The sequence below is a fragment of the Mus musculus genome, chromosome 3 (genome assembly GCF_000001635.26).
Source record: "Mus musculus strain C57BL/6J chromosome 3, GRCm38.p6 C57BL/6J".
NCBI classification, from domain to species: Eukaryota; Metazoa; Chordata; class Mammalia; order Rodentia; family Muridae; genus Mus; species Mus musculus.
The window spans coordinates 34,006,877-34,151,055 of record NC_000069.6 but is presented as its reverse complement, the minus strand read 5'-3'; the positions used below and the strand labels follow the sequence as shown (position 1 = coordinate 34,151,055).

The 144,179-nt window shown below is 40.7% G+C and overlaps 2 protein-coding genes and 1 long non-coding RNA gene across 11 annotated transcripts; 2 read left to right on the top strand and 1 right to left on the bottom strand.

Annotated features, from left to right (window-relative positions):
- Positions 1-69,701: 69,701 nt before the first annotated feature.
- Positions 69,702-93,776, top strand: Dnajc19 (DnaJ heat shock protein family (Hsp40) member C19). Of its 4 annotated transcripts, none has more exons than NM_001026211.2 (6): positions 69,702-69,870; positions 70,774-70,825; positions 70,899-70,972; positions 71,772-71,851; positions 72,211-72,281; positions 92,942-93,776. In NM_001026211.2, the coding sequence occupies exons 1-6, from the start codon at positions 69,868-69,870 to the stop codon at positions 93,133-93,135; spliced, it is 474 nt and encodes a 157-aa protein (NP_001021382.1). In that variant the 5' UTR covers positions 69,702-69,867; the 3' UTR covers positions 93,136-93,776. The 4 variants fall into 4 exon arrangements, with proteins under 4 accessions (NP_001021382.1, NP_080608.3, NP_001273902.1 ...); NM_026332.4 differs by lacking the exon at positions 92,942-93,776 and adding an exon at positions 73,532-73,771; NM_001286973.1 differs by lacking the exons at positions 70,774-70,825; positions 92,942-93,776 and adding an exon at positions 73,532-73,771.
- On the bottom strand, positions 81,076-130,998 carry Fxr1 (fragile X mental retardation gene 1, autosomal homolog). 6 transcript variants are annotated; one of them, XM_006535401.1, is made up of 18 exons: positions 130,893-130,998; positions 111,477-111,529; positions 109,900-109,993; positions 104,953-105,024; positions 104,471-104,619; positions 103,997-104,090; positions 103,308-103,424; positions 101,733-101,903; positions 100,903-100,981; positions 96,725-96,834; positions 94,640-94,726; positions 92,975-93,032; positions 92,825-92,887; positions 89,025-89,228; positions 86,737-86,937; positions 86,002-86,082; positions 82,804-82,895; positions 81,076-82,139 (listed from the first exon to the last, which is right to left on the bottom strand). In XM_006535401.1, the coding sequence occupies exons 1-18, from the start codon at positions 130,941-130,943 to the stop codon at positions 81,969-81,971; spliced, it is 1,947 nt and encodes a 648-aa protein (XP_006535464.1). In that variant the 5' UTR covers positions 130,944-130,998; the 3' UTR covers positions 81,076-81,968. The 6 variants fall into 6 exon arrangements, with proteins under 6 accessions (XP_006535464.1, XP_006535463.1, XP_006535465.1 ...); NM_001113188.1 differs by having other exon boundaries at positions 81,711-82,139; positions 92,825-93,032; positions 130,893-130,977; NM_001113189.1 differs by lacking the exon at positions 86,002-86,082 and having other exon boundaries at positions 81,711-82,139; positions 130,893-130,977.
- Positions 130,999-139,172: 8,174 nt separating this feature from the next.
- Positions 139,173-142,252, top strand: Gm46798. Its single transcript, XR_001783802.1, has 2 exons — positions 139,173-139,741; positions 142,055-142,252. It is a non-coding gene; the product is annotated as a predicted gene, 46798 (long non-coding RNA).
- The last annotated feature ends 1,927 nt before the right edge of the window (positions 142,253-144,179 follow it).

Sequence of the window (144,179 nt, the reverse complement as noted above, 5' to 3'; positions counted from 1 at the left end):
ATCTGGCTGTGGAGCAACCCAGGAAAGTTAACAGTCCCCCAGGTAAAACTGTGTACCACAAAATTATAAATAAAAATAAGTTATCTTGTATTTTATTCTACTATCTCAACACTGATTTGTTAAAATGAGCATAAACTGTATGCTCTAATAAACAAAAGCTTCAAGAGACTAACAAAGGCTACTTCTGATTCTCTTCAAGCCCAAACTAAGAGTGGTCACTCTGGGAAAACCTTTTGCTTTCTCACTTGGTTGCCTTTTGTACTTAAATGTCACCATCAAGCCCTGAGTTTTTAAGCTAGATGTCTCTCCTTCCTTGGTTTCCATTTGACTGAGTCTCAGGTCTGTTCTCTTTGCCTTGTGAGCACACTCCTTTCCCTGTTCTTGCTTATACATTCTGTTGTGACACTTCCGTGGCATCCTAGACTTTAACAGTAGTCAGTGGACATGAAGCTATTTCACCTCTTAAAGGCTTGGAAGAAAGATACATGAAAGAACTGTGTGATTAAAAAGAACGACAGAGACATAGACCAGAATGTTTTCATCTTACTGTAATCTTAGCCATATATTGATAGCAAGCCCAATTTAAGGGTGTGTGTGTGTGTGTGTGTGTGTGTGTGTGAGTGTGTGTGGTTGGTCATCTACGTCATTAATTGAATAAATAGTCATACATTTATCATCCTCAGCTTACTTATGGAAGGAAGATTTTAGGGTTCCCATGTCTCTCCCCACTGAGCTGGTATGAACTGCCCCCAGCAAGCTTTCTACACCCATAAATGCAACTAGGCTGTCCTGAGATCATGGTGCCACCTAGTGGTTTGGTTACTAATCTCTGAGCCACCTGGTCTCCCTCTGAGGCTGCCTTAGTCCTCCTTGCAAGGACAGTTCTCTCTTTTCCCTTCAAATAACACCCTAGTCTCAGCATGGCAAATTAGCATAAAGCTAGGAAGCACACACCTGTATGCAAAGAAAGGAGAGCTATAGGATGGGAAAACGTCAGGAAACAGTGACATAGCCTCACCAGACCCTCCCCCCCCACCCCCCACCCCTGTCCCTCCCCTCCCCCGTCCCCACTCCTCCCTGCTACCCCTCTCCACTCCCTTCCCATCCCACTCCACCCCATCCCCATCCTCTGCCTCCTCATTCCCCAGCATTTATTTGACTCAAGGACCAACATGGAAAACAGCTTCTCACCAAGTATTTGGAGACTGTCTTAAATGAGCAGAGGTGGAGAGCCGCGGAATTTGGAGCCTGACTGCCATTTTGAGCATTGCTCCTCTGGAGAGCTGGATTCTGACTTTAGTTCCTTTCTGAATGGCATCTCTTGAACACATGGGAGTTTCTTATGCATTCAGTGGCCTGTGCTAAGTAAATCCAAATTGCTTCCAAAGACCTAAAACAGTACAGTTTGGAGACGAGACTGTAAAGTTGTGAGAAGCGGTTTGTTAGGAATTATGCTCCAGGAGCTAATGCCTGCTCCAGGAGCACCTCTGCCCACTCCAGGAGCACCACAGAATGGTGATGAGCAGACTGATGAACTATGTACCACCGGGCATTTGCTTTTAACAGTCTGAGCAGACACAGCAAGAAGTCCTTATTATTCATGAGCACTATCTACAACTTCAAAGCACAAAACTGTCTCCCCATTTATAGATCTGCTTTCTCTTGAGCCACTGAAGAAAATGTTCTCTCATTATATTAATGATTAATCATATTATTTATTAATATTGTATTCATTAATAAGGTCTGTCTGTCTGAACAAACATGTGTTAACTTATGCAGGTCACCTCATATGGTCCTAGGAAAGTGTTTACAGATTGAATTCCTGAAAAACCAAGCAAGAGTCACATAAACATTTCATAATAATACATTACAAAGTATTATAGAAATCTTAATTATTGTCCCTGTAGGGGAAAATTGTCAGAAGGAAGTTGCCAACAAAATGACCAACAGCCCCTGCCACCTCAGGGAATGGAGGTCACTCTTCCTGTGCTCCTCCCCCAAGAGACCTCAGGGGTCCCTGAGCTACTAACTCCACATTGTCCTCATCACATCACCCTGGCTGCCTCACATCCAAGGACACACAGTTCCCCTTGAGCAGAAGTGGAAGACAATCTGCCTACAAGCCACTGCCAGGGAAAAGGCCAAACCTAGCACTCTCCTCTCAGAAAAGTAAGCCCTCCTGTGAACCAGCAACTCCTCCTCACACCCCAGCTGATGCTCATACACACCCTTCAACAATCCGGAGTCCATACACAATGTAAAGATGTGGTCATACCCTGCTCACACACAGGTCAAGAGAATCTCGTTGGCCATGTGTACTCATCCAGCTGAGAATCAAACTGATCCCCTGAGTTCCATTGCCCCCTCCCTTATCTGACTAAAAACCAAGGGATGCTCCTGCCACCTGCCTGAGACTCTGTCCGCTGAGCTCTTCTCCTGCTTAAGGATACTGTAGCTGTCAGAAAATTTAACATGGACCACTCAGTTCTCCCTTCTTTTTCGACTATTTTACTAGAAAAGAATCACGTTCACTCTAGGTCTCAGTGAAACACCATGGCCAAAGAGAGTTGGGAAGAAGGGTTCGTTTGGCTTACACTTTCACATAGCAGTTCATCATTCAAGGAAGTCGGGGAAGGAACTCAAATATGGCAGGAACCTGGAGGCAGGCACTGATGCAGAGGCCATGGAGGGATGCTGCTTACTGGCTTGTTATCCATGGCTTGCTCAGCCTGCTTTCTTATAGAATTCAAGACTACCAGCCTAGGGTAGCCCTACCAACAACAATGGACTGGGCCCTCCCCTATCAACAAATAATTAAGAAAATCTACAGGCTTGCCTGCAGCTGGATTTTAAGGAAGCATTTTCTCAATTGAGGTGTCCCTGCTCTCAAATGACTATAGCTTGTGTCAGTTAACATGAAACCAGCCAACACACTCTAGAACCATCTAGTTAAAAAAAAGTTCTCAACCACTACCCAAGCCAGACCAGTTCTACTTTAACCCATGTATACCAACCCTCGAACAGTCCTTTACTGTACAGAGCAACTTCTCTTTAGACAGTTCTGCACCATAAACCTACTGATGAAAGATGTTATACACAAACAAATAAACAGGAAGCTAGAGATGTAAGGAAGGGCGCCTACAACCAAACTAAGAAGGAATGGTTGGAAAAAGCATTTCAAGTGTGGTTCAAAAGGAAGAAGCCCTCCACATCCTGCAGCCGGTGGGGGACTGCACAAGCTATAGATTGTTCAAGGAGTCCCCAGAGAAAGGTGGACTGAGTCTACTTGCTGTTGTGGATTGGTTCTAATGCTATTTGTGTTAATTCAGCTCCCTAAATCACACAGGTACCTGCATGTCTGTTGTAAGATGCTGAGGGTCCCTGCCCCCAATTTGCTCTAACTGGTAAATAAAGTTGCTGGCGGCCAATGGCTGGGCAGGGAGACAGAGGTGGGACTTTAGATTTCCTGGGCAAGGGAACAACAGGGAGAAGGATTTAGAATCACCCTTACGGGAAGCAAGAGCCTGCAGGAGAGAAAGTCTCCAGCCACATAAAAGTCAGAGAAGAGTGGCCCTGGGGTGTGCTTCCCCACTTGAGTCTAGGATAGCAAAGATGGAATTTAGATTTTAGTAAGTAATAATTCAGGAGAATTGAAGGAAAGGCATTAGCAACATGGAAGATTGGAGTGGCCCAGCTGTTATTAAAAATAAGGCTCTGTGTGTGTGTGTGTGTGTGTGTGTGTGTGTGTGTGTGTGTGTGTGTGTTGAATCTACAACCTTGGGGGAGTAGCAAGAAGCACAGGTGCACACCCGAGGAGTTTAGAGTGGATTAACATACTACAGCTTCAACTTGCTCTCATCAAGACCTTAGTCTCCACTAAACCTGCTATATACAGACAACTGACCGTGGGAGACTCCGGTAGGCCCAGCAGGTATACACAAAGACAAAAACATAAGAGTGGGTTTTGTGGGAGTGGTTTTGAGTTTTATTTTTCAGTGCTTGAGACAGACACATGCACATGCCTGCACATGCCAGTCAGACATTCTGAACTGTATCTCCAGCACACTAAAAGCAGAAATGGTAAAGGCCACAAAGAACATAATGTCTGTATTGACAAAGGGCCCAGCCTGGGGAGGACAAGTTATTGAGACCTAGGACTCCTTTCCCCATGTGGCTGCACATTACTGACTAGCTCTTCTCCCTGGTCTGTTATTTAAAAAACAAAAACAAAAAACAAAACAAAACAAACAAAAAAACCAAACTGACACAATACATGATGTTCCTGCCACACACAGGCCATTGGAATCCTTTTGAGTCTACCACCCCAACAGTAAACTCTGTCAAGAGTCCTGAGCCAGAAAAGCAAGAGCTAAATATTGAGAAAATGGGTCCAAAGACTGGCTTTGCTGGGTCCGAAAGATTCAGGAAGAGTCTCAAAAACTAGATTCCGACTATACTGTCAGATCTGTAAATAGTCCCAGGTTAACACACAGGGGTCCTATTATATATAGCAAAGACCATCAGTTAAGTATTTCTGGGGACTTTTGCTTTAAGTAGGGTTCATACCATGTGACATCAGATAGAAGGAAGTTGTGCTTGCTAGTTTTAACCCTGACCAAGACTTTGTTTTACTTTTAATCCTGCACAGGAGGACAGGCCTTCCTTGTGCAGGGAGGGACTTTGTGGACACTGTGGAATGTATTCTTTCTATCTATCACATGTTCAGGAAAAACTGGCATGGTGGGGGGGGTGTTAAAAATAGTCATAGAAATCTCGTTGCCACATCGTGTGTTGGCCCACCTAAAAATGAACTATTTGATAAAAGTTTATTTTTAAAAAAAAAAGAAAAGAAAAGAAAAGAAAAAAAAACCTCAGGAGACAGTTCAGTAGGTAAAGGCACTTGCTACCAAGCCTGATGACCTACCTGAGTTCAATTCTCAGGACTCATCTGGTAGAGGGAGAAAAGAAGCTCCTTCAAGGGGAACAAACAAACTCACAGAAGGAAATATGGAGACAAAGTGTGGAGCAGAGACTAAAGAAAAGGCCATCCAGAGACTGCCCCACCTGAGGATCCATCCCTTACACAGTCACTAAACCTGAATGCTATTGTGGATGCTGGGAAGTGCTTGTTGACCTGACTGGGGAACCTGATATGGCTGTCTCCTGGGAGGCTCTGCCAGAGCCTGGCAAATACAAAGGCAGATGCTCACAGCCAGCCATTGGAAGGCACTGAAGGAGCTGAGGGGGTTTGCAGCTCCATGGGGCAGCAACAGTGTCAACTGGCCAGACCACCCGGAGCTCCCAGGGACAGGACCACCAACCAAAGAGTACACATGAAGGGACTCATAGCTTCAGCCACATATGTGGCAGAAGATGGCCTTGTTGGACATCAGTGGGAGGAGCGGCCCTTGGGTCTGAGGGTGTTTGATGCCCCATTGTAGGGAACTGCCAGGGCTGGAAGGTGGGAGTGGGTGGGCAGGTGGGGAGCACCCTCATAGAGGCAGGGGGAGGGTGGATGGGATAGGGGGTTTTTGGAGGAAAGACCTGGAAAGGGGATAACATTTGAAATGTAAATAAAGAAAATATCCAATAATAGAAGAAAATGAAAAAAAAATTTTCCTTCAAGTTGTCCTCTGACCCACAAAAGCACATACCATAGCATGATCGCACGCGTGCGCGCGCGCACACACACACACACACACACACACACACACAAAGTAAATGCAGTATGATGTACACATGTAAAACAGTTCAGATATCCCCCCATTTTCTCCCCTTATACTCTCTGTTCACTCTCATTTTCTTTTAATAAATCACTGTTTGCTCCACTATGAGATAAAATAGAACTTTTAGATATCTACATAGCATGTAGAATAGGAAGAGATATTCAAAAGTAAGCTGTTAGTCAGATATTTATTTTTAAAATAATGAATTCATTGAGAAAAAGAAAATGAGCAAGATGAAGCAGATGTGTGCAAATTATATGCAAATTTGCTCACAAAACACAACCTATTGTTTTAAAACAGTAAGCAATTGCGATCATGCGTGGGCACAGACAATCTTCAAAATATGTTCCATAAACGGATTCTTCAAGGGACTTGGTAAACCTCATTTTGCCCTTCCAAATCCATGTTCTCCTTACCACAGTTACCTAACACATCAACTCAGGAGGTTGCTGTTCACTGTTGATGACAGAACCTGGAATCATCCAAGAGAAGGGCCTTTCTGCACCCCTGTGGGGTTATCTTGATTGCATTAACTAATATAGGATGTCCACTTTAACTGTGGGTGAAACCATTCCCTAGATAGAGGGTTCTAGGTTATGTAAGTGGAGTTCAAAAGCTGAACATGAACAGGGATGCATCTTTTGGTATCTGCTTCTTTACCTCAGGTACAATGTGATGAGCTGCCACCAGCTCCTGCAGCTCTGATGTTCCCTCTAATGCAGAACTGTAGCTTGAACCATGAGATAAAATAAACCTTTCCCTGACAAGTTGCTTTTTAAAATATATCTATTTTTATTCTTAAGTGTGTGTGTGTGTGTGTGTGTGTGTGTGTGTGTGTGTGTGGGCACATGGGCATATGAATACAAGTACAAGTCCCCACAGGAGCCAGAGGCATTGGATCACGTGGAGCTGGACTTATAGGTAGTTGTTAGCAGATCAATGTGTGTGTTGAGACCCAAACTCCAGTCCTCTGAGTTGTTGTCAAGAGCAGCCAACTGAGTCATCTCTCAACTTCCATTTGTTGGCATATTTTATACAGGTGTAGGAATGAAACCAGGACAGTAGTCCCCACAAATCTCTGAGTTTGGAGAGCATCAGAGTCGCCCCACAGCATGAGCAGAAGTCTCTGAGCACCATGTCCACATGTGGGCCAGCAAGTCTGTGGGTCCAGTACTTGCCTGGTATGTGTGAATTCCTAAGTTGGTTGCACAGCACAAACTGGATGTGGTGCTGCACACCTGTGACCTCAGCATTCAGTAGATTGAGGCAGGAGGATCAGAAGTTCAAGGTCCTCAGCTACATGGAAAGGTTCAGGACCAGGAAAACATAAACAAAACAAAACAGACAAACAAACAAAGAATTTTGTCTGTAAAATACACCCAAGACACCCTACAGCTGCGGGGCCAGGACCCACAGTTTAAAAACCACTGCCCTAGAATAGTTACTTTTCAACACAGAGATATTTTTGAAACTCCCAAGCCCATTCAGGGACTCTGACTCATTCTGAGGCCCACATGTTTGGTTATATGAATATCCATTCGCAGGAAAAAGAGGTGAAAATAAGTGTATTTGCTTATTCTTTAGGTAAAACCAATCTTCTGAAAGTGTCTTAGCTAAAATATATTCTTCAAAGAAGGTAATTTCTGTCTCTTAAGGAGCATATCTGAATTGAGTCTTCCAACATGTGATGCATTATCTTACATTTCAAGATCTTGAAAAATGCATTCTCTGTATTCTTTTGAAGTCCTATCATTTTAATACAGCTAAATGATTTCACACTGATGGCTCAGTGGAGACACTGTTATAAGATACCACCTACTCGAGACAGATCAAGCGGGCCCTGACCTCTTTATGGACAACTTGGTGTAATGTGCCAGTCCCTTTTGATACAAGTACCAGTTAGAATAAAAATATTCACTCCTTCAAACAAAGTAAGTAGCAGCAGGTGATACCCAAACTAAAACCTGTGCTTTATAGAAGCCTGGGGATGCTCACAAGGTTAATAGTTTCAATATTAAAATGCTATTTTAAATAGTAAGCACTTAACACTAAAAATTCTTGGTGCCTTCTGAAGAAATCAACACACATGGAAGCAAAGAGAACGGGATCTGCCCTCGCAGCTGACTGAAGTTTTCTCCTAGGAATCCATCTCTCCTTGGAATCTTACAGAAATAGTGAGTGAAGATGCTATGGGATTGTTTGTTGTTTTTGTTTGTTAGTTTGTTGTTGTTCCAAAGGTTTCACAGCTTTTTAGTCCCTACAGTCCCATGAGGGTAATGATTCTCATGTTGCCATGAATATTCATTGTCCTAACTTGAATTTGATGTCTGCTAAAATTCATGTGCAAACTTAATGTCCAACACAGTAATATTAAAAAGTAGAGCCTTTGAGTGAAGGATTAATGGCTGTCTTGGTTACTGTTCTCTTGCTGGGAAGAGTCATTATAATCAACGTACCTTATAAAAGAAAGTATTTAAATGGGAGCTTGCTTACAGCTTCTTGCACTAGTCCATGATCATCATGGCAAGGGAGCATAGTGGTAGACAGGTAAGTATGGTCCTGAAGCAATATCTGAGAACCCACATCTCATCTGTAAATTGCAGGCAGAGAGCGTGTGAGACTGGGCCTGACTGGAACTTTTGAGAGATGGAAAACTGAAAGCCTACCCCCAGTGACACATCTCCTCCAACAAGGCCACACCTCCTAATCCTTCCCAAACAGTTTCACTAACTAGGAACCAAACATTCAGATATATGAGGCTATGAGGACCATTCTTGGTGAGAAAACAGCACTGTCTTTAAATGAATCCTTTTTGTTTTTTGTTTTGATCCTTTCAGATTCCTCAAACTCTAGAAACAATGAAGTTTTGTCCAAATGTGGCCCAACTATCCCACTGCTAGACAGATTATGCAAAGAAATGAAGTCAGCACAGGACCCATCAATACTGCTTTGTTGATTTTTGTGCCAGTCATGAGATCCAGGATTTAAAGTCAATCTGGGTATATATCAATGGATGGATGCATTATTAAAATACAGTATATGCCTACAATAGAATAGCACTCAGATATTTGAAAGAACAGAATTCTATAATAGCTGTCAGTAAGGACTAGCCTGAGGGCATTATATTAAGAGAAGTAAGCCAGATCTTGAAAGACAAATAAATACCACATGTTCTCACTTACATGTGGAAGGCTTAAAAAGTTGATCTCACAGAAGAATAGGAGAATGGTGAATATATTTCAGACACAGAACTTGGAGGGGTTGAGCTGGCTCTGAACTGGAAGACTCCTCTGAAGGAGCTATGCAGTCTGTCAGGGGAGAAGAGCAGCTAAAGGCCCATACAGCTGTGAAGCCTATAAACCACAACAATGGCCAGCTCTGCAGGATACCCCCGAAATTGCAGGAGTGGCACCTTTATCTGAGGGGTAACCAACAGCTGTCTAAGTAAAGCCTGCTGCAGGAACAGAATTCATGCTGGTATTGTAAATCTACCCAACCTGGTTTGTGAGACCTGAGAGGAGAAACTACTACTACTACCACTTTCCTAAACCAGAATAATTTCTAACCGCATTTAAAATGCTCATTCTTATGTCCATAGGTAAATATAGCCCCCACCTCTTGTTAAAGAAGCTTCTTCTTTTTTTTCAGCAGATGGAGACGATTACCAAGATCCTTAATATGTAAAGAGCAACTACCATGAAGTTCCCAACCATGGTTGAGATATGCACAAACACAACCCAATGCTAAGGAAGGGCCTTACAAAAGAAAAGCAGGAAGATTGCAATTCCCAGAAGGCCAGGATGTCTGATGCGAGACAATGTGTTCTATATGTCATGGACCCTGCATCCATGAATCCCAGAAATGTGGTCATGTAAATAAGCCCTTTCCAGCAACAACACCAACTATAACACATGATAATGAAGCTGGGGGCAATCGTATAAGGCCCTGCCCCTAGAAGAAGACCTACAGAGATAGACAGAGACAGAGACTGAGTCTTTGATATGGACAAGCTCCCTGATAGATTATACAACCCGAAGTGGTCAGCAATATATATACAATTTCTAAAGCCCTACAGTACTACAAGGTGACTATGATTGACAGTGGCTGATTTTGTGTTTCATGGTACATAATGGAGAGAATGCTAATACTCCTTGCACGAAGAGGCAATAAACACTTAACAGAATATATATGCCCTTTACTTTGATCCAATTATTCCATGTGGTATGCATGTGCAGAAATGCCATACTGTGCCAAGCATGGTGATGAACACCTTTAATCCTTGCACTTGGGAGACAGAGGTAGACAGGTTTCTGTGAATTCAACGCTAGCCTGATCTATATAACCAGATTCAGAGGAGCCAAGGCTACATAGTCAAACACTATCTCGGAAAAAGAAGGAAAAGGAAAGGAAAGGAAGGAAAAGAAAAGAAAAGAAAAAGAAAGGCAAAGGAAGAAATGAGAAGACCACATTGTTCCCCTAGATATGTACAGTTGCATCAATTAAGCATAGAATATGTATCAAATAAAGAAATTCTTGCTCCCTGTGAACTACAAAGTGTAAATATTTTGTTATAGCAACCTACAGACATACTAACTGCCTTTAGTCTCCATGAAGAAGATACACACTATCTAACTGCCTTTAGTCTCCATGAAGAAGATACATACTACCTACTGCATTTAGTCTCTATAAAGAAAATACATAGTATCTATCTGTAAGATAGATTCCAGCAGTCTTTATCTGAAAATCCTATAGGCTCATGCACACTAGGCAAGCCTTTACCAAAGACTCATCTCCCCAGGCCTTTTTGGTTTTCTCTTGAGACAGGGTCTTGGGACGTTTCCCAGACTGGCCTTTGACCTGCACTTCCTCACCAGTCGTTGGGTAGCTATAATTAAAGGCATGCATACTATGCCTGCCTCTTGCACCTTGTGTGATATGAGATCACCATGAATTTGCGATGGAGGCAAAGATATGGACTGAGTTTGAGGGAAGAGAGGGAAGGGGAATAGGGTAATTATATTTTAACTTTGAAAGACTAGCATAGAAATAAAAAACTGAGTAAAGACAAACAAATATAACAAGTAAAGTCAGTGCAATGGCAGCAGTGAATTACAACTCCAACATCTGTATTAACATTAAAAGCTTGCCTGAAAAATAAGTTAGGAGAGAGTAAAAAACCAGTATACTTTCTATCATTAAATTATATTTGCAATGAAATTGACCAGTAAAGTTTTAATCAATTGCTTTTGGCAGTTATTTTAAATACATATGATGATTTACTCTGTTGCACATATTTAAGAAGCTTCAAATTTTATCAGATATAACACTGGACAGTCCGACTATTTTTAAAAATCATTTGTTTGGAGGCTGGGGAGATGGCTTTGTCAGGACAGGGTTTGTAATACAAGTGTGAGGATCTGAGTTTGCATCCCAGCACTGATGTAAAAGCATGTGCGCTCATGTGCACAACAGCACTCAAGTGTAATCCCAGTGCTGGGCGGGGGGCGGGGGGCAGGGGGCGGGGGGAGGAACAGATGGAGCCCTAAAGCTATCTGGCAAGGCAGCCTAGTGAAGCAGGTGAGCTCCAGGTCTGATGAACTTAAAAAATAACCTGGAGAGAAAGGAATGCACACCTGATGTTGCACACATGTGTGTGCTTGCACATGGCCTTCCACAACCTATATTTACATATACCACACACAATTAATTAATCAGAATCTGAACAGGAAGCCAATTTAAGTGTACAAAATATAATCCAGCAAGTCTCAACGTTTTTCAAATGATCTGTGAAGATATTATATATTTAAAACAATTCCGTGGAAGCAAGTGAGTGGTTTACGGGGTAAAGGCACCTGCTACCAAGCCTGATGACCTGAGCCAATCCCTGGGGAAGGAGAGAAATGACTCACAACAGCTGCCTTTGACCTCCAATATACGCTACGGCACCTGCATGTCTCTCCCCATACCACTCAAATCAAAACATAAAACAATACTAATGGCAAAGTTCCACCCCGGGAGCTTGTGTCCCATTGGTTTAGGCTGAGTACGGTGATACAGTCCTGCACTGTAGTCAGACCCGCCTGCCTAGAGGAACGCATAGGCATTTATTTATTGGTTAGTCAAAAGATCTCTTCCTTAAATGCCAAAATTAATCATTTGTTGTTTTGCATAATTTCTACAACTATATTAAATCAGCTTATAGATAGGGTAACTGAATAGCATATCTCAACTCTCAAATTGCAATTGATTTAGGGCACAAACTGTCAAGTAAACCAGGGCACTTCTAGGCATAATGCAGATCCACATGACCACTTGGCGTATACAACCCTTACTGGATTGTTTCTAAACTCTACCATTAGTAAGTGAGGTTTTTAAATGTTAGTGTCTGGTTGTAAATGCTGGATGAGTTTAAGGTTTTTAATGACAGAAGACACATCAAATAATAATACTTGAAAGGTCAACACTTAGATTCTTGATCCACTGGATAAATGCCTATTTACTTAGGATCATATGTAAAAAGAAGATTTCAGGTCTAAATTAAGATTTGCTAGGCGAGCAACCTAAAATGGTATAGATAATATTTTAAATATCATTATTTTCTGTGCCAACCCCATTTCAGAGGATAATTGTGTGCAATAATGCTGACTTTCAAAATGGTAGATTAAAATAATTCATTTCTATTTTTAATTAAAATTGAGAAAGTGGGAACTAATAATATAATGTGTGTCAGAACTGCATGTGTGCACCATCCAAGATAAGAAGGGGATTGCAACACCGGCTTGCTTCTTGAGTTTCTTGAAATTCCCAAGGAAGGACGAGAGCATGGGAGCCTGTGGCTGCTGCATGAGCGCAGTTGACAGGAGAGGCAGCTCCTTTGTTGGCTGAGTTCACTGAAGCTATTCCCTGGGTTCTGACGACTCAAGTGCACAAGCAAGACTGTTCCTGAACACTCATCTGAGAGACGGCTTTCTCTGCAGGTTGTAAGGTATACATAGTAAACTCGGTTGTTTTGATGATAAAGTCTAGATCTGATCTTAAGACCATCTGGGCTCGAAGGTGGGGAAGAAAGGGAAAGGCCCTGTTCTGTATATAGGCTTAAACAAAAGGGCCAGAGACACCTCACGAAAGCACGAAGCATGAAAGCACCTCATGAAACCACAGAGATCCTACGGGGCCTCTGCATGGGCTAAGCCCTACTTCCTCTCAGTCCTTGCTGAATTTCTGAGGTCTCCAGATTTTAGTTAGTCCATTTCCTCACAGGAATGTATTTCAGCAAATACGACATGTGACACTTACAAGGGACCCCTTGATGTAGACTAGAGAAGTCTCTAGCCCAGTGCCAAGTGCCTAGCCCTTGCTCTGCTTCCAGGGACTTGACCTAACTTGGGCAGTAAGAGAAGAAAAAGACAAACAGATGACACGGGAACAGAAAGTTTAGTTGGGGTGACCTGGACTCTCAGTTGAGAAACCCAGCACCCCAGAAGCTCAGTGTCTTATTTTCTGTACTGCTGAGATAAGACACCATGACCAAGGCAAAGAAAGTATCTAACCTGGGGTTCACATTCCAGAAGGTTACAATCCATGACATCACAGCAGGGAGCATGGCAGCAGGCAGAAAGACATGGCTCTGGAGCAGTGGCTGAGAGCTCACATACTTATAAGTAGGACACACAGAGAGAAAGACCCTGGAGTGGCATGGGCTTTGAAGACCTCAAAGCCCATCCTCAATGGCACACTTCCTCCAGACAAGGATACACCTCTTAATCCTTCCTAAACAGTTACACCAACTGAAGATGAAGTATTTAAGCACATGAACCCATGGGAGCCACCTCTTTAAACCACCATACTCAGCATGTTGAATAGAGAGGCAAGTTTATTGTATTCACATAAACACAGAGGTGGAGTTTATGCTATACAGCTGGACTAAAGAAACAGGTTTAGCTAATCTTGGTAGGAGCACTCTCTGTAGGGAAGCATTACATAAATAACTGAAAGAAGAAAGGAGCGGTGGACATTTGCTGCACACACCATCAACATCCACACATGGACCAGAGGGAAGCTTTGCCATTTCCCCCTGAGCCATACCCTGAGGGGAAGGCTTTGCCATCTTCCCATGAGTCTGAGGCTCTGAGGTCCTTGCACAAACACACTCAGACTTCACCCACTCAGAGCCTCTTCTGCCCACTACAGACAAGTTGAGCCAATAATGGCATTTCCACATGCCACAGTCACTGTACATACTAACTATGCAACAAAATTAGATGTGTAGAAAAACATAAGCTAGGCAAAAGGAAGCTGATATGGCTTATATATTGGCTTATCTCACAGAAAATTGACACAGATTATAGATTAGCTGATATTATCCTTACATATTAGCAAGTCAGTCAATAAAGGAGACTTCAGTGCAAAAGTCATTGTTAAAGATAAAGAAGCCATACACTATAAAGTTTCTATTCATCAGTACCATAGGGGCTTTGAGATGGCTCTGCGAGGAAAGGCACTCACCAAGCAATCTGGATGACCTAAATTCAGTTCCCGGGCCCCACATGGTAAAAAGTAGAATCAACTCCAGTAAGCTGTCCTCTTGTGTTCATACCACACACACATCCTTGTGCATGCACAGAAAGAGGAGGGAGAGAAGAGAGACTTTTTAAAACAGTATAATGTTCATACAACCTAGTAATCATCTTCAATATAAAGAATTGAACAGATCTGTGAGCACAGCCCCGTGTCAGTGGGAGGTCCTCACACACGCTCACCAGCAATAAACAGATGACTCATTGGAAAGGATATAGAAGATGTGTATAGAACTTATATTTTAACACTGAATTTAAATAAAGTTTAAAGTAACTCACATTCCTTTTAGCACATGGAATAAAAGAGAGAACAGAAATAGGAAACACACATACTCAAAAAAGAAGGAATAAGCTCATTTTTAAATACATAACAATTATTTATATAAGAAACAGAAGAATCTACAGATAAGTTATTGGAACAAATGAGAACGATAACTAGATGATATATATATATATATATATATATATATATATATATATATATTATATATTAGCCATAAGTAATACGTGAATTTTCTTAAAGAAACTATTTAGTAGGATCAAAAAGTTAAACTCTAATAATGAATCTAAAAATACATTTGAGACCTATAAGCAAAGCCTCTAAATTTCATACACATTGTTGATTTCTTAGTAAGTTCCTGGGTGTGTTCTATTCAATACTGGAAGACTCGAGTGTTGCAATATTTTCCCAAATTCAACCACAGGACAAAGTACTCCCATTCAAAATCCTCATAGTTTGTGATTACTGATGAGGTCCCCTTAAAAGCATATGGAAATAAGCCATGTGTGGTGTCACACACATGTAATCCCAGCCCTTGAATGCAAGTTGGGGGCTTGTGAATTCCAAGCCAGCCTGAGCTACATAGTGATATGTTGCCTCAGAAAACAAACAAACAGACAAAACCCTACAGGGACGGCCAGGGAGACGGCTCAGTGGGTGAAGGTGCTTATTGCTGAGCCTGATGACCTGGGTTCCATTCCCAGAGCCCACACAGTGGAAGGAGAGAAACAGATCTACCATATTGTCCTCTGGCCACATGACTTCATGATGGCATACCCACCAGAGGCATAGATCAAGAAATGTTTAAAAATAAAAAATAAATTATGCGGAAATAAAAATAGTCAAAAATAAGCAAAAAGCTACTTGAGATGGGGGAAATCTGGGAGAACTTACTCCGTGATGTAAGACTTTCAGCTTGTCAGAGTGCTGTGCAAGTTATGACAGTGTCCAATTAACACAAGCACAGGTGAGCTGCATGGAGGATAAACTCAAAGAAATGTAGGCATTGGGATCATGTCAAATCCAACATGTAACTCGATGGAAGTGATGCATTCTTTCACAGTTTATAACATATCAGCCATACTGGAGATGAGTGAAACTCGACCACTTCCTTACACTTGACATGAAAACTTTGTCTTTGGGGTGGACTCTAGGTAAATGTTAGGGAGAGAGTAAATCTACGTGAGCAAAATAGTATGTGTTGATGCTATGAGGAAGGAAGATGGTGCTTAGACAGGCTGTTAAAATATCAAGAGGGTGCTGAAAACTAATACAATGTGTAAGTAGAATTAGCAAGGGAAAGTCACATGATTATTCTAATAGCTACCCAAAAAAGGGATGGCCCTTGACAAAATGCAACACATTTTTTCGATAAAAGCCTGCAGAAACAAATTATCGACAGGGCCTACTGTAATATAGTGAAGAATATATAAAGTGTAAAGCCAACGCCAGACAAAAAAGACAAAAGCAGAAAGCATCACTTCTCAGGTAAGGAATTGGGGAACGTAGCCATCTTGAGCAAGAATGCAAGAGAAGGAAGTAAAGGGCAAGAGAAGGAAGCCAAATTATCCTTGACCTGAAGACCACGAGATCCTATACTTCAAAGGCCCACAGAGGACCCCCCCCCATCTGATAAACACCTTAAGCAAAGTTTGGCTTTGAATTTGTCGTCTGTGTAGCTTACTCTAAAATTATTCATCGTAATTAAATAATTTTAAATAAAGCTACTCAGCAATAATAATTTTTCCTAGCCGATTTCCTAAAGTTTCAGTTTAATCTCAGCCTGTGACTGCCAAGGGAGTCAACAAATAAAAAAGATCAAGAAATATATAATGCATAAGAAATTAATAAATTAACCATGATCCCATGTTCAAACAAAAGCCTACAATTGCTACTGGTTGAGATTATTCAACTGTGCTTCTGAGGAGTAAACATCTAAAGGCTGCCACTAGTAGAACTACTCAGGGGTTAAGTAAGTACCTTTTTAATATTTCATTTTATTTTTGATTAACATGTATTAATTATACATATTAATGTGGTTCAGAGTGATACTTCAATACCGCATATAGTAATTAAACTCAGCCTCCCATGACCTGCACTCCCACTCACACACCTTTTACCACTCTAATAACTACCGTTCTATTTTTGGTCAACTTTTTAATGGAGCAGCAGTTAAATCCCCTGAGAGAGATGCAGTAATTGAAATGCACAATTCGTAGTTTTTGTTCCTTGACATGGGAGAGTGTGCCTCTCTGCTCTCCTTCCTAAGGGCAGAATGCTGGGCTAGAACAAAGGAGAGAGGCTAGAACTCAAGGTAACAGGTAAAGAGTGACACAGAAGGAGGTGACTAACCTGTTAGCTTATGGGGCTGAGAAAAGTGAGCGTCCTCTCCTGGGGCCCTGAACTGAAAGGTCTCCAGACTCCCTGGCACATAGATAGATAGATAGATAGATAGATAGATAGATAGATAGATAGATAGATAGATAGATAGATAGATGATAGATAGATAGATAGATGATAGATGGATGGATGATACATACATATATACATAGGTAGATACATAGATATAGAGGTAGATAGATAGATAGATAGATAGATAGATAGATAGATAGATAGATCAATTTAGGATTATAAAAAATACAGAGCTGTAAGGCTTCTATCTGGCTTGCTCTTCAGCTACTGCTGTTTTGAGAGGTGATAGAATTTGAACAAAGGACCTCAAACATGACAGACAAGTGCTCACCACTAAGCTATATCGCCAGCCCCTTGATCCTTCTACAGAAGTTAGTGTGTGTGTGTGTGTGTGTGTGTGTGTGTGTGTGTGTGTGCGCGCGCGCGCGTGTGTTTGTAGTCGTGTCTCTGTGTTTCAGCTTCACAGCACAGAATTGAGAGAGAGCTTCCTAAACATGGCGTTATTGCTTAGGAATAAACTCCTCCTTACCCAGGTTCAGTTTCTAGAAGACAGTGTGATGTGACTGCCAAGCACATGAAGGCATTCTCAGAGGCCAGTATCCAACAGGCATGCATTGTCATTGATATTTAGGGACAAGAATATTCCAAATGGCCTGAGGAAATGGAGGGACTTCCTTCTTTCTGGTAACTGAAGAAGTGTATGTCTCAGACACTGTAGGAGAACAAATCTGAAACTCATTGTGACATTACTACAAATGAGGCCTCTTTTGATAGACTCTATATTTAGATTCTCTGGTGTCTAGTAGATTTTTTTAAAGATGTATTTATTTATTATTTATATAAGTACACTGCAGCTGTCTTCAGTTACACACCAGAAGAGGACATCAATTCCATTACAGGTGGTTGTGAGCCACCTTGTGGTTGCTGGGAATTGAACTCAGGACCTCTGGCAGAGTTGTCAGTGCTCTTAACCACTGAGCCATCTCTCCAGCCCATCTAATAGATTTTAAATCATCAGTCTATAAGTATGCATCCAATGATGTTAGGTACTGGGTGGAGCCAAGCGGATGCTGAAGTCATGTATCAATCATGTGAGGTTAGTGGGGACCACCCAATGTTTTCATATGAAGCATTTTTATTGTTCTTTATACAAATAACATTTGACATTTGTCTTGTTTACAGATAGAAGGTCGTCTAAAAAAAAAGGCTCACAGACAGAGTTACTTTATTCTCTTACAGTTTGAAAATTTACAACCTATCTGCAAAAGAATTGAAAAATTTAAGGCACCATTTCTAACTGTTTAAAGATTCTACAACTAGCTTTGCATTTCCTTATCAGCCCTTCAACTACAGATGCTTTCACAAACTGCACACATAAACAGAGTCTGCGATTTCCTAATTAGTAAACTTCATTACATAGTTGAGACCTCAAGGGTAGAAAGGATGGCCTAACACCCACCCAATCCCTTGCTTCCACCATACCTGTAGACACTTCTGCCTTTCCAGCGCTCAAAGCATAAAGACTTAGGAGATACATCTCCTTCCCTAGACTACCAGGCTCTTCCTAAGGTCCCAATTCAAACCAGTTAACCTTGGGTGCTCCAGGAAACTCAGAGATACTTGTATCAAGGAGGGGGTGCCCCACATTCTCTTATGGACCCTCCAGAGTAACTCTGTGGCATTTGTAATGTTAAGAGGAAAATTCTGACATTTGTGACACAGCCATCTGCCAATCAAAGGCTGTGTCACATTTCTCTATTAAGGAGAGATATTTCCCCTCAGATCAAAGCAGGAAGAATATATCTCCTTCCCAAACCTTGACAAAGCTAACCGCCTGGGATACTCACTAGCTTGTCACCAATAACACTGCCAGGTTTCCTTTCTCCCTGAGTATCTGGTATCATAGTTTACAAACAACTTGTTTTTGTATTAAGGTGGGAAAGAGGGATGAGACTTATTACAGTCTGTACAAAACTCTAACAGGAACTCTACCATAGTAAAACTTTGTACTGGTTATAAGATGTACTCCAAGTACAGAACCTTTAAAGGGATAGAGAGTAAGAGGCAAAGCAGAGCTCTAATCCAGCCAGTTCCTATTCACTGTCCCTCAAGTGCTGACTAGCCAGTTTTGTTACCTCTTGCCATTGTAAATGAACCACTTGTGAAACCACACCTAGAAATTAATAATCAGAGAACATATTTGCCTTAAATGAGAAAAAAAAGAATATATTCCAAGCCCACCCAAAAATCCTCAACCTCTATACCAAATGTCAGCAAAACAACCCAAAATGACTGTGTGACAAGCCACCAAGGGTTGCTGCATCTCATAATATATCTAACACAGCAACGATCTGACCATTGAAGCCCAGCAATGCTGACACTATCGTGACATTTGTCTGTAGGCAGTTTACACATGGACAATGGAAGCATCAGGCTAAAAATCCTTCTTTGCTATAAGAGACATGATTTTTAAGCTTCTCATAATATAACGTATCACAGGTAAAATGAACATAATAGAATCTACAGCAAGCAAGCTCCAAGAGTAGCCCCAGCACCAAACAGAAGGAAGCACATCTAGAGGGCTGAGCCAAAAGCAAGCCACAACCCACAGACTTAGAGAGTGGTGACTGAAAAGAATACTTCCAAGAAAGGGCAGTTGGAAGGATGAGAAAAATCCCGTGGCCTCTGCAATAGGAGGCCATCCCCAGATAGTAATTCTCGTGGGGCTACTTCAAAGACATTCTGGGGTAAAGGAGGAGGGGTTGGTTGCTGAAGGACTTTCTACTTCTCTTTACAGAGAAAAAAAAATACCTCTGTGAATATATAATCAAAATCAATCAAAATTGTAAAGCACTAAGAAATGGAAAATATGCTGGTTAGAACACAAAAGGCGTTGTGGAGAAAATGAATGGTCTCAATTTCTTTGAGACGCAATTTCAAGAGAGTAGAACACTAATTGAAAAATCATCATGCTCAGAGCACTAGCTCCACTCAGATCATGTGCCCATTCGCTGAGAGGGAGAAATAGAGAGGGGAGAGGGGATGGTGAGGTAAACAGCACAAGGCCAGGGATGAGAGAGCAAGAAGGCCTCCTCCTAGTCATGAAGAAGTGTACCCAACACTAGCCCCAGCAATCTCTTGGCAGCCAGCTATCACCAGGGCTGTGGGAGAGAGCCAGTGAACCCAAACAGAATCAGGGCTTTACAGAGAAGTGTGAAGGACACGTGAGAGACAAGGACTGGAGAAGACTGCTGGACTGGAGGGAGCAGCTACCTGAGGGGCCTACGAAGGCTGGGAGATGTGTCTACAGAAGCGTCTGACCAATGGGAGAGGAGTTATATGTGGTCAGGGCTACTGGGTGATTCTTCTCAGACTGGAAGTAAGAAACTCTGTGCTGAGGTGACTCTCACAGCCGTAGAGGAAATGAAGTGTGGTTTTGTGACAGGCAGATACCCAGCAACAACTAAGAAAGCAGACAGGAGACTCAGAGTACTTTGGAATGAGCTCCAAAACTCTGGAAAACTTGGACAGGTGTGGTCAGGACACCCCATCTCCTCTTCTTTCTGTTTGTCCTCACAGGACTGAACCTAAGTACCTGAACGGTTGGACATGCTCGCTCCTCACATCTGTGTCCTCTTCTCCAGCATCTCTGCCAATCCCTAGTCATGGACGCACTTCTTCAATGGTGCTTCCTAATACCCGCTTCCCTGTGCCTCAACATGAAACCTGGCTACCTTTCTCTTCCCTCTGTACAACAGAGAACAAATCTGTGTGTCTTCCTACAAGAATCCTTTATATGATTAACAGTTATCAAGCACACCAGTCAATGAAGAGCACGGCCTGTACTCTGCCTCCTACTAAGAAAGCCAGAGATAGTAACGTCACATCAGACTTAGAGTGTGCAGTGATGATATGATCATACAGGAACAAACGTGCAGGCTTATCACACCCTTCAGGGTTCTTTTCAGCTTCCCGATTGCACTGAGCTATTTGGCCCTCTGATGGTTTAGTATTAGCACTGCGACATTCAGCCCACTGCTGATTTGATATTATTTCAAGTTCACTACCACGCTGGGTTGCAAAGCTAGTCTTGACTTCCAGGAGGACCTAACAGTTCCACGATTGTCAACACACTGACATATCGATTGATGGGCTCGCTCTTTCCTTTCCCTGGTCTATAGCTCCACTGGCACATTAGAGTGTTCCAGGAAGGGCTTTAAAAAAAAAAAAAAAAACCACCTTGGGGGAAGTGGCAGAGTACATGTGACCTCATGGGAAAAATGAAGAGCTTCTAATTAAGGAGGGAAGCAAGCAAGACAAATAGAGAAGATGGAGAAAGGAGGGCAAAATGACAGTAAGGGATTGTGAAAAGTTCATAAGGGATCATACTATTAAATATCTACCTAAAGATACCTATGATACATTATAGTCAGTGTATAAGCATACATGCATACATACATGCATGCATACATACATACATACATGCATACATACATACATACATGCATGCATGCATACATACATGCATACATACATGCATACATACATGCATACTTTAATCAAAATGTTCTTACATCAGCTAGTGATGATCCCTTCAAGAGCCAAAGATCATCTACCAAAAACCTCAGCACTAGATGTGAGAAGCTCTCTTTTGAGTCCTTGGTCAGGGTTATCCAAGAGACTCCTAAAATGTTAGAGACTACTGCTATTGTTCTTAGCCACCCCTAGAAGTAGAAGTCACTATCACTAAAGACTCTATGAATGTCAGTGAGACAGAGGCCACTGAGCTGGACCTGACCCAAATACATCTGCCCAAGGACCGGCTTTCATGGGGCCTACCAGAAGGTGCCATACAAGCTTTCAAAGACAGGAGGCCACCAACAGTCTACATAGCTATACTGCCAATAAATAACATCAATGACCAGCATGGCACAAAAAATCCTAAAGATATAATAGTAACACACATACCTTGGTGGTAACCAACAGTGCCCCAATTGTACTTCCCATCCAATGATGTAGACTGAAACCATTTCATGAAGCAAAGATGGTAATTCAGGGCAGGAAAGGAAGCAGGGATCACACACAAGTGCTTTTCATTCTTATACAACCCCAGGCCATCTACCCAAGAGAGGCACTATCCTCAGCAGACTGGGCCCTCCTAGATCCATCGTTAATTTAAAAAAAAAATGCCCTACAGACATGCCCACAAGCCAGTCTGGAGATGACAATCATCTTTCATCTTTTCAGATTACTTTAGTCTGAATCAAAAACTAACCAGCACATTTTGCAAGCACAAGAAACCAATCTTAGTCCCCAGAATATACTTAAAAATCTCTATGTGGTGATGCCATGGATACCCCTGGGGCTCACTGGACAACCAAACTAGCCTACTTACTAGGTTCCTGAACAACGAGAAACCCAGTCTCAAAAATAATAAAAAGAAATAAAAAGAAAAGAAGGAAGGAAAGAAAAGAATGAAAGAATAAAGAAGTATGGATTGTACGTGAGGAATAACACCCAAGATTGTTCTCTGGCCTCCACACATATATGGGCACATGTGCAAGCTTACTTAAACACACAGATGTGTACTTATGCTCTCTCTCTCTCTCTCTCTCTCTCTCTCTCTCTTCTCTCTCTCTCTCTCTCTCTCTCTCTCTCACACACACACACACACACACACATGCACACGCACATGCATGTGCAGATACACACAAATGCAAATCTAACCCTGGTCCTTAGATATTACACCATGCTAATTAAAAAACAACAACAAAATTTCAGGGGTGAAAGGCTTTAGTGCTCCCATTTCCCACATAGCTGTATACAATCCATACAATACAAGTCATACAATACAATCACTGTCAAAGTCAGAGGTTCACAGGCACCATGGTGCATAAGACTGGCTTGTGAGGTGGAACTCTAGAAAGCCCTAGGAAACTGAGAGATAATCTAAGATCTAGTTGTCTCCGAACATAGAAGACTTTTGAAATATAACCTAGGAACTTGAGGCCCATGCCACGAGAGGGAGCCCACATCTGGCATTGCCTGGATGGCCAGAAACCAGAAGTTTGATAGCCCAGAAACCTAAGAGAAAACCAAAAATTACTGGGAAAAAAAAGGGGGGGGAGGAAGGAGGGAGGGAGGGAGGGAGGGAGGGAGGGAGGGAGGGAGGGAGGGAGGGAGGGAGGGAGGAAAGTTAATGAAATAATTCCTACGAATGTTCTGCTATTCTCATAGATTGGTGCCTAGCCCAATCATAATCAGAGAGGCTTTATCCAGCAACTGATGGGAGCAGTGGCAGAGACCCACAACCAAACATTAGATGGATCTGAGAGAACTCCAATGAAGAGGGGTAGAGGATTGTAGGATCCAGAGGGGTTAAGGACACCAGGAGAAAATGGCCCACAGAATGAACTAAGCAGGGTTCATAGGGGCTCACAGAGGCTGAAGTGACAACCACAGAGCCTGAATGGGTCAACACTAGATCTGCTCCATATATGTTACAGTTTTGTAGCTTGGTGGGTTGTGGGACTCCTAAAAGTAGAGGCAGGAAGTGTCTCTAACTCTTTTGCCTACCCTTGAGACCCCTTTCTTCCTACTGGGATACCTCATCCAGCCTTGATATGAGGATCTGTGCCAGTCTTACTGTAACTTGTTAAGCTGTGTTCAGCTGATGTACCCAGGAGGCCTGCTCTTTTCTGAAGGAAAACAAAGGAGGCATGAATCTGGGGTGGGGGGCGCGGAGGGAAAATGGGGAGGGAGGCTGGAAGGAGTAGAGGGGGGAGAAAACTACGGTTGGGATATAATGTATAAGAATAAGTAGATTAAATAGACAGACAGAGATACAGGGAGACAGACAAATAGAGAGACGGACAAAAGAAAAGAAATATAGCCTAGGAAGCCCAGGCCTCAAAGTGAGGTGCCTCAGTTGTTGTTGGCTGGGAACTAATTGCAAATACAACTCCCTGATGGGACCCTGCCAAGAGAACTATGAGCTAATGCTCACCTTGCCCTCGCTCACCTCTCTCCTCCATGGCCTCTGTGGGTGTGTCTGTCTCTGCACACTCTTCAAAGATGTAGAATGCCTACAATGAACTTGAGTGTGAACCAAACACCTTGTGGGTGACCATGTTGTACTCTTGATGCATCGGGTAAGATGAGCAAGGAAGGGGACCTATCATTTGAAGCTTGAGGAAAGTATGGACCAGTAGTGGTTCTGAAAATAAGACCAAAGAAATTTGGGACACTTCTACATTAAGAAGTGAGTTTCAACCTAAAACTAGCAAATCAACTACAAAATTGTTAACTATTTAATAAAAATTCACATAGATACAAACACAAACTAGTAAGTTAAACATTGAATTTAGAGTTTCTAGGAAGTAAATCCCTGATAATAAAAATTGATGACAGAGAATTTATTAATTTAAGCCCATAATCATACAAGAAAAGAAAGTCACAGGCCAATATTTGGAAAACATAGACATAAAAGTGTTCAATAAAGTCCCAGTAATCAAGGCCAACAGCATATAAAAAAGTGTAGTAGCTGTTCCTACAGAGGGTCTGGGCTTGGTTTGCAGTGCCCATATGTTGGCTCACAACTGTTTGTAAGTGTTCTTCCAGGGAATCTTCTCCTTCTGCCCCCACTGGCACCAGCCATGCACACAGTACACATACATTCATGCAACCAGATAAGTCATACATACTTTTTTTTTAAAGCTTATTCACTCCTAGGGCAATAGACATGTCAGTTTTATTTCTGCATGCCATCAATGAATAATGGGAACTAGATTTTTAAGATAGATTTTATACTTTAGCTACAGCCCTCCTTTACAGTTCATAGAGACAGTTCCATGTCCCATATGAAAACCAAAGTCCAAGGACACTCAGGACACTTTTTATGAATGGGAGTGTTTTCACGTGATTTTTATACATCATCTCATATGCTCTAAGCAATCTCTAGAGGTTACAATAGCTAATGCTATATCAAATAAACAAATAATAAGTTGTTCATCGTGATCAAGTGATATTCATCCCAGAAATGTAAAGATGGTTCAGTGTGCACTAACTAATGCAACATGATTAGATCAACAGAAAGAACCACATGTTTATCTTAACTGATACAGAAAAAAACTAAGAATTCAATTCTGTACAATAAAAATATGCAGAGCAGATTTAGTATACAAGGAATACATTTTAACCCAATAAAAGTTACTTATACTAAGCCAAAAGTTAAAATTTTGTTGAATGGGAAAAGATATAAGATTTCTCTTTGAAGATCTGAAATCAAACAAGATGCCTAAATGCCTACTTTTATCCAAAATGGTGTCATAAGTCCAAGCCAGTGAAATTAAGCAAGAAATAAAGATTACTAAATTGAAAAAAAAAAGTCTAGTTATCACTACTCTGTGAACTAGAAATGATCTTCCAAATTAAAAGCTCTTTAAACTCTTTAAAAACTCTGCCACAGTTATTAGAACTAATCAACGAATTCAGTAAGATTAGAAGCTATAAAAGCAGCATGTAAAAGCAAATGGTATTGGTACGTATTGACAGAACATAACCTGGAATGGAAGTCAAGGAAGCAAGCCCATTTATAATAGCTAATCACCAAGAAGTTAAACACCTGGCAATGATCTCTCTAATAGATGAAAGACCTCTAAAACATATTAAAAAGCCATGGTGAAAAGAAGTTGTAAAAGAAAACAGCTCAGGACCTTGAGTTGGGAAAATCAATACTGTTTAAAAATAGCCACATGCTTCAAGTGGTTGACAGATTCAATGACTATCTTGTCCAAATACTAATGGAAATATTAAAACCGCTCTAAAGTTTATATGAAACCACAAAGAGTCCAATAAGCCAAAGCCATTTTGGTTAACAACAAAAAGAGGAAAGATACTGTGTGATCTGTGGTGGTTTGAATGAGAGTGGTTCTAAATGTCTGCTTCCCAACTGATAGACTGTTTAGGGAGTATTAGAGGGTGTGGCTTGCCCCAGAAGGACTATGCAGGAGTGTTCCTGACTTCCATCTGCAGGTTTACCATCAGGGGTGGGCTCTGAGGTTTCAAAGGCAATTGCCAGTCTCTCCTCTCCCTCTCCCTCTCCCTCTCCCTCTCCCTCTCCCTCTCCCTCTCTCTCTGCCTTCATCTTGTGGATCACATCTTGTGGATGTGAACTTTCAGCTACTGCTCTAGTGCATGCCTGCCTGCTGATATGCTTCCTTCCATCATGATAATGGCACACAGCGTGCCCACTATAGCACTGCCATTTCCTTAAGTCAAGGAGACACCTGCACTCATGCTCAGTGCAAGACCTCCAATAGCCACAAAGGAGTGCCACCAACTAATAAAGAAGAGTGGCCACATAAACACAGACTACTATTCAGCTGTAAACATAACACAGCCCTATCATTTTCAACAGCATAGATGGGGGATGGAGATGGTTGTATTAAATGAGTCAACCCAGGTGCAGAAAGATGCAAACACTAAATGATCTCATCCCATGAATTCTGGAAGCTGAGCCCAGGGAAGCTGAGGGTAGAGTAAACGAAGAAGCAGGGGAAGACTAAATGATGGGTAGCAATTGCAGTCAGAGTGGGGTACCACCAGAAGTGGGGTATAGTCAGAAGGTGTGGGTACCACCATGCAGAGGGGTAACTACAGACAGCAGCCATTGATCGGCATCTCAGAGCCAGTAGAGAGGACTTGAGAAGGTCTCACCATAAGAAATGATAAATATCACAATTGCTCTGTAGTAAAGCTTTAGGTCAGGCATGGTGATTCCACCAGAGGTTCTTTTATCCTTGAGAAGAGTTTTTGCTATCCTAGGTTTTTTGTTATTCCAGATGAATTTGCAAATTGCTCCTTCTAATTCGTTGAAGAATTGAGTTGGAATTTTGATGGGGATTGCATTGAATCTGTAGATTGCTTTTGGCAAGATAGCCATTTTTACAATGTTGATCCTGCCAATCCATGAGCATGGGAGATCTTTCCATCTTAATAGCCAGAAGCTGGAAAGAACCCAGATGCCCCTCAACAGAGGAATGGATACAGAAAATGTGGTACATCTACACAATGGAGTACTACTCAGCTATTAAAAAGAATGAATTTATGAAATTCCTAGCCAAATGGATGGACCTGGAGGGCATCATCCTGAGTGAGGTAACACATTCACAAAGGAACTCACACAATATGTACTCACTGATAAGTGGATATTAGTCCAAAACCTAGGATACCCAAGATATAAGATACAATTTCCTAAACACATGAAACTCAAGAAAAATGAAGACTGAAGTGTGGACACTATGCCCCTCCTTAGAAGTGGGAACAAAACACCCTTGGAAGGAGTTACAGAGACAAAGTTTGGAGCTGAGATGAAAGGATGGACCATGTCGAGACTGCCATATCCAGGGATCCACCCCATAATCAGCATCCAAACGCTGACACCATTGCATACACTAGCAAGATTTTATCAAAAGGACCCAGATGTAGCTGTCTCTTGTGAGACTATGCCGGGGCCTAGCAAACACAGAAGTGGATGCTCACAGTCAGCTAATGGATGGATCACAGGGCTCCCAATGGAGGAGCTAGAGAAAGTACCCAAGGAGCTAAAGGGATCTGCAACCCTATAGGTGGATCAACATTATGAACTAACCAGTACCCCGGAGCTCTTGACTCTAGCTGCATATGTATCAAAAGATGGCCTAGTCAGCCATCACTGGAAAGAGAGGCCCATTGGACACGCAAACTTTATATGCCCCAGTACAGGGGAACGCCAGGGCCAAAAAGGGGGAGTGGGCGGGTAGGGGAGTGGGGGTGGGTGGGTATGGGGGACTTTTGGTATAGCATTGGAAATGTAAATAAGCTAAATACCTAATAAAAAAATGGAAAAAAAAGAAATGATAAATATTGGAGAAGAAAAGTATGTTGGGTTGGTCTAAATCATACATGTTACCTTAACATGTATGACCATTATGTTTTCATATATCTGATTAAAATAATCAAGCCCAAAATGATAGGGATGTCGTCAGCTACTCCAATTAGTCTTCATAGTTCTGAGATATTACTTAGAGCAACGTTTTTTTCAGTATTAGCTTTCCATCTAGCTAAGTCTCCAAATATAGACAGTCATCAAATGGAACAAGGTGTGTTGCAGTGCTTGGGGAAGGAGACTCCAGAGTGAGGCAGGTCTACCAAAACCTTCTTCTCGGCCCTTCCGTATAGCTTCATCCAGACAAATATCAAAGACACACAAAATGAAGGAAAGACTCTAAAACATACAAGCTTCCATAATAAAAATCAAAACCATTACTGAGAACAAAAGAAGTAGAGATAAAGAAAAGAATCTAGCTATTGAAAGTCCCATGTCAGCTTAGCTAATATCAAGATACAGTGATAAAGTAAAGACTATCAAAAGTACATATTCTGAGCCAGTGTAGCTATCGTAGCATGCTCAGACCCCTCTGCCACCTCCCTCATACGTGCCTACACCCTCTACACGGCCAGGAGCACTGGTAACCTCAAAGCAGCCATACCGGAAGGTCTACACCCAACCGGAGTGATAGGTTCCCCAAGGATATGTAGATGAAACCCATGCCCCTCTTCCTTCCCCATCTATATCCCCTACCCTTTCCCCAAGACCACATGCAATTAGGTCAGAGTTGCATACAGCTGGTTGGAAAAGGTCTCTGGATACTCAGGGAAGAGTCTCATGATCCTCTCTGCCCACTCCTTCTACAAAGGAAGGCCAAAGGTCAACAGACCCAGCTGTGATAATTATTTAAAAGCAAAAGCAGCGGGTCCTGAAGATGGGAGTCAGGTTGGAAGGACAGTCCTGTGGTCCAGCCAGGATTGGACAGAGCAGCACAGTCTAACAGCTCTGTGCCCATTTCCGTTAGGGCTGGCCTGTAGGCTGCTCTCATCCAGTCTGAAGGGGCATCACTTGGAAAAGTGACAAAGCTTTGATAACATTCTGATTGTTTGAAGGATGATATTGGAACAATAGGGTTTTTTTTTTTCAGAGTTCAATTTGTCCTTTTTTTTTAATTATTATGTTTATTTTTTTCTTTTTTTAATTAGGTGTTTTCTTCATTTACATTCCCAATGCTATCCCAAAAGTCCCCCAAACCCTCCCCCCCCCACTCCCCTACCCACCCACTCCCACTTCTTGGCCCTGGCGTTCCTCGGTACAGAGGAACAATGGTTTTTAATTAAATTTGTGGAAATGCTGCATGTTGGAATCACATCCAACCCACACCCACAATGATGGTGCTGTGGACAATGGCATCGTGAACCAAAGAGCGGATTAGTATACTTCAGGAGAAGCAAAAACCAAACCTGAGAGATGCCAGAATAATCTCAGGTTTTGTTGTAAAGTAGTAAGCATCCCTAAAATAATAGTTCCACAGCCAGTTTTCCTTTATAAGGGGTTTGGCCTTTTGGGCAGGTGAAATGATTTGGAGGGTAACACACCTGACGCTCAAGCCTGCTGACCTGAGTTCAAACCCCCAGAAACCACTGCTGCAAGAGAGCCAACACCCAAAACAATTAAACATTTTCTAAAGGGTTTTGAACTTCAAACCCTCTAACGTCATAAAATCTCTCCACACACCGTTCCAAGAGTTTTCTTATTAATAGGCTCCTTTAAAAGGCGTACAACTGAAACAAAGCATAAGTTGGAGATGTGGTTCAGTTTGCTGAGTGTTTACCTACCATGCACAAGGCTGAACGTGCAATCCAGCACCACAAGAATTCTTCTCTGCAAACCCAGGGGTGGAGGCAGGGGGATTAATAGGTTAAAGTCATTCTCTGCTACAGGAGTTCAAGGCCAGCTTGGAATATACAAGTCTCATTTGTTTTCTTTTTATGATGAATTATTTTTATTAGCATATATTAGTGGTACAAAATTACTGGATTTATTATGTATTGCGTGACAAAACATTTCCTGGGCCGATACGACACATGTCTACTCACCCCAGATATGGAGTCCACAGAAAAGCAAAGTACAAAACACCAAAGTCCAACTTGGTGAACCCTTGAGTTTTATTGGGGTTACTTACAGGAGTATGGGTAAGGGGTTGCTTACATTAGCAAAGATGACTCAAATGACAGCTACATCACCAAGGCTCACCCCAGCATGGGGGACAGCTCACAGCAGCCAAAAGCCAGGAACCTGGAGCACACTGCACAGCCTGCAGGCAGCTCACCAAGTTGGAGAATGTCCTTTCCAGGCAGCTCAGTTGGTCTGAGCTGGTTCAAAGTGCTCAGCTGGTTTCTGTTTGGCAACTGATCCATTATTGTAAAAGCTTTAGAGAAAAGGGCCTAAGTTATCTGGTCAGTTTCAGGGATTTCCTGAAGTTATTTTGAGTTGTTGACCTTCTTGCTTAAGGAACTTCCATGCAGGGTGGAATGTTTCAATCTTGGAGGCAGGGGCTATGCAACATTGTGACATTTTATGGTGTATATAATGTAGTTAAATACATTTAAAGAAAAACATTATGTTTAGCAGGGCAGTGATGGTGCACACTCTTAATCCCACCACTCAGGAGGCTGAGGCAAGTGAATCTCTGAGTTCAGGGCCAGCCTGATCTACAGAATAGGTTTCAGGGCCACACAGAGAAACCCTGTCTCAAAATACCACCACCAACAACAAAATTATATGCCTATATGAGTGTATTCCACCTGTGTATGGGTATCCATGGATGCCAGAAGAGGGTTCATATCCCTTGAAGTTGGAGTTAAACTGGTCTAACATGGATGCTGGGAACTGAACTTGGGTCCTCTGGAAAATGGCAAGCCACTTAACTGCTGTGCCATCTCTCCAGAACTAGGTCATATTTAGAAGCCCCTTTCCATTAAGATCCCCACCCTAATCAGTGCAGAACACCCAAAACCTCTCCATCATGGTAGTTTAGCAATAGGGAATGCTGGTTTCTCTTCTATCTGCCACCGACCAGAGCTGTGGCCACTGCCAGCACAAGGTCCAATTGTGCCACATATTACAAGCCTGGGCAAAGGTCAGAGTTCTAAATGTGACACATTTTCTGATGGAGCTAAACTGTCTTCACGCTGACCCTCCCCCAGGCAAGACATTGTAATTCGGGATGATCAAACATGCTCACAAATGGCTGGTTCTTCTCCAGTTAATATGGTTTCTGTCTCAGGGGTCCATTTCAAGTGAGGTGGCGTGACAGCTAAAGGGAACAATACTCTTCCTTGTGAAAGAAACTCTGAATAAAGGTCACATGTTTGGAACAGGACTGGAAGACACTCTGGAAAGCGGTGTAGCTTTCTTTCTTGCTGTAGAGAATTCTGTGTGGTTTTCTCATGAAGAGATTTCTACACCAACATTATTTTTACCATTTATGCAAATAGGCACTTGATGTGTAGCATTTCCAATGTTAATAACAAGGTTTTACAACTGAGTAATAACATCTGTTCTTTGATTTTATGAACAATAAGATGCTAAAATAATAATAATGGCCAGTCCAGGCTGTTCTTCTCCAATATTTTTCTGCATTCTCGTGCTACAAACATAAAAGCTACCCGAGTACACCCAGTTCTGAAGACCCATGCCAGAGGGCCACTGTCTTCGGCATCAGCATTTAAGTGTCTGTGAGAGACAGATGTGACTGTTGTGGCTGTTTTTCCAGCAGGAAAACTGAGGCACAGAAACACAGTGGGGACCAGGGCAAAGGCTCTCTGTAAATGTCAATACTCAGGTGGGGACCAGGGCAAATGTCAATACTCAGGCAATCTGAAGCCACTTCTTCACAACTGGTCTTCACTCTTAATAAACATATGGTTCCCCCCTCCCCTGACAAAAGGGAACACCACACTATTTGGTTCTTCTTAGAGCAGGTCCCTTGTATTCTGTTTACTTAAGTACTTTTAACAATTCTCTATTGCAGGCATACCCTTGACACAAGTGACTTTTAAAGGCCACTTTATAAATAGACACGGACTTCAGGTGTTTGCTTTAAGGGTAAAAATAAAATAAGAAGAGCTGAGTGCATTCTTGCATGTGTCTGCTTGTTTTCTTGCTCACCCCATTCACTGCCACCTCTGATGATGTGACCACAGACTAGTGAGCTTTATTGGATGACAAAAGGGTAAATCACAAATGATTCTAAGCCAGGATTCTTTTGTATTAGTTTCTTTTTTTATTATATTGAGTTTAGATTTTGAAGAAATGAAGCATCGAAGCAGAACTCTATCCCCCCACAGGCTGCCGTCTGGCAGTCTACAACAGCGCTTTTCTAACCGACACACACACACTACATGGAACTTGCCATTCTGTGTATGTGAAAGCACTCGGTAGGAAGGGCTAGCTGAAAATGCCCAGGTCGTAAGAGCTCTTAAAAATCAGAAATCGATAGTTTCTTGGCCATTGCCTAAATCCCAAGTTGTTAGAGACCTGGGTAGGAGACATTTTCGTCTCCTGTGCATTGACAATTTCATACTTCTGAAAAACAAACACAAACAAAAGCTTACTTATATACCCACACCCTCCGGGTTTGCCATAAAGACCTAACTCTTGAAAAATTACACAAAGAAATTTAAAAACACAGTTCTGGGGAGATTTAGGAGCACTGCAAGCCCACACATCCGCCTATGTTCTCGATCAACCCTCTGCTAATAACCCCCTGTTGTTTTGTCTACAACATAGCCTTGCCTTTTAGACACACACAAAAAGTTAAAGTCACAGAAAAATCCAGTTTCACTGGAAAATTCAGATACTTTTGCAATTCTGCCATTCCTGTATCCCTGCAGGAATAACCCAACTGAGGCAGGGGGATGTCTGCCCTTTCCCCAAGTTGGCATAATGATACCCGTATTGGTGTGGTGGTGACTGCCATTCGCCCATCAAACGAGCCTGACGCGAATTCCAGGCTTTATAGGATTAACAAAGCTATCGGTGAAGACTGCCAGCTAGTCTGTGCCTGGACTGTTTCACAACTGACACTTGACAATTTAATAGTTTTTGAGACAGCCCAGACATATTGCAAGCTACCTTTGTCCGGTTATCCGAGCTAAGCGCTTCCTCATGCTTCATGGGGCAGAGATTCTCTGCATCATTCTTGCAAACCGACTCCCAACCACCAGCTCAGTGGTTCTCAACCTGTGGGATTGCCCCTTGGCAAATCTCTGCCTCCAAAAGCGTTTATGTTACAATTCATAGCAATAGCAAAATTACAGTTATGAAGTAGCAACAAAAATAATTTTATGATTGGGGGTCACAGATTACCATATAAGAAACTGTATTAAATTGTCACAGCATTAAGGGGGTTGAGAACCACTGCCCCTCGCTTGTCCTCAGCATTCCAATGTCTGTTAAAAACCAGTTAACTTCGGGTGTTTCCTGCCATGTTTCTTCAGGCATTTGAATTTCTGACCTCTCCTGAATAAGCACTTTCTATTTTATCTCATTAACATGTGTGCTGGTTAGATTTGTGCCAACTTGATACTATCTAGAATAGTTTTGGAAAAGGGAAAATCAATTGAGAAAATCATGCCACCAAAGTGTCTTATGGGGATTTGATTGATTGCTAGCTGATGTGGAAGTACCCAGTGCATTGTGAGTGGTGTCACCTCTGGGCAGGTGGTCCTGGTGCTATAAGAAAGCAGGCTGAGCAAGCCATGGAGAGGAATCCAGTTAGCAGCACCCCTCTGTGGCCTCTGCAACAGTTCCTGCCTCCAGGTTCCTGCCTTGAGTTCCTGCCCTGACTTCCCCAGAAGTGTAAGATGAAAATAAACTCTTTCCTCCCCAAGTTGGTTTTGGTGCTGGTATTTTATCACAGCAATAGAAAAAAAAAAAAAACCCCAGAGCAAGATGTATCGTACATCCACTGAATTTGTATCTGGAGAGCAAGACAGCAGCTCACTGTGTAGTCCTGTCTGGCACAGAACACACTACGTATGCCAGACTAGGCTGGGACTTACAGAGATCTGCTTGCTTCTGCCTTCTGGGTTAGATGATTAACCCATGCACTCAGGAGACACTAAGTTATAAATAAGTGTGGAAAGTTAAATAGCTGACCCCAGAGCACGTCAGTGGGGGCAGCAGAAACTGAAGTACTCATGGTGATGATTCAGGGTGCTTAGAGCTGAGTCCCCTGTCATGGATTCAAGTAGGGCTGTCCAATGACATTCCAATAGTGTGAGACCATATTTAATTTATTATTTAATTCTATAATAGTCATGTTGAGGGGATTTTAACATAAAATTGATCTAACAATATGATCTAGGTAAAGTAATATAACCAAATTAGTCCTTTACCACATAATCAATAATGAGACATTTATAATCTGTACTAAGTCTTTAAACCAGTTTCTTACACTGGCAGAATGCTTCAACGTGGCTGCCCACAGTTCAAATGCTCAAGGTCCATACGACTAGTGGCAACAGGAAAATAGAGACCTTAAAAGGTTCTAAAAGCTCCAGAGGTGACAGATACTAAATAAAGCTTGAAGGCTAAAGAATCATTGTTATAAATAAATAAATAAATAAATAAGCAAACAAACAAACATGTGGATCCGTGGAGTTGGGCTGGCTAGAAAGCCAGGGGCATACCTTGATGGGGTCTGGCCTTCTCTGATTTGGGAAGCTAAGCAGGGCTAGGCTTGGTGAGTATCTGGATGGGGGGGGAAACCACATATAATAGGATGAAGAAAAATAAAGTGGAATGCACGTTTATAGGATGGAACAAGAAGCAGGTGGAAGAAATGAAATTTCTCTAAAAGCGATGTTTGAACAAACTTATCAAGAACACTGGAAGAGTCTCCCCTCTGGGCAGCAGGTAGGCAGTGAAAATTTCGATCGAGAAAGCGTTTTATCAGATCCCTCTTTAAGATGGATAGTTTACAAGGCTGTAACTAAAATGAAATTAGTCAGGTCTGAACACATGCAAATAGAGTTAGAACACAAAGACAGAGTCTCGAGAAAGCTGATGTCAGCTCCACACAAAGAATACTTTTGTGAATTGTCAGTATTGCCCAAAGCGCTGTGTGCTTGCTGGGAGACTGAAAATCCGACTATGGGAATGTAGACATAGATGTCAGATAACTACTGTCAGGAATCAGGCAGGGTAGCGGGAGCTCTTTTGTCCTCTGCAGCGCACAGATAGCACCCCATGCCCAGTTCCTTTTGAGCAAGCTGTAACGTCTCAGCTTCTACTCCCATTCAACAGCATATTGGAATGCAAGGGAGAGAGACAAGGCTATTATTACCAAGATAACCTTGAGCCTGTTCTAATTTATTTTTTTAAAAGAAAATAAATCACTCTCAACCTCTGTTGCTTTATTATTAGGGGGTGGTTAGAAGAACACTTTATTCCCTTAGTAGCTAGCATAAGAATCTGTTCTAGTGAGAGAATTGCCTTCTCCGGGAAAATGCTTTAGCAGGCTAGCTTGGGGTAGGTGAATGCTTTGGGGCAGGAGCGTCACAGGAAGCCAAGGATTCAGGGGACAAGACGGACCCACACAGCAGGCAAGGAGGATGTGCGAAAGCCCTCGATGACAGGAAGGACCCACACGGCAGGCAAGGAGGATGTGTGCAAGCCCTCGATGACAAAGTTCTGGTTTCACGTAAGGAAAGGCTCTGGGTTCTGCAGCCATGTGAACAGCCAAGAAAACTCCTGCATAAAACTATGTAACAGAGGACACCAAAAGACTGACCAATGCTGACCACACAGAAAAGCCACAGGGCGCCCTGCAGCAGAGACTCAAGGCAGGCAACACAGTCCTTTTAGCAGCACGTGGTACTGTGTTACTCCCAATAGAGTTCACAAACACTGACACATAGGGGAACAAGACCCTTATCAACGCAACCACAAAGGGCAGCCATACTGGACATCTTAGGGGTGACATCTCATCGCCTTGACAAAATACGGCTTAAGGAGGACCATGGCTTAAGAACTTGGCAACAGGAAGGCATGGTCGCCAGGTGTGTCTCACCTCAGGAAGCTGAGGGGCAGATGAATGTTGCTGCTGGCTTATTTTTTCTTTTTATGCAATCCAGGACCTGAGGTCATGGAACGATGCAGCCTACATCCAAAGTAGGCCTTGCCCTCAGTGAAACCTCTCCAGGGGCTTCCCCACGCAGACCCGGGCATGTCTCCTGGATGGTTCTACATCGAGTACAGTTGACTCTGAAGAGGAACCACCAGCAGGTTGAATCGCCTCCCTTGGCAGGTCCTCCCATCCATCCCAGACCTGGGTGTCATGATAAGTATTTTAAGTGACCATGGCTTGAATATTCTGAACCTTGTCAGTTTCTCTCATCAGATGCTCTCTAAGTGAAAGGTGCAGAGATGCTGAACTGACAGGTCTTTGGGACTTCACAAAATAATGTCATACTCCTGTGTAGGCTTTAACTAGGTAGGGAATGACTGATACCTTGCCATACTTGAGTAATTATAAGTTATGCGATTGTTGTTGTTTGTGTGCGTACATGGGTGTATATGGAGGTCAGAGGACAAAGTTGGCTGCCATTCCTCAGGTGAAGTCCATAGTTTTTGAGACAGAGTCTCTCAGAGGCCTCAAGTTCATGGATTTGCCTAGACAGGCTGGCCAGCAAGTCTGTGGGATTCAGTTTCTGCCTCCCTGGTGATGGAATTACAAGGGCATACTAACACACACCCAACTCTTTCAAAAATATGGCTTCTGGGAATAAACTCGGTTCTTCGTGCTTGCAAGGTTAGCCCTTCACTGACTGAGCTTTCTCTCTCTCTCTCTCTCTCTCTCTCTCTCTCTCTCTCTCTCTCTCTCTCTCTCTCTCTCTCCAATTCAGACTATTAGTTTGTTAGACTATTAAAATAAGCATTCATGGTAAAACCTGGATATTTGGATGAATGGTGAGCGCTGGTCATTCTGTGCTGCGCCACCAGACTGCAGGCTCACGCAGTTGCTGTCAGTCATAGAAAACCTTCCACGGACAAGTTCAAGTTGCCTGGTCTAAAGTACACCAAAGGGCTTCCCACAGCTAGGCCCTGAAAATCAATTGCCACATGCACCTGTTTGTAAGCTGTCTTCCACTCTGTGCCATAGTTCCCAAACAGCCTTGGGGACTCACCTGGTGAACACCACATTACCTTCATTACCATTGTAATGTACCATTTAAAGGCTCTCAAATGCAGGCTAGATAAGCATAGATGTGACTGTGATGTGCGATCTCAGGCTTGCACTACCACATAGCACAGCTATGGAATCAGAAAAATGTCCACATGACGCTTTCCATGCTCTGACATGTCTTGGTTCTATTTCTATGAAGAGACCACGGAAACTCTTATAAAGAAAAGCATTTAGTTGGAACTGTCTTACAGTTTCAGAGGTTTAGTCCATTCTCATCATGGCGGGCAGCATGGCAGCACGCAGGCGGACTTGGTGCTGGAGAAGGAGCTGAAAGTTCTACATCTGATCCACAGGCACCAGAAGCAAGTTCGTTCCATACTAGGTAGAGCTTGAGCATGTGGGACCTCAAAGCCCACTCCCACAGTGACACACTTCCTCCAACTAAGCCACACCTACTCCAACTAGGGCACACCTCCTAATAGTGCCACTCACTATTGGCCAAACATTCAAACACACACGTCTGTGGGAGGTCATTCCTACTCAGGACAGTTTTAGGGAAAGTTAGCAGATGCTAGCTGTCAAGCATTTACCCAAGGAACGTGCCCTATAACTAATATCCCCTTCTCCTTTCTCTTTCCCTACCTCCTCTTCTCTCTTTTCTCTTTCCTCTCTTCCTTCTCTCCTCTCTTCTTCCTTCTCAAATAGCTTAGCAATACACATATCCCTGAACACTGCAAACAGCTATGGGCACACACACGAGTGAACCTCATGACTAGAAATGGCCAGTCACATCAGAGAGCCTGTGGTTACCTGGAGACAGCTGGGCACAACATTTAGAAAATACTGATCTGAATGACCTAGTCCCACTCATCCTTACAGGTTCTGCATATTGTAGCAAATATTCAGTGTAAGCTACCCCACCACACCTTGCCACAGGAGATAGATTATCAATAAGAAAGTGGGCAGAAGCAATAGGAAAGGTATATGAGGAAGGTGGAGAGATGCAGAGAGGATTTCAGGAGAGTTTGAGGAAGGGATAGGGACGGGGAGACATCAGAGAAGTGTAGAGAAAGAAGGGAAATGAAAGATGTGTTTGTTGAACACTCCAATTCAGCTCTGGTGTTAAAGGAACTTCAAACAACAACAGCAACAACAAAACAAAACAAAATAACCTATCCTTAACCTTGATTATCTTTCCCAAGGTCAAGAGAAAATCCAGAGGTAAACCAACTCCAGAATGCCTCTACCTGACCCTATCTGTTGGGAAGGACTCAATTCTGAGACACCCTCTCTGGAAGGCCTTTCTTGCCCTTGCCACTGACTACAAAGGGACACCCTACTCTGTGCAGCTCTGGCAACCCCAACTTGCCACAAATTACCCTGTATCACCATCACTCACTCACTGGAGTAACTCCCCTCACATTTTGAACTTTTTGGTTAATTTATAATCAGGAATGAAGTCGAAGTTCCATCAAATTGCAAAGCACGGAGTTTGAAGCATGCCACATTTGTCTTGTGAGCAGACTCTGTAACCCATCAGCTGAGGCTGTTTACTAATTACCATCTGATGGATCATGCAGTCAATGACGTTTCATCAAATACAGCCAGCACTCTGCACACGTCTGTAGTCTCAGCATCAGGAGGCCAAGGCCGAAAATGACAAGCTCAGAGGAAAGCCAGGCTACAGAGTGAGCCTAGACTGCATAGTGAGACCCTGTCTCAGTAAAACCAAAGGGGAGATGGGAAAGGACAAGAGGGAATGGGGATGGCAGGGAGAGAGGGCGGGCAGAGGAAAGGAGGGCAGCTTCTGTTAGCACTTGACTCAGATCTTGGATGTGCCTCACTCCATTCACGGACTTTAAACCAACTCCATCGGCCCTAGGGAATCCTTACAGGTACAGAGTCCTCTTATTAGTAAAAAGGGTAACTGAACGCTTAACTCAGTACAGCATGGGGCTGCAAGGAGGCAAGTAAGCGCAGATCAACGTATCTGAACACACTAAGAAGATGGATGCTGGGCATATGGCACACCCCTTTGATCCTAGGACTCCAGAGACAGGAATGCAAATCTCTGTGAGTTTGAAGCAATCCTGGTCTACATAGCAAGTTCCAGGCCATTAATGAATACGAAAGGTTTAAACCCCTCCCCCCACACACACAAAGTCACAGGTGCTGGGCTAATAAGATCACTCAGAGAATGAAGATGCCAGCTACCAAGCCTGAGGACCTGAGTTAGATTCTCCAGAACCCACATGCTGAAAAGATACAACTGCTTCTTGCCAATTGCCCTCTGACCCTATACATGTCATGCTGTAGTATGTGTGCATACATATAAACATAAATAGATTAGACAGATACATACATACATACGTACATACATAGAAAGAGAGAAAGAAAGGAAGAAAGAAAGAAAGAAAGAAAGAAAGAAAGAAAGAAAGAAAGAAAGAAAGAAAGAAAGAAAGAGAGAAAGAGAGAAAGAGAGAAAGAGAGAGAGAGGAAGACCAGCTATCAAAAACAATGACTTCATGAAATTTGTGGGCAAATGGATGGAACTTGAAAATATCATCCACCCACTGATAAGTGGATATTAGTCCAAAAGTTTGAATACACAAGGCACAATTCACAGACCATATGAAGCTTAAGAAGAAGGAAGACCAAAGTGTAGATACATCGGTCCTTCTTAGAAGGGGGAACAAAATACTCACAGAAGGAAATATGGAGACAAAGTGTGGAGCAGAGACTGAAGGAAAGGCCATCCAGAGACTGCCCCACCTGGGGAATCCATCCCACATACAGACACCAAACCCAGATGCTATTGCAGATGCCTGGAAGTGCTTGCTGACAGGAGCCTGATATGGCTGTCTCCTGAGAGGCTCTGCCAGTGCCTGACAAATACAGAGGCGGGTGCTTGCAACCAACCATTGGACTGAGCTTGGAGTCCCCAATAGAAGAGTTGGAGAAGGGACTGAAGGAGCTGAGGGAGTTTGCAGCCCCATGGGGGGAACAACAGTGTCAACTGGCCAGACCCCCCCCCCAGCTCCTAGGGTATGGACCAGCAACCAAAGAGTACACATGGAGGACCCATCACATATGTGGCAGAGGATGGCTTTGGACATCAGTGGGAGGAGCAGCCCTTGGTCCTGAAGGGGTTCGATGTTCCAGTGTAGGGGAATGCCAAGGGGGGAAGGGCAGAAGTGGGTGGGTGGGTGAGGGAGCACCCTCATAGAGGCAGGGGGAGGGGGATGGGAGGGGGTTTCCAGAGGAGAGACCTGGAAAAGGGACAATAATTGAAATGTAAATAAAGAAAATATCCAATAAAAGAAAAAATTAAAAACAAAAGAAAGATAGATACCATACATACATACATATATACGTACATACATAGAAAGAAGGAAAGAAAGGAAGGGAGAGAAAGAAAAAAGAAAGAGAGAGAGAAAGAAAGAAGGAAATAGAGAGAGAAAGAAAGAAAGAAAGAAAGAAAGAAAGAAAGAAAGAAAGAAAGAAAGAGAAAGGATAGATAGAGATAGATGTGCCTTTTTTTAAAAAAGTCATGGATGTATGAAGTTTTTTCTGCCCTGCTTATTGAGGGATTTTTTAATTGTTAAGAAATAAATAACATAAAATTTACAATGTTGACCTTTTAAAATATATATATTTATTTTACTCAGTGTGTGATTTGCACACATGAATGCAGGTGCCCATGGGGTCCAGGGGAGGGGCTCAGCCCCTAGAGCAGTGCACACTCTTAGCTGTTGATCCATCTCTCCAGCCCCAGTGACAGTAGTTTTTCACGAAGTGTTCGACTAGTGTCACTAATTACATTCCTATTATTACCTGGCCTTCAACACTACCTATTTTCTTCATTTTTTTTTCATCTTTTTCAAGAAGAATTCTGCCCTCATCAGAGGTCCTCTGGCTTCCTGGGCAGCCTCTGGCAGCCATTGTTCCCCTCCTATCCCTGTGAAGAACATATTTGCTTTCCTTAATACTTCATAAAATGTTGTTGCTGTTTTCAGACAGGATCTCACTGTGTAACCCTGCCTGGAACTTGTTATGCAGAGGAGGCTAGTTTTGAACTTGGGGCGATCTTCGTGTCTCTGCCTTCCAAGTGGAATTACAGGCAACTGCCACCACACCCAGCTTGTGCCTCATGCAGTTATCACCATACATGTTTGCCCTTTCGTCCAGCTTACTACACTTAATATGTTTTCATTGGTCATGCAGATTGGAATATGTTCATATCCGCTTCCTGTTTAGGGCTGAGTAATATACTATTGATTCACAGATCGAATGTTGTCATCCATTCGGGATGCCGTTTGTAATGCTGCTGTGAGCACCAGTGTTCACGCCATAAGACTGCAAATCCCCCCCCCCCCCACAAAGTCTTTCAGCTAGCTAGTTACATATCTACAGATGAAGCTGCTGGGTCGCACAGTGACTCTTTGACATTTGAGGAGATCTCCAGCTTCTCACAGTGGTTGCAACATTTCACATTCTGACTATCCCCCCCCCCCCCAGAGTGTGCTGATACCTCTAAATCAGAGGCAAGGTCAGAAGCAAACTAAGCATCCAATGGCAACTGCTTCCATGATTTGTGGAGCATCCTCAGGGAAATCCATAAACACAGAACAGTGAGTCCTTTTCATTTATTTACCAATTCCTATGAAGAAGAACAGTTTCATTTATTACTTGAGAAAACAAAGTGCCGGGGAGTAGACATGTTATGTCGCCATTTACATAAAGGAGAAGAAAATATTTTATATATAGGGTTCGGCGAGTAACATGTCTGCCTCTTGAGCAGAAGGGCCTGAGTTGAGATCTCAGCACCCACCTAAGTGCCAGATGTGCTAGTGTGTACCTGTAACCCCAGCTTGGTTGGATTCTTGAAGCTCATTGGACAGCCAGACTTACAGAGCCTATGAGCTCCAGATTCAGTGAGAGTCTCTGTCTCAAAACCAAGATGGAGAGTGACTGAGGAAGAGATGGTGCTGACCTCTGGCCTCGAGGCATACACATGTGCAAGCACACTAATATAGATACATTATACACCGCACACATCACCCAAGGTTAAAATGTATTAATACAAATAAGTGTATCTGTAAACATCGAAACTTGGAAACTAGGAAACAGCCCTAAATCATCACAGGGGTTCATTGAGGCAAATACAAAGTTTACCATAGTTAGTATTTCTTTAGTGTCCCCGAGCACTTTGAAGGACAAAGAGTTTTATAATTTGAAGAATATAATCTACTTGGTAATTAAAATGAAATAAAATTCACTGGGTTTCTGAGCATTGTGCATGTGAGCCTTCTCCACTTTGGCTATGACTACAAGGTGGTCACCTTCAGGGACATAGAAAATCTTTCCCCTCTGTACCTCAGAAACCTCCTGAAAAGGTGTTCTCTCACTTATCCACGTATATTCCCTTTCTTCCTGTTTTCCAAAGCAAATACCAGAGGACGTTTCCCTCTCCACAGTGAGGCATAGCTTTATGAAGCCCAAACCCCATTCCAAGCCTCCCACCATAACTGTCTCCCCAAAGCCATGACATGAGCTAAAATATATCAACCAAACACACAGAAAATAATCACCTCTCCTAACACCATAAACTCACAGCATGGAAGCAGAGGCCCAAGATCAAGCCTTCTCGTATCCCTTACAGGTCTTGCAAGCTGTGTGCGTTTGTGGCCCTGCCCCGGTAGCACTCAGACTAGGAACTGAGACTAATACTTTACTCATTATCTTTGGACAAACACAGAGAAGCACAGTAGCTCATCCCCATAGAAAAGGCCACAATGTTGCCAAGGAACAAATGCCAAATGTGTGCCTTGGCTTCCCTACCTAGACCAGAGAATTCTGCAGACACAAACATTAAATGATCGCTTCCCACAGTTCTGCTGAGTCCTTAGTGAAACCCTAACTTCTGCTCCTTGCCGCCGCAGGTCCTGAGTGACATGGACTTCTCATCAGTCTGGGCTGCTTTCTTGAGAACCCACAGTTGATCACCACATGATTCCAGCGGAGGCAAAATATTATCAGTATTTTTAAGCACCATTTGGGCAAAAACATTACTTAGGGACATACATACTGGTGAGTCATGGACTGTAGAGGCTATTTTGAGCTTTTCTTCCACTGTAGCCCAGTCACGTCTGGTTGCTTGTCAAGATAGTAGCTCATTAGAAGGACACTCAGCACTGGCTTCCAAAGCCATCGTCCTAGCCCAAGCCTCCCCCTCCTCCCTTAGAGCACACAGAAGCAGGGAGTAACAGCAGCAGGAACACTAATGTGGAAAGCACATGTTCTCAGCACCCTAAGCAAGGTCCTGGGTATTCAACTCTTCAGTGAATTTAATCCATAGGAAATGTTATGCAGTCTTTAAAAATCTATAGATTTAATTTTTTTTTTTTGATGTGATGCTCCAAGTTTTCAAGATGAAGGAAAGTGGTGACACTGAGGGGAAGGGAGAGAATGGAATGGTTTTTTGAAACAAGAAATGTACAATCAGGGTCTGCCCTGCTTGCCTGTGTGCCAGGGTCCCTGCTGATCGATCTACTCGGCTGCTGTGCAGCTTAACTTGCCCTGAGCAGCCAGCACAGCACCTGACAGCAGAAATCTACATTTCTGTTCCTCCCCAGCATCTCCCTGCTCCTCAAACGCTGGACATCCCTGCAGGCTGAGGACCTTCTGTATGCCACACCATTGGTGAATGAGGCAACGGCGGTGTGCCCTGTGCCATCATTCAGACCACTTCTCCTGTTCTCTGTCCCATAATTTTCATCCTGAATCGTGTGTCACGTAATCAAACCTTGTTTTTAAATAAAAATGTAATTCAAATCATAATTTTAAACTGGTCGTTAAAATTAAATGTAAATGAACATGAGCCGTCCTTTATAATTAATTTGACTCCCCTACAGCCATTCAGTTCAGTGTTTGGCATTTTACTGCCAAATGTTCAAAATTAAATCCCATGAATTACAATTAAAAGAAGCCAAATATTATAATAAGAGGGGCTTTTTTTTTTTTTTTTTTTTAGAAAATTAATGATAGAAACAAAGTGTTGCTAACAGCAAGCATTGATAAGGAACTGGGAGAAAGCACGGTGCTTCGTGCCCGTGGTGCTTCAGGTGGGCTTTACTTTATCATTAGCATCCTCTCGGAGCCTACACTGAATCCGTGGTTGGAACTCACTGCCTTAACCCTGATATCGGATGAGAAAAGTTTCTAGGCATTTTGAAGTAGTCATTATGAAACTTGTTTTTTAAGCATAAATGTTTCTAGATCACCAGCATCTCTAAAGAAAACAATAAATAAAATCAAAGTAACCAGAACCTCGGTTTGATTTTGGATTTGCTGAAAATAACATATTCACAGGTGAGGTGACAGCTCATCTCTTGTTTTGTGTTAATCAAAAGTAAAACTGGGAAAGGCGAGCAGAGCAGGAAAAGCCAGGGCTGGCAGAGCAGTCGTCTTTCATTTGCATAAGCAAATCACCTTTCCCCATCGCAGGCAGACAACTTCGGAAATACCTCAACGGTTTATCCGTGCTCTCATCGGAGCATAAACACACTCCTTCAAAAGAACAGAGACACGGCCAGTTGCACGCTAAATAACTTACGATACAAATATATATCAAAGGCAACTGCACATTTGAAGTGGAAAAGAAGGATACATTCAAGTATGAAACCTCGCAGTTGTCAGTGGAGGTTGAAGGTCGGCGTCATCATTTTATAGGAGCTGTCGGTGCTCTTTGCTTCCTGGTTTCTTTGGTTTTGTTTGCTTGCTATTATTATTTATTTCTGGCCAGAGAATTAACACTTGATCACTATGGTATCTCTCACCCAGGGGGAGGAAATACCTTTTTATAGAAACATCCTTCTCCCCAGAAATACCAGCATGCTTAATTCCTACCAAACCAAAACAAAGTGTGCTTAAATTGTATAGGTAATATGAGATACAAACTACACTTTACATAGGCATACGAGACAGATGCAGCTATACATTTACATCTCTACCATACACTTGATCCCAGGTGGAGAACTCCACTTTAAACACACAAAGCCTGGGTGGCTATTGTAGACCACACTTAGGAAGGGCAAATTGTTACAAAGACTGCTACCCTTATGGAATATGCCTGTCACATTTTTAACTTCTTAAATCATCAAACTGTGTTACTTCCATTTAAAAATTCATAATTTTTTAATGTAGCTTGATGTTTTCTGTATAAAGTTTAATAATTTAGTATTGACAACCAAACACATTTCCCTATATCCTACAGAAGGCTAAGTTTGAACCCTGGCTTAAACAGTCCTTATTAAACACTGCATTGAACACACTCTTTACGCTAATCAGAGGAAAGGCAAATAGCACAGTAAGACTTATTGGGAGTTTGCCTCCCTTCAGTGGAGCCTGTTACTTGAGAAATTTGCTTATTAAAAGGGGAAATCTTACAAGGTGGAAAAAAATGTAAGCTCCATTCCTAACATTCAATTATTGCCCCAATCGGGTTTTTTTTGAGTGGTACAAACTATTAATTTACAAATATGGAGCCTTTCTCAGTGGCACGCTTCCAAAAGGCACCAGGTGTCTGATTGTATTCAAAATCACAACCCAGGGAACACTTAGTACAGTAAATACACAAAGGAAAAGCCTACTGAATTCCAATGTTGTTTCAAACCCATCTGCAATCAAGTATTTTCACAACCGAACATAAATTGCACCTACAAACGGGGAAAGGTTCTATGTGCATATCAGACACGCAACAGGCAACAGCCCTCGGAGGGAACCCACTCCTCTCCATAATGTCAAGACCTGGGATGGAAAGGCAAAGTTACAGAGTAGAGATTTCAGTTCTTATTATTTTCCAGTTTTTCTGTGTAAGCAGCAGACTCTAAGAGGATCAGCCCTATTCCGTGCCATCAGCGTTTTCCGAGTGCCATGTTTAAGTACTTCTCTGAAGATGCGTGAGTGTGCATGAAGATGAAAGGCTTATGAATATCAATAAATCCAAGAGTCCAAATGCAAGCCTTATCATTTTTCTAAAATGCATTCTGTTAGACACAGCTAAAGGATACTAACTGGAATTTGGCTTTCTGGGTTCATACTCTCAAGGTACAAATAGCGAAATATGCATTAAAGACTTTAGCATGCGATAGGCTAAAGAAGAGGAAAATCAATAAGTAGCCCCAATTCAAAATAACAAAAAAGGTCACTTTGCACTGCAGCCTACCTAACTGGATGGCTTCAACCCTCAAAACCAAAGTCATCACTATCAACCTTGGTTTCTGACTAGGAAGAGATCTAGGAAGCTCAGCTGCTGAACAGCAAGCAAGCCTAAACTTTCAAGACTGAGGTCTGGCTGCCCTTGAGGGTTCACCACCTTTATCTCCCCTGAAAAAAAAATGCCAATATAAAAATTCTAAAATACCTTCATAAGCCCCAAGGAAAGCCTGTGGACAGAGAGATGATGTGATAGACTCCTTCCTTCCTCTCCTCAGCCGCTTCTCCTCTGTGCGGCTGCTAGCGAGCGAGAGCATGGAGAGTCAGCCGCATATTTAATTAGAAGCAAGCTGCTGCTTCGCTATCAGTGTGAGGATCTACCTCTCCAATCTCTTGTGAGTCAATCTTTCCCATCTCTGATTTTCTTTTATATTTATGCTAGAATATTTAATTGTAGACAAAAGGTTACTCTGGCTGTATTCACTGCACAGAGGCACAATAATCTGCTTTAAAAGGCTTGACATTTCAGGCTTTTCAAAAAGGCTGAAAAAATTATATCCCTGCTTTTGTTAATCAATGAAGTAGAACTCTCCTGAACAAAAGAATTAAATTGCTTGGTTGGTTTAATAAAACCAACAGAAATAGCTGCTTCCTTTGGGCTTTATTGTGTAGGCATGGCACACGCACCCAGCACTGTAATTCCATATGATTCAGGGCAAAACTCTAATTTCTGCACACAGTTGGGTTTTTAAATCCTATTCAGACCCTATCCATTCTGGCTGGCTCTCTAAGGCCAGATTTATCATTAAACTTGACTCTTTTTCTGAAGTGTGGCAACCATATAGCAATTTTAATTTTGTTCCCATGCCTGTAACCCTCCAAAAAAACTGTCCATTAAAAATATATTAATCTAAATATTACCTTTTTGTTCTGTTTAGTCTGGAGCTAATGGTTTTACACATCTTTCCAGTTATTTAATTAGGAAAAAAAAAGGATTGGAGGGAGTGAAAATGTGGCAGGAGCTTAGTTGTGAACCTATAAAATAGTGCCTTTTTAAAAAACACACCCCACGATCAAACCAGAAAATAACCATTTTGTTAAATTCCTATTTGCAGCCTAGGTTTGCAAGTAATACTGGGTATTTATTGGCAAAAGACCTCAGAACTTCCGGGTTAACCAAGCTGATTGCAAAAGATGAAGCAGATGACCACTGTTTTATCTAATCACAAGGCAGGTCTCAGTTTTACTGAGAACACAAAACTGTCTAGGGAGGTGGCCCTTTCTCAAGAGCTTTCAGATGGGTCCTTTTGTTCTGTTTGTGTCAAACACGCGGAGAAAGGAACATGTTCTTCCAGGGTTCTATGTGGAAGGGGCTAAGAGTTCAGATGGTTCAGGACACACTCTCGAGGATGTGGAGGAAGATCAGGGAAGGGGGGCATTGGTTGGATCAACCATTACCACCCAACCCCAAGCTTTACACATTGAGAGCTACAGAGAGCATTTTTCCAAGATAATGATGGAGATAAGTGCCAACAGACATATTTATGCCAGACACTGCCTAATGCTGCTTCTGACCTAATCCTGGAGCTGAAGGTCACACAGAGGTCATCCAATCCCTATAGGTTTTGTCAGCCCCCACCCCCCGTGGAGATAATGAATGGCTCAAACAAATCTAGCCATAGTAAGTGCTCAATAAATGGAGACTACCATTGTGCTTACAACCCCTGTCTAATCCATTTCACATTGGCAGGGATTCGCAATAGCTGTGCCTCATTACCAATCATATGCCAGTAGCTCAACTGGAGACCCTGGTTTTCTCTAACAAAGACATGCCTTGCTGCAAACATGGGGTGGGAGATTACATTGTTGCCAAAGTGGAGTAGGCAAGTGTGGGGAGGTGTCAGGGATGTCCTAGCTCAGACATATAAAACTGCATCTCCTCACACTTTCCACTCTCTGTCACAACAGATGAGGTTTAGGCTACTTGTTAGGTTACTGCAAAGCGCCAGCTTTCTTCATGAGAGCCTCTCCCTCTCTCCCTCCCCCTCCCCCTCTCCTTCCCCCTCCCTCCCCCTCCCTCCCCCTCCCACTCCCTCCACCTCCCCCTCTCCTTCCCCCTCCCTCCCCCTCCCCCTCCCTCCCCTTCCCCCTCTCCTTCCCCCTCCCTCCCCCTCCTCCTCTCCCTCTCCCTCCCCCTCCCTCCTGCCCCTCCTCCTCTCCTTCTCTCTCCCTCTCCCTTCCTCCTCTCCCTCCCCCTCCCCCTCCCCCTTCCCCTCCCCCAACCAAGCATTCTGACGGACACTCAGATGCTCCTCTGGTTTCTTTCCTCTTTTAAATGAGTCCTGAGTTCTGAATGAGTTTAGGATTCCAAAGAGTTGATTTTAACATTTGTCAGTGTAGACATTGCTCTTATAGTAAAGTGAGTTTTTAGAGTTTTCTGGAGAACAGGTTACCATTTCCTCAACGTGTTAAACACAGGCCTACCACACAAATGGGAAGTATGTTTCTATGCCCTACATAAGAGAAACAAAAACCTAATCCATGACAAAAAAAATAAAAAAATTGAGCACAGTTGTTCACAGCAACAGCATCTTTAAAAGTCCCTAAATCCCATATGTGTCTTTGTTGAGGAGTGGCAAAGAAAGAGAGAAAGAGAGAAAGAGAGAGAGAGAGAGAGAGAGAGAGAAAGGAAGAAAGGATGGAAGGACAAGAAGAGAGGAGAAGAAAAAGAAAAAGGGAAAAGAAAGAAGGAAAACCATGCGGTATACCCACACAATAGACTATTATAAAACAATAAGAAGGAAGTTTTGACCTGTGTTAAAGCATGGTGGTCCTTAGAAACACTTCACTAAGAAGCAAGTCGCTGAACACCATGAGTTCAAATGACATCATTCATCTAAAATGCACAGAATATACAAAAATGAAGAGAAAGTACATTAGTGACTCCCTAAGGCTGGGGGCGGGGCAATAAGTGAGTAGAAGCTAAATGGTGTGTCCTGTTCTGTCACAGTCCTATTGCTATGAGGAGACATCATGACCAAGGCAGCCCTTACAAAAGAAAGCACTAAATTGGAGGCTGGTTCAATCGGCAAGTCCATGAGCAATGGCGGGAAGGAGACAGGCATGGTGCCGGAGCGGAAGCTGGGAGCTTTACATCTGGATCCATAGGCAGCAGGCAGAGAATGAGATACTGGTGTGAGCTTCCGAAACCTCAAAGCCCACCCCAGCAACACACCTCCTCCAGCTTAGACTTCCACACAGTTCATCAACTTGGGACTAAGCATGCAAACATGTAAGCCTATGGGGCAGAGGACCTTCACATTCAAACCACCACAGGTGCATGGCTTCTTTTGAAGTTGGATATGGACAATGTTCTGGTATGAGGCTGGTAATGGTTGAGTTGATGAAACCTGTGAAACTGGGCTTCTAAAGAGAGAGCTAAGGTGTGCCAGGTGAAGTCCATCTCAGTAAAACTGCCCTCTTCTGGGGTGTGTGTATGTGTGTGTGTGTGTGTGTGTGTGTCTGTGTGTCTGTGTGTCTGTGTGTCTGTGTATGTGTGTGTGTGTCTGTATGTGTGTGCCTATGTGTGTGTGTCTGTGTGTGTGTGTGTGAGAGAGAGAGAGAGAGAGAGAGAGAGAGAGAGAGAGAGAGAGAGAGAGAGAGAGAATCTTTTTGCCTTTTGTCTGGGGATCTCTACATCTTTCACTCTAGTTCAGAGCCTTGGCTATAAAGATGGAGGAGTTCAGCTCTACCTCCAAATTCAGCCCACATCAGGATACTGATCTTCCTCTGGAATAAAATCTAAAGGCAAGCCCTGTTCTCAGGCAAAGACACACCACAAACTCAGGGTGGAAGGAACATGAAAGAAATGAAGGTAAGTGCTGGGAACAAAACTCAGGGCCTCTGCAAAAGCTAAGCATCTTCTCACCCACTGAGCCATCACTCCAGACCCAACAGTTATATTCTTATCAGCTTTAGGGGAGTGTGTGGTAGTGGTGGTGTGTGTGTGTGTGTGTGTGTGTGTGTGTGTACTCGTGTTTGTGTACAGTCCCAGGTCAGGCTCAAGGGTCATTTCTCAGGTACCACGTGCCATCCACATTTTTTTTTATTCACAGATTTATTTGGCCACAAATTCATTGAGAACACTGAAGAAATTCAGATGAAATAATATCAAGTAACATATGTCTCTTAAATTGCTTTTTTCTTCCTTTCTTTATTAGATATTTTATTTACATTTCAAATTGTATCTGCTTTCCTCATTTCCCCTCCAAAAGCCCCCTATCCCATCCCTTCTCTTCCTGCTCACTAACCCACCCACTCCCGCTTCCCTGTCCTTGGCATTCTCCTACACTGGAGCATTGAGCCTTCACAGAACCAAGGGCCTCTCCTCTCATTGATGTCCGACAAGGCCATCCTCTGCTACATATACAGTTGAAGCCTTGAGTCCTATCATGTGTACTCTTTGATTGGTGGTTTAGTCCCTGGGAGCTCTGTGGGTACTGGTCCGTTCATATTGTTGTTCCTCCTATGGGGCTGCAAACCCCTTCAGCTCTTTGGGTCCTTTCTCTAGCTCCTCATTTTTGAGGCAGGGTCTCTTACTGAGTCCTGGAGCTTGCAGTAAACTGATTGACCAGTAAACCATGTCACCAAGCCTAGCTCTTTACATGGATTCTAATGGGTCCTAGAGACAGAACTCAGGTCCTCAGGCTTGTATGGCAAACACTTTACCAAATTAGCTGACTCCCTAACTCTGGGAGTTGGGTGTTTGACAGTCCCAAGTCTTTCTTCTCAAAGCACACCATGGTTAAAATAAGTTCGTGATTGGTTTTCTTTCTTTTTTATTCAAATTAAAGTTCTTTTCCACATTGATTGATTGATTAATGATTGGTTGACTGACTGACTTAATATGAGGGGTGTGGGAACTGCAGCCTGTGCGTGGCCATCAAGAGACAACTTGCAAGAGTCAGTTCTCTCCCACCTCCATGTAGGTTCATGGAACTGAACTCAAGTCATCAGGATTCACAGCACGGAGCCATCTCTCCTGCCCCTAGCAGAGCTCCTTGCTCCTGCCCCTGCTCCTGCCCCTAGCTGAGCTCCCTGCTCCTGAGTTCACACATTTACTATGACCTTGGTTCTTTGACTTTATGAAAGCCATTTTGTGAAGTGTGTAGTGCCAGCTCACAGTCAAGTGGGACAACAGTCACACTGTCAGCAAGCCACAAGCCCAGCAGAAGCCCATCCCACCCTGTAGGTTTTATGGGTCCTTTTATATCTTAAGTTTCTTTCTTGGTCATCCTTGTGTTTCCACCAAGATCCTTGAGTGTACGTGTGAAACGTATAGCTGCAATTTCAGGTCCTGTCTACTGATTTTTTTTTAAATCATTTCCGGCCATATTGGTTGATTTTCTTCCTCCTATGGCTGTTGTTTATCTGAGGTTTTTCCTACAACTGGTGATGATGTGAGATGTGGCTTTACCATCTTGAAACATAGTTTTGTGACATGCTGGATTTTGTCATCTACCTTTAAAGAGAACTGGCTTCATGCCAAGGCTCAGTGATGCCCCTCAGGGATAACCTGTCTTGAGGGCCATTCAAAGAGGTCTTTCTTCTAGAGGCCTCATTCAGTACTGGGGCATTCTGAGAACTCTCTGTGAGACTGGGTGTATGATTTGCATGCATATGATGGAAATGAGGTCCAGGCTTTGAGGATTCAAGAAAGTGTTAGGCTGGCTCTTTCTGGTTCTTCTTTTCCCTGGTCTCAGATAAGTGCCCCTCTGTGATACCCCTGTGTGAGCCTCTTAGCATAGCCCCTCTAATTTTCTGTCCCACAGACTTCAGGAGCCTTGGTTTTCCAGAGCTGTGACTGGCCCTTCAACACAAGAAAACCACCAGGTTGCCTTGGTTTCTCCTCCCAGCACTGGGCTACTCCTCCAGGAAGAACTGCCAATCAATCACCCTTAACTCTTTTCTGTCTGTCACAGACCACGGTCTTATTCTTCTTTTTAAGCAGCTTTCAGGGCTGGAGAGATGGTTCAGCTGGTGAGAGCCCTGGCTGCTGTCCTAGAGAACCTAGGCTTGACTCTGCACCCACATGGTAGCTCATAATCATCTATAACTCCAGTGCCAGGGAATCTGATGGGTTTTATTTTGATTTTGTTGAATCTCTGAAGATAGTTGCTTGATTTCCCAGTAATATGCAACGTAAAGAAAGTCTTCACAGCTGTTAATTCTTATGGAAGGAAGTCAATCTATTTTATTAATAGATTTAATGACAAATCATAATTACATGTCCATTTGGTGTTATGTCTAGCACAGTTTAAAGGGGGACCTCTCTAGGGTGAAGAAAATACAAACACATACAAATACCTAAACAAAAGCAGGTATCATGTTGACTGGGCTCTTGGGTGGAAAAACTGCAGTACCCTGAGATCTTGGAGTATTTATTACATAGGGGAGCACAGAGAGTGGCGCTATTGTATACAAGGAAGTGTGTGTATCATGGAAGCAGGTTTTGTTCATCTTAGTAGTAGCAGTCTCTGCAGGAGAGCAGTCTTTTGGCTATAAACATCCAGGGAAGCAAAAACAATGGTGGACATTTACTGCACACACCATCAGCTTCCACACAGGGCTCAGAGGAAGGCTTTGTCAATTCTCTCTGAGCCTCACTTCCAGGCTTGCCATTACACCATGGATCTGAGGATCCAGTGTCTTTGACATTGGCGACTCCTGTTGACACACAATCACTCAGGACTGCACTCACTCTGGCTTTTCTCTGCTTCCTTGTATATATGCAGGTACACATGCAGGCATGTGCAGAAGCCAAAGGCCACCCTAATTTTGAGAATGCGTCTCTCAATGGTATCTGCACCATGACTAATTCAGCTGGGCTTGGTGGCCACCAAATTCCAGGGATCTCTAACTCTGCCTTCACATGTCAGAAACACATGCTTCTAATGTCCAGCTATCTTTTCTCTTCTTCCTTCCTTCTTTCCTTCTTTTTTTTTCTTTCCTTTCATTGGCTTTTGTTTGGTTGGTTGGTTGATTTAGTTTGGTTTTAGGTTTTGTTTCTTTTGGGGGAGTGTTTTTTAGACAGGGTCTCTCTACAGCCCTGGGTGTCCTGGAACTTACCATATAAAACAGGCTGGCCTTGAACTCACAGAGATCTGCCTGCCTCTGCCTCCCAAATGCTGGCATTAATGGCATTTGCCTCTAAGCCTGGCTCACTAGGTTCAAATAATTAAATAGGTCTTTATGCTTGCATGGCAAATTTTTTACTACTGGCTGAGCCATCTCACCTGCTCACTGATGCATGTTTAATAGCAGGTAAACTTCTCAGTCTTGTTTCCAGCTTTTCTCCATTTGGGGCCAGTCCACAAACATTCAGGATTCTGCCTGAGGCACTCTGGCAGACCTTGCCCTCTGATTCCTACCCAACTCAGGTGGCATCCCCTGCTCTATGTCCATCTTAGCTGGATTCTTTTGTGTCTCCAGTTCCTCCTCAGATTGGTATTTGATAATACTGCATCTTTGATAATACTCTGTCCCAGTAACTGTTGAGTAGCAGTTTCCTCTGGAATTAAAACTCGCTATCTTGGAGGCAAGCTTGTTGAAACACTGTATGTTAAAGGTGAGGAGAAATTGTAAGATGTTCTAAGGGATGGCAAAATTCTTCATCCTGTAGGGAAATCCAATAGAATGAGGAAGTAAATAATTCAATGGCTTCAGACAAGCCCTAAAAATGGCCAGATTCACTAAGTCCCTCCCTTCCCAAGCTTCCATAAGCTGCTGAAAGACACTCTCAAACAATCTGAGCTGCCTGGAAGAAGCAGACAGCAACCGAGGTACCTAGAAGAGACTCAAACCAACAAAGCTACCTGGAAGGATGCTCTCCAACATGTTGAGCTGTATGCAGGTTGTTCGGTAAACTCCAGGTTTTCAGCCTTCATGGGCTGTCACTCGGGTGGGTGGGCTTTGAGGATGTAGCTATCTTTGAGCCATTTCTGCTTCTGTAATTCTTCACCCTTGTTCCTTTAAGAAACCTCAATAAAACTCATGGGTTTACAAAGTTGGGCTTTGTGGTAACCATACTTTGGTCTGTCATTGGCTCACTACCTGAGGTGAGTAGACATGTTCATTCCAGAAATAGTGACACATAATATAAATGATGCCTGAACATGGAAAACAGAACAGATGATGAGTTGGGGTGGTGATTGCAAAATTCTGGTTATGACTACGAACTCAAGAAACTGAGGCAGAACAGCCTCGGGGTGAGTCATTTATGAGGTGGAGCTGCCTCGTCTTGCATTGTTTGGTCCTGAAAACCTGATGGAGGCAACAATGGAATGAAGAAAGGGCAGACACATGTATAGAAAGCTAAGATGAGGTGATGATCTGTGGTCCCTCTGAAGGGCCACACCAGCTGTGAAACAACTCAGGACCTCATTTTGTGCATCATGTACTGTACAGGTAGGAGGAGTTAGCTAGTCTCAGTAGGAGGACCACTCTCAAGCTGTAGAGATACGGGAGGAGGAAGCTGCAGTGGCTGTTTTTTGCACACACATAGATCAGATGTCCTAGCCTATTTCCTGAACCTGACCAAAGAAAGGCTCTGTCAACTCCTAAAGGTCTGAGACATTGGTCTGCCAATAATACCCATTCCCTTGGGATATCATCCACTGCAATCTTCCTCAGCTCCCAATAAGGTTCCTGAAATGCCTACTTGGTATGAGATGGTGTGCATGCTTGTTACATTAGCAGTTGCATGGGTGCTGAGACATGCAACTAAGGCTGAGTTCTCCATGTGAAGGAAAGTCCGGGTGGGGAGACCATGAGGAAAATACCAGAGAAGCTGTTTTCTTCTATGTGGTGCAGGTTGGCATGTCTGCTTAATGAGTAGTACTCAGTGTGTGAGTACAGATGCCTGGGTCTGAGGCCAAGAAGGCTACTCAGTGTGTCCGCTGCTATATGTACCATGATCATGTGTCTAAGGCCAAGATGCCTGCTCTGTATGGCCACTGCTGTGTCCAGTGGACATGTGTCTAAGGCCAAGATGGCTGCTCTGTGTGGCCCCTGCTTGTGCTCAGTGGACATGTGTAGTAGATATGTGTCTAAGGCCAGAATATGTCAAAGGCTCAGTGGGGATTTGCTTGTGTAAGAGGATGAAATGAAGATAATGCCATGCTATGGTAGCTTGAATATGTATGGTTCCCATTGACTCACGTGTTTGAATGCTTGGCCCAGGGAGTAGCACTATTAGAAGGTGTGGCCTTGTTGGAGGAAGTGTATCACTATGGAGTCAGGTTTTGAGGTCTCAGAAGCTCAAGTCTGGCCAGTGTGGCACAGTCTCTTCCTGCTGCCTGCAAATCCAGATGTAGAACTTGTAGCTACCTCCCCAGCACCATGCCTGCCTGCATGCTGCCATGCTTCCCACCATGATGATAATGGACTAAACCTCTGTAAAACACCCCTAATGAAATGTTTTCTTTATAAGAGTTTCTGTGGTTCTGGTGTCTCTTCACAGCAATAAACCAATAATTAAGGCACATGCTGAGTCTTAGAGGATACAAGAAAAATTACCAGTTAAATCTATACTAAAGAGCTCTTCCTGAATCCAAAACTTAGAGGCCATGGAAAGAGTTTGATAGTAAAGAGAGAGAGAAAAAATAAATAAAGATAATAATAAAACAAAACATAAAAAGGTGTTTGAAGCTCAGTTCATAGTGTCAGAGTTCATCCATACAAGAATTGAGAAGGAGGCGAATTTATCAGGGACTTTGGGACAAGAAAGGAGTGTTAGTGGCTTTGTTGAGTCCCATGGTTTTTGAAAAGTGAGATAGCTTTCTGAGGACCAGAATTGTTTAGGTCAATATATAAACAGCTCTAGCTACTTTTTATGGAGTGGACAGGACAGGAGTCTACTTGGTGCTAAAACAAGTAAAAAAATGATAAAAAGAAAAAAGCCAAACATGTCACTTAGAGACTAACTAACATGGACAGATTTTCAGCAAACTAGAGTCCCTGGGAAATAAGCATATAACATACCAAATTTGGTGCTGGTGGGTCTTTAGAAGACCTTCAGGACTAACAGTTGACTGTAGTGGTAAAATGTAAATGCCTGAAATTGCAGGTGATTTCTACTCTACCTCCCCATAGAGCAGGAGTCTCAGCCTTCCTAATGCTAGGATCCTTTAATACAGTTCCTCTTACTACGGTGACCCCAACCATAAAATTATCTCATTGCTATTTCATAACTGTAATTTTGTTACTGTTATGAATCGAAACATAAATATCTGATATGCAGGATATCTGATGTGTGATTCATGTGATAGGGTCACTCGACCCCAAAGGGGTCACAACCCATAGGTTGAGAAATGATACCATAGAGAAAGGAGGTCTCCACTGGTGGGAACCTTCCCAACTCCTTCTCTAACAGTGACCGGGGGCAGTAGAGGACCATGAAGGGTGACTGAATGCCCCAGGTTACGTTGTAGATATACTGATCTTCAGTTAATGTTAAAAAAATATTTAGTGGCTAGAGAGACTGCTCGGTGGTTAAACACTTGCTGCTCTTGCATAGAATCTAGGGGTTCAGTTCCCAGCACCCACATGGAAGCTCACTATCATCCATAATTCCAGTTCCAATAGATGCAGTGCCTTCTTCTGAACCCCATGGACATCATACACCCACATGGTACAAACATGTACAAACATGAAAGAAAAAAAATGGATTCCATTGATACTAGAAACAGGCATTCCTCACATCCTGGGGCCCTCAAGAGTATCAAAGACAATAAGCATTGGTTAGTAAACATCTATGTAAAACAATACAGGCAAAAGAGATTAAGCGTGAGAAGGACAGACAGCTGTTTCTTCCAGTAAACTATGTATATTTCTCTTCTGGGAACTTACACTGCTCCCCCAGCCAAGGAGACAGAGATGGGTGACTATTCCTCCATTGACCTAGGCTAGACTAAGCAACTAGTGTCTGCTACATTAAGTTCATCAGGGTAAAGGAAAAACAGAGGTCCTACATATATACTCCAGGCTAAAACAGCCAGATAATTAATATTAATAAGCAAAATATGTTTATGCTGCACTAGACATTGCTAACAATTTAGTATCTTCTTGGTAAACTTCTATAATGACCTGATGCTTGCTCAGAACAGATGACAAAAAGCTGAAAAAGGTGTTCCATCAAAGTTATCTCCATAATCCTACCACAGTTTCTTATATGATGGTGGTTCAGGACTTTACATCATTGTCCTATTCACTCTGTAAAAAGATGCCTACATTTTATCCAGTCCAGGGCCCCCTGTCCAGAGACTGGCACTGCCTGAAGTTTCCATGAGTCCTCCCACATCAATTAGCATAATCAAGATAATCCCCACAGGGATACCAAACATCTTACTTAGAGTTTTTTATTGCTGTGATTAAAAAAAAAATCATCACCAAAAGCAACTTGTGGGACAAAGAGTTTCCTTCAGCTCATAGCTTGTAGTCCACCATCCAGGGAAGTCAGGGCAACAACTCAGGCAAGAACCTGGAGACAGGTACTTGGCCATGAAGGAAGAAAGGTGCTTAACTGGCTTACTCCCAATAGCTTGCTCAGACTAATTTCTTATAACACCCAGTACCACAGTCCCAGGAGTGGTACTGCCCACAAAGTTCTGGGCACTCTCACATCAATTACTAATGAAGAAAATGCCCCCACAGGCTTGCCTACAGGCCAATCTTGTGGGAACATTTTCCCAATTGAAGTTCTCTCTTCTCAAATGATGCTATCCTATGTCAAGATGACATAAAAATTAGGAAGCACACCCAGAGGGCCTTTCTCAGTCCTCTCTGGTGATTCTGGGTTCTGTCGAGCTGACTCTTAACTCTAAGCATCACATTGAACACTGCTGCTCTGAGCTCTCTCAGCTTTATTTTCTGAAATCCAAAGTCTATTGTATACAACTCAAGTCAGGCCCCATTCCAAACAAGCATTCATGGGTCCAACATATTTAGAAGGAGAATAAAATAAATAATATATTGGAAATAAATATATTGTGTGGCCTTATTTCTCCATATGAACTAAATATATTTACAACATGCTATAATATATATCCACATGACCCCAAAATTACAGTTCAAATACTTATACCAAAATTTAAGTATTTTGACACCAGTTTTACCTCTTATGGGGTATGCCATTTTATATTTATAAATAAATTAAAGGAGATTAGTTAAACCACTAAATGATGATATTGCACTTTTAATTAAGTATGCCACAATAGAAAGGGGATGTATGATATGTATACCCCATATCTAAGTCAAAAGCAAATGCAGCTTCCAATAGGCTTCAATTCAGCTTCAACAATATTACCTGCTTTCTTAAACTGAGTTACACGTATATTGATTTCTTCTGCATGATATTTTCCTGGTTTTACATTTTTATATTTAAGTAGTTTTCCAAAATAAAAAGCCAACATCAAAACTCTAGGACTGAAGGTGCTGGCTGAGCATATACAAGGCCCTGGGTTATACCCTCAGCTCTGCCCAACTCAAAATTCAAATATAGTTGTGTAAGTGTATATCAAGTAGTTAAATTTCTTTAAAGATTTACTGTGTGACTCTGATTTATTTGATAGGTGATGTCTAACATATTTAAAGATTTGATGCTTTCCTTCTAGTCTGCTTCCTCATCTGGGTCAGACCAGAGGACCAATAACCTCCCAAATCTTACAGCCTGCTTGCCTCCCAGGAGGTCTGCAGTAACCAAAGACACTGGTGAGAATCTCGCCCAAATACCCACACCAGCGGGGGCACCCACTGAGCCCAGCTAAAAGCTAGAAGACCCTGGACAGATGTTATCCAGACCCTAAGAGAACACAAATGCCAGCCCAGGCTACTATATGCAGCAAAACTCTCAATCACCATAGATGGAGAAACTAAGATATTCCATGATAAAATCAAATTTAAACAATAACTTTCTACTACTCCAGCCTTTCAGAGAATACAGGAAGAAATTTTCAAACAAAGGGAGGGTAACTATATCCAAGAAAACATAAGAAATTAACATTTCATAACAAACCCAAAAGAAGAGAATCATACACACATAATACTAACTCCAGCAATAAAAATAACAGGAACTAACAATCATCTGTCTTTAATATCTCTCAACACCAATGAACTCAATTCCGCAATAAAAAGACACAGGCTAACAGACTGGATACATAAATAGGATCCAACATTTTCCTGCATACAAGAAACACACCTCAGTGACAAAGACAGACACTACCTCAGAGGAGTAAAAGACTGGAAAAAAGTTTTCTAAGCAAACGGCCCCAAGAAACAAGCTGGAGTTGCCATTCTAATATCCAATAAAATAGAGTTCCAACCAAAAGTTATCAAATAAGATGACACTTTATATTCATCAAAGGGAAATTCCACCAAAAGTAAGTCTTGGTCCTGAACATCTATGCCCCAAAGTGCAAGGGCACCCACATTCGTAAAAGAAACTTTATTAGAGCTCAAAACTCACATTGAACCTCACACAATAATAGTGGGAGACTTCAACACCCCACTCTCACCAATGGACAGGTCATCGAAACAGAAATTAAAGACAGACACGGTAAAACTAACAGAAATTATGAACCAAATGTATTTAACAGGTATCTGTAGAACACTGCACCTCAAAACAAGAGAAGATACCTTTTTCTCAGCACTTCATAGAACTTTCTTCAAAACTGACCATATAATCAAGCCTCAACAGATACAAGAAGACTGGAATAATCCCATGCATTCATCTGTGGTGATCTGACCACAGATGAAGGCGGGGCTTCAATAGCAACAAAAACAACAAAAAGGCCACATACTAATGGAAACTGAAAATTTCTCTGCTCAATGATAATTTGATCAGGGAAGAAATAAAAAAAGAAATCAAAGACTTTATAGAATTCAATGAAAATGAAGACACATCATATCCAAACTTATGAGACACAATGAAATCAGTGTTAGGAGGAAAATTTATAGCACTAAGTGCCTTCATAAAGAAATTGGAAAGATGCTATACAAGCAAGTTAACAGCACAACTGAGAGCTCTAGAACATAAAGAAGCAAATACACCCAAGAGGAGTAGACAGCAGGAAATAGACTCAGGCCAGAAATCAACCAGTTAGAAACAGAGAGAATGATTCAAGAAAAAGACATGCACAGTATGTACCCACAGACTGAAAGGCCCAAGTGAGGATGCTTCAATCCTACTTAGAAGGGGGAAGAAAGTAATCATGGGAGGCGGAGGGAGAGAGCTGGGTGGGAGAGGAGAGTGGGAGGGGAAAAGTGGAACAGAATCAGGTATGGAAGTGGGGAACAAGAGAGAAGCCCAGAGGGCCAGGATAAGGAATGGAAATAAGCAGCCTGGGTGGAGGGGTGAAAGTACCAGAGACCAGAGAGGTGACTCACTGGATTCAAAGTGAGTGACCTTAGCCAAATGCCCAACTTTGGGGAGAGGGAACCCGAAAAGTCCACCTCCAGTAGAAAGGGCCCCAAGTGAAGGGGCTGGGTTACTACTCCACAGTCAACATTTCTGACCCAGAATTGTTCCTGTCTAAAAGAAATGCAGAGACAAAAATGAAGAAGAGACTAAGGAAAGGCAGTCCAGTGACCGGCCTATCACTGGATAGGCAATCTATCTCACTGGGGGACACCAAGGCCTAACACTATTACAGATGCTATGCTGTGCTTACTTACAGACAGGAGCCTGGCATGGCTCTCCTCTGAGCGGCCCTACCAGCAGTTGACTGGAGGCAGATGCAGATACTTATACCCAACCATTGGACTGAAGTCAGGGACCACTATGGTTGAATTAGGGGAAGGACTGGAGAAGCTGAAGGGGAGGGAAACCCCAGAGGAAGACCAGCAGTCTCAACTAACCCAGGTCCCAGGGAGCTCCCAGAGACTGAGCTACCAACCCGGAGCATACACGGGCCAGTCTGAGGGTCCTGGCACATATATAGCAGAGGTCTGCCTGGTCTGGCCTTAATGGGAGAAGATGCGCCTAGTCCTGGAGAGACTTGAGGCCCTAGGGAAGGGGGAGGCCTGGTGTCGGGGGGAGCACCCTCCTAGAGGCAAATGGGATGAGGAACTATGGCAGAGGGGGAACTGGGAGAGGGACAATAACTGGAATGTAATTAAATAAAATATTTTTTTAAAAAATAAAGATTTGATGCTTTGATACATATTCATGTTATTAAATGGCTGGTACCACCAAGTTAATTGATGTATCCATCAAGTAACATGGCTACCACAAATGTGTTGAAAACACGATTCACTCCCAAATTAGTTACTTTTTTGTTGCGTGATAAAATACCATGGCCAAGGTAACTTATAGAATAAAGAACATATTTGAGTTTATGGTTCCATCACGGTGGAGACGCCTGGCAGCAAGCAGCAGGCGCGGCTGTAGGATCTGACAGCCGAGAGCTCAAGGCTTCAATAGCAAATGCAGAGCAGAGTGGAAGGACAGCAAGGCTCCCAGTTCTCAAATCTGGCCCCCGGTGACACTTCCTACAGCAAGGGCATGCCTTCGAAACCTCTCCAAACAGCATCACCAACTGTGGATTAAGTATTCAAGTGCCCAAGACTACAAGGGACATCTCATTCAAACCAGAATGAGTAAGTATCCAGTACACTATATAGGATCAGAAGCCACAGTCACAATGCACTCTCAGAACCTGTCTGTCTTCTAGAACAGAAACTACCCATGAACAGCATCTCCCCATGTCACCTGCTTCAGCACCTGGGAATCACCATGGTACTCCATGCTTTTGGAACATTCACCTCATGCAGCACTTGTCTTGCCTCTGGCTGACTTCACTTGAAATAATATCCTCAAGGGCCACCCATATTAAAACATGTAATAGGAATTCATTCAGCATTCATTTTTAAAAGTTAATGGTTCCTTTCTTCATCCCTCCTTCCATCTTTCCTCATGTATACTTGTTTAGCCATTTAAAAATTTTTGTTTTAGACAGTATCTGCTTGCTTGACAAAGACTCAACCCAAACTCAAACCCATCTTCCTGCCTCAACATCCCAAATGTACCACCATGAAAAGCTAACTCATGGTTTTAGAAGTTAATAATTTATCAAGAAGCCACATCTGTTTAGCCATGTGGTTGATGATATCACAACGATGGGAACAGGTACTAGTGAGAGTCTATGACAAGACAGGAAGCTAGAGGAACACAGAGGAACCCAGGAGCCAAGTTTGCCAATGTTATAGCAACCACTCGAGGAAATTAATCAGAGCCCTTCCAAACTACATTAGCCCCCTGTGAGGGTGGGTCACCAACAACTTAATTGTCTTGTAATGTTTTCCACCTCTTAGACGTCCCAACGACTCTCAACATTACCACACTGTAGACCATTCTTGCGTCACATGAATCTTTGGGAACACAAACCATATCCAGAACATAACCAGCCTCAGCTATATGGCTTGCAGTTCTGTTTCCATCCTTTAGGCTGCTCTTCACTCTGCTGTTCATTGCTGTGCAGAACATTGTACTTTAGTGTTATCCTAGCTCTTTCTGTACTTCTGTTTTCTGTATTTGGAGATCACATCTCAAGTATCACTGCCCAATCCAATGTCAAGGATTGTTCCCTCTGCATTTCCTGTAGTTTTGCATATCAGGGCTTTACTTCTGTTTTAGTCACTTTTGAACTCAGTTTCTTTTGCTATTCTCTGTAGATATAGCTTCTTAGTCATGCATTTTTCTTATGGAAATTTTTTATTTCTCCTTAATTCTGATGGATATTTTTACTGGATATAATAGTATGGGTTGATGTTATGGTCTTTCAGAACTTGGAATATATCTTTCCGAATCCTTCCAGCTTTAAAGATTTCTGTTGAATAATAAGGTATCATTCTAATTATAAGTGACTTAATCTTTCTCTCTTGCAGCTTTCAATACCTTTCTTTATTCTCTCTCTCTCTCTCTCTCTCTCTCTCTCTCTCTCTCTCTGTGTGTGTGTGTGTGTGTGTGTGTGTGTGTGTGTGTGTGTGTGTTTCAAATGCTTTAACTAAACTACATCATAGATAATTTATTTTTTGGCCCTGTCTATTTAGTGTTCTATAGGCTTCCTGTACCTGAAGGTGCTTTTCTTTCTCTAGGTTTGGGAAATTTTCTTCTATGATTTTACTGAAGATATTTTCTATGTCTTTACTGTGGCATTCTTTTCTTTCTTCTATGCCTGTAGAAGGTTGGGTCTTTGCACGGTGTATGTCTTAGTCAGGGTTTCTATTCCTGCACGAACATCATGACCAAGAAACAAGTTGGTGAGGAAAGGGTTTATTCAGCTTACACTTCCATACTGCTGTTTATCACCAAGGAAGTTCAGGACTGGAACTCAAGCAGGTCAGAAAGCAGAAGCTGATGCAGAGTCCATGGAGGTATGTTCTTTACTGGCTTGCTTTCCCTGGCTTGATCAGCCTGCTCTCTTATAGAACCAAGACTACCAGCCCAGAGATGGTCCCACCCACAAGGGCCCTTTCCCCCTTGATCACTAATTGAGAAAATGCCTTACAGTTGGATCTCATGGAGGCATTTCCCCAACTGAAGCTCCTTTCTCTCTGATAACTCCAGCTGTGTCAAGTTGACACAAAACTAGCCAATACAGTGTACCAAAAGTACCTCATGCCCCATTATTTTTGCTTTGATTTTTTTCATTGCTATATACAGACTGAACCAATTCCTCTACTTTTCCTTTCATCCCTGACTGTTTTTGTCAAGATCCACTAAATTGGTAAGACTTTCCACTGTGGGTTTTATTTGGCTCATTTAGTTTTTTCAGTTCGGGTTTCCTTCAGCAATTTGAACTCTTATTTTTATGCCTTGAGTTTGATTTATATCATTTGTTTCTTTGACTTTGTTATCTTTGAGTTATTGTTGTTGCTTTTCCATATTTATAATCATTTTTAAAAATTATTTTCATGGAAATTATTTCATGTCATTTTCATTTAGGCCATTACTATGTGTTTTGTATTTTTAGAGGAAACATGTTAATTCTCTTTTTCATGTTCTTTTTATAGTTGTTTTGGTATTTGTGCATCTGCAGTTCACAGGTTCAGTTTTTCCTTCTTCTTTGTTTATGTCACCTTTCTTCTATCAACAGAGGTCTTTACATTGTTCAAGGAGGAGCTGATTCATAGCAGAGCTGAGAATTCCACATCCTCTATCTGTCTGGCATTTAAGGCTAAGCCTCTATTTCCCATTTTCTGCTTGTCACTTACAGTCTGGTGTCTTCAGCATCTTGGTCAAGGAGCATGGAATACATTTCCCCTGGCACTGTGATCTAGTCTACAGACGAGATGGATTGACTGGAGTGTCGGAATCAGGGAGCTGGCAGGGCTCTGGTTAGTCCCAAAGGGAAGAAAATGGTCCAGGAGGTAGGCTCTGGTCTCTGGCAAGCAACTAACTGGGCTTTGAGGCAACATGAATGATGGGAACTGTAAAATAGGATGTGGAAGCCTACCTGGGTCTCTGGGACATTTAGGAAGGCTGACATATTTTTACCTGTGTGTTTGGCGTGAGTGTGTGTGTGTGTGTGTATGTGTATGCATGAGTGTGTATGTGTGTGTGCATGAGTGTGTGTGTTTATCTGCCATGTATGTGCAGTACCCATTGTGCCCAGGAAAGGGCATTAGATTCCCCCTCAGCACACTTCCCTTGGAGCTGTTGTTTTGGCCATGGTTAGCAGAAAGCTCCATTCTCTGTTCAGCCCCTGGACCCAATTGCCATGAGCCTCTCTGTCTCTTGCTGCCTACAAACTACTCATTGCTGCCAAACCCCTCAGTACTGCAAGTGAGATGAGAAATCATTAAGCCTCTTGGGAAGTGTTACCATCACTGAGGAGGACACCAACTCACAGCAGTTGAGGGGATGTGTTTACCCTGTTCAGTGTACCTCCATATTTGTTCATTTTCTTCTCCCTTCTCACCCCTTTTTCTCCTCTAGACTCCTTGACTCGTACAGAGGAACTCTCATCTGTTAGTGACAACCAAATTGGCATTCCTGTGGGGAAGAGGGACTAAAGAGTATTCTATTTTGCTGGCATCATTCCTGGGCTCTAATACAACATGATTCCATTTCTATTTATCAAAGTGTGGCTACTAAAAACAAAGTGTTCTATACAATTACCTTATTCAAAAAGACAGTTTAAGAAAATACAAGAATTTTGCAGGCTGAATTGGATCTCAGTGGTGCATTATTTATCTAACATGTGTGAAGCTTTGGTTTCAACTGCCAAAAGAAGAATGAGAAGAAAGAAGTTAGGGTTTTACTAATGTGAACAGACACCATGACCAAGGCAACTCCCATAAGGACAACATTTAATTGGTCTGGCTTACAGGTTCAGAAGTTCAGTCAATTATCATCAAGGTGGGAGCAAGGCAACATCTAGGCAAGCATGGTGCAGGCAGAGCTGAGAGTTCTATATCTTCATTTGAAAGCTGCTAGTGGAAGACTGGCTTCTAGGCAGCTAGGATGAGGGTCATAAAGCCCACCCCTATAGTACCACGCCTACTCCAAAAAGGCCACACCTCCTAATAGTGCCACTACCTGGGCTGAGCATATACAAATTATCATAGAAGGGTAAAGAAAATGTAAGAAGAGAAGGTAAAGGTGGAAGAGAAGGGGGGGGAGACAAAGAAGAAGAGAAAACAATAATAGTGGTTGAGAGAAGACCCATTTCAACATTTTCTTTTACAAATGAGGCTTGGAGGCAGGAGAGCAGCTTAGTCAACATTGCCCAATGTGTCTGCCAACCTAGCTCTCATCATTGCGTCCATGGAAAAATATCAAGCCTAGGAAAACCTCTCCACAACAGGGATGTTATTATTCCTAAATTGATTTCTGGGTGCTGCTCATATCTCAGCATATGGTGTTAGATCTACAGAATCAGATCTGAAGGCTGTCAAAACCCCATCTACTTGACCCCTGAAGTCAGCTGATTTTAATATCAAGCATTAAAATCAGAGTTGGGTAAAAATGTAGGCAGATTGTGGCAAAGCTTCAATGTATTTAGGAGAAGAGGTCACATTTGAACTCATCACCTTTGGAAGCTTTCCTCTAAGGGGACACAGAAAAGTCTCAGTGGCTATGGAAATCAAAACTGTGTCCTCAAAAAGCTAGGGATGGAATAGCAAGCAGTCACTGCCTCTGTATACCAATCAGGGTTTTAAAGACACACTTGGGATTCCATGGAATAGCTGAGGTACTGGATTGGAGTGAATAGTTAAGACCAAAGCATAAGAACAATTCTCTTATTCAGATCAAACACTGTGTTGTGCATGACTTACATTTAAGTGTACATTTCAAAACCAATTACAATTTCCAAATATTCAAATATTCCATTAGTTGCACAATCAATGCACTATGTGGTTCACCAAACAATGCATTTTAGAAAAGCGGATAAAGCACAGGTCATCCTGCTGCATGTGTCAGAGTGCGTGTGCATTGTGGAGTCCTAGCCATGCTCTCATCTGCCCGAAGTCCTGACCCAACCAGAGAACAGAAAACCCAGAACCAACCCATTCCAAAAGAGGTTCCTCTGCAGAAATAGGCCAGGCCAAAAGAGAGCAACTTCTCACTGTCATGTACCTTGAGAGACATCTTAGGCCACCGTAACATCTATCAAGTGACACATCATTTACCCAGTATCTCCTGACCAATTTTTTTTAATTTCATCTAGAGAAATATTATCATCCTCACGATGTGGTACAAACGTGAACAAAAGGGGCCCCAGCTTTGCAAAGCAAACTTCAAATCTGGCATTAAAGATGAGTCCCGGTTAGCATCACCTGGGGGGCGGTTTCTTAGCTGCTATTTAACTTCTGTTATCACTTCTTTGCTTGTAAACCAAACCAGTGATCAGTTGGAAATATTCAGTTACTGCTTCCATGAGATAAGGACTTGCTTTCAGTAGTGGGAAAGCAAAGCCAAGAGCAATTCTGACACATTGCTGTCATTCAGCCAGACAAGACTAGTCAGAAATGGCCGCAAGCAAGTAAAGTATTTCTTTTGAGAGGATGATTTTAAGTTTTCCTCTTTTCCTCCTTTTTAAATTTTACAAGTTGCTTAGGAGAGAAACTACACCCACCAGTGCCCTGATCTTACATGTTCAGCCTCTGGAATTAAAAAAGAAAAACCAAAACATTTCTATTTCATAAACATCCCTGCCTGTGGAAATTTGTTATGGTTGTCCTAGAAAACAACAACAACAACAAAAGATGTCAGATGCTCACTAGAACTCTCCCCACAGGCGGTTTCTGAAATCTCTCCTTCACCTCTACCATTTAAAAAGTAAAGAGCTATCTCCACGAGCAGTGCTTGGGACACTACTCACATGTATGCAAAATGAGGGAGCCATTTGCCCAATGTATTGAACAGAAAAGGCAACTCAGACTGGATCAAAACTGAAAAGTACAAAATCCCTAAAAGAAAACCTAGGGCAAATCATTCATGCCATGGTTTTGTGTGAGACTCAAAGGCTCAGGTCAGAACAACAACAAAGAACCAAAAAGCCAGACAGCTGGACTTTATAAAAAGTTTTAGGATGCTGAACCTCGATACACACTACCAGCAGAGTAAACATGCATCACATAGATGGGAGAAATAATAGCACACCATATAAATGAGAAGTGATACCCAGAACACACAGAGAACTCCTGAATCTGAACAAATAAAAATCACTACCCAAAAAAAGGCAAGGGCAAAAGACTTGAATAGACATTTTTTCCAAAGATGCATATACATATTTATTAAGCATATAAAAAGGCACTCCATATTATTGATCAAAAGAAACTCAAGTCAAAAGTCCAATGAGTTACCACCTCATACTCATTAGGATGCCTGCAATTCAATAAAAACCCAGAAACTATCAAATATGGATGTGGATCGAGGCCCTCATCCACCAACTACCTTCCCTTTCAGGAATATAACAGTAACTACATTGCTCACCTTTCCTTTGCTGTGGCAAAATGACTGACAGAATTACCTCACATTGGAAAAATAACTGGCTCACAGTCTCAGAGCTGACAAGGCATAGTCGTCTGATCCCATTGTTTCTGGATGTGTGGTGAAGCAGAACCTTAGGATGGGGAATGTCGGACCTACCAGCAGAGATGAATGATGGCCAAGAAGCAAAGAAAGGGAGGAGCTAGAGACAAGAACCTGCTCCGCATAACTATGATTCAGCTACGTCCCCATCACCTCCCACCATCCACCAAGCCAAGAACCAACTGATCAATCCACTCATCTTCTTAGAGCCTTTCGATCCAGTTACCTTCCCAATACCCTACCTCTAACACATCCCTGCCATGAGTTCTTAACACACACACACAAACACACACACACACACACACACACACACACACACGAATCCATGCATGAGCCTCTGAGAGACAGCTCAGATTCAAAGCACGACAAGTGAAAGTCCAATCCTCACAGCATGCCTGGATTTCATGTCTGCCCACCTAGCCAGGAGAAAGGAATAAGTCTCTGCCTAGTTTCTGTACATCCATGCCCACAGACATGACACTCCCCACAGCTACACCACAGAAACAACCCATGAGAAACGGAAAGATAAGCAAAATATGATACATTCACACAATGGTCTTCTGACAACAAAGGGGAGAAGCTTGGGGAAGTAGCAGGCGAAGACTGGCAAGATTAACAGGAATTCATTGACAAAGAACAGCTACCTTAGTTTCTAGCTTCCCTTGGGGTCACATATGGCTTTTATATTCTCACAACTTACAGCCTTTATGCAAAAAGACAGCTCCTAGTCACTTTCCTTCTAGTCAAGTGCATTTGCCATGCTTAGGCCAAACAACCACATGCTGTGAGCAACACAGGTACAAGAAGCTCTTTTAATTACACAAATAGTAAGTCAGGCTAAAACAGGAGAGAAAAAATTCATGGTGAACACACAACAGGAGCTGTATTTTTAGTGAACAAATCTACATAGCCTGAAGCAGACATCAGGAAGGAAGATGGAAAAAAAAAAAAGACTGGAAAAAATCATTTTCCATATCGTTTCTGATGTTTATAGATCTAACTACGTTCCAAGCCAGAAGAAGAAAGATGTCTCTGCAGGCCATGAAGATCAGCCTTGTGGCTTCTTGACATCTACTGGCGACAGCCCAGGGTAGCAAAAGATGCACAGAAGACAAAATAAATGCCTCATGTGAAAAACAACGCTACTTCCACGGGGTGGGCGGAATAACCTATATAAAGCAAAGTTAGGGAGATAGGTTTTAGCGGGAAAGCCTGTTTTAGGGCCGGATATTGGACTTGCAAGTCAGGAATCCCGGGCAGAGGGCATGGCCAGTCCCGCCCCAGTCCGACCTCTCCGTCAACCGGAGTTGGTGAGGCCCTTTGTGCGGCACTTTGTGCGACAGTTCCGACGCACTTTACGGCGCCGCTGCCGTGTTGCGCGGCGCTAGTGGAAGTGGCGGCATCGCTGGCTCGGCCCTGTCGTTCTCCACAGCTGTACCGTGGCGGTGGGCTCGCGCTGGGATGAGCGCGCGGTGCCGAGCCGCGGAGTGGAGTCATGGTGAGTGGTCGGCGCTGACGGGCTCCGAAGGGGCGCTGGGCGGATACGGAGACTGACCTTTACTCCGGCCTCCGGTGGCTCCAGCTGACACCCCTTATCTGCTTGCAGGCAGGCACACGTTTGTGCCTCCTAGGAGGTCGGGCTGTTACCCCACTACCATCTCCGCACTCCTCCCCTCTTTACGGTGGAAATACCTTATGGGATCAGGGAGCCTTTGCAAGCACTGTTTCCAAATCCAGCAGAAATCTTATTTTCACCGGTCTTGTCTAAACTAGAAAGGGGTTCCAATGCCCAAGGGTTAAAGTTCTCTTCCATGGCTGAAAAATCACCATCTTACTGTTGTGGGTAAAGATGACTTACCCTTTTCTTCTTGGTGAAAATCCCATACTCTGACAATAAATTGTGGATAAAAATTGCAGTAGTTTAATTTTTTTTTTTTAAACAGGGTTTCACTTTGTAGTCCTGGAAGTCCCAGAACGTACAGAAATTCACCTGCCAATGTTTCCCAAGTCCGGGGACTAAATGCAAGCCGCCAATGTGCACCACGTCCAACTGCAGTAGTTTTAAAGACATATTTCTATTAGAAAAAAAAATGTTTCTTCCAGCAGACCCTGTGCTGCACTCTGTAAAGTCCCAGTTGCTTAGAGAGCTAGTCGCAAATTCGTGGGCAGCCTGGACAATTTTAGCAAGACTCCACCTCAGAATAAAAGTGTTGGAACTTTGAGAAAGGCTGGAGTTGTAGGCACCTTACCAGCATGAGACACACACTAGGTTCCATCCCTAATCCTGCCCCAAAAGGGAAAAAGAACCCACCTTTCACCAAAATGAAGGTCGTAATGAGTTTGGCTGCGGAATAGGTAGCAATTAAGAGTAGTAAAGACTTGCTCTTCTCCTCCATTACAGGCCAGCACAGTGGTAGCAGTCGGGTTGACCATTGCTGCTGCAGGATTTGCAGGTTTGTCTGTGGGTTGGGGGTGGAGCAGACTGGTTATGCATGGATTTGCTTATTCTGTTGCTTTTGGTTTTAGGCCGTTATGTTTTACAAGCCATGAAGCATGTGGAGCCTCAAGTAAAACAAGTTTTTCAGAGCCTACCAAAATCTGTAAGTGAACCTTCTTGCTAACTAACTTGCCTGTATTTGAAGCCTGGAGCTTGCCTGTAAGGTGAATTCCACAGGTCCATGGAGCTCAGTGTGGAGTTGTAAACCTTGCAATGGGCCACACTGGGAGTTGGTTTTCACATGTGACAACTGAGGGTGGGTGGCCTTTGCAGATTTAGAACGATAGCAGGTAGTTAGCAATTAATTTTACTACATATACTGTTGACCCAGGTTTATCTGTCCAGCTGCCTTCCCTCGTGTTTTGTCACATAGGATAGCTTTGCAGCGATGTTAGATAACGGCTCTGAACTGGGTGTAAAGCACAAAGCTGCTGCTAGTCAGGACTTTGAGAGGCCATGTCATGGAGCTTGGGCAGGAGCATAGGGCCTTGTTGTACATGATCTCTACTAAGGTTAAGATTCTGATGGCATAAATGTCCCTACCATAAAGTCTTATTTTAGTTGTTGCCTTGAATCTTTTCGAGATCTCCAGGTCGTCTTTTGAGACCTTTTGAAACTCCTGTTTTACGGGGATCAAGTTTCTGTCTGGAATATGGATGAGAGTGGCTGCCATTCACTCATCTCCCCTCCCCCCCTCCCATCTTATGTTCTCAAGACACTGTTCCAGTTTAGTTGCAAGAAATGGGTGTTTAACACATCTTAAAATAGTTGGCTACCCCTGGTCAAGCTAAAGTGCCTTGGGAAGTACACTTGTACTTCCCTGAAATGTACCACTTCTTTTACAGATTTAACCAACTTCCATTTACTTCATTAATCTTTTCTTCCAATTCAATTTCTTTCAGGCATTCGGTGGTGGGTACTACAGAGGTGGATTTGAACCCAAAATGACAAAACGGGAAGCAGCATTAATATTAGGTGTAAGGTAAGATGTCTACTCAGTTCTGAGATGTAGGGTAAGGTAATTCCTAGTAGTAATTGAGAATGAAGTAGTTGCTGGGGATAGAACTCACACGTGTAACACTGGGACAGTGCTCACTGCTGCCTGGAGTAATCTAAAGTCTACTCTGGAATGCAAACTAAGCGTTGAATGAGGGTTATGATGTTAACTACATCTAAAGCACTTTTGGTTCTTACGAAGCACATTTTACTGTCTCACACACAGCTTCTCAGTTGTGTTGCTTTACTGTTCTCAATGTTTAACTTCACTTCTGTAATAGTTCATGGTGTTTTGTTTTCTTAAAGCAAACTAAAGCAACAAGTATGTTTTCCTTTTCAAATTAGCCCTACTGCCAATAAAGGGAAGATCAGGGATGCTCATCGCCGGATTATGCTATTAAATCACCCAGACAAGGGTAAGCAACTTTTATTACTATACTGGACTGTTAATGGAATAGCTAATTCTTGGTGTTATGAATGTCTGTGTGTGAGCAGTTTCCCAGTTGTGGATCACATTGTAGTGTCTTAAGTGAAATTCAGTACATATGGTGACGTTCTCTGCAGTGACACCATGTCTCACCAAAATAAAGATATAATGAACAACAATGTAAGAACTACTGTGATTTGGCAGGAGCGGTAAACATTACTACTACTTTTAGGTTCTGTGTCTATGATAGAATGTCTTCCAATAACGGGTTACAGTTCTGCTAGATATTTTGGTTGGTTTGTTTTTAGGCCATCCAAGGTTGGCCTAAACCTTATGACCACCCTCCCTCATTCCCAAAAGCAGAGCTTAAGAAGCACACCCCAACTCGGCTATGTTTTGAGTTTTACTTTTTAGGTTTGCATTATTTTTGTTTAGACTCATAAATAACCAAGTTTAAATTTTAATTAAGAAAAACTTAAGGGGCCTCTTAATGTGTGGACACTTGTGACAGAATACTTATTTGGAAACCTATGAGCTGTATTTGCTTTTATTCAAATACAGACTTCAAAGTAGCTTTAACTGGTAAGAACAGATTCTTTAAGCAGACCACAAAAATCTGTTGTCATGCACATGAAATTTAAATAGAACTGTTTAGTATGTGACTTCACAATGTAAAGAATTTAGCTTGCAGACCTCGAAGTATTCTGTTCTGGATGGTAGTAGAGTCCACATATACACATTCTACCAGAATCCTCTTGATGACCCCTCTTTGATAGGGTTAGGACCACACTGCTCCATCACTTTAGTAGACAGCAAATCTAGATGACATTACAAAGAGTCAGCTAATATTGAGAGGAAAACTGAAGCATTATAGAATGGTACACAGATAAGTCTTTCAACATTAGCTTAGAAGCCTATGGGAAGAACAGTGGATTATATCCACATATGCAGTAATGAGTAAGCATAGAGTTCTGTTAAGTGTGTATGTGGGAGGAGCCAAATCCTATTTAGACTTCTGAAAAAAAGATTTCTGAAAAATGGTAAACTTTTGTGTGAAAACATCTCATTTCCCATCGATCTGATATTTTACCCTTTAATTTTGAGACATATTTATAGTATCATAGTTGCTTCTTAATGAAGATACCATTTCTGTTACACCCTGGAATCCTTGAAATGCTTCTGACAAGACTTAGAATCTGTGCTCTAAACTGTGTCTCCCCCATCCCCTTTCTTCTATAGGAGGATCTCCTTATATAGCAGCCAAAATCAATGAAGCTAAAGACTTACTAGAAGGACAAGCTAAAAAATAAAGTAATCTGATGAATTTTAAGTCCATTAGTCTACTTATGAGCATGTTTTGTAATAAAAATGCCTCAGAGCTATAACCCATGAAAATTGCTTGGCAAAAGCTAAATCAGTGTCTTGGTATATTTTGTTCAAACTTAAGGATTTCAAGAATTATGATTACACACATTAGACTATAAATGCTGTTCATTGCTGACTTAGCAAAGAAATTTGGCACTTGTTATTTTTCCAAGGCTAAGGCCTTGCTCTGAGAATACCCCACTACAGTCAATTGAGACAGACATTAACTATTGAAAATGGGATTCTCACCTTTGGGAGGTAAAACTCAAGGTACAACTGGCCCAAGGTACTTGAACACTGTACTTTAGGCATTTTCACTGGGCAATTCAGATTTTGATAAATTAAGACAATTTAAAAAAAAAGAGAGAGAGAGACAGTCTCAATTATTATATAGCTCTGGCTGTCTTGCAACTTGCTATGTAGCTCATTCTGGCCTTGAACTCAAGAGATCCACTTGGCAGTAGATCTCTGTCAGCCCACCCAGCTACATTAAAGCTGTAATAGAAACCTTCCAGTGTATAGATCCTGTCAATTTTGTTATTTAGCTAGTCCCTTGGAAATACTTGATAAGCTGTTCCTTTGTTTTGATTTTCAGTTATGACCAAGCTTATGTGACTGTAAAATTCCCTCAATTTTAAAACTTGAGAGCCAAGTGTAACACACACCTTTAATCCCAGCAGTTAAATGCTTTTGATTTTCAACCTCAACCATTAATATTTTACATACTATAAACCACCCAAGTTAGACGGCCAATACTAAAGTATGTAAGCTGACCTGTGCAGGTCAGGAGCTAAAACCCCTAGCCAGCGGCCCCTGTAGCACTTAACCTGTCAGCACTTTACACTGTGTGCACTTTGAGCTAATGTCTCGGCTTGCAGAGATCAAGGTGTTTCGATTCACTCAAGGTCACTAAAGGTTATTTCCTATCATGCACCCTCTCGTAAAATCCTTAAAGTTTGAGTGTGAAGAAAACTACAGATTCTAGAAATTTTATGTAACTAACTCTCTCAAATCCCCCCCATGCTGGGGGGGTGGGGGGGAGGTCCAAAGGTATGTCTCATTCTTATTCACAGCAAATAAAGAAAAAAACTGTTCCTAGGGGAACAGGTTGTGAGGCTCTCTAGTCACATGCTTCTATTTGAACAAGCCTTATGTGTTTTGTAATAGTAAACTTGGAAGCAGTGTAGCCCAACTTTGTCATATACAGCCTTTCTTGTTTTGAGAAACATAGTACTTAACCACTATAGTTAGGAGGATTAGAGAAATTACAAATAGGAACACAGCACATATTCTAATGCCTTATCTGAACACATGGCATTAGAGATGACCAGCAAAGCGTGTTGAGTATTGAAGTTTTATGTTAGCAAGCAGGTAAATACACTTTAGGAGTCCACAGATGAGGAGGATATCCAAAGCATTATGGCTTACTAACCTTTTATTTGCCCCTTTGAACTAATAAAATTTAAAAAAAATTCAGAATTACAAATATGGCTCATCCACTAAGCCCTGCCCAAGTTTGATCCCTAACACCCATATAGCACCTCAAAATCATCTGTTAACTCTAGTTGCAGGGGATCTGATACCATCTTCTGGCCTCCCTAGGCACAGTCTACACATGGTACAAACACACACAGGCAAAACACTCCTACACAGATTAAATTTTTAAATGTTTCTATGAATGATATGGCAGAGTTGGTTACAATATAAAAGCAAGTTTTTGAAAAATATTATAAAATGCCCACAAGGAGTCACTCATTAACTGCAGAAAGGACTGCATGTAAAGCTATGTGTGCCTGTTAGAAGACAGGTGTGTCAAATCATTGAAAGCCTTCCTACTAAGGAGCACAGCCAATCATTCTTTGATAGTAATTTTAATTTTCTCTAGGCTTACATAACCTTTTCAAGTTGAAGACTGTATTTGATTAAAAGCTACTAGGCATAACATTTAAGAGCTCCATATTAAAGGGCTGTTAAGATGATTTGTAAAAGACCCTTCTTAATTCTATTTTCTTAAGTGCTTTGTTTACCACAAACCAAAGTTGAGTGAAGTGACTTCTCCAGGAGACAAGGCCCAGTGGGAAAATCGGATTCTTTTTCAGACCCAGAGTTCCACATTCCTAGTTTCTGTAGCTTTTTTTTTTTTTTAAAATTCTGATGTACTCACCTAAGCATGTTTCTTGGTCATGCATGTTAAGCATCCAGTTGGTTTTTGCACGAACATATTTAACATGCGGAGGATAAACTAGGCAAGCACTTGCTACAGTTTCTACCAGAAATTATAATTGGAGAGAATTGTAAATGGCGACAAAGAGATAGTTGTAGATCAGTGGCACAACACCCCAGCACATCTGGGGCCATGGGCTTCAGAGAACAGCAGGCCAGAAGCTAACCTGGAAAGCTCTCCACATAAGTCCTCAAGCTTGGTTTCATTGGGACCTAAAGTCTTAGGCTGGGAGGGGGACAAACCAGTGAACTCCCAACACACTGCCTGTCTCCAGTGCTGGGGATTACAAGGCAGCAGTCCAACATCTGACTACAATGTAGAGACTGAACTAGCTCATGCTTACATACATACTCTTGGCAGAGCTTGTTCCCAATCCCTAGGTAGCTGAGCAAATTTTGAAGAGCAAAAGGGTTACCATGGTGGAACAATTAACTCTGGGCCTGGATTTTCCATTTCATCATGCTCATTTATAGTTTGGTTCCTGGCCACAGCTTACCTTTGAAGTTGACATTACTAGGATAGAAGCCGTAGCTTACTCTCTAAAAATTTTACTACTTTGGTAATGCCAACTAGACCAAGTAGTGCTGAAAGACAATTATCTTTGACTACTATTGATTTTTAGCAAATTCCCCAGCCTTTGACCATTCTGCAAATGAGAAGGAATACTTAAGGAAGCTGGAACACAAACTACCCCATTTTGTAAACTATTCCAGAAGGCCCATGGTTGTATCTGAGACCTTTTATATCTGTAGATTCTAAACCACTGACAAGTACAAGGGGAAAATACAATGAGCTGCTGCTCAACAAGGTAAGAAACTACAGCCAATGAACAGCTCAGTGGGTAAAGACAACTCGCAAGCCTGGCAAACTCAAGTTACTAACGGAGAGGATGGAGTGAAATCTCCCAAAATGTCCTCTGGCACAAATGTCCCACACTCATCAAAAAATGTATTTAAAAAAATAAATCCAGGAAAAACCCTAAACCCGCGAACTGCCATCCTTTAAATATGCCCTACCTCATATCTTACATAGCAAACAAAAATAAAATGAGAAAATGTTTCACTTCAAATAACTGATAGTGATTTGGGGCCAGACCATAGTGCAGTCTCAGATACAAAAGAGAACTTATAACACATCTTCTGGTGATGATCACTATAAAGATTGTTTTCCAGTTCAGAGACCCAACATTAAATGTCATCATATTCATAGAAGTTATGGGATATTTACAACTTCACTCAAGTTCAAGTAGCGTATAAACAACAGCATATAAAGCAAATCACAGGCTAGGTTTTAAAGATATTTAATATGCTCAAGTAGCTAAGACACTAGAGCAAGCAACCCTGAGCGCAGGAGATATCAATGCCCTTACTTTCCTTGCCTATCTGCTTAGAGCAGACTGTTGGCCCTAAAGATGGGATGCTAGTGCTTCTCTTAATTCCTCTACCCCAATGATAGGCTGAGCTATGGTATGGTGTAGTCTGGAACCTATTAGTAAGTGCTGCCACCATAGAAGTATCCTTGATGGTGGAATTAAAATAACGTTTCTTAAAAAGTACCAAATCAAGGCAAGATGGCTCACTGGGTGAAGTACTGATTGCCAAGCCTGAGAACCTGAAGTTACCTCAGAACCTACATACAAGTCCAAAGGAATGTAGGTTTGGGGTAACAAATACTAATTAGCTTGTAACTAGTTTTTGTTTGTTTAGAACTACAAGATTAGTAAACAGAACAATTTTAGTAATCATTATGGTACAACTACCAAAATAGTTAAAAATAATCCACTAAGTGACATAGCGGCAGTGGGGCTAAAGCCAACTGATACAGGTGTAGGAAGGCTGCCAGGCTGAGAAAGAAGGGAGCCAGTTTTTGTGTTGAGCCTAACAGGAACTATCAGGGATGAACATACCCAACACACCACTGTGAATCCTTTCACACTCACAAGGTTATGTTATGGGTACATAAGGTTAAAATGCATCTCTAGATTCCTTACATTAACATCTGAACAGCAGGAGGTTAGCTAGTACAGACCTCCTGATTATAGAGAATAATTGACAAAATTATGTGCTTTTCACCTATAACATCTCAAATTTTCAAAATGAAGAATTAAGACAATGGACTTTGGGAAACCATAGTCAGGTTTGTCTGTACTTTCAGGTACACGGAAGGGTAGGACAGAATCCTTAAAAAGTCAAAGCCAGGGAGCTACAGAGATGGCACAGCAGTTAAGAGCACTGACTGCTCTTCCGAAGGTCCAAAGTTCAAATTCCTGCAACCACATGGTGGCTCACAACCATCTGTAATGGGAAATGATGACCTTTTCCGGTGTCTGAAAACAGCTACAGTGTACTTACATATAATAAATAAATAAATCTTAAAAAAAAAAAAAGTCAAAGCCAGTGAGCATCTAAGTCGATCGGTGCAGCCAGGTGGGCATGGTAGCTCGATGCACGAAGACCTGAGGCAGGAAGGTTACTGGGAGTTTAAAGCTATGTCAAAGCCTTTCATGCACAGGGCCCTGGCCTCAACCCCTAACATCACCAAAAATGAGTAGTATTTTAAAATGGCATTTTGTTACAATTCACATGTACCTCCATCATCCAGCTTTGACGGCTAACACCAACTCCTTCCCGAATTCCTAGTGTTTTTATTTAAAATGTATAATTAATTTGACAGAAACTGTCAGTAGTTGACCATTGTTGAACCCGAAGAGTAATAATTTAGAATAAATAACAATTAAGTTTAACAGGCATGTTTCAACCAATAGTAAGTACATACTTTCAAGTTAACACCACTTACTCAAAGACTGCCTATATCAAACTGGAATTGATTTCAACAGATTAATGCAAACTCTTGCCATGTATTAAACAGGTTAGGAGCAACACCCTGATTAAACAAACCTGTTAGCAGGTAATGAAATTGGTGTGGGGGACTCCAAGCCATAAAAAAAAAAAAAAAAAAAAAGCACATTAAGACTGGATGAGATTTTAAAATAAGCATCCTATCCTTTTCAAATTCTACAAAGCTCCAAGTAATAAAAAAATGTAATCCTCCTTTAAAGACATCACTTGTGCCTTCCCACATAGCCAGTCTCCTATTTACTTTTCCTTAGCACACACACCAAGTCTTTAGGAATGCTAATTAGGATTTCTGAGCCACAACAAAATTGGAATGTCTGCAGAGGACATACCAACTTTTCCAGACTTTCCTCAGGCTATATAATGGCCAAGTCAAGTGGCAGTCAGCTGTAGCTGCTGTTTTGGCTTATGGGTGATGGAAGGATGCAGAAGAGTAAACCACCTAGTGCTTCTCCCCTCTCACTCAGTGCCTGATAAGCTTGAGTTCTTCTGCTTTAAAAGCCCAGTGTCATCATCTGCACTTCTTAAAAGTAACTCATTTCAGCAAGCTCCCTTGCTTTGACTCCACAGCACCTAAAGTAAATCACTAAGAACCCACTGGAGTGACATGCTGCTGAATTCCACATTAGAAACTTATTTGCATTCCCACTTCACTCAGTTCAGGTTTATATGGAATCCCATGGTGTCTACATCAGTGCTTTGAGCTGCACACATCCTTTTCAGAATACACTTTTCTGATTTCACATTTTGTGTAGTATGTGCATGGAAAATTTAACCAGGCTGGCAGCCAAAACACCAGAAGCCAACCTAAATCGACATGTTAGCCCTGGGGAGGTGGCTTTTTACTGACACTAAATAAAACTGACTAATCCATCTGTAAGAAAAACAAAAGCCCAAAACCTTACAATTCTTTAGTGCCTCTTTGGGTTAAGTCACTGAGGGGTTATTTTCAGGTAATGAAATCTCAGCTCTTAAAAAATCCTTACCAAAACAAAACAAAAATAGCTGGGCGTGGTTGTGCACGCCTTTAATCCCAGCACCTGGGAGGCAGAAGCAGGTGGATTTCTGAGTTCGAGGCCAGCCTGGTCTACAGAGTGAGTTCCAGGACAGCCAGGGCTACACAGAAAAACCCTGTCTCGAAAAAAACAACAACAACAACAAAAAAAAGAATCCTTACTAAGTCCTATCCAAGTGTCTCAGCTGTACTTGATCTTTAAGATAGTTTAATCTTTATGACAAGAAGATCTTGGGGAATTCTGATTATGGATGAAAATAAAAAGAATTATACTTTCTTAGTGTCATGTTTCCCAGCCTGGAAATTAAAACTCTTTGTGGGCTAGGGATGTAGCTTAATGGTAAAACACTTCAAGTCCCAACAGACACAAAATTCTCTTTGTTACAACAACTCATGGTTAAATTTGTAACCCATGTACACAGAACCAAGTAATTAAAAAGCCAATTATTTAAATTGTTTTCAATACTTTGAAAGTGAGGTTTTGATATTTAATCTGCTATACCTGTTCTATACAGAGTGCAAGAATTTCACTGTACATCACTCACTTCAAAGTTCTACTATCTAGACTTTTTTAAAAAAAATCTCGTATCCGTGCATGTTAATATCAATTAGAATGTACGTGACAAGCTACACACATCTAATGGCCCGTTTGTAAACTATATGTGAATTATCCTTCATTTATAAAACAAGCTCAACATTTTTATGGACATAATTAACAAATTATGCACATAAAAAAACCTTCAAATGACACAAAGTACATGTCCAGTGGGAGCAGAGCCCTAAGTCCATAAATACACAATTTACAATCACGGAAGTATACGTAACTTATACTTCCACCTGAAAATGCTTAATAAAATTAAGTCTTCCGAATGAAAGCTCTTTAAACTTTTAATTACTGATTTTCAATCACTGGTACGAAAACCTTCAAAGTCATTTATCACTCAAAAAGCACATTATCGGCCTATTAAAAACTGCTTACCATAATTTAAAAATAGTTTTTAATAAAGAACTAAAGGCAAAAGTGAAAAGCTTATCTTCTGCCTCCCATATCTTCCACAAATTGCCTTTGATTAGAATTTAATACAAAGATGTTTCTCTAATGGCAAAGACATTATACATTTCCTAAATCATTTACTAGCCAAAACCTTAAGTGTTAAGATTCTGGAGGGTTCATTACAAATGATTAAATGGTTAGATTTTAACACTAGATCTGAGAAACAAAATAAATGCTTCTGAAAAGCAATCAAAGAATGCTATCTATTCTCGGCCTGTAAGTACTCCTACCGCTTTGAAACAATTGGCATAACAAGTAGAAAGTTAAAAATCAGCAAATGGAAGATCAAAGTTTATTTTACTACCTGCATACAAAAACATATTGCACATCAAACAACCAAAATCAAAAAAAGGGGGGAAGAAAAAAAAAAAGAAAAAAAAGGTAGAAAGAAAATGTGAAAAGTACTCTACTGAAGACTAAACATGTAGTTTATACAGAATAAACCTTCTGGAAATTGATCTTTTCAGTAGTTCAGGTTATGTCTGAATGGACATGACTAATCAGCTTAGTGTTTCAACTAAAGCTATGTTTGATTTTTAAATACTGTACACTTTAATAAATAAACCAAACAAAGCCTCAATGTAGAACAGTCACTGCCAATATCACCCAGTATCCCTGCAGATGAGTTAACATGTATTTCCAGTGGTCTGCAGAATTGCCTCTACAAACAGCATTTAAAAAACACATTAAACAGACCAGTTTCCAGACTAAACTAATGAAGAAATTACAATTCAGTGCAAAATATTTTAGACTGCTTCATTCTAGTTTTCCTCGGGTGAAGAAGTGGTTGCATATTATTAAAAATGTAACAAAAGCAGCTAATGCTTTCATAAAGAATATTACGTTAGGGACCCCACCCCACCCACCTCCCCCCATCTCTGCCATATTTTGAAAACAAAATAACATTTCCTATAGCCAGCAACTTTTTTTAATGTTACATATACTATTCTCAAGGCACATCTGATGATATATTTTTAACACAGTAGGTGTCAAAGTATGTTTAACATATGATTTCTTCAGGATCCCTCCCCTTTCTGAATTCCAAATGGAGGAACTGAAAGTGCGATGTAAGACTGGCGATCCGTATTCTATCTTTGGCAAGCTTGTACAAGCACTATTGTAACTGTAATGTAAAAGAACTGTAAACTAGGAACTTCCTTCAGTTATGAAACACCATTCAGGACTGCTGCTTCTTGAGTGCTGTCTTCTTTTAAGGTCTTAGTCTTTTCTTCTCCCAGAGTACGCGGTAGCTTAGGAATTTCATCGCCAGAAGCGCTAGTTGGACCATTTATTGCCTTTTCTGAAGGACCATGCTCTTCAATCACATCTTTTGCCTGTCAAAGGGAGACAACTTTTTCAACATCTTTATAAAGAAATCTGCAGCTGAGGAGGAAAATAACTATAAACATTAGCTTTTAAAAATAGGATAACTTTCATATGCCTTAAAGAAAGTATTTAATACTTAAAACAAATACCAATGCACTCCAGTATCAGGGTTTTAAAACTACGTATTATTTCTAGTGCCTATGAGTGCCCACATCACAGAAAGCACCTGCACTGTCCAATAAAACCTGTACCTAGTATTATGACCATTGGGAAGTTCACCATATAAATGGTGTAAAAGAGTCAATACAGCAAGCAGAACAACAATCAGCCATTTTACTCACCTTTTTGAAACTCACGTATAAATCACTGAAAACATTTAATACAAATGAAACTTAAAAGGTCTATTCCCACTACTGACAAGAAGTACACACAGCCTTCTAATTATCAATCAAGTAAATACTAAAGTGCTATCTATCTGGCCAATGTCTTAGGCTCAAGCATGCATATCTTCATTTATCAGGGGCCTGGGATAGAAACAAGGATCTTCTTTAAATATCATCTCTTAAGGGAAACAACTGACCATACAGCAATTAAGTAAAAAATAAATAAATCTAAACATTACGAAAATCATAGAAAAAGAAACAAAAACCCTACAGGTTAAATTCTCCTTACCATTTCTTTCTTGTTTTTAGCCAAAGTTTCCCTTGGGAGGTTTCTTTGTCTGCTCTGAGACTCAGCTCTAGAAATATAATCTGCAACTGTGACTGTTAAAGATGAGAAAAAAATTACAGGTGTTGAAAAATATTTCTAAGTTCTATTATGGATAAAGAATAATTTCACTATTAAAGTAAACTAGTGGTGGGTCACCCAATTTCAAAATTTTACGCTGGGTACCCACCTCCGAACAAAAGCAAAGCTTGAAAAAAATGTATCTGATTTTAGTACTGGCAATAGAAAAATCCTTTTCAGCTGGAACCTGAGGAAATCTAGACTAACGTCCTTTTTCCCAGGAATCCAGCTATCTCCTGGTTTATCTAAGGTGGTGGGACGAATGTGGTGTAGCAACCACCACCACCAACATGCACTTCGAGTGCAGTGCTCTAAGTGCAGAGTGCATCTGCAGCAATGGGGGATGGGGCAACGGTGACTCAGATCACAGTGCGGGGAGTAAAAGTTTGAAAGCTTTGTGTTTTGGTTATATCTCTGCCCCAGAAAAAAACAGCACAATCAAGGTGTTCAAGTGTGTTATTTTCTGTTTCCTTCCTAACATTTCATGGTAGACAGTATTTAAACCATCTGATGTTCTGACTTGAAGGAAGTACAGGCACATTAAGACAATAAAGCACAATCCTCAGCATGTGGTGGACACAGGGTGGGAAAGGAGCACTGTTACTAGAGATGCTGTCCCATCAACTCTGCTATCTTGCTAGGTCTGTAACATGAGATTAATCAAATAAAGTGATGACCCTATCTATCATTCTAATAAACGGCCTCTGTTGTATTAGTACAACACTGGCCTCAGGTTTTGAAACTCAAAATCCTAACTTTTTATTATTTTCTATCGCAAACTAGATTTAAGAAAGCCCTAAATTAAAAGTAAAAAACAAGTCAATTTTACATTATTTTAAGCCACTGTGTGTGTGTAGAATTGGTCCACTAGATTTATACCACATGCAACTAACAAAATAAATACAGTAAAGGGCTGAATTGTATTTTACAATTCATTCATCTTAATAATGCATGTCCTAACATAAAAACTGGAGAATTTTCTACTAACTCATTACTTAGTGAACTTTAAAATTTATTAAGCATCTTGAATCAAAACTTTATGAGAAAACTATAGATATTTGAAATCTAAAGCTGCTTTCCTTCAAAGTTATAAGGAAATGTTCATAATGAAGCCTTTAAATAGCTTCTCATTTTAAAATCACTGCCAAAAAATGTACAAACATGTTTAGCACTCTGCTGGGGTATTAGTCTACTCTACAGGGTGACAGCACTGTCCTGAGAATGACTGTAACCACAGGTGGGAATAACATGCCAATGAATATGGTTTTCATGGTGCAGATCTCAGTTGACACCTGAGAACGGCATCTACTTCAGGACGCTGCTGCACAAACAGGCATAGTGCTCAATTTAAATGTGTGCAACAAACAGTTCTTAGGCTCTCGCTCATCTATCCCTATACAGAAAAAAACACTTTGTAGTTATTAGTCCAAAGTTTAGCAAGTGACACTTAGTTCTGTTCCTTGCCCCCAAATAAAAGAGAGCCAGTTAAGAAACTTGTTTTATAGTTCTTATGTAATACAGACCCTTAAAATTTAATAGAAATTTAAATTTCAAGAAAAAAAATCCAAGCAATTTTATGGTATAATCGGGACCCTGGGCTTAAGAATCAGTTGAGACCACCAGAGTGTCACATTGTCTAAGTAGAAGAAAGACCACTCAATGGTTAATGTACATAGACATAAGAACGAGAAATTTGAGCCAAAGGAAAAACAGCTGTCTCCCTGGATTGCTGCTGGGAAACAAGAAACTCTGGAGAAGAAGGGGTTGAAATAAAGGAATTTGAAAAGAGAAAACACAATGGTTCCTAAGAACAGTAAAAACAAATCAGATATAGTATGCAACAGCACATCACTGTTAAAATTACCAAAACTCCAAATTATTCATTTTAGTTAATTCCATTCAAAATCATCTCTTTTGGAAGAAATCCTGTTTTGATATTTTTGTGTCTGTACATTTAACCATGATCACTGGCTTAAGTTAGATTGAAAGTCATTCCAAGTTAGTGAGCCCATACTAATAGCCTGAATTTTCTATCTTGCAAAAAAAGTAGGGTCAAAAATCTTCACTGCTGTGCTACTTTCAAAGCTGAAATTTATGACCTCTTCAACTAAAATACATCTCTAACATTAAGAAGGAAAAGGAATATAAAGGGAAAACAAATTTTCTGGACACTAGCTTTGATAGTGTACAGTTTTTACATTTCCTTCTATCTTTTAAACACAAACTCTTCATGATGGGAAAGAATACCCTTTACTAGATTCCCAGGTCTCTACAACCTCTGCAGTGCAACATTTACAATGTACATTATTTGGAGAGGGGGGAGGGGGATAGAGAACACACATGAAAGAGTATGTTTTGGAAAGAATGCAAAAATTGGTTGGTTTGAAAGGGGTTTATTTCTACTATATACAATTTCTTCAAGGTGAATATACAGTGATTCTCTGTACATAGGAAATGAATTGTGTTCAAAGTAATAGACATAGCAAACAAGTTTCTTTCCAGTTACCAAAACTTGTGACAACATAAAATACTGAATGAAACTAAGTAAGTACTATTTGAATGGTTAGTATGTGTCAAAGAAAAAGCACCACACTACATTAACACAAAAACATTAACATGCATCCTCTTTTAAAGAAAAAGACACTTCTACATTTTATTTTAAAATTTTGAGTATTGTAATTCCCACCAAATGAAGAGCTCAATCTATAGTAAGCAGGCACCATGTAAAAAATTGCCTAGTTTTGCCAATCAACCTCAACACAATTCACACCATAGTCCCTGCAATGGCAGTTCCCATCTGAAAGCTGAAGAATCTGCCAGCTGAATAAAAAGTAAAGGTACTGAAATTCTGTCCATGTAAGAAATTAAGACACAACATTAGTTCACTTAAGACTAGATACTAAACATTTACACTGGGAAGGAAGAATGCATTTTCTTGAGCAGCATTATTAGTTGAATAAATTATGCAATGCAAATTCTGAATGTATACACACATGTGAACATATAACTGTATTTAGAATGCAGACACATGACATTTTTTTCATGCTTGTGACCTGACACCAACAGGCCCACTCAAGTTACCTGGCTGTCTATCTTCTGCCTGACCCCTGAAACGACGCCTGCGGCTACGATTGCGTCGCTGGGGTTTTTTTTCACTATCATCTGTAATTGCAAAGTTTACCATCAACTATTCTGACAAAAAATAAACAAAAAACAAACAAAAAATTTCTTTCCTTATTTAAGGAAGGGAAAGAGAAACTTTTAATTAAACATCAAAGATAAAGCATATACAATACTGACAAAGAATTATACACATTTTTTGCAGCATAAAGCACTGCCCTCTGGAAATTAAGAGGGCTTTAATAACTCATAATAAAGCAAACTGCCATGTAATTGAAACAACCACCATCATTCAGAAATATAAGATATCTCTCCAACATTACCCTGGATCTCAAAGCCCCTTATTAATAAATGCTAGGTTTTTGCAGCCCCCATAAATATGTACTATAATTTTTAAAGGGGGAGGGACTAAAACAGTTAAGTTTTGTTTGTAGACAGATCAACTGAGTATTTAGGTTGATTTAATGGTATGAAAGGGCACCTTAAGGAATCCTCCCAGTTCAGATAGTCTGACAGATATGAAAATGAGTGCCCAAGATAGCAGCCATATCCCTCATTTAAAGTAAACACTAAAAAGAAAAGAAAGGAAAAAAAAAAACCATTTGTGAATTCTATACAAAAAAAGGAAAGGCTTCCTCCATTATCAATACAATGCAACCACACACACTCACAACTCTTCCCTAAGTGCTTACATACCTAGCCCATTCTCATTAACTGAGGCTGTATCAGATTCAGTCAGTCCATCCATCAGAACAGCATCTTCATCAGTCCTCCGTCTACGAGACCGCCTACGACGGTTAGTACTGTGGTGAGATTCGCTGGCGTCAGTGTCTGCAGTCTGATCGGATTCTGTATTATCAAGTAAGCTGTATGGATTGCTGTCTGGATCTTTGAGCACTATATTCATGTCAGAGGCAAGAAATATTCATTTAAGAGGACATCAGTTAAGAATGCTTCATCTACTGAATGAACTACATGTACTAATACCCCCAATAAAATATAGGTCTGAAATTATAAAAAAATTCTCTTAACACTAATTTATCTGGAAAGTAGTAATGATTAAATAAAACTTTAATGAGAACGAAAATTTGTAAAACAAAAATTATGCTTACTTCATAAGTTTCCTAATGTTTCCTTTGAATTGTTTACAAAAATAGTCTCTCTACATCTTCAGATGAGATCAAAATTACAAAGGAAGGGATGTATATTAAACATGTATGGTTCTATTTTTTCCCTATTGCTCTGCCTCAAATAAATGTAAACTGTTTACATGGCATTTTCACAGTATTAGCTATAGATAATCTAGAGGTAATATAGAATGATATAAAAGCATGTGCAAAGATCACTAATATATTTTTCATAAAGAATTAAAAAAAGCAAAACCTTGAGCATTCTTGAGCTCAGTCCCCCATGGCTAGTGAAGGATGACTATATCAGAAATCACACTACCTACTAATTATGGCACTCATAAATTAATCCTACTCAGAGTAGAAAAAATAAAAACCAAGAGAAAGAATGTCATGATTCTAAGAAAACCATTGTTCCTTACATTGCTGATATTTTGTGCTATTAGATTATCCCAAATAAAAGAAAATAAACCATCTGCACCCAAGACCGAAGTATGAACTGAAGCAACCAAAACAAGTCTATACAGGCATCTAAATCAGGCTGAAATTGTACTGGCTATAGAAAGGACAACACTGAAACACCTAACTTGTAATCCAACTTGAAAAACAAACCATGGGGTGAAGTTAGAACAGAACAGTGTCAAGATGCAAATGCAAAGAAAAGTGCCCATCTTACCTATGTGCATCTACTGCTTCCAACATTCAAACTACAGAAGAATTCACCTAATCACGATTACTCCTAAGTTTTCCTTGCTAAGTTAGCAAGCTGTGTCTTAGCAAAAAATACTGCGTTTATCTATTAATCATGAACACTAAAAAATATATTTACTTTGCAATTCCACAAAATAATTGTTTAATATTACAGTATAGAGTGCATTTTAATACAAAAATTACTTTTCTGAAAAAACTAAGTTAAAATTTCCTAGGGCCCAATGAAAATTGTAATCCAATTAGAGCCAAAGTCTTCCCTTCATTTTATGCTGATTTGTTCTAGTTTCTGTACATTTACATGTATTTTTAATATGCACAGACTATGCTAAGATTAAAGATAGAATTTTAGATGAGACATTTAATCATTATAAATATTGAATGTGACCTTCTTAAAGGACAATTAATAATGCTAACACACAATGTTTTAAAATAATCTAGGCCATGTATTCCTGGAAACCCTCTCCTTTTGCCTAGTCTACTCAGAAAGAGAACTCTGTCAACAATTACTATTCCATGATAAAAAAAAAAATAGTCAAGTGATCACAGCCAACATATGCTTGAGCATATGAAGTCTTTAGTCATCTCTACACTGTATCTATGAACATATGATGTACCCACACACACGCACATGTGCAGATGCTCACAGATCCACAAGAGGGTACCAGGTCCTCCAGAGCTGGAGTTAGTGTTGTGAGTAGCCCGTGGTGGGTGCTAGGAGCTGAATTCTCTACAACAGCATTAACAGTTCTTAATTGCTGAGTCAACTCTCTAGTTCCTCTATATGACTCTTTATGGTTCAATTACTCAATAAATTTTTCTTAGGAACTGAGTCCACATCTGTTTCTTTCTTCAAAGTGTAGCAAAAATTTTTGGGAAAACAAGGAAAGTATTGCCTAATTGTCAAAGATCTCAAAAGGGGAAAGGATAAACATGACTCTCAAAGCCTGACCTCTTAAGGAAACCTTCACTGGGAATTACTCTACACAACACTTACCAAGTTAATTGCTATACAGTCTACTATTTACTCTAAGACAGTAAGCGGAATCACAAACTTCCAAATATATATGGCCCTGAAAGAAGGAATAACCTTTGTCGGATTATACTGTTTACAAAGCATGAATGCTGATGTAGTATATAAAAGACTACCAGAACTGATGGAGGATTTGCCACCACGTGGTCCACCACGACCTCGTCCCCCAGAAACACTTCTGCCTCTTCCTCCTGGGCGTCTCCTGCTGTCTCGCTGATGTCGAGTCTCTCGATCATCTTCTCCTGCCAATGACCAATCACTCAGCTCATCTTTACGCTCAGATTCTGTTTCGGAGGGGTTAGACAGCTCAGAATTTGTACCTTTGGGGAAAGACAATAAATATAAGCCAATTAGAAGCACATAAACAGAAATGCTAAAAAGTTTTTAAAACAGTATCTGCTAAGCATCATTTACATAATTAAGTATAGTAACTGCTCCAAAGAGAGCAAAATTAAAAGTAAACTTTAAATTTATTTTAAATGTAATTATCAGATTCAGCTAAGCAATAAGAGAAAATGTATACATGAAAATGCAGTTAATAAAGTTTTCTGCCAATTTTAAAATTGCTAGCTTAAATTATCAGTATGTTAGCCAATACCTAAAAATTAACATTTAGAAAAAACTAAGTTTTAATCAATAGTTATTTCCATTATTTCTGACTTGAGTATTTTTTTTTCTCACACATTTTAATTTCTCTCAAATCAGAACACTTCTTGTAACTGATAATCTTAAGAAAAAGTTAGGAACGTACTTGTCAGTTATATGTTTTCCTATTGCCTCAGATTAGCATAATGATGTTTCTGAGAAAATAGCTACTACCTAATAGAACAGAAGACACTGACTACTGAAATGAAATTTACATAATTATCTCCTGCAGAAACTGACTTCTAAATTCACACCAATTTAACTGAAAACAGAATCCCTCCCCTTCTTATTGCCATGTGGTTACTTTTCTCAACATTTTCCTCTATAGATCTATAGTGAAAAGGTCCCAAATGTCTCATAATGTGCAGAAAATTCCTTTTTATGATACATTATTTTGAAGTTTAAGTGGCTAGACTTCCACATATGATTTCATGAAATCAATGTATTTAAACTACACGAGCATTTGACAGTAGTAGTAAAACCCTGACACAGAAGTTATAAGGTGCAGGAAAAGTAAGGATTCTACCAATACAAATGACAGCGCGGAAGATGGAAAACAAGACAGTTTGGGGGGGAAAAAATCCAGTTTTTCATTCAACTGTTTGTTGGAATGAGATCTCATAGAAGAGAATAAAATACACATTTAACAATGATTTGTTTGAATGACAAAAACACTTAATACTGTCACTGTTGAAGTAGACAATTATCTAAGAAATAGTGAAAATTTGGGCTAAAATGTAAAGGTAAATCAGTCTTAAACTATTTTATCTTACCCAGGGATAAAAAGCAAGGAAATTACTCTTTAAACTTAACCTAAATTCAGTGGGGTTTTTTTTGTTTGTTTGTTTGTTTTCCCCGAGACAGGGTTTCTCTGTGTAGCCGTGGCTGTCCTGGAACTCACTCTGTAGACCAGGCTGGCCTTGAACTCAGATATCCGCCTGTCTCTGCCTCCCAAGTGCTGGGATTAAAGACGTTCGCCACCATGCCTGGCTAAATTCAGTATTTTATGAGACTAATATCTCACACACACAACATTGTTGATGGACTGGCTAATATTCATATTTCATGATCACAAAAAGTCAAGTATATAAGGCTAACCATGAGATGAGACGATTGCCCTAAAATACTTAGGTGGGCCCCAACGGGCTCATGGGTCTATAAGACCCATGCCATAAAGATGGCAGAATGAAGACTGTTACATCAGTGGCAATTTAGACCAGAGGCAGGCAGTCATAAGCCTGGAAATGTCAAGCAAGCAGGTTCTATCAAACTTCCAAAAACAAAAACAATACAGCACCTGCAGTCTAAGTGATGGGTGTGAGGTTAGCCCAGTGCGACAATGGTCAGTTTTACAGTAAAAAGGCTGTGCTGGTCATGCCTCTAGGTTGCTATACATTAGTGATTACTGCACTGAAAACAATATAGCCACTTCAACATCTCAATCTTATCATACAAGCAGGATATAAGGAAAGAAATCACAGAAAAGCTTTTAAAAATGAGCCATGACACTCACAATCACAGCTTGCTGTTATCTAAATTACATAATCAGGCTTTTCTCTACAACTTCTATCTATCACTCTTATCAAGATGCTTCTGACCATTTTAAATGGTCATTTGATTAAAATGTACATTAAAAATGCTTTATTATAACCAAGACCTGATAAACTTCTAAGATTCAACTAAATTTAGCACAATTTTAGAAATGTTGTACTAGTATCCATTTCTTAAAAAATGTTAATACTGCCCAGTCCTTTTGAAAAGTGCTCAAAAACAGCTGTAATTAAATTCAAATGATCCTTTCTCTCAAGTTACTTCAAAACTACAATGTTTCTTGTTCCACAAACCTAAGCCTGCCACCTGTAAAGCATTTTCTGAACCAGATTTCAGAACCTTTGCCATTTTTCCATCTATTTATTATCTATTCTTCAGCCACCTTACCAGAGTGCCTCCCTCATCAATAAGCAGAGGCATCAGACACTAATCAATCTGTTCAATGGCTTTTCACTCCTGCTATACAAAAGCCATATCTGATTGTCAATTTATAATTTTTTTGGGGGGTGGGGGGTGGGTCGAGACAGGGGTTCTCTGTGTAGCCCTGGCTGTCCTGGAACTAACTCACTTTGTAGACCAGGCTGGCCTCGAACTCAGAAATCCGCCCGCCTCTGCCTCCCAAGTGCTGGGATTAAAGGCGTGCGCCACCACCACCCAGCATTAACTACTAGTATTAGATACACTTTTGGAAATACACCACTAGCTTGCAATTCTTCATCTTTTACACACTCAACACTATATTGGAATTTTATTTGCAAACTTTAATACAGTGTTTATGAAAACAAAAATACACCGAGAAAATGAAATACTTGAACATAAAGTTGCAGCACTAAAGGGAAGGGATACTTTAGCCTTCCACCTGTACAATGAATGTAAGAAAGTACAGGTGTACATCATCAGATTCCTTTGTTAAATGAGAAGTATGGATCTGAACCTGCACCGTGCAAACCTGAATTCACCTCTACTTTCTGTAAATGCTTCCTACTTTGGCCTAGGTTCATAAGTATTTTCTCAAAACAAGATGAACACAGGGAGAAGAGAAGAAAAGAACAGAAAAAGCAAATGAAGAGGGATGGGCAGGAGATCAGGTCACAGCTAATATCCAAGTCCAAATGGAGAAAGATGGAACAACTCCAAAGCTAAACAAGAATAAATGAGAATTTATGATTAGAGAATTGTTAACTACCATAGGATCCACTGATCTGTTCCTACCCTAGGCCCCAGCTTCCAAATGAAAATATAGCTTATAAAATGTTCATGACAGGTTAACTATATCTCTAAGCCTTCATCTTGAAGAAATGTTACTAAACAGTTACATACAAGGTACTAAAACACTCAAACCAGCAACATCAGCAAAGCTGCTGAAGGTTTATTATATGCAACACTGATCTAGTGATCAGTCTATTACTTTTCATTTGTGCTCATCTTATAGATAGCAGTAGCACACTAGGAGTCTACAGAAAATGTATGAAACCACATTAGTTGGAACATAAGCCATATTCCCATTTACTCTTTACACATACTTGTAACCTACCGTAACCATAATTAAAAATTATGCATTAGGTAACTATTTGCAAGCTATACACCTTTCACTGTCACTAGTTTGTCACATCAATGGGACATACACCTTAGAACTACCTTTCAGCCAAAATGTATGCAGCATCTAAACTAGAACCACTCCCACACACACTATACAGAAATAAATCAATGTTCTTTTTACCATAACCGGAGGTGTAATTAGGGCCCCGACGACCTCTGCCTCTTCCACTATAAGACCTAGAACCTTGTACAGAAGAGACGGTACTTTCATCAGTGGCATATCCTTTCTCTCTTTCAGGCCCTCTGGTGGAAGAAGGTCTGAAACCCATACCAATCTGTCGCAGCTGCTCATCAATCTGCAGACGTTCCATTCTTAGTTGTTCCACTTCCTACGATCAAAACAAAAACCCTTTTACTGTGTGTGTGTGTGTGCACTCGCGCGCACACACAGGCATTCATACACCTGTCAAACCATGTGAGACCACCATGTGAGATCACCTTTACCCACTTGACCCATCTTCCCTAGCCCACATCCTATACAGGTTTGATTTGTGTGTTTTGGCCTAGAGCTGGAACTGTACAATCTACACAAAAGGAAACAAACTATGATCTTTGAAATCATCTTCTCATAAAGCAGAATCGTATTCACAAGGTCATTTGCTGGTCAACTCAAGGCACACTTTTCAGTATATACAAACAGTATATACAATTCTCTTTCAAGTAGCTGTTTTCTATTATAATAACTTATCTTTTATCGTTATCTAATATTACCAAATACTGTTTTTTAATTTTGTATGCTTGTGTGTACATGTGTGTATAAGTCTATATATGCCAACATGTGTCTGTGGAGATCTAACTATATAACTTCAAGTAGTTGATTCTGCCCTACAATGTGAGATGTATGTATGTGTGTGTGTGTGTGTGTGTGTGTGTGTATGTAAGCAAGCTTGCCTGCAAAAGACTTTATGCAAGGAGCCAGCTGACTAGCCAGATACTGTCTCTTTAAACAAGAAGTTAAATATTCTATTAACGGTACTATTAGCAAGCTACTTTATGTAAGATTAACATCTTCATTCACTACTGAGATGGACAAGCCGTCCTGATCATTTAGAAACTGAAGTCCTGCAACCTGTGAAGGTAAGCAATCTAAACAGAGCTAATGGCTGGGAGGAAGACTACAGAAGATAAAAAAGCATTTGCTTACAAGGCCAGAATGGTTAAAACGTAAATTAAGTGGCATTATCAATTGTGCTTTCAAAATACATGTACAACAATGAGATCAGAGAGTAGAAGGAAAATATACTAGAAGTAGAGAGCAGTTTAGGGTTATTACCATGAACAACAACAAAAAAAAAAAAAAAAAAAAAGAAGAAAGAGAAGAAGAAGAAAGAGGAGGAGAAGGAGGAAAAGAACAAGGAAACCATGATGCTTACTGGTAGCCACTCATTTTCTGTAATCCTGAAATTAAAAATGGGGGCTGAGGGTGGATAAAGCCCAGAAGCTGATGCCTGTTTTGTTTACCATGCACTTGGCTCTGGTTTGCATCTCTAGCAACTCACCCCTCCCTCAAAATTGATGGAACACAGTGTATTGGGGGCAAGGTAGCTGACTCAAATAATACCAGGGTTATCAAAGAGGCTCAATTTCACCTTGTGTGCAGATGGCTAAAACTTGAAAGCAGAACAAACTGGCCCTAGTAAAACAGTTACTGTAAATGCTGAACTCTTCAAACGTGACGAATGGGCTTTTTAGGGGGGAACCTAAAGACTCTCCCCACCCCTGCAAAAGTGTAAGGGCAAAGAACATTTTATTCTTAAGGTCTTAATAACGGGGCAAAACAACTAAAAATATTTAATACCCAACAACATTACCACAATAAACAAGAATATTCAACATGTGGCTACCTTGCCCTTGTTTGTGTTAAGTATACAACATTCACCCAGAACGTGCAGCAGGGATGACACATGACTGACCACACAGTGAGCTGCATCCGTACCTTTAAGTAAGCGATGTGATACTCTAGAAGAACTTGCACATTCCCAATGCTTTCTTTAGTGCCAACAAATACAAATGGAACCATTCCCTGTAAGAAAACACAATGTCCTCAATATAACACACTAATATATAATTAAGTTTTTTTCCAACACACAGTAATTAATCTAAAATGTAGAGATTTTTCAATGCCTCATTTCTGCTAAAATTTACATTTCAGTTTGCTAAAAAAAAAAAAAATTATCAGTTTGTGCTAGGTTTTCTGGGTTTTAGTCAATGTAACGTTTAAAGAATACAAACCACTCTTAAAACAAAATACTCAAACTGACCATGGTCTTTCAGACTAGAAAAATGATCCTGGTAGACACAGCTTTTAAAATATTAATAAAAAGAAAAGAGAGAAAAAAGAAAAAAACACCAAACACGTATTAGACAATTTATCCCCATAAGTGCTCAGATACCCTTGAGAAGGGTATGGTGGCACATGCCTGTAATTTCAGCCCTGGGAAGCTGAAGCAAGGGAATTGTTACTAGTTCAATATAAAACAGTATCTAAGGGGGGGGGGGAAGCAAAAAGACTATAAGTGTCATGTATTTCTGACCATTAAAAGATATTCTCAGGGCTGGTGATACAGCCTAGTGGGATGAGCGCTTGCCACCGAGCCCAATGGCCTAGGTGAATTTGGGCCCTGGAACCTGGAGCTCACCAAGCAGAACAGAAAGAGCTTCTGCACTTGTGCTCACCTTCACACACAATGGCAAGCACACAAGTGCCCACATGTATCATGTGTACACAAAAACATATACACACATTCACAAATGGAAAAAAGCAAAGACATGCTGACTGCAGAGCATTATAATTTACACAGTGTAAGAATAATAAGATCATTGAAAAGCAGATACCCAGACACAAAAATAAACACTGAACAATAATCCCAAACTGATGTTTATCTGGTTAAATTTCAGAACAAGGCACCTTTAAAAGGGGGATAAAGGGACAGTTCAACTGTTAAGAGTTATTTGTTCAGATCCCAATGCCCAAATGGTGGTTTACAACCATATTTAACTCAAAGTTTCAAGGGATCTGATGCCTTATTCTGATCTCCACAGGCACCGGGCACACATACATACATGCACACAAAATAATTATTTGTAAAAAGCAAACCAAAATGGCTAAGTCAAGATTTTCTGCCACACAGCTTTCTACTATCAATTTAAACTCCCTGTCAGTTTCCATTTCTCCTCTCAAAAACTACTTCCAGAGTTTTTAAATAGACTAGCTCAATAATTTTCAGTTATAAATATGAATGCATTTCCAAAGTAACTTTATTACAAATTCTAACACAGATGACTTATTTAGATATAGCAGGTTAAGTAAAGCAAAATACCAGGGCATAAGGATCCAGTACAGAAAGCTCCACTGACTGTAATTTCAACTACAAAGGTACAAAGCAAGAATAAAGTTCTGATGGTGTACTAAGAAAATAGCAGATAGGAATGCAGAACTTGCCGTGTGTGTGTGTGTGTGTGTGTGTGTGTGTGTGTGTGTGTGTGTGTACTTTTATACTGAACCATGTAACTTGTCTCAACCCCACAAAAAATTTCAAAGGAAAACTGTACATTAGAGCAGCATATGAGGAAGGCACTCCCACACAGTATTAAGAATGAAACCAAGCAGCTTGTATTAACAGAAGGAGCAGTCTTCTCCTTACCTGTCTTACATAACCAACCTCCTTACTCATCAAATATTCAGCTGCACCCCTATGTCATGTATGGGCTTAGTATACCTCAACTAAGTAATACAAAGAAATAAAAAAGTGCTATCTCCTGTAGGCATCTTGGGACACCCAATACTTGGTGTCAAGACACTGATCTGAGCTAAATGTCTACAACTTTTCTCTATTAAAAGACCGACTTTCCAAGAGTTAGCAAATTCTCCAAACAGTTCTATACTGAAAAACTAAATGAAGTTGTGTAGTGTCGAATTCTGGTTGATAACTTTAGGGACAACCGTTGGCTCACATCCACAGTATTGGAAACTAACTGTAAAGTTTACATAATAGGCAAATAAACTGCATTAAACACTTACGTCTTCTCTAGGTAGTTTATTTTCATTGTCTCCTTCAATTCTTACTCGAACCACACCAGATTTATCCACTATTTCTTGAATAACTTTGCCATTTTTTCCAATTACTTTTCCTTTAGGAGGAGAGAACAGTGAGTTAAAAGTGTTTGTTATCCAGCTTACACACCGACCTAGATTACGTATCATTTTCCTATCAAATGATAACCACCAAGCAAAGATGATTGTTTTTACTCTCAATAACCTCACCTAAAGATGCTAAAGGAGCAGTCTCTTGTCTGAAATTTTCTCTGGCATATATGCCTAAAGGCTACTGACTTCAGTAGACCAATGCAATTCACAAGCAAGAGAATTCCCATGCCTAAACAGTTTTAAACATTCAAGCCATTTCTAATACTTTAAAATATAAACTCCATTTCAAACCCCTGCCATGCCCATGAACTATATATAAGAGAAAGCAATTCTACGGCTATCAGCCATGTCACTTCCTTCATCTCATTCATACATATGTGTACACACATCCATACGTGTATATTCTTGCAAGCAAAAATATTACAAGTTTTTAAGGTAGTTTATAGATTTACATAAGTGCATATAGTATAGCCTGTCTTGCTAGGAATGTCATACTGTAAAATGATACAAAATTCATACCTTCAGACTTGACCTGTTAAGTCTTTCAAACAGCAGTTATTAAATATCTAATACTTAAAAGAAAAACTCCAAAGGTAACATGGAGGTGCTGTTTCCCTATTATAAATCTTAACCCAAAGAATCAATGTTTAACTCAAGTATCTGGTATATTCTTGGGATGTAAGTAACAGCAAAATTCCTTCTTATGTAGCAGCAGCCTTGCAACAACCAAATCAACATCACAGTTTTATTTTTAAAGCCATTTACACAAAAGCTAGAATTTGGGGTGGAAGGAGATAAAGTAAGTCTGTCATGCGTGCTTGAAAGAACAGTTTCCAATACATACAGAATAGCGGCAACAGTAAACTGAGTGGTAGAGCATAAACACATTCTTCTGATGGGCTTTTTCAGCCTCTTGCTCATCTCAAGCCCCTTCCCTTCCCCATCAGTAAGCCTCAAGGTAAAGAGCAGACACTGAGTAGCTTAGAACAGTCATCAGAGTTCACATGACTGGGTCTTCTCAGAGAAGCCCTAGCAGCAGCATGTCAAAAGCAACCTGCACAGATTACACAATGAAGCTTAACAGCAGCTTCATCCTCCAACCTGCTAAAATAAATACGCAATGTATTTTCAGAAAACAAATGAGGTTGATGGGCCCTAAGCCCTTCCCCCACAATCTTGTTCACTTGCTTCTTGGAACTACACCAGTGGTGAGTTAAGCATCCATCACCCTTCTGGGTCCTTGGCGGGGACCTACCTTCAAGTCTTACTTAGTCCCACCAGAGACCTTCAATATTTTAAATGATCATTTCCACAGTTTAAATTCCAGAGCATATTGACAAACTGAAGCAGACCTGTAGTATAAATTGAGCATTGAGTATAATGTTGAAGGGACAAAGTAAAGAAGTGATTAAAGGCTTCTTCTAAGAAGTGAATGGTTTTGATCCATTGTCATTCAAATCAGTGTTCAAGAAATACTGTTCTGATTTTGGACAGGTGGGAATGATCAAATACTAGAATGCCTCAAACACAGAAAGTGATCTATCGTCCTCTCTGGAACTTACCCACCAAGTGGTCCTCATCCCCTCTCACTCCTCAGTTCTCCTCTTTCATTTGGATTAAGAACATGTATTTTTCAAAAGACTGCTTAACCCATCAAGTACTTGAGGACAATATGGTATTGCTATACATGACAAGCAACAGAAGCACCGCAGGTTCAGCACTGTAAAGTCGCTCCTGCTAGTGCATGCTTTCTAAAGAGCACATAAGCAATTCAAATCACAAAAGCCAAACAAGACAGGAGAGTGGACAAAGGTACATAGCATGGATTCCCCTCTTTGCATTGATAACTAAAGAACCAGAACTACAAATATATCCAATTTCCGTATTTCTGAAATATCAGGGATTTTTATTCATTATTAATACTACAAAATCCAAAAAAAAAAAACAAAAAACAAAAAAAAAAAAAAAACAAGGCTTATCTTTGTAGAATTCAGCTGAACAAAACTTGATTTTCTTTTTACAAACCCACCACTGAACCCCTTCTTACTAGTGAGAAAGCCTAGTTCAGTTAAATAATGTTCTATAGAATAGCTACCAAAATCTTAGCACTTCATCCATATGAATAATTGACTTAAAGAGCACAACAACATTTTCAAAAGCAGCTCTTGTGGCTGGAGTATGGTTCAGTGGTAGAAGACCTACCTAACATGGGCAAGGCCCTGGGTTCAAACGCTTATAATGGAAGGAAGAGGAGAAAAGGAGAAAAATAGCAGGATAGTAAAATTATTATGTATGACAGGGCAGCACGTTGTCTCAGCTCGTAAAAGCACTTGCCATATAAGTCTGGCAACCTAAAATTAATCCCCAAAACTCATACAGATGTACACAGAGAAACTGCCTCATAGTTCTCTCACCTTTACCCAGAGAGCCCAGGATTGTGTTCAAATAGTTTTAGAAATTCAAAAGTTCTTTTTGACAACAATAATCTTTTAACAAAGTTTTACATTTTCATGTTTATTAAAATTATATAATATTCAGTTTTATTATCTTCACTCATCACATAAAGCATTATGCAGTGAACAATGGCATACCAAAACTAACAGAATTTGTATTAACTGGCAATATCACAGCTACTTAAATGAACCAAAAAGCCTTCTACATAACTGTTAGTAGCAGAATTACAAGAAATAATTTTTTCTGCTAATCACTATTTTTCCTGTGTGAACTCCCCATGTGGAAGCCAAAGATCAACTTTGGTTATTTTTCTTGATTTGTCCTTGCCTTTTTTATTACTTGTTTGTTTCTTTCTTTATTGGGTTGAGATAGGCTCTCTCTCTTAACCCAGAATCCATTTATTCCCAGCCTGACTAGCTGGCCATTAAACCAGCAGGATATGCCTCCCTACAACAAGGCTAAAGATGTACTTGCTACAGAAGGCTTTGTAATACAAGCCCAGAGGAACTGAGCTCAGTTTGGAAAACTAGCTTTCTACCCACCAAGCCACATGCCTGCCGCCCTACACCACCACTTAAGTGTTCAAGCAAGTATCTTTAAGAAGGTAAGTGTTTTATATCTTTTCCAACTTTATTTTACGGGATATGAGAAAATACTACATAGATAGTGAATTACCCAATGGGCTCAAAGAAATTCCCTAGGGTCAAAAAACAAGGAGACAAAACTGCATGACTTGCTAGCAAATTCCTCCCTATTATGTTAGCACTTAATTTTACACTTACAATTTTGGAGAATCACTAAGTTCTTAACATATATCCAAAGTCTTCCTCTCTCCATCAAATAGCACAAACAAACAAACCAACCAAAGAGGCATGACACCATTCAGTACAGCACTTGAGGCCCTGGGTATGGTATGATCCTCAGCCTCTCAAAGACACAAAACCAAAGACAGAGGGCACATCAATAGCAGCTTCACTAATTAACATACCTAAAAGTAAGTTGAACCACTGCAAACTCAAAACTGTCAACGTATACCTCATGAATACCATGAGGAGTAATTATCACTGCTGGACGTGACAATGTAAGCATCCCTCCTACACCCTGCTCCTCCCCAAGGCTTCTTACCCTTATTCTATGCTTTTGCCACAACCATCATCTATTCCCGGCCTACTGTGTAGAAAGGAGCTTATTACTCTACTATCAGCCCAGGTTTGCTTTTATTTCCACTCTAAACAGAAGAAAACAATTATCACAGATCCTGGAGGACCTTCACCATCATAATTTTGATGGGCATATAAATGAGAAAAGAAGACATTAAACAAGAAATAATAAGGGCCCAAAGGAGAAGACTTAAGGAAACCTTTAACAACAAATCATTACAAGAATTATGAGTCTTATTAATGGCACAGAACAAATACATCTTCCTTTCTAGATAGAAGACAAAGTTACAAGTCACATAAAATGCTTCCACAAAAAAACAATACAGGCTGTCTAACAACACGTATTACACTAAGGTAAACAAATTATAAAGCTAACATCCAATTAAATAAATTAATTTGCATTTATAATATTCATTTAACTTTTATACAAGTACCTACCAACAAGATTCCTGGGAACTTGAATAAAATCTTCCACAAATTCCAAGAAACCTCTAGCTTTTTTTACAGCCTCAGCACTCTGGATAGAGGAAAGACAGACAAACTCCTGTTAACATTTTAAAACAACTCCAAGCCCAAAATATATAAAAAGGGAGAAAACTCTTAATTGTAATAGTATGATACAAGTTCTGCTCCGTCTACTCCAAGTTCAGGTTAGGTTGTTTGTTAGGTAACTCAGTGAGAAGCGCTTGCCTGCCTTATACAAAATCCCGGGGCTCTCTCTTCCCAGCACCATAAAACAGAAAAGAGTTCAAGCTTTAAGCTGGACACAGTCACAGTACAGCAGCGCAGTCATGCACTGAGCTCAGGGGAGGAGATCACCTTTCCTCTGTGAGGCTAGCTTGTTCTACACAGCAACATCCTGCACATAAAACAAAGTTGCTTTGCTTGTCCAGAGACACATTTTTTAAAAAGACCTACTGATAAGATTATTTCAATTTTATATTGTGGTAATTACTTTCATTTCTTGTTCTTTAAACATAGTTCAAAAATAAATCTTCACGAACTATAAGGTAAACACCATCATCATTATACAGTGGAAACAAAGTTCAGTCGACTTCTAAGACTCTACTCCAGGCAGTATTAGTTCAAAGCCTGTCCTCCTAACGACGGAGGCCTCACTGGCTACTTCTCAAGATTTCAGAAATAAACATTGTGTTATGTGAATCCTTATCTCAAAACTGAAAAATAAAATGACAGAAAAAAATACGATGGAACAGACTGCTAAAATGCCAAATTAAGTGACCAAAGGCAAGAAGCAGACAACTTACCTCTCCATAGATTCTAAACGTTCCGGTGTCTTCATCTAACTCAATGGCAGTAACTCCAGGAACCTTCCTAGCTTGCTGTATGTTACTGCCATGCGTTCCTATCGCCAGGCCCATTAAATCTTCTCTCACAACAAATTCTTCATGAAAAGCTGCTGCAAGTTGTTTTGTGCACTAGGGAAATGAGAGAAATTAGGAATTTTTCTTTTGTAAAACTTAAAAATAAAACAAAACAAACAAACAAACAAAAAAAAACACCAACCCTGATGTTCACCATCATTCAACATAATCAAGAAGTAGAGGGGAAAATCCATGTCAACAACTAATAAATGCATAAACATGTGGGCTAGTCACACAAAGCTAACACCAAAAGAGGAAAGTGGCATAGGTGACATGTATGAAAGCCAAGAACATTAAGATTACTGTCCTAAGAGGAACACATCAGTCAGAAAATACTAACTCACTTACACTGACGGAACCAGTTATCAGTTAAAAAAACAAAACAGTATGCTGATAGCTTCCCTAGCATAAACAAAGTACTGGGACGTACCTCAGTGCTTGAGAAAAAAGTCTTTTTTAAAGTATGAAAATTGTTATTGGGCACGGTGACAGGGTAATCATGCATTACATGCCAGTCTCAAACAAACAAGCAAGCAATAGTTTAAAAGTAGCTGTGGGGTGTGAAGGGAGGAGGAAATAGGAAGCTGCTGTTCAAGAGTTTCAGTTTTTAATATGACAAGTTCTGGAGATTGACCAAGAATGCTAAATATGTGAACGGATTGAGCTAGTCAAAGATAGTAGATTCTGAGTATATTGCATTTATGTTTAATGTCAAGACAAAAGAAAAAAAACCTATGTTTAAAGTCAAGACAAAAAAACCTAAGTTTAACAAGGTCAGCAAAGAATCTCTTACAGAATAAAGGAAATTCATCATAAAATTGAAGAAAAACATTTTCAGTCTATTTAATTCTAGTCACAGGAAACTAATTCTAAAAATTATTTTCATGAATTAGATACCAGCTCAGATGGCTGTTTCAAAACGCAGTTTAGACTGTTTAGAACATCTAAGTAAGGGCAGTCACAAATCTGAGTTATAAAACCTCTCAATTTCTCCAGGGTCAAGTGTGTGTGTGTGCACGCGCTCACTCGGCTGGGCAGAGTATCATCACAGTGGCAGTGGACAAGTAGGTGCAGGTACAGAGCACTGCCACGGCAGCAGTGCCAGCCTCTGTAAAGTATGCTCTTTCCCCTTATAGAACAACTGCTACCATAAACTAAGGTCACATCCGACAGGTGACAGGGTAGTAAAAATCAGATTAAAGGCAGAATAAAGAAAAATAAGTAGTTTTTCTAGGTATGCCCAGTTACTAATCGTCTAAGCCCCGAAAAGAAAGCTAAGCAACACTTAGCACAATGAAATGTTAGGTCTGACATAAGTAAAACAGAAAATTAATTTTCTTAAGGACTCTTGGTATTAGCCATAAAAACATAGGTCTTAGGTGGCTTTCTGTTGTTACAAGTCATGTATGTAGTTTGAGACACAGGAAAGCATGAGACATAAAAAGCAAACCAACTTACTTCTAAATGCTTAGTGGCCTCTTCATTTCTGGACATAAGCATCAACTTCGTCCGAATACTTCTCAAATGCATATCACTTAAGATATTTACTCTCTTCACAGTTGCTTCACTGGCCGACTACAAACGAACATGTTAATCGCTCAAAAACTTAATTTTTTCAAAATAATTCCAAAATGAAAATCATTTAAATGAAGCCATCCTTGATTCCTACCTGCGGCTTATTTATTTTCATACTAAATTCTCTCTCAAACGTAATCTTACTTTCTAATCTGCTGAACTTACATCTTAATCTTAATCTGCTGCTCAGAATGCGTGTTAGCAGGGGAAAAAAGAAAAAAAAAAAAAATCAAGGATTTTACACATTAAGGATCTCAAGATGTCATGGAGACCGATGAGTAATTTATGAGCCAGGCATAATAGCCCACCTTTAATCTCAACACACGGCAGACCGACACGACAGGACTGCTACTTGTTGGTCATAGACAGCTGGGAGTAGTTTTATCAAAAAGTCAGCCAAAACAAAAAACAAATCGAAATATTTGTTTCTAACTTACTAAAGGAGAGAAAATTAACATAGCTTAAAAACAAACAAAAACCCATTATTAAAAGTAAATTCACTATACACATTATAGCTTAAGAAACACCTAATAATATGGATGGTCATTAATTAAATTATGATCTTATCTTACCAGTATCATTAGCTGGGTAGTTTCAGGATGATAAAAGATTCTGCATGCTCCTACTGCTTTCTTAAAATCTTTATGGGCATTTTCATTAGCACACCTAGAGAGAAATGAATTTGGATGCAAGATTTCAGTAGTGGATTAAATTTAGGAAGAGCATTATGCAACCTCAGTTTGATAGCACCCATTAGAATTTAAAAGTTTTTTTCTAATGCTTACTTTAGTATTCCTAATTATGTGTCTTTTGTGGCCGTTATACACACTTGAGTCCAAGTGCCAACCAGAGGCATCAGAAGCCCTGGGGTCCGGGTCACCCAATTTTAGTGGTGGAAATCAAAGATGAGCGAGCGCGCTCATCTGCCAAGCCATCTCCCCGCCCTTTATTTACTTCTGTAAGGTTTTCATTGGTTGACTGAAGAATGACATTGTTTTGTAGACTAAAAGATCTCAGCTTATAAACAATGCAATGTGACTACTCACGCTTCTCTCAGGTCCTCAGGAACATCCACTGTGCACTTAAAGAAGGTATTTTTTTTGACAGTTTTATTTTGATTGACAGGCCGAAGTCGTTCAAATGTGACTATTTCATTGTAAGTGGCATCACAAGCAGCATATTCAATGACATAAAACTAAAAGACAAAATTCTTTTAAAAGCTCATGTGAACAGAAGTACTAAGCTTTAGACGGTGTTCTAGAATCCCCTCTAAGTACAAGCGCTAAGCATACCTTTACATTACCAACATCATTTACATAATAAGCCAAACTACAAATGTTTACAAGCATGAACCTTTATAGTTGTAGCCTTGAGGAATACGGCTAAAAAGAATCCTTGGTGTTTGGCAATAAACAAAATTGAAATTAACAATACAGGAATGTGTTAACAACGGATTAACTCTATCTATCGGAGGTGACGGACACAGCAGCTCAGAGTTAAGGTGCCTCCTTGGAAAACAGTCACTTACCTCGCCTTTCATCATCCGAACTTTAGCCAGCCACCATCCACATGGCTCTTGGTCATTTGCTCTTGAATATACCTGAGGAGCAAAAACATTCCATTATCTATCCATCCCTAAGATTTTGACATTAAAAATGTAAATGGAAAATCTAATTGAACTCAACCAAATGTTATTACTGAAATGAGCAAAAGAGAAATGCACTTTAAGGCTGAAAGCTTGAGTAACAGTTTTTGGAAATCTATCTTAACAAATAACTATTTAAATAGTTTTAAATAAATTTAAAGAAATGCTTCTTACAAGGCAACTGTATTAAAATATGTATAACATGTGCCAACACTGCTCATCAAAATTAGGTTGTTTTGAAGAATTAAAAATATTTAATTAAAATTTTAAATTTCAAAATATTACAATTTTTAAAATAAGGAGGCTCACGACCACCAACTGTCAAAAACATGAAGTACAATGTATTACACGTGTTTATCTGTAAAGTAAAACATAAGACACACTCAGTTCATCTAATATAGTAAACACATCTTACAAAAACAGTGATTTTCCCATTTTATTATTTCGTTGTTGTTTGCTTTGTTTTCAGATAGAGTCCCCTAATAACTCAGGCTGCACTAAACTGTTTATATCAGTAACAGTGTTGACCTGAATTCCTGATCCTCCTGCCTGTACTTCTGCAGGCCATTTTTATAATTTCAACTATTTGGACTAAAACAGAAAACACCACAATTCAGATAGTTGTTCTGTTTCTGTATTTGAATCTGTGAAATCCTTATCCTGAAGGTTCTGGCTTGACTAATTAGCTTGGCAGGCACAATCAGTCACCTGTCTATTAATTACTCAGCCTCTTGTGGGTACAACTTATGTACTGAAGTTCTGATTGCTGGGTTCTTATCCCTAAACCTTCCATTTGGCTGTCCATGATCCCTTACAATTAACCAGTAAATCAACAAGCCTTCCTATCTATCCTAGAAGGATATTCAAAGAATGTCAGCTACCCTCTACTAACATGCAAAAAGTCAAGATTTAAAAGAACATCCATTAAAAAATGCATTTCATAAAACTATCAAATACAGGACTGAGCATATCATTCAGGAGTAGATGTATGTTCTTTTGTTTTCATAAATAACTTTCACAAACAGCACACACACACAGCTTTTCTAATTCTGTGTTTCTGTGGTATGTATGCCAAGTGTTCTTCTCTATTACTCTCTGAACCTAGAACTCCTATTTCTTTGAGGGAGATTGGTGACACGTGAGTACCTGTCTCCTCTTCCTACCAACCAGTGAGAAGCTGGGATTAAGGTACATGCTAGCACTGTTACCTGAGTGCTGGGACCCAAGCTGAAGTCTTCACTGTGCAACCACTGCTCTTCTAAGTCATTCTCCCTAACAAGTGACCCTCTTAAAAAGATTTGGCATAAGCACATTACTGCTTTTTGTTGTAAAAGTAGCAATTCTGATCTCAGTTTTGGATACATCCATACCACGGAATTGTATGTTTGATTAAAAATAAAACATGTGTGAGCAAACATAACAATCTCTTTGATGCCCTCATCAGTAGTTACAATTAGTACATACAAAAATCACAAATATTTAATATAGTCAAAGTTCTTACATCCTAAAATTATTTATATATGCAAAGGAAAATCTAAAACACACTCAACTCTAGCCAATTATATTTGTATATAATTATTATAATATTTTACTATTAAATACTTAAAACATATTTAACTTAAACTTTTTCCTTAAAATTTCAAGTTAACAAAGTATGATTACAACTTAATTTGTGATATTTCACAAAACCGTAAAGAGCAAATTTTTACTAGGACTGAATCATGAAATGGAAAATGAAGTAAAACAATCTAGGAACAATGATTTCCAAATCTCTGACATGTTTTTGTCACAACTAGGAAAACTACGTCACAGATGGTTTTAAAGTCAGGATAAGCATTCCTAGGCAGAGATTAGGGAAAACAGTGTTAAATAAAACATCTTTAGCCCTTCAAGACCAATAAGTTGTGGGGTTTGTTGCTGATTTAGAGTGCTCCCCCACCCCTTAAACCAGAGGTTTACAATAGTATTTTAACAGCAAAATAAAAAGAACAAAAATTATTTAAAACAAATCAAATCAAAACAAAACAAAACACCAGCCAGGCATGATGTCACACCTTTAGTCCCAGCACTTACTTAGAAGGCAGAGGCAGGCTGATTTCTATGAATTTGAGACCAGCCTAATCTGCAAAGTGAGTACAGGACAGCCAAGTCTATTACACACAGAAAAACTTAGTTCTGAAAAACAAAACAACTCTTGAGCCGGGCGTGATGGTGCACGCCTTTAATCCCAGCACTCGGGAGGCCGAGGCGGATTTCTGAGTTCGAGGCCAGTCTGGTCTACAGAAAAAAACTCTTAAATCTGTCCTCCAAACACTTCTAATTGAGAACACTTTGACCTTGAGACATTTTCCTCTCTGAGAAAGTCATGTTTGATGAAGTATAAAAGACAAAACTAACATGGAAACTTCCAGCATCACTGCCATAATTGAGAATCTCTTAATTACCTCTGCTGGCAGTTCCTGTCTACCCAGAAGTCACTTGGCACTATTTTCTGAGGTCTTACCACATCTCTCAAGAACTCTACTATAGTATACTGGTATACTGTATTAGTTATTTTCATATTGTCATGACAAAACACCGTGACCAAGCCAAGTTATAAAACAAAGCATTTATTGCGGTTGGGGGGGGGGGGGGTCCTCAAGGTTCCAGAGGGTTTTGAGACCATGACCATCAAGACAGGGAGCATTGCAATGGAGTAACTCTGAGAACTTTCATGTTGAAACAACAAGCACAAAGCAGAGAAAAAAACTAAGTGGGAATGGCATGGGCTTTTGGAACCCAAAGCCTATCTACCACCACCTCCTTCAACAAGTTCATACCTCCTAATCCACCTCAAACAGTTCTATCAACTTCAGAATAAGCATTCAAATATTATAGGCCTATGAGGAACATTTTTATTCAAACTACCACCTACATGTAAATTACAGTTATGGATCTCTTAACAAACTTAATGGGCTTATTTTGATAGAAGTTAACAAAAAAAGAGGAGTGATTGCATTTATTACTTAAGGCTCATAGTACTGACTCAAAATTGTAACATAGCTTTGTGTAAAAGCAAAATAAAATAGTAAAACCACCTGCTGTTTTACTATCTGTGATGGTTAATACTGTCAACTTGACAGGATCTAGAGTCACCTAGGGAACAATCCTCTAGCTGTGTCTATAACAGAGCTGGGGACAATGACCCTAAGAAGTGCCATCTCATAGCCTGGGATCATGGACTGAGTACATAGGTGCAAGTGAGCACAGCACCAGCATTCTCTTCTCTGACTGCACAGAACATGAACAGTAGCCTCAAGTTGCTGCTACTATGCCTTCCCTACCAATATGAACCGTACACTCAAATTCTGGGCCAAAATAAACACATCTTTAAGTTACTTGTTAGGTTTTTCAATGAGGAAAAGTTAGTATACTATCCCGGCTCTATAAACCAGGCAAAAATGAGACTGGAAAAAAACTCTTTTAAAAATAAAATAAGCATAGAAGGGTGTTACAACTTTCTTGCAAATTTAAAAATTTATACCCTAGCCTTCCAGTCTACCATCTTCAGATCAATGCATCTTCTCAAAGATTCTGTTTACAGTAGACAGTGACAGAAGAGACCCACAACTAGCCAAAGTGCAAATATAAGACTGCAGACTGCTCAGCCCGAAACGGAACAGAATCTGCTCTTTCCAAGAGATCATGGTGGAAGAGGGGGCAGAAAGAATGTAAGAGCCAGAGACAGTAAATAACTACAAAGAAACAGTATCTCTGGTCACAGCAAAGCAGCTGTGTACTCATGAACTCACTGCAGCTGTGACAGCTGCACAAAGCCTGTGCAAGCCCGAGCTAGACCAAATCCACAAATTATCTGTTGACCAAGCAGTCGCCCCAATTATAGATCTATTAACAACTGCTAGCTGCTAGGAGAAGGAGAAATGGTTTTCAGAGACTAAACACTCTTCTGTGGAAGATCATATCTCAGAGTATTTGGTCCTAAAGCATAAATTAGTCTTAAAGATTTGCTTTGTTTTTTAATGGGTGGGAAAAAAGACAGTCTGGTAGATAGGTGGGGGATAGCAAATATCAAAAATTTTATACAAAACCCTCAAAGAACTAAAAAATAAAAGTTTAAATAAATAAAATAGTACTGTGATGACATTTTCAACTTGGGGAGGTGGAGGAGGGGGGTTGAAAGTACAGGATTTTATACATGGCCCAATATAGTCTCAAAGGAGTTCGAGAGATTATACACACGCAACACTATGCCCAGCAACAGCAAGCCCATTCATCAAAAATAGTTAATGCTGAAGACAGGGAGCAAGTTACACAAACAACAGCACACTGAGTTCAACCAGCAGTGGGGAAAGGAGGTCAAAACGCAAGATGAACCATGTGCTTAGTAGTAGGATTTTTGTGTTTTGTCATTTTTTGATTTTCTGTAATTTTTCTAGATATTCCTACAGTATTCCACAAAGCAGTTCATATATACATAATACATAACCAAAGATATTGAAGCACAAGCCACTAAAACTAGCTTTAGAAAGTGACTAACACTATACGGTTCTGTTCTAGGTTTCTTAAAAAAACCCAAATGCAATATCACGTAATGTTTTAAAAAACTTTTGTTTTTGAAAAACTTGATCAAGCCCACCAAAGCTAAAAATAGCAGCATTGACACATGAATCTATTTCTGACTTAAGTCTCCAGTAACACTACATCATAGTCACTGCCAATAAATAACAGGAAAAGGAGCATGGTTATATCCAGGAGCCGGAGATGTGCTCACAAGGATAGTTATTTAGGACAAAAAATAAGGCAGAATAACGAAAACTTAAATACACATACCTCTACTTCATCTCCTTCACTAATTTCTTTTTTTATATCAGGTGGTGGTGGTAATCGCACTTCATTAAACGGAACCTGGCGTTCTGGTTGCCAACTGAAGGATTAGAAGAATTAGTTAATACCTGTATTTTAGCAGATCCTAATAGGGCAACACTGACTAGTGCTATATATTTTCTAAGTTAATTTTATCATTCAGAATGTCTCAAGAGAAAAAGAGAAAAACCAAACACCTTATTCTTTAATTCATTAAGCTGACAGACTTTTGTATGATTCTTGATAAGCTTTATAACTAATTCTGATAGATCCTAAGAAGGGCAAATACATCATACCCTGCAAACAAAATGGGCTAATTTAGCAACAATGACTAAGGTCCATTCACAGCTATCAAACAAAAGTGGTGAGATCAAGAATATGACATCAAAAAGATCCCAACTTCATAAATTACAAAATAATAAAAACTAACTTTAGTGTACATGCTCACAAAAGAAATGATCAGTTCAGGAGCTGAGGAGATGACCCAGTGGCTAGAGAGCACCTGCTACTACCTTTCAGCACACACACAGTAGCACCAATTCCAGATGATATTCTCTTCTGGCCCCTGAAGAGAATGGGCATGCACGTGGTACAGATATATATGCAGAAAAAGCATTCATACACATAGATTTTTAAAGGACATCTTTAAAATATACAGTTCAAACTCAAGAGTTTATGTCCAGATGGGAACTTTGTGCTTCGCGTGCTCACAGGGCCAAGGTAAAATCTTAGCATATACATCCTCAAAAAAGCAATAAAACTTGTAATTAGTATCTAGTAAGGGCATAGTCATCTTTACAGCAACACAAACTAACTTAGCTACTGTTACCTGACAACGTTTTATAGTCAGATGTCATTTTCAAGTTTCCATAGGCCATCTAACACCTGGGAGATATCCTCCACATAAAATGGTGCTAAGTTGAATGCCGAGCAAGGAGACAGCTTAAGTCTAGGATTTCGATGCCCTTTCTTTTCTACCATTATTGTCTACATGGAGCTCACAAAGACAGAAGTTAGCTTAACATCTGTCTCTCCATAAGGCAGCTGTCAAGCACATATCTCTTCGAAAAGTTGAGAGCCATTCACAAATTCAACAATTCTTTGACCTTCAAGTTAACAGGTCCTTCTATACAACCCTTCCCAACCCAGCCTAGTATATTTGTCTTCCTCACTTATAACTAACTGCCTAGCCTCTACAATATGAAGAGAATTACTATCAATTCTTAACATCAAACAATTAAAGATAGCCTCAAACTCACTACTGTAACTATTTGTACCACCGTTTCAACTTCAGTCTTAAGCATTATGCTACTTGTGCATCTACTTCTGCAAAAACAAACAAAAAGCTGCTTACTGAATCATATCCATACATATCTTGACAAAATAAAAATGTCAGGTATATTGTAGATAAAAAAGCAAGTGAAAGATTATCAAAACTGGACTTGGAAATCATAAGAATCAAGCACTAAAAAGCAGAATCATTTTCCTATTGGCATCAGTAAGAACAATCAGCTCTTAAAAGTTAACATCTACCAATAACTTACTTATTTTCAAAAACAACTGTGAGGGAGTCTTCGTGGACATCTTTGATAAATCCCTGCATAAAACAAAAAGTTGTATCAGCATTAATGTTATTATGTAGCTCTAAAAACCTGTAATAGTGATAAAAACTATAGAATGACAAAAGGACACTGGTAAAGGAAGACCAGGGGGCACCAGTCTGTCTCAGCACCATGGAAGCTACAGCAGGAGGACTGAGCTAAGTTCTAAACCAGACTAGTCATACAGTGAATACCAAACAAGATCAGGCTACACAAGACCCTGTCTTTAGAAGGAGAAAAATAAAATACCCAGGGCTAGAACTATAGCTAAGTTGGTAGAATACTTGCCTCCCATTTTCAAACACTCCATCCACAGCACACTATAAAATAGTAGGACAACTCCAGGAGGATCACAAACTCAAGGTCATCTTGGCTACAAGCTGAAAGCCAGCCTAGGGTGTGGGAGAGACTGAAAGAGGGGATAGAGAGAGGACAGACAAAGACAGACACTTTCCACCTTACCCACAAACAAACCCACATTCCCCACCCACCACAGAGTTTACAGAGACTGTTCAGATGTGAATTTGATTTTCATTTCCACCATTTGTAAAAAGCTGTTCTTTAGCCCCCTTGAACTCTGGTTATAACAAAAACTTACACAACAAACACAACCCATACTCATCCTTGGAGCACTGGCATTAGTTGGGCGAAATAAGTTGTTTGAGAGTTCAGTAATTCAGTAAGAGCTAATGACCCAAACTCTTGTTGCCAGGTAACATCCTAACTCTGTAACTCACATTGTAATCTAATAGAGTTAATTAGTTCTCATGTATCAGAAATTAAAATTTAAGTAATATTCAACAAAGTACCTAGCACTATAACTATTACATTACAGCCCAACTCTGGAAAAGCATGACATTTGAAAACTAGTCATATTTTTTCCCTCAGAGTTAAAATTTTCAGAGCCAGAAAGACAGTTCAGCAGGTAAAAGTACCGGCCATGCAAGTATGTCAACCTGAGTCTGATCCTGGGAACCCACAGTGGAAGAGAGGACTCCCAAAAGTATTGTTACTTCTACACACATGCTATAGAATATGAGTGTCTGCACTCACATATTCAGTTACTTTCTCAAATTGGACTATAGTTAATATAATTCCTCAAAACCATAAATATATTACCAACAAACATAAAATCAATGATCATTTTCTAGCCTTAAAAGGTAAATTTTAGAGTAACTGTGTATCTTCATTTGACACAGAGCCACAATTAGAGCTATAATCAGTATATAATCAGATGGCTAAGTAAAACAGCCTGGGTTATTATAGACTCCAACCATCCAATCAACCAACATCAGACAGTCAACAAAGAAAAAAGTATAATGGATTGGGGGTGGGGAGGGGAATAACATACCACATAAGATTTGTTTTTAAGTGAAACAGAGCTGCAAATTCCTCTCTAGTCCAGTGCTTCTGTACATAATTTAACCCACCAGCCAATTAGTAAATATTTTTCAACACTTATACAACTCCAAAACATGCACTCAAGACTAGCCAGACACACACTGCACTTGGTACTTGGGTAAAGCAAAACAAAGAAATCCTTCTATTCATGCTCCCTTAAAATCTGTACTCAAGTGTATGTCAAGATAAACTTGAAAAAGACAAAGACAAGAAGTATAACTGTTGTTAAATAACAGAGCAGTTTAAAAGAGCAATATTTCAATGTCTTACTATCTATTAACAAGCTAAAGACAAACATGAACCAGCAGGAGGAAAACCAAATAGCAAGCTTAGACCGACCACTTTGAAAGAGTTCCTTATAATTGAACAGTCAGCCATGCCCTATGAAGGAGGGCTAGAAGAATCTTAAGGATTCCATAACAAGATGTATTATCTAAATTTAGCTGCAGTTTTGGCTAGAGACATTTTTCCCCCATGTTGGGGAACCAGCAGATCAAGTTACTTGTCCTGCTGCTGTCTTTCTTTTCAGTAGTCAGGATCCTCAGGGGGTCGTCCCCTGCCATATCTGATCCATATCATTCTGGAAGGGGTCCAGAGCCTTTTCTCCTTTACTCTCAACACAAATACAGAGCCTCTCTCCCAAAATAACATGTCTTTGGTCCAGTTACAAAAAAATCATTAAGGATATAGAATGAATTAAATTAATAGCTTGACCTCTTCCAGAAGATTTTAAATATCATAAATACCAAACTTATAATCATCCTCATTTTGGTAACTAAAACAATTCAAACAATCTAAGCAAATACTGTTGGGATAGTGCTCCACCACTATCTCCTGTTTTATTCTTACACAATTAATTTTTTTCCTTTTTTTTTTTTTTTTTTTTTTTGGTTTTTTTTCGAGATAGGGTTTCTCTGTGTAGCCCTGGCTGTCCTGGAACTCACTCTGTAGACCAGGCTGGCCTCCAACTCAGAAATCCGCCTGCCTCTGCCTCCCAAGTGCTGGGATTAAAGCACAATTAATTTTTAATAGTGAGATTAATGCCTAAGTTTCTACTGTCTGAGATAGCTTAGGCTGACTATCCCCTCCTTTTTTACCTATAATTTAAGATCAAAAGCCTCGATCATTTATTCATCTATGTATATTTAAATCCTCCCTTCAATGGAAATTAATTTCTCTCTGTGGGTACATATGTCCCTTCCTCTTTATTTAACTTGAATTAACATTAGTTTAATCTAAGCTTTTTTTATTTATCCCCTGCTTTTTGACCTATAATTTAAGATCAAATGTTCCAATTAGTTATTCCTCTTTGTGTTTAACATTAATTAAATCCCTCCTACTTACTGTGTGAGTCTAGTTCCAGGCTCTGTTTTTGTCACACCAGGCTAAGTAATCCCAGAATTCCCATGCAGACCAAGTTCGAAGATCCAGAGAGCTGCCCTGGCTAGATTTTTTAATTTTTCTTTTAATGCATTTTTTCTCATTCCTTCTATTCTCCCTCTTTGCCTGCCTTTGCCCCTAGCACCTCCATGCTTAGCTCTTTGAGGCAGTTAGAAACCTATTAGAAGGGCCCAGGGTAAATCCCCATTGGCAGTTGTGCTCCTTGTTCTAGTTTCGTGGACTCTGCTTGGCTTGCTGAGAAACCATTTCTCTTCTCCTCCTAATCTTATATCATGATGCGTGTGTATTCCATTCAGAAATTTCCAATTAATTTTTAAAAGTAAGTTCTTGCCCCACGTTGGGTGTCATCTGTAGCAGTGAATTAGTTAAATCCACTTTGGTTCCTGGCTGTCTCGAGCTGGGCTGTGAACGAAAGACACAAACACACACAACAGCTAATTTTGATATACCTTGACTAGCTAGCTCAATGACTGGGCACTTCTAAACCTCCCCAAGGCAAGCACACACTCCCCTCCAGTATTCCCGAGTTAATATCTTTTAAAATCTGTATTTCATCTCTGCTACTGCAGACCCAATGGGGAAAATAGCCCCTAGAGCCACTTTCCGGGAATCTTCCATGTTGGCAGGACTTTAAACTTGTTCTCCTTGCTCCCGGAATGGCTGTCCTGGAACCTCAAACTCACAGAGCTCCACTTGACTCTACCCAGGAGTGCTGGGATTAAAGGCGTGGGCCACCCCGCCTGGCTTTAGAATTTTTTAAATGAGGGTAAAGAGAGTGATTTACTTTTAAGCAGTACTCAGACTTTTTGCTAATTCTTATGGAAAATTAAGCTGGGTGTGGTGGCACAAGGCCTGAAACACTAACTCTCAAGAGGCAGAGCAGGTTCAAAGTCAGCCAAAACTGAAAAGATCTAGTTTCAAATTAATCAAGGGATGGGAACTGCAGCTCAGTGGTAGAGCACCTGTACTCAATTTTCACCACCACCACAAATTTGTCTTCACAAAATTAATGATTAAAAGACTTAATAAATTTCTTCCAGGCAAGATAGCATGTGCCTCTTATTCCCAATGTTCAAGAAGCTGAATCAAGAGAATAAGCTCAAGGACAGTCCAGACTACATAGTGAGTATGAAGGCAGAATGAACCAAACAGAAAACCTGCCTCAAAAACGGGGTAGGGTATGGAAAAAATTTTTATTTTTTAAAAAAATTGGGGGGAGGGGAGGACATAAGTAAATTATTCATAATCCCAGTGTAAGGAAGTCATTTCTAATAAAGAATTTTGAGACAAAACAAAACCCACCTAAAAGCCGAGCCATGATAAATCACAAAGGAAAGAAGGTGGGCTGGGGGTAGAGGTTAACTCTCAACTAAGAGTTAAATTCCGTAAGTTTCCCAGTCAATAAGAACATGAGGAAAGACCAAACAATGAAATTGAGACTCTAGTTTTAATATATACAACTTTTAAGATGTTACATGTGTTACAATTTCTTCTACCTTTGCTCTTTTCCTATTTCACTTTGTTTTGTGACCCACATTATCAACATAAACAACTTTGCTTCGGTTTTCAAGTATCTACCCTCAGGTGCTTGGCAGGTTTGATATGGAAGCATAAACAGCTTGAAGAAAGTACACAGTACAACACAGAACAGCCATTGAAGATACAGTTTTGAAATGATCTTCCAAATCCTCTCATTTTAGAGAAAGAAACAACTGCAGCAATACATATCAACACCAACCCAAAGTTTCACTTCCTGGAATGTTACAAACAGTACTTTAAAAAAAAAAATCTCATTCTTTTTTAAGAGCTCTTTCCATTAAAGAGAAACAGTGGATTTAAGTCTTACAACAATACTACCAGTAGAAATGATGGAGACTTTCATATTTACAGAAAAAAATCATCAAAACCCAATTTGTAACAGGAGAGCACAGTGAAGTCTTGCTAGAACCACCATTCATCTGAAATCTGTAGATCTGAAGCAGAAGCAGGGGAATCGGGTATCAGATACCCAAGGTCGTCTTTGGTCAGTTAGGAGTTCTACAGCAACCAGCCCTCTCAACGAAAAATAAAAAGGCTATAGACAGGAATCCTTTTGAAACCACTACCACTAAATTGGAGGCAGAAAAGAAAGACAGGGAAATTAATGAGACCTGGAAAGGGGAAGGAGCCATCAGCTTGATGAAGTTCCTGGCCAGCTTAAAGAATTCCAGCCAAATTAACATTTGCTAAGATTGCTTACACACAGCAAAGGGCCTTGTTTAAAGCCTGAATATAGGATCATCAATATAGCCACCCTCCTTTTCCAGCCACAAACTTTCAATTCTCCAAGTATCTCACAAAAACTCCACTTTACAGAAAATAAGTCTTGACCTCCTTTTGATATATGATTTCACCTTATCAGACTACAATCCCATCCAAATCAGCTCCAGAGACACCCTAAACCTCTTTACTGAAAGAGAAGAGAAACAGGGGAAGGGATATCTTAGCATCAAGCTAACTTCAGAACTACCAAAATTGTCTATGGCTCTTGCTGACACTTTCTCAATAAGTCTACACCTACACTTAAAGAATTCTTACGGCTGCAGCAGATGACAGAATGCAGTAGTGTCTCCAGCTCCCAGGCCCCACGGCCACTGCCATAACCCATTTGGAGAATTATATGGCCAAGCTCAATTATTACTTTTGGTTGTTTAAGACCTCATCAAATGTCTTCCTTTTATGCAATCCACTACAAACTAATGTATACTCCTTACAAAAGGGGAAACAGAAACTAAAACCCCACAGCTAGCGTTCAGCAAACAAACCACCAACTGTATGTAATCAGGAACTAAACAGCTAAAAGCTACAAAACTGAGTTTAGGATGGTAGTCTAGATAAAAATAAATATATTAGACTTACATGCTATAAAAATTCAAACTCTAAATTTGTTAGAGCTAAGGTTTCTACTGCAAAACAAACTACTAGCAACAAGAGAAAAGCTAACACAGCTTTCTAAAGTGAAGACATGCCTCAGCCTAATCCTTAACTTTTTTGTTTGTCTGTTTAATGATTTGTTTATCTGTTAAAGATCTGCTTACTTTTTAACCTGTATGTGTGTGGACCTTCGTGAATGTATATACCCCATATATATATATATATATATATATATATATATATATATATATATATATATATACACACACATACATACATACATACATACAGAAGTCAGAAGAGCAACTACAGTTACAGGTGGTTGTGAACTGCCACCTGGGTTCTGTGACCCAAATCCAGGTCCTGTGCAAAACCAGTAAGCAAGCACTCTTGACTTGCTGAGCCATCCCCAGCCTCTGATAGTGAGTGGTTCTGATGTTTAAAATCCAATCTATTAAAAATCCTCATTGGTTGAGCAGGCAGTTACTGCCAAGCCTGCCCACCTGAGTTCTATCTTGGGAATCCACCCCCAAGTCCCAGTGGAAGGAGAAAACTAACTTCTAAAAGTTGTCCTCTAGTGTGTGTGCACACACACCCCTTAAATAAATGTAACTTAAAATTTTGGGAGGGGTGAGAGAGATGGCACAGTGCTAAGTTCCCAGATCCCATGTTGGGCAGCTCATAACCACTTCTAACTTCAGCTTCCAGTGGGATTCGATTCAATGCCTCTGGCCTCCCCAGAAATCTGCACTCACATATTTCCACATACATAATTAAAAATAAAAACATGTGGCTAGAGAGATGGCTCAGTGGTTAAGAGCACTGACTGCTCTTCCAGAGGTCCTGAGTTCAATTCCCAGCAACCACATGGTGGCTCACAACCATCTGTAATAGGATCTGATGCCCTCTTCTGGTGTGTCTGAAGACAGCAAAAGTGTAACTCACATATATAAAGTAAATAAATCAAGAAAATAATTGCTTACTGAAAAATTAAAAATAAATAAATAAACAAACAAATGAAAACCAAGTATGGTAGGTAGCTCACACCTCTAATCCCAAGGCCAGCCTGGTGTACATAGCAAGGTCCAAAACAGGTAGGACATAGAGACCCTGTCTCAATAACAAAAAATAACAAATCAATAATTAATTAAAAATAAAAACAAGCCAGGTGTTACGGCACACAGTCTTTTCAATCTCAACATTCAAGAGACAGAGGCAGGCAGATCTTTGTGAGTTCAGGGCCAACCTCAACTACATAGCAAGCTCCAGGATTTCCAGACCTCTACAATAAGACCCTTAAAAAAGAAAAAAGTAATTGTAAAAACAAAAAAAATAAGCCTAGTCTCTAGTTCACAATTATTTTCATGAGCAAGCAAATAAACTACTAAACTGGCACTACTACTAATAACAACAACAACAATAATAATAATAATATTTTCAAACGACGAAGCAGTCTTCTTAGTAACTGGCTTATTTTTCTGCCATGTATTAGTGTTCCTGCATAACATTTTAACATTTTTCTAGATTTGGAAAAAAAATAGTTTTATGTGTTTGATTTCTTATCAAAGGTAATTAAAAACAGGTCTAGTTCCTGACCTGAAGCACACTTGTGGTGAAGTACTGCAGTTCTAAATACCAATTAACTTCTCTACTACTAAAAGCACCGGACTCAGTGTTAAGTGCTACAGCACTCTTTCCCTCATCCTATCAGTTGAAGATTACTGCTGGCATAATTTACACAACACTTAAGGATTCTATTTTTCTTGAATTGGTAAAATTGCATTAGATTATGACTTGCCAGGCTTTGGGCAATTGATAGATAGTTTATTTAAAGGTTCATTTTCCAGCTCCTGTCTAACTTCCCAGTCTCAAATCCAACAATTCAGCGTCTTTGAACCCAGGATGCTTCTTAAAAATGAGGGCATCTTAGAATAGCTGACAGCCACATGTCACCACTTAGGCATGCTCAGACTTTTGTTTGCTTGCAAATTTTCTGCTGCACTCAAGTACCATACTAAGGAAGGATTGAGGCTTCTTAGCAGAAAGTTGTTGATATCTTCTGATAAAAATCAAGAAAGTACCAGCACCAATATTTGCAAAGTAAGTTAAAATTCATGCAAGATATCTGTTTTTAATGGTGTTTTAAGTGACTTATTTAGCCTGCATTTCCTATTTTTGGTACCCAAATTAAAAATTATTTCTTGTAAGCTACTAAATGATTGCCAGTCCTTGAAATATAAGCAAGCAATTTTTCTCTTGCAGTTGGCATCATTTTAGGTTATAATAAAATGGCATGGACCTTTCACAAAGCATCCAAATCTATCTGTAGAAATAATCTATTCCTCTGAATTAACTGTTTCTTTTTAAGAACACCCTCTGCAACAGAGACTTGATTTGAACTTGCAGAAATGTTCCTGCCTCAGCCTTGCAAGAGCTGAGATTACAGGCTTGAGTTACCTACCACATTTAAATTATTCCTTGGACTCTAAACCTAGGTCAACTAGTTTGACTTCTTGACCATGGCTTATGTTTCAGCCAACATGGATAAAGACAGAATATCACCTTATATCTATTCAACCCTACCCATGTATGATCCATCCACTTTACAGGATTTTCTAAATACAACTGTCTTTTCTAATCAGGTTTCCAATATAGCCCAACACAGGTATTAATCCACTGTGTGTAATGAATAAAGGTCTTTCTCACATCTCTAGAATATTATCTAAAAACAATGTTTCTTGTCCCAGACCTGGGAGCAACTTTATGTAAAACGAAAAACAAAACAAAACAAAAAAAAAAAAAAAAAAAAACAAAGACCCTGCAAGGGACTGGAGCTTCTTAATACTGAGGCACCCTCAGACACTCAAAAGCCATGCTCAGGAGCATTAATGCTGCTGCTCCATACTTCCAAAACACTACAGCAAATATTAATTTATGACTCAAACACCTTTATGTTCCTGGACTGTCTGCAGTTAAAGATACAAGGGGAAAAGATCCTTATCAGGACAAAGAAAGGACAACACTGAACGGCGACACTACAAGATAGCAATGTTGCTATTAGAACCTAAGAAAGCAACAGAGATTCCTTGTGAGTTTTCTCAGCAAGCAAGCCATAATGTTCCCTCTTCTGAGCCTCTTTTCAAATCTTCCTAGAGTACCCAAGATTTTGTTGGACGATTCAAGGAGTTCTTTCTTATCAATCCAGCCATCCTGGATACCAGATGTCATTCTCATTCCAATCCTAGAAATAGAAAAGTTGTGACCCAGTACCAAGGGTCCTTAGTTCCCATATGTTTATGTTTCCATATAAACTCTTTCAAACTGTTGAAACCACTGCATATTATTTAAATACCTGGTGCTTGCACAGATGTCTATCTTTGTGGGGATTCACTCTTACGTTAAAATATACAGATCTCAATAACTGACAAAGAACATCTCAATAGAAAAATAGACTAAAGAACTGGCTAGCTGTAGAAGAACAAATCCAAAGGGCAAATAAACCTTTCCTAGCTGAGATATAAAGAGAATGGAGGTATCAACTGTTAAAAGAAATAAGTTTTCTTTTTTTCAAAAAAATAACTTATTATTAGGAGCTTTTGTTTTCTGCTATTTTTAAGTTCCTTTCCAAACCATCCTATTCTTTTTTTGCACCTATGTTGTATGCATGTATATGTAGGTGGGCAATGCCCATGGAGATCAAATGTTAACATAAAGTGTTTTCATCTTTCCCTATCTTATTCATTGAGCCAAGGTCTCTCTCACTTGAACCCAGAGCTCACCAATTCAGATCCCCTAGACAGCCAACTTACCCCAAGCCCCCCTAAGACTCTGGTCCTTAAATTTCAATGACAAGCATTTTATCCATTGAGCCATCTCCCCCGGCCCTAAATTATCCTTTCTTTAAAAATCTATCTAATAGAAACATGGGTATGGGGGGGGGGCATTGGTTAATGACAACACCTGAATTTTATACTCTTATAAATTGTTATATAATCACTATAAATTATACTGTACATTAAAGTCAAGTACATGATTCTAGTTTTTCATGGGCACACTGGAAAAACCCTACATTTGTTTCTGAATGTTTCCACACATAATGCTAAGGAAATAGAGAGAAATCTGGAATTACATTTATCTAGCTATAAAGGCAGGCTTACCTGAAATGGAAGGAATAAAAACACCATCATGAGAAAAAAGGAAAACATCTGAACTGAACCAACTCTGTATAGCACACCAATAATAAATCACACATGCATATGATATTGATACACATAGGTGTTTTAAAATGTACGTTGCTAGCAGAGTGTGGTGGCACATGTCTTTATCCAAGCACTTAGGAAGCAGAGGTAGGAGGATCTCTGTGAGTTTGAGACCAGCCTCATCTACAAAGTGAGTCCAGGAAAGCTAGGGCTGGTTATACTGAGAAACCCTGTCTCAAAAAACCAAAATGAAAAATAAGAAGTGTGGTTGAGCATTTAATAGTAAACAGCTGTAATCCCAGCACTTTGGGAAACTGACATAGAAGAATCATGAGTTAAGGGGTCAGCATGGAGGACTACATAGTGAAACTAATTTTTAACAACAAAAAAATTTGTCCTTAGCCAAGCACAGCAGCTTTTATCAATAATAACTGCCTTATGCAGCACCTAACTGTTCTAAACACAAAGCAACAGGGATAAGATTGCACAGATTATCAGCCACTGCTTGCACTAATATACAACAGTTCTTGAAATAAAATGCCTTAATGGTTCTACACAGGTACTGAAAACTCCAAATTTCCTGTTGCAACACACTGAAGTTTCAGTTATCCCTGTGTGTGTCAGGAAGTTTCTTTTGTGACAATATCAGAACTTATGTCCTTATAAATATATAATCACTTTTTAAAAAAGATTTGTTTATTTTATGTACATGAGTACACTGTCATTGTCTTCAGACACACCAGAAGAGAGCATTGGACCCCATTACAAATGATTGTGAACCACCATGTGGTTGCTGAGAATTGAACTCAGGACCTCTGGCAGAGCAGTCAGTGCACTAAATCGCTGAGCCATCTCTCCAGCCCTATAATCGCTTTTTTAAAAAGCCATTTAAAATGTTCAATTTAACCAAATCAGAAAGATGTAACTTTTCATAGAGAACTACTAAGATGGCACAACAAATCACCTGTGTCCAGAAAACAAGACTAATTCTTTTACTTATTCAAATATATACTGACGCTACTATTGCAAATGCCATCAATATTACCAAGAACTCTCCAGTCACTCTCCCAAAATACTAAAGGTGAAACAGAGGGAATAGTTAATAAAAAGAACCTCATGCCAAAAATAATCTTGTTTCCTGTGAACAAATGAACAGAAATTTACTCTTCAGTCAATGTTGAGACTTAATAGTCAATTTTACCATGGCTTTCAATCTGATTAACAAAGCAATGATCTGCTTTCATTGCCTAATTTTTTTACATTCCAGCTATTATTATTTTGAAAACCTAGTCCCAGAAAAGTGGTCCCAGCAATTTGTAGTTTGTCTCTATTCATTAGCTAAGCACCCTGACCCTCCCCCCAAAAACCTAAACAAATAAACAAAATACACCATTTTTTTAAAGTCTTGATCTTCAAAAATAATATAGGCAAGGCCCAAAAATTCCATTTCTAGCATGACCAGAAAAAAATTTTTTTCAATAGGCAGTTCATTTAAACAAATATGTCTGTGCACTTTAAATATTTCAAAGTATTTTTGCATACTCAGTAATGCAAAGGTGAACTATGAAGGATGTAATTATCTCAAAAATATAAAATATGAATCATGTACTTAAAATAGCCATATTAAAAGTAAAAACAAGGGCTGGTGAGATGGCTCAGTGGGTAAGAGCACCCGACTGCTCTTCCAAAGGTCCAAAGTTCAAATCCCAGCAACCACATGGTGGCTCATAACCATCCGTAACAAGATCTGACTCCCTCTTCTGGTGTGTCTGAAGGCAGCTACAGTGTACTTACATATAATAATAAATAAATCTTTAAAAAAAATAAAAAAAATAAAAAATAAATAAAAGTAAAAACAAGTTTTAATTGCTTAAAACCCAATATACTCAAAATATTATTTCAATACATAATTAGTATTTTAAAACCTATTACGTTTTCTAGTCTTTTTTAAAAGACTACTACCTCAGCTCTGAATCTGTTCAGCTCAATGGCTGCTAGCGACCATTGTGGAAAAGAGCACATTCTTAGAAAGCAAAAGTCACAGAAAACACCTAAGTCATTCTGCAACACTCATTCATCCCAAGTCAGCCCTCCTTATGCCCACTGTTATCAGTAATAGTTGTACTTAAGGAAATCATACTATACAGCATGGTAGGTAGCACAAGCCTATAATCCCATCGTTTAGGAAGCAGAGGCAGATTAGAAATGTAAAACCATTTCAGCTACATACCAAGTTTGAGAACAGCCCTGACCCTACCTCAAAACAAAGTGTGTTGGGGGAGGTGGGAGGGGATATCTATACTATATGTTAAAAATAAATAAACTCCAAGGAAGCAAAAACAGACTAGGAATCTTAAATAAACTTGATTTGTGGAGCTGGACAGGGCCTCAGATTTCTCCAAATGGCCGTTTCACTGTGAGACTAAATTAGAAATGCAAATGTACAAAAACATTTAAGAAACACTCTGAAGGCTAAGTATTAACTGTTGTTAGGGCCTGACAATACAAAAACTTCCAAATATATCAGCTTTTACAATGTAAATACATATACAACACAACTGCCCACTACAAAATTAAGACTTTTTTTTTTTTTGGTTTTCTGATATAAGGTTTCTGTGTATAATAGCCCTGGCTGTCCTGAAACTAGCTTGTAGACTAGACTTGACCTTGAACCCACAGAGAAAGGTCTGTCTCTGCCTCCTGAATGCTGGAATTAAGAATCATATTTGAGGGCTGGAGAGATGGCTGTCTGCTCTTCCAAAGGTCCTGAGTTCAAATCCCAGCAATATCATGGTGGTTCACAACCATCCATAATGAGATATGACTCCCTCTTCTGGAATGGCTAAAGACAGCTACACTGTGCTTATATATAATATTAAATCTTAAAAAAAGAAAAGAACTATATTTGATAGTGTGATTGAGAACACAATCACTAAGATATAATCTAGTTTAATTCAGACAGACAAGATGGCTTAGCAGGTAAAGGCATTTGACATAGAAGCTTGGTGACTTGAAGGAAAGATCTTTGGAGTCACACTCATCCACAAATACATATACAGTTAAACACACAGTCCATTACTCAAAACTACCATGTAAGGAGGTGTAAGAAAGTATAAACTAAGTAACTGGAAGTGAAAACCCTAGTGTTAAATGGCACTTCAGACAGAGCGTAATCTTGGACAACCTTTATCATCATAATCAGTTCCTTGTGTATCAAATGAATTAAGTGCACACCTCCTAGTCCATGTATACCTTTAGATGCCAACATTCCAGAGGAAGAGGCAACTGGATCAAAAACAAAACCCCTACACAAAACCATACCTCATGAATTTCCTAAGAATGTAGGAAATGCATGTGGAAGCCTAACAGAACATCTAATAAATAACAGGCTGTCAAGTTATTCTCCTACAAAATACACAAAAAACATGACACTTAAAATATATAGTTAAGAAAAATATTCCTGAGCCGGGCGTGGTGGCGCAAGCCTTTAATCCCAGCACTTGGGAGGCAGAGGCAGGAGGATTTCTGAGTTCGAGGCCACCCTGGTCTACAGAGTGAGTTCCAGGACAGCCAGGGCTACAGAGAAACCCTGTCTCGAAAAACCAAAAACCAAAAACCAAAAACCAAAAAAAAAAAAAAAAAGAAAAGAAAAGAAAAGAAAAGAAATATTGCCAAGACATATCTATTTCTAAACAGTATTTTATAGCTTTGTCTCCAGATGTTTTATTATGTATTTCTCCTATAAATAAAATCACAAGGGTAGTCTCCGCTAAACATGTATCAAGCTCCAGGCCAGACCCTGTCTCAAAATAACAAAAAAGACTTCAAGCTTTCTTTCCCCCTTACAAACAGCCTTATCTGGCCATTATTCCTAAATGAGAATAAAATTATAAAATGAGTATGGTTGAACAGGCCTATAAACCCAATATTCAGTAAGTTAAGGCAGGATTGCAAATTCAAAGACAACCTAAAACCTGTCTCAAAACCCAAAATACCATTCATTTCCACTTACAATTAACATGTACAAAGCCTGTATTTTAAATACATAGAAATTCAAAATCATCTTACTATATCTAACTGTATTTTAACAAAGAGCCCTGATACTAAGATAGCTACCACTGCTCCCTCAAATACTAAATTAGGAGTTGTTGGTGAGGAGTTTGACAAGGTTGTTGCAAGGTTTGGTCTACAGTAAACTGGAACTTTTAAAAAAACGTGTTCTCTCTTTCCATCATGTGGACTGCCCAGCTCAAACTCAAAATTGTCAGACTTGGCAGCAAGCACCTAGCCACTCTTCTTTTTCTGACCTAGAATTCTGATGTTCCTGCCTCTACCTCTCAAGTGCTGGAATTTCAGGCATTTGCCACTGGGCCTGACTTTCAATTAAGTTTTGTTCTCACTGTCAAGTCATTATGTCCTCAGCCCTCTACTCCTCGGTTAATTTAGTTCATCATGAGTGATAAAATAACCTACTACTGCACAACTTTGTTATTAATCTGTTTTTATTTTTACTAGTAAGCTTAAGAAAGGAGGAATTATTTATGGATCCATTACAATACTTTGAGATGTGTCAATTATATGGTTAAAGCACAATGAAAGGGCCCCAAACTTCATTTCATTTGTACAAACAGAAAAAAATCCTCCATATAAATCAGAAACTGAGTGATTTGCTCTACTTCTTTTTCAAACTGTATTTAGTGTAGAAATATACAGGTCAGACATAAAACATTAAAACCATGGGTTCGCCGGGCAGTAGTGGCACACGCCTTTAATCCCAGCACTCGGGAGGCAGAGGCAGGCGGATTTCTGAGTTGGAGGCCAGCCTGGTCTACAGAGTGAGTTCCAGGACAGCTAGGGCTACATAGAGAAACCCTGTCTTTTGGGGGGTCGGGGGGAGGGAAGCAGCCAATCATGGGTTCAACTACCAAAAATGTATTTATGTTTAGTCCAAAGCTACACAATGCAACAGCTGGGCATGACAACTGAGACTTGCACTAGCAGACGTCACTGAACTCTTCACTTCCAGAGACTGAGACAAGAGGATCACATGAACCCAAGGGCTCCCTTCAAACCAAAGGTCCCAAAGTTTAGTATCACATGCATCAGTTAAAATACATATTAATGATGAAAATGGGCACTTTTGGGGGGTGACAAGGTAATGGAATATTCGATGACTGGTTTTAATTATTAACTTCAGACATTCTAGAAATCCCCTGGGAAAAGTCTCAATGAAACATTGTCCAAATTAGCATGGTCTATGGTTCTGTCTGTGAGGTGGTTATTTTGAGTAGCTGGAAGACTCACCTACCCTGAGTAACACCAGTCCCTGGCCAGGACTGAGACACAGACTGCTTAGAGTAGAGAGAGCTGAGCACAAGCACACATGCATTAATTCATTGCTCTCTGCACCTGCTAGATGTAATATGATGAGATGCACCAAATTCCTGCTGCCTTGACTTCCCTCAATGATGACCATAACCTTGAATTAATTGTGAGCCTAATAAAATATTTAAACCTTTTCTGCCTTAAGTTGCTTTTTGGGATATTTTATCACTACAACAGAAAATGAAACTAAGGCTATTAATTGAAAATGGGATAGCGGCAACAGATGCACAACTAATTATCCTAGCAAACCATCCCATTTTTCTGATAAATTATATACAATATACATGACCTCTTTCCAGTCTTCTAGCTAGGGTAGAGTACATTCTACCTCTAGGTTTTCTAGGAAAGGCACTTTACTTTAGGTAGGAAAGGAACAGAAGCAGGTATTGTTACCAAATTATATTCCACCACCAAGTGTTTCACATCATCCCATTCTTTCCCATCCCTAGATTTAAAGGGCTGCAAAGACATCTCTTATTATAAAGACACTATTAACAACAAAAGCAATATACTTAGTATGGTTACCATGCTATTATGGATGTATGAATTTTTTTACTCCATGGAGCAATACATCAAGGCAATGCACTGGCTACAAAGATCAAAGCATGATGACACCTCTCAAACTCTTAAATCACAACTCACACAGCCAGATGTGTGTACTCCCTATATTTCTGGGGAAGTAAAAGGTGTAAAAGTTGGTAAATACAGAATTTCAGAATCACCCATACATGAAAACCTACCACTGAGAAAAGTACAACAAAATAGAACCATTTAGAGCTCTTGACTCTAAACAACTTCTAGTTTTTAGCATTTCCAAAATTCCTTCATTATTATCTTCTAAATTAGAAAAAATTAAATTCCTCTATGCTAGACAGAAGCCAGGCTCAAAACTCTAACATTATTTTGCTTAATTCTATAGGTATTGCACTAACTACTGAGACAGGATACCCTAAGAGCAGTAGTTCTCAATCTTCCTAATGCTGCAACCCTTTAATACCCTTTAATTCCTGTTGTGGTGACCCCCAATCATAAACTTACTTTGTTGCTACTTCATAACTGTAATTCTACTACTGTTGTGAATTGTCATATAAATAAATATCTGATATGCAACCCCTGTAAAAGGGTTATCCCACCCCCATGAAAGGTGAGCCTAAAGGCTAAAGGGTCAACAAGGGAAATTTAAGAGATGGTACAACTATTCTATCATAGAGATTGTGGTTGCACACAATTGTCAGCCATTTATCACAACATTCATAATGTTTATTTTAATGAAAGCTGTTTTGCAGTATACAAATTAAATTAAAAATTTAAATGACAGAAAATAATAAACCAGTTGTAAGAATTTTTTTCAGTCATGTGTGGTGATACATGCCTGTAATCTCAGCTATTAAAGGAGGCTGAGGAGAAAGGATGGCCAAGTTTAAAGCCATATCTCATTGGAGTTTGTGTCAAATGAGGTTAAGAGTATAGGTCAATAGTGAATCTCCTGCAAAGCATGTGTGGGGAAGGCTCCAGCCAGGTTCCAACTCAGAAGGAAAAGGCATTCCTCCCCTTGCCCTTGGGAGACCTGTCCACCCTAAGGAGTTCCTCCTCATTTTTCCTTAATAAATCTACTTTTCGGGGAAGCAGGGGATCAACCCACATGGATAATTTCACTGCATAAGATATGAAAGTATTTTAGAGCACTGTATTTCAAGTCCCTAATTTACAGGAATCCAGTGACAAGATAATGAAGTATGCCACCTAGAATTCCCATTTGCTTATTACTTCTAGTTAAAGTTCTTTTCCTTTTACCATTTTGATGTTCCAAAGTCCTGAAGACTACATCTTGTACAAAGTACACATACAATTGATTACAGAAGGAAAACTTTCAAACGTTCAAAATACACAAAAATGTGGCTAATGTCCTTCCCAACCCTTGTCAGTAAAATGGTGAGGTCCAGTCTAAGTATAACCAGATTTGTAGAGTGTGAAAGGGGTACAGACCTGGAACTATAATAGCTACCCAGGAGGCTAAAAAGGAGGAATGCAAGTTCAAGGCCAGCATGAACTACACAGTGAGTTCAGGACCAGCCTGGACAATTTACTCAGACTATCAAAGAAGGGGGGAAAAAGGCATCAGAGCAGAGCTTTATAGCAAAAACAAATGCCTACCATACTATGTACAAGCCAAGGTCTAGGCTCAATTTTCAATACAACCAAAATCAATTACTAATACTTCAAAGTTCCAACATGGAGATATTTGCTTGTGAAATAACTTTTAAAAAAAAAAAGACACCAAAAGATTGCAAACCAACTTTACAGAAGTCAAACTGATTATGTTGTACTACAGATTGACATAAAATTCAGTCAAAGAAATGGTTCCCTATTATCTACACGATGAAGAATTTGTTGAAACAATCACTTTTCAATGTGCAAGGAAAGCCTGCATAATCTGTGTTACCTAAAATGTGTGCTGAGAATCAGAGATTCCTGAGCCTTTTCCACAGGGTAGGTAGGGAGTGATACACACTAACGAACTTTATCTAGGCAGGAAAAGTAGTCTTAAGTCCAGTCCTTGTGGCCCAGCTCACCTTATCTACAATCTTGCAGAGATGGTAACCACTAGGTTTCAGTAAGAAGTATCTACTCAAATATTGCTTGAATCATTTATGTGACATCATGTTTTAAACCTGGAACACTAACGAAGCCAGTTACACACTAATAGGTGATACTAAAGGCTTTAACACTCACTCTTACTACTTAGTTGGCCACCAGAGATTTTACAATCAAAATTTACAAAACAAAATTTAAAAAAGTATACTTATCATTCTTTGTCAATGAGCTACTGCCTATATTATTACCACGTGACAAATCACCTCCATACAGCTAATAAGCAAGCTAGAAAGGGAAAAGCAAAACACTGAAAAATTAGGAAATCGTTAATACCAAATAAAATCCTCTGGAATAAAGGAGCCATTGAAATGAAAACCTGTGAGAAACCATTTTAAGTACATACAATACTCATGTACTAGAAGAGAGCCTTCATAAAAATAGCCAAGACTCTCAAACATCTGAGATGCTGGCTTGGAGAATGACTGACAGACAACAGCTGAGAAGGTTTTGTGTTGATTTGTTAAGATTCTCGCACACTTTGGGGAGAAAAAAAAATAAGGAGAAGGGGCCGTTACTATGGAAAAACTGTTCAGCCTTCGTGTTCTGCTTGGTGCCCCCTCCCCCTTTTCCAATAGAAGCAAGCGCCTTACAAATTCCTCCACTCTAGAATCCTCCCTCTGTCTCCGAGGCCAGCCTCCACGGCAATGCATGGCCTCTTCTCAAAGGAAACAAAAAGAACCTCGTGGAAGAGGACTTAAAAAGCAAAAACAAAAAACAAAAAACCCACCTTCCCAGGGGCTGGGAAGACACGCGTCCCTCCCACCTGCCGCCTGGCCTCGGGTCACCTTTGAACCCTTCCTTCGGAATTCGCATTTCTCCCGGGCCGAGGGGCGAAGGGGCCGCCCGCTCCCCAGGCCGCGGCCACCAGGGCCCGCCGCCCGTCCGGGTTTCCACGCGGGCGGGCGGGCGCCGTGGGTTCGCAGGGCCCCCGGGGCAGCACAAGCCGGGGTAGGCCGGGGAGTCAGCCATTCATGCCGCGGGCGGGAGGGCGGGCGGGCGGAGAGGAGCCTGGCGGGCCCGGCCGCCGCCGCGGGGTCGCAGTGAGCTGCCCGCCTCAGTCCGTCCCTCAGTCCGCCCGTCCGCGCCCCCCACCCCGCCAGGCCTCGGCGGCGCGCCCGCACCACAGCCCGCCGCTCCAGCCCGCCCGCCCGCCCGCGTCCCGGAGGCCTCGACCCAGGACGCTCCGGGACAGGAGGCAAGCCAGCACCCGCCGCCTTGTTTCCAAACATAACGGAGCCTGGGCCCCGAGACCGTTAAACCGCGCCGAGGGCAGAGGCCAGCAGCACGGCCCAGCTGCCTCCCCCGCCACCACCTGACACCTCTCCTCGGCCCCCGGGGTCCCCGGCGCCCCTTGACCCCGCTCCCAGTGCCCAGCTCCCATCCCCGGCCGCCCCGCGGCCCGTACCTTGTAGAAAGCCCCGTTGGAGCCGCGAACCTCCACCGTCAGCTCCGCCATGTTGGAACCGCAAAGGCTGCTGGGAAGAGATTCTAGAAACTTTCCAACGCGAGGGGAGGAGGGGGGAGGGGCGAGCGTCGCGGGGGAGGGGCGGGCGGGCGGGAGGGCGGGACGCTCCCGGCCCGCTCCCGGGCTCTCCGCTAGCGGCGCCGCTCTGCGCGGGTCCTTGGGCGGCTACCCAGCGGCAGGCCGGTCCGCCCACGCCCACGCCCGCGCGGCCCGCCTCGCGCACAATGAGTGAGGCGGACCCGCCCGGCGCGCCACCCTCGCCCCAGGATCCGCGCGGCCGGCGACGCTCCCTACGGGCTCTTCCCGTCAGGAAGCGCGGCCTGGCGGGCGCTCGGGCTCGGCCAGAGCGCATGGCCGGCCGACACTCTCAGGTTTGCCCTCATGGAGCCTTCCCTCTGGAGCCTCGGGCCGTCCCCTTGAAGAGCCTTTCCCAGGACGAACCCGGGACTCGGGGCTTCCCCCGAGCCTCACGCAGTTCTCAGGCCTCGCCTCGCGCGAAGGCAGCTCACTCACCTGTCACCGACCGAGCACGGTTACCTTAATACGTTATTAAAGGCTCGGGAAACCTAGGCTAATTTTGTGGGGGGATCCTGTTTGAGACACAGTTCTCTACCCCTGGGTGGCCTTGAACCCACAGAACTGCTTCTGCCTCTGGCCATCGGAGTGCTGGCATTACTTTTAAAAAATTTTAAACAATGGGAAAGTGTATTCCTCCCACCCCTGATAGGTTACACGTGGGAAGTTTTGCAAAGAGGATCCAAGAACCTATTGGGTTTTGTGTTGTGTGACTTTACCAGAAACGCCACCAGTTCTAGAAGCTTTGTGGCACTCATACTTAGTTTGATAAGTTAATGCCAACTTCTGAAAGCAAGGCTTTTGGAAATAGTACTTAAAAGAATTCATTTGTATGTGCATCTTTACATAACTTTTCAGCGACGCATGATGTATTTGTCTTTCCTTTATTTGGAGCTCAAATTGACCACCCTGCCTCCCACCTCCAGGTGCCAGTTGGGCTAACAGGCTCAGTTCCCCCACGGTTACCTGTTACTCTGAGACAAGTCTCACTAAGCAGTCCAAGATGGCCTTCGATTTACCTCCCATTCTCTTGTCTTAGCCTCCAGAGTGCTGGCTTTACTGGTGTGAGCTCCTGGCCCCTAGCAACCTGGTTTGTATAAAGTACATTTTCTTTATACAAGATTAGCCCTTTTAAAAATGTACAGTTCAGCGTCTATCACCAGGATCAGTATAAAACATTTTCATCACAAACAACAATAAATAAGTAAAAATAAAAAGCACTTGTGCTTGTTGCTGTTCCCCAATTCTCCTGAATTCCCTGGATTCTAGGAAACTGCCCATGTGTTTTCTATGTAGAGATTTGCCTAGCTCGATCTCACATATGAGTGGGATCGTGATGTGAGAGCTTCTGTGATTGGCTTCTCTCATTTAGAATATTCTTTCAAGATTCATGGTACAGCAGGTATGACTAGGTGTCCATTTTTTGTCACAGTATTACACTGCATAAGCAACCGCACTGTACTGCTGATATGGGTTTATTAGTATGTTTGAGGGTCAGATGCAGAGGACTGAAACAAGGTCCCGGAGCTACACACAGCACTATCTTCTTTAGCCCTTTATTTATTTCTCATTTGAAGGCCCATGCCTGTAATTTTGTGGAGAATACAAGAGGATCAGGAGTCCAAGGTTATCCTCAGCTACAAGTTCCAGGTCAGTCTAGCTATGTGAGACCCTGTCTCAAAACAAACAAACAAAAAACTCCACTGTTAGCTGAGTCAAATTCTCTTTTAGCTGTTAAAAGTAACACTTCTGGGGTAGGTGCCCGGTGTTGTAGTGAACACCATCAATTCGAGTTCTCAGAAGACAAAGGCAAGAGGAACTCTGAATTCAGGGCCAGCCTGGACTACTATATATCAGGACAACTAGAGATACATAGACCCTGTCTCAAACCAAAAAGCTGGAGCAGGAGAGATGGCTCAGCATGTGTCCTTGATTCTCAGCTGCATGGCAACTCATAACTGTATATAACTCCATTTCCAGGATAGCCAACACCCTCTTCTGATCTCCAAGACTACCAGATTCACGTGTGGGCACAGACCTTCGTGAACAGATGTGTACTGTTGACACACCTTGCCAATGACTGTGAGGCCTCAGACCCATGGTACAATTTGGCAAAGCTTACCCATATGGGCCAGGCTCAAGAGGAATGGCAGAATTTTCGTTACCGATCAGTATGTGAAAAGACAACTGACTTTGACTTCCTCCTGCTGGAGGAGATGTACAGACTCCTACTGAAATTAGCTAGCCCCTCCCACTGTGTTGTACCTAGGAATAAACATGCTGAGTTCTAGGTTGCAAAGGTAGCAGAACTCTACCTGGCACGGCTTGCTGTATGTGTGTTTCTTGGTCTGTCAGTTTTAGTTTTCTTTTCTCGGTGCCTCTAGTAAGGATCCCAGGATGCAAGGTGCTCGGTCACAGCACTGCTATGAAAATTCATGCTTCCATTTTTGAAGTCCATCTCTTTTGGCTGTATACCAAGAAATCCACTTGCTGACTCCTGTTGTAATAATTCAGTGTTTAACCAACTTGAGAAATTGTCACACTTTTCCAGAGTGTGACATGCTTGGCAGTGTGTTCTCTGACTTTGCTTTAGGAAGGTCTCCCTTTCTCAGTTCTTTCTCTCTCCCTCCCCCTTTCTTGTTTTGGATGTTGCTTGTTTGTTTGGAATAGAACTCTATAAAGCTCTAACTGAACGAATCTAAAGGATTCTGGATGGTCTAAACTTTGAAAAGTAAGAGTTGGTCTTCAGCCCTTGTATACTGAAAGTATTTTAATTTAGACTCCAGCTACCATTTCACTACTCCTTTAAGGTCATTTAGGTAGAGTGGTTTTCATTTAAAAACTGAGCTTATCTAGCATCTAGTGACCCTTGCAAGTTCACAGTGCTAAGAGACAGAAGTTAAGATGCAAACCCTTGATTTCCTGCTTCCAACAGTCATATTGGTAATTGCAGCTCCAGTAATCACGTTTACAATGACATGTGACATAAATTTAAAACAACTTTATTGTTTACCATTATTATTTAAGTGTGTCTGCATGTGCACATGTGAGAGCATATGGATGAAAGTTCAGAGAACAACTTTACGGAGTCAGTTGTCTCCTTCCATCTTTAACATAGGTTTCAGGGATTGCACTCAGGTCTTCAGGTAGCAAGCACTTTGACCCACTTCTTGTCCTCCCTTAGTTTCTTTACCAGTCCTTGGGATACAGAAGTCACTCTGGAGTCGTCTGTTTCAATGACACCTCAAGCCAGCTGAATGTAGAATTCAGAAGGAGAGTAATATCGAAGGGCTATAAGGAGGAGGATGGATGACCTTAAAGCAGCTGCAGAGGAAGTCTGTACCCAGTCCAGCTTTCCCACAGCTATTGTGGTGGTTTGAATGAGAACCTCCCCACCTCCACCAGACTCCTATATTTGAATCCTTGGTTCCCAGTTGGAGGAACTGTTTGGAAAGGATTAAGAGCATGGCCTTATGGAGGAGGTGTGCCACTGGGGTCAAGCTTTAAGGTTTCAAAGGCCACCCCACTCCCAGTTAGCTCTCTCTGCCTCATGGTTGTATCTCAAGATGAGGTTCTAAGCTACTGTTCCAGTGTCGCGCCTGCCTGCCTGCCTGCTGCCATGCTCCCAGCTATAACAGCCTCTGAAACTGTAAGCACCGCATAAACTCTTTCTTCTGTAACTTGTCTTAGTCATGGTATCTTATCCCAGCAATAGTTAGGTAACTAAGATTGAAGCTGGTGCCAGGGAGCAGGCTATTGCTCTGATAGACCTGATTGTGTTGTTTGGGGAAGAATGTGAAGGACTTTGGGAGTTTGGACTAAGAAAGTGTTTGAACACTGTGAGATTTAACAGACCATTCTAGAAGGATCTCGAAAGACAGTATTGCTGAAAGCAATGGGCAATATGGAGACCCAGTTCAAACCATTTCAGAGGGAGGCAAGATAACCTACGGGGTTAGGGACCATTCTTGTGATATTTTGGCAAAAGATATAGCTGTCTTTTGCCTAGATCATAAAAATCTACCTGAGGTAAAATTTTAAAATTTTGGACTAATTTTCTTGATAGAGGAGATTTCAGCACAGCCTATAATTTTGACTCTGTCACATGGTTAATTAGTAATCACTCTTATCCAGGTCTGCATGAAAAAGAGCTACCAGAGCAAAAAGAAATGTAGAACATACAAAGCACCAGGCAATTGAATGTTGTGCTGAAAGAGATAAGAAGAGGCCTGATGCAAAAAAAAAGAAATTAAAAAAAAAAAAAGCATGGTGTCTCCAACAAGGCCTACCCAGGTATGTAAAATATTAATAATTAAGCTTAACTCTGTCTAGCTTTAAATGAATGAGACTCAAACTATGATATTTTAAAATTAGGTTTTGCACAATTACTGGGGAATTACCCTTAATCTAAATCTCAACACTAACTAGTGTGGCTTCTACCCCAAATGTGCTCCCCAAGTACTTGCTGTTTAGAATTCTCTGGACTATTCCTGCTTAAGCATTCTGATGTGCTGGGGAGGCATTTCACTCTGGCACATCCTGCTGGTCCATCATGACTCCTGGAGACCTCCTTTTCCCTCTGTCCTCCCACCTCACCTCTTTCTTCTCTCTCTTCTTGTGGTCCCTACCTACAGTTCCCACCTCCCACCTCCCTCTAGTCCCCCCAATAATTGGCTGTTGCCAATTTTATTTAACCACTAGTTTTAAACTGGGGAGCAAGATTTACACAACAAAGGCTGGTATGTGTGAGGATCTGCTCATCTTGGAGCAACCAGATCTTGGGGTACTGAAGTGGAAATTTCTGTTTTCTTTGGAGACTCAGTTGTGCCATGTGATGTTTTTCTGGAAACTCTCTTAGAGTCTCTTAGAGGATGTCTTGCTGAGAACAGGCACTGTGGTATTTTTCTGGAAGCAGCCTTGGAAAGAGTCATGTGGTGTTTTGCTAGAGCAGACACTTGAGAGAACATGCGATGTTTGGAAACAGTATAAATATAACCCAACAGTGGACCACACTGTGTGGTATTGGTTCACCTTGCCACTTTGGGTCTTCCTTGATAACACTGTAGCATTGGTTTGCCTTGCCTTTTCCCTCGTCATCATTTGTTGTGACTTCATAGAGAGAAACTGACCAATAACTTCTGGTGGTGTTCCAGTTTCTTGCCCCTTTTGGGGACTTGGGCTGATTGGCAGAGCCTCCCCTTTTCTTCTGAATAGAATGGCTATTGCTGATTCCTGTAAGCTGAACTGCTACTGTTTTGGCAAAGAAGATTGGGATTGCTCCAAAGAACTATTTCTAAACAGGTCCATATCCTCCTTTGCCCTACTAACCTTTCCTTTCCACTCCCTCTGGTGGGTGATGGGCAAGGAGGGTGGTAAAGCATTTAAGTTCCTTTATTAAAGTAGGTTTTGAAAAATATAAGTCTGCAGGATACAGAATTTACCATGTGAGTACAAGCAGCACCAGACCAACCCCTACCCAAATAGCTTCCAATGTGAAAAGAAGAGGCCTGGAAACTTCAATCCCTAAAACAACAAGGAAAAGCTTGTACAAAGGTGTTCAAGGAGGAGGCCAGGCTCCATCCCACAGTGGCAGTCAAGTCTGGCAGTGTTGTTTATGTGGTCAGACTTTAGAGTCATGAAAGATTCAGGAATAAGAGAGTTGTAAAATCTTTCTCTAAGGCAGCGGTTCTCAACCTGTAGGTCTTGATCCCTCTGGGAGTCCAACAACCCTCTCACTGGAGTCACCTAAGACCACTGGAAAATAGAGATGTTTACATTGCAATTCACAATAGTAGCAAAAATATAGTCATGAAGTAGCAATGAAAATAATCTTGTAAGCCGGGTGTGGTGGCGCACACCTTTAATCCCAGCACTCGGGAAGCAGAGGCAGGCAGATTTCTGAGTTCGAGGCCATCCTGGTCTACAAAATAAGTTCCAGGACAGCCAGGGCTATACAGAGAAACCCTGTCTCGAAAAAACAAAAAACAAACAAACAAACAAACAAAACAAAAAAAGAAAAGAAAAAAGAAAAAAATCTTGTGTTTGGGGTCACCCCAACATGAACCTCCTTAAACCATCACAGCATTAGGAAGGTTAAGAACCATTTGCTCTAAATCCAGGCAGGAGGTAGGAGGGTACTTCTGTGGAGGTTCTGAGAGGTCAATTCATGAAGCTGTGACATTGATGCCTCGATTATATGGGAGACCCCAAGATGTTGGAGATGCCAGAGCCATGAGACATCTGCCAAGAAGAATGGCACACAGTGGGCAGAAGCAGTCCAAGGGAGAAGTGTTGCATCAGTAAAGCTTGCAGGGCAGAGCTAGCTAAGCCCTTTCACACTGGACACAGAGCTTCAGGATTTGGTGTTTGCCATGCTGGGTTTGGGTCTTGCTTTGGTCCAGTGTTTTCCCACAATGCCCACTTTCCTTCATTTTGGAATGGTAATATGAATTTCACACTATTTTATGTTGTATGCAATTTGCTTTTCAATTTTGCAGGAATTAACTTGAGGCAAGAGACTTGGACTTTTAAACAGTGTTGAGACTGTGAAAGACTTTTGAGGACTTTTGAAGTTGGACTAGATGCATTTTGTATTATGATGTAGCCATAGGCTTATGGAGGCCAGAGAATGGAAGGTGGTTTGAGTGAAAATGGGCCCTGTAGGCACATGTGTTTGAATACTTGGTCCTAAGTCTGTAGAACTATTTGTGAAGGATTAGGAAGTATTGCCTTGTTGGAGGAGATGTGTCTTCTGGGGGTGGGCTTTGAGCTTTCAAAAGCCCATACTGTCTTAATTGATTTTCTATTGCTATGAAGAGGCACCATGATCAAGGCAACCTATAAAGGAAAGCATTTAATTTGGAGTTCAAAGTTCCAGAGGGTAGTAGAGTGGTGGTGGTGGGTCTCTGAGATTACCATGGCCAGCAGAGTAACAATCTGTGGGAGGTAAGAAAGTAGTTTGGTTCAACATGACTCAATAGCTGATATTGGTTCAAACTTTGGGAGTCTGACCCTAAGTAGTTTATTTTAGGCACATTAAAGCACAGCACAGTTTGGTGAAAACTTTTCTGGTGGTCATTAGCTCAATCCCATGTGTACACTAAAGTTTAAGGTATGACTACTTTGGAACTTTTTGTAAAGTATTATCTTAGTCAGGGTTTCTATTCCTGCACAAAACATCATGACCAAGAAACAATTTGGGGAGGAAAGGGTTTATTCAGCTTACACTTCCACATTGCTGTTCATCACCAAAGGAAGTCAGGACTGGAACTCAAGCAGGTCAGGAAGCAGGAGCTGATGCAGAGGCCATGAAGGGATGTTACTTACTGACTTACTTCCCTTGGCTTGCTCAGCCTGCTTTCTTATGGAACCTAAGACTACCAACCCAGGGATGCCACTACCCACAATGGGCGCTCCCACTCTTGATCAGTAACTGAGAAATGCCTTACAGCTGGATCTCATGGAGGCATCTCCTCAACTGAAACTGTGATAACTCTAGCTTGTGTCAAGTTGACACACAAAACCAGTCAGTACAAGTATATAAAGATAGGTTCATAGATTGACTACATGTGACACCTTCTATAAAGATATGTTACATAGATTGACAAGCTCATGGTAAGCTTCCCACTGTAGAGTCCCACCATGGCAGGGAGCACGGAGCAGACAGCCAGCTATGGCAATGGAGCAGTAGCTGAGTACTTACATGCCAATAATAATCAAGACAATAATCACAAGGCAGAGAGCAAAAGAGAGCTCTTGGAATTTTGTGAGCTTTGAAACCTCAAAGCCCACCCCCAATGACACATCTCCAACATGGCTACACCTCCTAATCCTCAGACAGTTTAACCAACTTTAGAATAAGCAAGACTATATGAACCACATATATGAACTCTGGGAACCATTCTCACTCAGAGCATCACATATGCCATTGCAGTTAGTTCTCTCCCTACCCCACCCCAACTCACGGTGCATCTTAAGATGGAAACTCTCAGCTACTGCTCCAGCATCATACCTGCCTGCTACCATGTTCTCCTTTATGATGGTCATAGACTCATGCTCTGAAATATAAGCCCCCAGTAAACTCCTTTGTCTATAAGTTGCCTTGTTCATGGTGTCTTACCGTAGCAATAAAAAAGTAACTAAGACAGCTCTGTAGATGGAGTCTGTCTTAGGGTTTCATTGCTGTGAAGAGACACCGTGACCATGGCAACTCTAGTAAATGAGAACATTTAGTTTGGGCTGGCTTACAGTTTCAGAGGATTAATATGTTATCATCATGGTGGGAAGCATGGCAGCATCCAGGCAGACATGGTGCTAAAAAAAGAGCTGAGAGCTTTACATTTTAGAGGCTGAATTTTGAAGAGACTGGATGTGTTTCTACACTAAGCATAGCTTGAACATTTAAGACCTCAAAAGCCGCACCTTCACGGTGACACACTTCCTATAACAAGGCCTCCAATAAAGCCATACCTCCATAAGTGCCACTACCTATGGCCCACGAATTAAAAAACACGAATCTCTGGGAACCATACCTATTCAAGTCACCACAGAGTTATACATTTAAATTTGGCGAAGTCTATTTGTTTTTTTGACAGATCTGGCCAAGTTGCTCAGGTTGGCCTCCAACTGAAGCTTCTTTGACCTCCCTAGATGCTTGAATCACAGGCATATGCCCTGCACCAGTGACAATGGTCACTTTCTATCATCTTCAAAAGGTATTCAGTATTAAAATGAGAAAAGCTACAAAACAGGACATGCATTTAAAGTGTATGTGTGGGGGAGGTGTGTGGGGGTGCTTACATATGTATATGTATGTATTTGTGTGTGTGTGTGTGTATATATATATATATATATATACATATATATATGTTTATGTAGCTGGGAATTAATATTTCTAAATATTGACAGAATATACACTATGGTTGACAAACATGTTTTAAAATTTTTGTCCTGTCTAAATTTTTGCATTGAACATATGTAGTTACCAGAAGATAAGAAAATTTCATTTTTGGGCTGGAGAGATGGCTCAGTGGTTAAGAGCTCCGACTGCTCTTCCGAAGGTCCTGAATTCAAATCCCAGCAACCACATGGTGGCTCACAACCATCTGTAATGAGATCTGATGCCCTCTTCTGGTACATCTGAAGACAGCTATAGTGTACTTACATATAATAATAAATAAATTTTCAAATTCTGTATCAGGGAAAATTTGGCAGCCACTAGAGATAAAGTTACAGAAAACATTTTTGCTGGATGGGAGTGTAACTCAGTCAATAGCACAGAGCCCTGGGTTCAATCCCTAGGACCACACAAATTAGGCATAATATCACATGACTTTAATGCCAACAGTCTGGAGAGAGAGTCAGGCAGGGGTGTCAGAAGTTCAATGTTATCTTGGTTACACGACAAGTTTGAAGCCAGTCTAGGCTCCATCAAACTCTGTCTCTGAACAAAGAGAGAAGCAAAAAGAGTGGTCACAGGGGAGAGAGGCATATTTTAACTCATACAATAAAATTCCAGCCACTGAACTATATAAAACAGACCAGCAAAAGCTATACGTGGAGTCGGTTAGCATAGATAGTATATTCAACAACTGAAAATGTGCTGTAGTGACTTCTACAGGGTGAGTGTGTAACTCAGTGGTAGAACACTCAACTAGTCTTGGTTTCATCCCTGCACCAAGGGGCGTGGGAGCTTGGACCCAAATGTTAACTGTGGTCTATAGAGCAGTGCCATTATAATTAGTTTTTCTTTGTGCTTTCTTATGTACTCCAAGTTTTCTACACTAAAGAATAGCACTAAATAAATAAATAAATAAATAAATATCAGCCCCATTAATTTTTAATTGCATATTAAACTGAACTCACAGTGGAATTTTAGTTAAGTAAAAATTGTAGGTGGCACCACGGCTTTGCCCTGTACTGGACCACACAGACAAGCTGACAATCAAATTGGAATCACCCACACTGAAGTTCCATGTCCTCAAACCAAAGCTAAGTTGTTGACTGACTCATCCAGAAGCCAAGCGGCCACCCTCTACAGTACTCCAGAGCCTGGAAGGGGGATGTCTCTTTCAGTTGTGACCTTTCATCTTCATGAAAGGAAGCCTGGAATAATCTGATGCCCGTTTGTCATTTGTTTGTTCATTTGGCTGATTTTGTTTTCATCCTCTGTCCCCATCATGGGAGGGAAATGACAGAAATGACAGATCTTCTATTTGTGCTTTGTTTCTGCTCTCTCCACACCTTCTCTGTCTATAAGACAGAGAAGACAGCTCGTTTGCTCAGCTCATCAAACAGCATTTAATGTAATTTACAGAACGAAGTAATGGCTCCCAATCCTAAAATCAATAAAGGGGAACTGAAGACTACATTCCATTGGTAAAGTGCTTGCCATGCAATCAGGAGGACATGAGTTCAGATCCTGGCACTGGTATAAAAGCTGAGCATGGCCCTCAATACCTGTAGTTCCAGCACTGGGAATCAGACACAAAAAGGATGCCTTGGGCTTGCTGCTCAGTCAGCAAAGACCAACCAGGAACCTGCAGGTTCAGTGTGAGTCTCAAAAACTAAAGTGGGGCAGGCAGCAAGATGGCTCAGTGAAAGCACTTGCTGCCAAAGCCTGAAGACTGGAGTTTGATCCCTTGAAAACTCAGGGGAAGGACTGGCCCCTGAAATCTGTCCTGTGTCCTTTCCATGTGTGCTGTGGCACTTGTGAGCCTCCACCATATATCATACACACACAGTAATAAGAAAATAAGTGGGGGATATTTGAAGAAGAAACCAGATGTCGACTCAAAGATGTCTGTCATTCACAAAGATGGTGGTGGTGGTGGTGGTGGGTGATTGATGATTATATGATGATGACAATGGTAATGATGACGATGATGATGATGATAATGGTGGTGGTGATGGTGGTGGTGGTGACGATACAACCCAACTTTAAACTATCTGTGGTCATTTTTCTCTGTTTGTGTGTGAACCTAGGGTTACAATAAACAGGTACTTTTTTTCTTTCTTTCCTTTCTTAGGGTAGAGACACAATGGAGTCCTCAACTCCGCACAAAACCTCCCTTTTAGAGACTGGGTTTCTTTTACTGCATAGCCCAGACTGGCTTCCAACTTGTGATGCTCCTGCCCTAGCACCAAGTGCAATCTACTACCATGCCCAGGTCATTTTCCTTTGCTGCCTATGCACACAGCTCAATAAACACAATGCTAGGTTTTGACCAGCTTTGTGACAGAATTTTTACTTTAGGTTGTCTTAATGAAAAGGTATTTTGAAATGTTACAGAAGATGGGGGAAATTGCATTCCTCACTTCCGCAAACATAAAAAGGATATACTACCCACCACCTTGATTTTAAATCTTCCCAAAGTGGTACACTTGAAAATAAATTAAACTTGTCTAATTGAGACTACACTGTTTTTTCCTCAAGAAATCAAAATTTGAGATGTCTAAAATAACTCTTGAGTTTTCAAAAAAAAATCTCCTGGAACAAGTTGTGCCAAATCTTGCAAAAAGCTACTCAGTGGCTGGAGAAGCATAATTTAAAACAGGCACTTCAACCAGACCAACCCCCTGACCTTCAGAATGGAGGGAAAGGGCCCTAGAGACTAATTGCGTAAACACTGTCCACCCTGTGATTTGGTGAGCTTCTGGGTTGGTGACCAGTGAGTGCTGAGTGTCAGGAGCATGCCGTGCCCACTTACCAGGCCACCTGTCCTTTTTCTCATTTGGACTACGTGTGACTATTATTAGCATCAGTCCTCAAAGGCCTGATTATTTAACACCGAAGCCGAAATTGGCTTGACAAATGCACAAACTTCCTTTACCGTTTCCATCAAAATCTATTCCAAAATCAGGCTTGACTTGTTCACAGTTTTAATCTCACAGAGGCAGAGTAATCTCTGAGTTTGTGACTAGCCTAGTCTATACAGCAAGTTCCAGGCCAGACAGGGCTACATAGGGAGACCCTGTCTCAAATTTTAAAATAATATAATATAGCTGTCCAGGGGCCATGAACAAACTGAGTTTACCTGAAAGGGGGACTGGAAATGAAAAAGAGAAGGGGGGTGTGTGTGGGAGTGGGGGAGTGCAGTGTGGTGGGGGTTTTAAGAGAAGAATGAAGTTGAGACAAGGCTCCAAGTTTAAAATTCAGCACTGCGTTTATAAAGGGCAAGCCCACAGACCCCACCCTTTGGTTTCAGCTGGATTGTTTTGCAAAGCAAGGTCAGTGGGCAGTCTATTCTTTTAAGTTCCCGTAGGAACTTGCACGTGCAAGTAAGGCAGGTGACTCTACCAAGGTTGATAATATCCTTTGTGGCAAGCGCTCACTGTCTGTTTAGCCTGTTCAAGGCTGGGAAGGCCATAAAATAAAATAAAATATTTTCTAGCAAGGACAAAGAAGATAATCATGAATACTGAGCAAGGAGACACAGGCCTATAGTACCCCTGAGGGAGACACAGGCCTATAGTACCCCTGAGGGAGACACAGGCCTATAGTACCCCTGAGGGCTGGGTCCAGTGTACTCAAGAACACCCAAATCTGCAGGTATCCCAGTACCTCACAAAAAAGAAGGGGGTATTTACATGTAATCCATATACACTATCCTTTATATAATTTTTATTACGTTTATTTTTGTTGGGGGGGGGGCAGGTGCAGCATATAGGACTTTTGTAGGGGTCAATTCTCTTCATCTACCATGTGAGGGGATCAGACTCAGGCGGTCAGTCTTGGCGACTGTTGTCAGGGATCCACCAGAGAAAACTACTCAGATGCAGGTTTGAGCCAATAAAAAAAAAAAAAAAATCTTTATTAGCCAGTTGGTGACTAGCCTGGGAACTATGGAAGCCAAAAGGCAAGGTTAGCACATTTAGAGACCATCTCAGAACTATGGACTTTGTTTTCGTTTCAGCAGGTGGGGTAGTCTACTACATGCTGAGTTTTATGGCCTGAATGGTATTTCCATCATGGAGTAAGTCAGTTGTTCTAAGGTCTTGGGGCCTCCTCAGGTCTGGGGAGCTGTTACAGGGACAAGCAGCAGTAGCTGCTGAGCCATCAAAAGCCCTGTGTTACGGGCAGCCAATCATCTCTGAGGAGTGTGAAGTAACCAATGCCATAGAAATGCTATGCAAATAAGGAGTTGTTCCAAT

What these genes read in the sequence shown, in the direction of transcription:
- Dnajc19 (NM_001026211.2), top strand. An exon ending in TGCTGCTGCAGGATTTGCAG is followed by an intron (nt 70,826 to 70,898) that starts GTTTGTCTGTGG and finishes TTTTGGTTTTAG; the next exon opens with GCCGTTATGTTTTACAAGCC. An exon ending in TTCAGAGCCTACCAAAATCT is followed by an intron (nt 70,973 to 71,771) that starts GTAAGTGAACCT and finishes AATTTCTTTCAG; the next exon opens with GCATTCGGTGGTGGGTACTA.
- Fxr1 (NM_001113188.1), bottom strand. Translation starts at nt 130,943, where the DNA reads ATGGCGGAGCTGACGGTGGAGGTTCGCGGCTCCAACGGGGCTTTCTAC. An exon ending in TAATTACACCTCCGGTTATG is followed by an intron (nt 89,229 to 92,824) that starts GTAAAAAGAACA and finishes CTTTCCCCAAAG; the next exon opens with GTACAAATTCTGAGCTGTCT. An exon ending in CTAAAAACAAGAAAGAAATG is followed by an intron (nt 82,140 to 82,803) that starts GTAAGGAGAATT and finishes TCCCTTTGACAG; the next exon opens with GCAAAAGATGTGATTGAAGA.